Here is a 110,862-nt window from a genome sequence, read left to right on the forward strand (position 1 = left end):
CAGAGGCAGCTCTTGCCCCGTTAAGGGAAGTGGGCATTTGCATCCTCAACTACTTCGACAACTGGCTGATTCTACCCCACTCTCGAGAGTTGCGGTGCGTGCATAGGGATTTGGTGCTCAGGCACCTCAGCCGTCTAGAGCTTCGGGTCAACTGGGAAAAGAGCAAGCTGTCCCCAGTTCAGAGCATCTCTTTTCTTGGAATGGATTTAGACTCAGTCTCAATGATAGCGCGCCTCACGAGAGATGCGCAGCCCTGTCGTTGCTGTGTCCGGTGCTTGCTTTGGTAGACAGCGGAAAGGGAACGCTGTCTCTAAACGGAGGCTTGCTCACTGGATCATGGACGCAACTGCATTGGCCCACCAGACCCAGGCCGTGCCCACCCCCTTGCGTGTTCAAGTCAAGTCAATTTTATTTGTATAGCGCCTTTCACAACACACATCGTTTCAAAGCAGCTTTACAGAATATCAGCATTAACAGACGATAAAACTGTATTGTCTATAAAGTCGATTAATCATCATAGTGTAATTTAGATAAAATACGATTTTTAATAGTGTTTAAAAATAATTAAAATGATAATTGTATTAATAACCCCAGTGAGCAAGCTGTAGGCAACTGTGGCAAGGAACACAAAACTCCATAAGATGTAGATTAGTGGAGAAAAATAACCTTGGGAGAAACCAGACTCACTGTGGGGGCCAGTTCCCCTCTGGCTAATATTATGAATGTAATGTAAATATTAATTATGTATAGGTAAAATCATGGTTTAAAATTATTAAACTAAGTGTTAAGTGTCAGTGATTTAAACATCGATTGTGTTTGAACTTTAAGATTAACGACCATAGTCTTTGAAGTCCATCTTGATTAATTGCAGAAGTTCACATAGATGCAATTGTCCTTGTTAATTGGCTGATGAAGGCTTTTGTTGGCAATAGTTAGTCTAAGCATTTCATTTCAAGATCGTAGTCCATAAATAGACCGAGGTGATGCAGGTTGGAGTTGGCATCATTTCATCCTCTGAAGTCCATCATAATAGACTGACGTGATGTTTGGCTGACACCGGCTGCATTTAGTCATCATCATTCTGTGACATGTAGCAGTGGAGTCCAACATGAAGCAGGAATGGTGCTGGATCCAGCCGGTTCTGGTGACCTCAGGATAGGAGTCCAGAGGTTGAGACAGGGAAACAAATAAAAAGATGCAAGCGTAGATGCCATTCAATTTATTGCAGAGTTAGAGATCATGCTCAATGTTTCTGGTTCCGGCAGACCCAACTAAAGCAGACTAATTGTGGGTTGGAGGATAAATTAGGTGTATGCCTGGCTAAATAGGTGAGTCTTTAGTCTAGACTTAAACTGAGAGAGTGTGTCTGCATCTCGAACAGTGTTTGGGAGACTATTCCATAGTTTAGGAGCCAAATATGAAAAGGATCTTCCTCCTTTAGTGGATTTTGATATTCTAGGAACTATTAATAGGCCAGAATTTTGCGATCTTAATGAACGTGTTGGAATATAGCGTGGTAGAAGATCACTTAAGTACTGCGGAGCTAGACCATTCAAAGCTTTGTACGTAGTTAACAGAATTTTAAAATGAATACGGAATTTAACAGGTAACCAATGTAACGATGATAAAATGGGGCTAATATGATCATATTTCTTGGTTCTCGACAGCACTCTGACTGCTGCTTTTTGAACCAATTGAAGTTTATTTATTGATCTTGCTGGACATCCTCCCAGTAATGCATTACAATAATCTAGTCTTGAGGTCATGAACGCATGACTTAGTTTTTCGGCATCAGCAACTGAGAGCATATGCCTCAATTTAGCAATATTTATTAGGTGGAAGAATGCTGTTCTACAAACATTTGTAATTTGATTTTCAAAGGACAGATTGGTATCAAATATAACACCTAATTTCTTCGCTGTTGAAGATGATGTAACAGTACATCCATCTAGAGTCAAATTATATTTTAGTGGCTTATTTTTAGAGTTTTTTGGTCCAATAATTAGAACCTCTGTTTTGTCAGAATTGAGTAGAATGAAATTTCTGGCCATCCAATCTTTTATTTAATTGATACACTCTGCTAATTTTGAGAATTGTGAAATCTCATCAGGTTTTGAAGAAATATAAAGTTGTGTATCTTCAGCATAGCAGTGGAAACTTATTCCACGATTCCTGATAATATCTCCCAGGGGAAGCATATACATGGAGAAAAGCAGAGGCCCTAAAACGGATCCCTGTGGCACTCCATATTTTACTTTTGTTTGGTTTGACAATTCCTCATTTACATAGACAAAGTGGTAGCATTCTGCTAAATATGACCTAAACCATGCTAATGCAACTCCACAAATTCCATCATAATTCTCCAGCCTATTCAAGAGAATGTCGTGATCTACAGGTGAAACTCGAAAAATTAGAATATCGTGCAAAAGTTCATTAATTTCAGTAATTCAACTTAAAAGGTGAAACTAATATATTATATAGACTTATTACAAGCAAAGTAAGATATTTCAAGCCTTTATTTGATATACTTTTTATGATTATGGCTTACAGCATATGAAAACCCCAAATTCAGAATCTCAGAAAATTAGAATATTACATGAAATCAATAAAAAAAAAGGATTTTAAATACAGAAATGTCGGCCCTCTGAAAAGTATAATCATGCATATGTACTCAGTACTTGGTTTGGGCCCCTTTTGCATTAATTACTGCCTCAATGCGGCATGGCATGGATGCTATCAGCCTGTGGCACTGCTGAGGTGTTATGGAAGACCAAGATGCTTCAATAGCGGCCTTCAGCTCTTCTGCATTGTTTGGTCTCATGTCTCTCATCTTTCTCTTGGCAATGTCCCATAGATTCTCTATGGGGTTCAGGTCAGGCGAGTTTGCTGGCCAATCAAGCACAGTAATACCATGGTCATTGACCCAGGTTTTGGTACTTTTGGCAGTGTGGGCAGGTGCCAAGTCCTGCTGGAAAATGAAGTCAGCATCTCCATAAAGCTTGTCTGCTGAAGGAAGCATGAAGTGCTCTAAAATGTCCGGTAGACGGCTGCGTTGACTCTGGACTTAATAAAGCACAGTGGACCAACACCAGCCGATGACATGGCTCCCCAAACCAACACAGACTGTGGAAACTTCACACTGGACTTCAAGCATCTTGGATTGTGTGCCTCTCCATTCTTCCTCCAGACTCTGGGACCTTGGTTTCCAAATGAGATGCAAAATTTGCTCTCATCAGAAAAGAGGACTTTGGACCACTGAGCAACAGACCAGTTCTTTTTTTCTTTAGCCCAGGTAAGACGTTTGACATTTGAAGCCCATGTCCAGGACCCGTCTGTGTGTGGTGGCTCTTGATGCAGTAACTCCAGCCTCAGTCCACTCCTTGTGAAGCTCCCCACACATTTGAATGGCCTTTTCCTGACAATCCTCTCCAGGCTACGGTCATCCCTGCTGCTTGTGCACCTTTTTCTTCCACACTTTTCCCTTCCACTTAACTTTCTATTAATGTGCTTTGATACAGCACTTTGAGAACATCCAACTTCTTATGCAATTACCTTTTGAGGCTTTCCCTCCTTGTGGAGGGTGTCAATGATGGTTTTCTGCACAACTGTCAGGTCAGCAGTCTTCCCCATGATTGTGAATTCAACTGAACCAGACTGAGAGACCATTTAAAGGCTCAGGAACCCTTTGCAGGTGTTTAGCTGATTAGAGTGTGACACTTTGAGTCTACAATACTGAACCATTTCACAATATTTTAATTTACTGAGATTCTGAATTTGGGGTTTTCATAAGCTGTAAGCCATAATCATCAAAATTATATCAAATAAAGGCTTGAAATATATTACTTTGCTTGTAATGAGTCTATATAATATATTAGTTTCACCTTTTAAGTTGAATTACTGAAATTAATGAACTTTTGCACGATATTCTAATTTTTCGAATTTCACCTGTATCGTGTCGAATGCAGCACTAGGATCTAAAAGCACTAGAAGAGAAATGTAGCCGCGATCAGATGATAAGAGCAAGTCATTTGTAACTCTGATAAGTGCAGTATCTGTACTGTGATGAGGCCTAAATCCTGAATGAAATTCTTCATATACACTATTTCTCTGTAGAAATGAACATATTTGGGAGGATACTACCTTTTCTAGTATTTCTGACATAAATGGGAGATTTGAAATCGGTCTATAATTAGCAAGTTCTCCAGGATCAAGTTGTGGCTTCTTAATAAGCGGTTTGATAATTGCCATTTTAAAGTTTCTTGGGACATATCCTAAGCATAGCGAGGAGTTAATGAAATTAAGAAGAGGTTCTGATATTACAGGATATACCTCTTTTAAGAGCTTAGTTGGTATAGGATCAAACAAACAAGTTGTGGCTTTTGAAGTTTTGTTAGCTCTTCATGACCTATGATAGCGAAGGATTTAAGTTGCACATGAGGAAAATTATTCGACACTGTTTTCTGAGGTGCTATGACAGATGATTGCATAATTCCAATTTTATTTCTGATTATTTCAATTTTATCTGTAAAGAAATTCATGAAGTCATTACTCTTGAGCTGTGACGTAATATTTGGTTTGGTTGAGGCTTTATTCCTAACCAATTTAGCCACAGTACTGAATAAACATCTAGGATTGTTGTGGTTATTTTCTATGAGTTTACTAAAATATGCTGACCTGGCAGCTTTGAGTGCGTGTTTGTAGCTACAAACACTATCCTTCAATGCACCCTGAAATACTTCTGATTTTGTATTTTTCCACATGCGCTCCATTTTCCGAGCTGCTCTCTTGAGAGCATGAGTGTGATCATTGTACCATGGTGCAGGGCTTATTTCTTTAATCGAAGTGGGGTGACAACATCAAGGGCGCTAGTGAAGACTGCATTTAAATTTTTTGTTATTTCATCAAGTTTTTCTGGGCTTTGGGGTTTATTGAGTATATGAGATAGATCTGGAAGAGTATTAGTGAAGCTATCTTTAGTGGTCGAAAGAATAGTTCTACCTGAACGATAGCGTGGTGTATATTGAGTAACATTAGCTAATTGCAGCATGCAAGAGACGAGGTAATGATCCGAGATGTCATCGCTCTGCTGCAGAATTTCTATATTATCAACATCAAATCCATATTAATTAAATTAAATCTAGCGAATGATTATGGTGATGAGTTGGTCCTGTTACATTTTGTCTGACTCCAAGAGTTTTGAGAATATCGATAAATGCTAATCCCAATGTATCATTTTCATTATCTATGTGAATGTTGAAGTCACCAACAATTAAGGCTCTATCTACAGGAACTACAAGATCTGATAAAAAATTGGCAAATTCACTAAGGAAATCTGAATAAGGCACGGGTGATCTATACACTGTAGCAAGGGTAAAGGACGACAGAGATTTTTTATTTATATTTGTATTTGACGGTGTCACATTAAGCATTATTAGTTCAAAAGACTTACATTTATATCCTGTCCTCTGAGTAACACCAAAAACCTTCACTGTAAATTGTAGCAACACCTCCTCCTCGACCCTTCAGATGAGGCTCATGTTTTTAACAATAACCTGGGGGAGTAGATTCATTTAAACTAATATAGTCATCCGGTTTAAGCCAGGGTTCAGTCAAACAGAGCGCATCCAATCTATGATCTGTAATCATTTCATTGACAATTAGTGCTTTGGTAGAAAGGGATCTAATGTTTAGTAGCCCTATTTTTATATGATGTGTATTTTTTATTTGTTTGTTTTGTTCAAGTTTGACCGTAATCAAATTTTTTCTAAATGATTTAGTGAGGGTATTGTGTTTCGTAGTTCGTGGAACAGACACAGTCTCTATGAGATATCTAGGTGATACAGTCTCTATGTGTTGTAGTTTTTGTGACCTGTGTGACGTCTCAAGGCAGCTAGCAGACGTTCGGATTAACCAGTTTGTCTGCTTCCTGACCTGGGCCCCATTTAGTCAATTAATATTCATTATTAAGACTATGAGCCAAATTACTAGAGAGGAGAGCGGCACCTTCCCTGGAGGGATGGAGTCTGTCTCTCTTTAGCAGGTCAGGTCTACCCCAAAAACTTTTCCAATTGTCGATAAATCCTATTTTATTCTGCAGACACCACTCAGACATCCAGCCATTCAGTGACACTAATCTACTATAAACCTCGTCACCACGACGAGCAGGGAGGGGACCAGAGCATATTACAGTGTCTGACATAGTTTTTGCAAATTTGCACACCTCTTTAACATTATCTTTAGTGAGCTCCGACTGGCGAAGCCGGACATCGTTAGTGCCGACATGGATAACAATTTTAGAAAATCTACGTTTAGCATTAGCCAGCACTTGTAAATTTGATTTGATGTCAGACGCTCTGGCCCCCGAAATGCAATTAACAATAGTGGCTGGAGTCTCTATTTCCACGTTCCTTACAATATAATCACCGATAACAAGGGCTCTTTCAATATGATTCTCAGTGTGTGTATCACTGAGTGAGGAGAATTGATTGGAAACCCTAACAGGAATGGGAGAGTGGTGTCTCTTTGCTGAATGAGTATGCCGCCGAGACGTCACCCAAATGCCCTGCTGCAGGGGCTCTATAGCCGGAACCAAAGTGTGTGTGTTGCTCTCTGTACTGCCCGCATCCGAAACAGTATCTACCGGCTTCTCTTTCTCACGGAGTATCTACCGGCTTCTCCCCTCTACTAGCGTTCGGATGTGAATCTCTAACTCATTAATCTTCTCCATCAGCCTGACTAATTCTTTACATTTATCACAAGTGAATCCCTCACTGCTGACGGAGGAGGCTATTTTAAACATGTGACATGCAATGCAGGAACAAATAACATGAGCCGATGCCATGACTTACCGCAAATTGTTTGTTGTTCCTGAGCGGTGAGGGTTTTGAGATTGATTTGAATCCCTCACAAAATTGTTTGTTGTTGGTGGTGGTTGTTCTTGATAAGCGGTACTTTGAGATCGATGCAATAATCTGTGTACCGCAGAGGAGAAAAAATGGGTGCGCGCTGAAAAAATGCACGCAGTTTAATCGCGATAAAAAAAGAACGCGGATGCAGGTGGAATATGCGCGCAGTTGAATCCCGATAAGAGAATAATACGGGAAGACCTGATGCGTGTTTAAAAACGGCAGATGTTTAAGGATTAAAGGCTATAAACACAGACTCTAGCTAGGTGTCAGCAGCAACCGGTAAAATACACGCAGATGAAACGAGAGAAAAAGCGGAAGTACCTGAAACGCGGTAAAATGACAAAGGATATAACTATGAACGATGACTATAACATTGAACGTATGAGAATAAGCAGTGCTAAGCAGGCCACAAACAAACTCTTGTGCAGCGTGCGTGCGTGCTGTGCCGTCAGCAACAGGAAGTCCAATGACGTCAGCAACAGGGAAGTGAAGAAAAAAAAAAGGTAACAAAATAAATGGTTCGAGCACACTCTACAAGGATTGTGGCGTCCTCATGGGCACTGGCCAATGGCACCTCTCTAGTAGACATTTGTAGAGCAGCGGGCTGGGCAACACCCAATACCTTCGCAATATTTCACAATCTCTGGGTTGAGCCTGTTTCGTCCCATGTTCTTTCAGGTACAAACAGGAAGGGTTCGGTAATACGGAACAGCTGGCCAGGTATATCGCTTGCGTATAGCACCTTTCCCCTCCCCTGAGGCGAAAACATGCACTTTTACCCCAAGTCGTGTTCACAAAGTCTTGGATCCTGGATGTCCTTCCTACCTAGCCCTATGGGTCCCAATCTCGGCAGAGGAGTTCGCAGCCAGCCCCACTATGGGGTCTAATATGCCCTGTACAGGGATAGGTGCTCCACAGGTGCAGATTACTCCGGTAACCCCTGTGATGTATATTCCACTGTATGGTCTCCCTGTCGGCAGACCCGCGTCTCCCTTGGGCAGAGCTTGCTCTGCCCACAGTCGCTGTGTTTGTAGAGTTCCCCCCCTTTTCGTGGTGGGACCGACCACCACGCCTCTTCCATGTGCGGCTGCTGAGCCCATGTGTCGTATTGCCACATGTTGTCCTCCCCTTTTGGGCAGAATTTGCTCTCCGCGGGGTCTTTTCCCCATGAAAGAATAGGAAATAAAAAGAACTCCTTCCCCGATGTGTATGATAGCGTTAGATGGCCCCAGCCAAATCTAATATAGAGAGAAAAGGCTGCAGCTGGAAAGGCCTGCTCCCATGCTGTTACGTTGCGTCCCCCTCTCAGGGATGTGAGGAAATTCATGACTTCTTTTCGGGCATTGGGAGAGGTTACATGCAGTCTGATGCACCTGCTATTTTCGCACGCAGCAGCATGCTTGCACCTGCATCAGCAGTTCACATAACACGGTTCAGCTGTTGTGGCGTTTTTCTATAGGGGCCCTAGTGTCACTACATCGACACAATGTCGAGTGAGTGACAGAAGTCTTGGTTACTGTCACAGCCTCTGTTCCCTGATGGAAGGAACGAGAAATTGTGTCCGTCTTCCCACAACACTGTAGCCGCTGAAATGGCCGGACCTTGTCTCGGCTCCTCAGCACAAAACCTGAATGGAATCACATTACAGCTCCTTTTATACCCATATGTCCGAGGGAGTGACATGCAAATTCCACTCTGCAATTTTCATTGGCCTTTTCTCAAAGACTGGGAGGTGTTCGGGCACAACATCTCGTTTCCTCCATCAGGGAATGGAGGTTACGACAGTAACCAAGACATTGTAGCCAAGTAAATTCAAAATGTTTAATGAAATAAAAATCTAGTTTAAGATAGTTAAGACATGCTTTCCAGTTTTTCCACAATACAGTGATAAAAAAGAGATACATATTTTTTTTTAAACACTTTATTTATTGTTAATGCACAAGGTGTGAACACCTACTACTTCACTCACTAACATTTTGGAATTCAATTGTCATTAATTATTATAACTCAACAATTATTTATTGTTGTCCAGTTTGTAATTATAATATAGTATTATTTTTATAACTTGTTGTATACAATATTAATATATTTTTGTATTATTTACTTTTTTATCTGGAGGCTGCTGTGTATGTTCAACATGTTGTAAAAGGCTGTATTTTATGTAAGCATCATAGGCACCATACGTAACAGTATTGTAACAGTAAACATACAAGGCATGGCAGCCCATCAGCACACTAGAGCAGTAGAAAATATAACATTCTTTGTGACACTCGACGTCCCGAGAAAGCTCGTCACTCTCTACGGTTTAAACACCCAGGAGAAGGCCTCACTTCAAAGCCAACCTCATAATTTATGCAGACAATAACTATCCAATCTTACAGAGGTCCAAAACATCGATGGAACAAAATTTCGACCAAGAACCAGGCAACACAAAGAGTGCAAGGAAACACCACTACACGCAAGTACATCTCCAATATTGTGCTCAAAGTGCTGGTGTATTAATTAAATAATTTGAGTAATCCGATAGCAAATCGATGTAGACTCAAACAAGGATAAATGGTTCTTAAGGTATTGTCAATAGACTCCAAACTCATTTTCACTGTATTGATCATTTATTTCACATTCTGTCACTATTTTCACCAACCTGTCTCATGTATATATATGTGTGTTAGATTAGATTTAGGTTTAGAATAGCAATAAAAGTTTCTCTGTATTCAAAGATGAATGATGTGGTATGTTTGATAAATAATCTCTTTCCTGTTTCTAAAAGATTTTGCATCACAGCTGTACCTAGATATGTGTGATATTATTTTCAATAAGCCATGAGAATAATATCACTCCAATAAGTGAATCAATCATAATTCACTTATTAAAGCTAATTCCTTACAGTAGGAACACAACGTTGTATTACGATTTCAATGGTGGAGAATTTTATAATGACAAATAATCTAGTTATTTGTCATTTATCTAATTTATAATGGTTGTCGAAACATGACTAATTCCATTATAAATGTCATTACTAATAATGTACAATAAGGACAGTTTAATTTAGTTCATAGCTCACATATTTCTAGACCCTAAATTCCCTTACATATAATGGGGTGAGAATGAGGGCACTTTAAAGTTCCCTTCTAACCGTACGTTCAGACCAGAGGCGTCGAATGCGTCAAATCGACCGGAAGTCATTCATTTTCTATGACAGCCAGTGTCTCTCAGCGGTGAGAAGCGGCGCGGCGAGTCTTGGGTGGTGTGGGCATCAGAGGAAAGTTCAAGTGCAGCCAACATTATGGTAATGAGCTTTGACACGGTTCACCGGCAACCTATTGGAATATAGAAGTGCTCTGCTCTAGCGAAGTCTAAAGAACACAACCGTGTAAACTTTGGTTCCCACCAAACATTAGTTCCTTTAGACAAAATGGAGGAGAAACTGATTATTGCCGTGGCAGCTTTTCCCGTAATATTTGATCTGTCCCTGTTTGCTTACAGGGATATAAATAAAAAAAAAAAAAACATGAGTGGACAAAGGTGTCTGAAATTGTTAGTGTGCCAGGTGAGTTGATGAAGTGGATATTATGGTTTATATAATATTATATTAAAATATTTCATGAGGATATACGCTACTTGTGATATGTCGTCAAAAAGATACCGGTCGACATGTCTGTATGTTTTGTGGCACCCTTTAAATATAGTTCACAAAACCAAGCATTCTCAATGAACGTTGCCGCCAATTTCAAATACGCCAGACCATCCATGAATTTTCGATAGCGTTGTTGGCAGGGCAGCCAGAGTGAATTTTGACGCTCTTGCCGCATCTGGTCTGAACGCACAGTTAATGTTGCATACCAAATATTCTACATATAATGGTGGAGGATATGGGCAAGAATCTAAATTAGATATTTGTCATTTTACACAGTCATTCTTTTCTTCGATCCATAAACAGAACAAAAAAACTACAAAGTTTGTGACATTTACGTTTACATTTATTCATTTGGCAGACACTTTTATCCAAAGCGACTTACAAAAGAGGAAAACATAAGCGAGTCATCTTAAGGAGACAGTGGTACAAAAAGTGCCATATTACAAAGTTTCACTATCATCAGAATAGTATACAAAACAGATTTTAGTGACCAGTTAAATGCTTTTGGAAAAGATGTGATTTTAGCCGTTTTTTTGAAGATAGAGAGTGAGTTAGCTTCCCGGATTGAGTTGGGAAGGTCATTCCACCACAGTGGTATGATGAAACTGAAAGTCCAGGAAAGTGTTTTGGTGCCTCTTTGTTTTGGTACGACAAGGCGACGTTCCTTATCCGACCGCAGGCTTCTGGTGGGAACGTAGCTCTTCATAAATGTTTTTAGGTATGCTGGAGCAGACCCAGTAACTGTTTTGTATGCCAGCATCAGGGCCTTGAATTTAGTATGTGTATGAACCGGCAGCCAGTGGAGAGAGACAAAGAGTGGTGTAACATGTGCTCTCTTAGGTTCATTAAAGACCAGACGTGCTGCTGCATTCTGGATCATTTGGAGAGGTCTGATAGCACATGCAGGGAGGCCTGCAATGAGAGCATTACTGTTGTCCAGTCTAGTTATGACAAGTGACTGAACGAGCAGCTGTGTGGCATGTACAGAGAGGAAGGGTCTTATCTTCCTGATATTGTAGAGTGTAAATCTACATGATTTTGCAGTCTTTGAAATGTGGTCTGTGAAATTTAGCTCATCATCAATGTTACCCCTAGATTTCTGACCGTTTTGGAAGGTGGACCCAGCTGCACGGTGATGTTGTGTTCAACAGCAGGGTTGGCTGGAAAGACAAGGAGTTCTGTCTTGGCTGGGTTGAGTTGAAGGTGTTGTTCCTTCATCCAGGCTGAGATGTCTGCCAGACAGGCAGCGATTCGAGCGGTCACTGTGGTGTCGTTGGGCTGGAAAGACAAGTAGAGTTGCGTGTCATCAGCGTAGCAGTGGTAAGAGAAACCATGTTACTGGATGATGGGTCCCAGTGATGTTGTGTATATGGAGAAGAGAAGTGGCCCAAGCACTGATCCCTGAGGTACCCCAGTAAGTAACTGATGTGGCTTGGATACCTCCCCTCTCCAGGCTACCTCAAAGGACCTTTCTGAGAGATAAGAGTTGAACCAGTCAAGCACAGTTCCAGTGATGCCCAGTATAAAGAGGGTGGAGAGTAGGATCTGATGGTTGACTGTGTCAAAGGCAGCAGAAAGGTCCAGCAGAATCAGAACGGATGATCTGGATTCAGCTTTCGCCTGTCTCTGCGACTCGATGACAGACAGCAGGGCAGTCTCAGTGGAGTGTCCACTTTTGAAGCCTGACTGATTGTCATCCAGCAGCTTCTTCTGTGAGAGATAGGCGGAGATCTGATTGAAAACTGCCCTTTCAAGTGTTTTTGCCATGAATGGGATGAGAGAGACTGGTCTGTAGTGTTGTGACATATGCAGTATTATGCGCAAGTTTGTTGTCATGACAACGAGAGAGAAAGAACTTGTATTTACCTCCGTTTTAAGTTAGGCTGAACACAGCCTTCAGTGCTCATGAAAAGAGCACAGAAATAGAACTGAACTATCTGATGAAACCCAGACACTCTATGGAAAAAATTCCAGTTAAACGAAGACTCCACAAAAGGAGTTTGACATTTGAAATTCCCCCTGCAAGGATGAAGAAATCTCTTTGCAGTGAGGTCAAAGGAAGATACGAGTGATGTTCCTCTATCTCTTTCTGAATGGCCATATTTAATATCTAGATTGATGACATTGCGATGTTCCAGTGCATTCAACTAAACTATTTTTAACTGTCTGTGGTTAATCATCGATATAATGATAATGTTCATATTTTTGTGTCTGCTCGCTGAGCTAATTTGTATTTCGAATATTGTATTTCATTTTCGAATCTCTGTCTCTCGCTAACTTTTCTATCCCTACGGTTTACAGTCTAGAGACAAAGCCTGTCAAACCACAAATAACCCTGTTTAAAATATTTGTCATCTTGAAATGTCAAATCATTAACCAAATTTTGTGTGTTCTCCCTTGTCTGAACCTCCGCAACTACTTTCTTTGTGTTTATCAACGCAATCAAAATTCTGGTATCCAAACGTAGCCACGTCCGCAAATAAATTGCAGAGAGAAGTACCAGGTAACCGTCACCAACCCCCCCCACCACCCCCAAGAGCGTGCCTTCGAGGCATCTGTGGTAAGCAGTTCAACTGTACCACATAAACAGGTGTATGGTGTCAATCCTGCCAGATTGAAAAGAAAGAAACATTTAATTACATTTCACTATTTCTTCACATTAACTGAAAACAACGCTTAGCTGTTACTACCCTTCATTTGTGTCCCCACATATTGAAGCCAACATCTAGCTGTAACACTACACTTAGGCCCTTAACCCTGTGTAGATCTGTGTCAGCTCTCTCTGCCTAGTCTTCCACTACAATGTGTCAACATGTGGCTGAAAACTGACCCCACGGCCCACTGGAAAGACTTGAAGCTGATAATGAGTGCCTAAAGAATGCCTAAAGCCCAAGAATGACGTAAGGTGTCCAAACAACTTGAGCAAATGTCAACGAGAGAAATTGAATGGCCCCAGGAAGCCCTGAAAGCTGACAAGCACAGAAAGCAGCAGGCTAAAGCCACCCAAGATGACCTGGAAAAGAAACTCCAGCACACCGAGGCGCAACTGGGAAAGGCCATGTTTGATTTGGAAAAGATTAACTCTCGAAACAAGGCCTTTGAATGCCATCTGGACACGTCCAGAACTGAAATTAAAACCCTGACGCAGCAACTTGACCTCACCAAAGATGAGCTCGACATGGTTAGAGGTGAATTGTAAACATTCTTACAAGTTAAGGTGACAGTTTAAGATGGACGGGCATCCCACAGTGGCACCCCTGGTCGACCAAGCAGCATTCTAAAACCGCAGTGAAAGGGTAAACATCCCAACAAACCCTGAAGCAGCATGTGGAATGGATCTAAATGTTGCATACCAAATATTCTACAACGCTGTGAAGACAGCACTGTCAGTAACCTACACATTCTCCTCATACATACATACATACATAAATGTTAAATGTGTATAACCTACATTTGGTTAGAAAACACTTTGAATTAAAAAAATCTATAATATTACTAATCTATTAATAAGTCTATTTTAATACCTGTTCTGTTATTTACTGTCAGATTAATTCAAACACACAGCACGGATGTGGTAAAAAAAAAAAAAAAAGATCATAAATGCTCAAAAGAAACACGTTTGCGGAACATCCACTGTTCTTAAAGAGATAGTACCATTTTAACTTTTGTAATACATAATGTAACTCAATATAAATACTACAAATTATGCATACAAAATCCATATATTTAAAGAGCTATAATAAATTATAAAATAATTTAACTTCATCAAACACTTAAAATATTGATGAATTTAACAAATACAGTAGGTTCCTGTAGTACCTATGCAAGGGTTTAGTGAAATTCGGCAAAGAGTTCAGGTAGTTCTGGGTCACGCTGCTATATCTATTCTAACTCATCTGAATGATGGGGGGCATTCCATTCAGAAGTGATCCCTACACAACATCTCCATTGTGAAAGCTTTGAAGTGCTGAAAGGTGTGGGCTCAAAAATAGTGGTCATTTGGTCATTTTTTGGGAAATTCTGTTTTGAACGACCCTACAGCTTGGCTGCCATTATTATTTTTCCTTCGAAAAGCCCTGCAAAGGCATATTTAACTGAGCTATAAGTGTGTTTTGGAATGTTCGTAATTTCAAACTTCATCTGTCAAAACTTACACACAAGCCCTTTGGTGGGATGGGGGCATGGTCATGTGTCTGTCTGCTTCGCTGCCTCCCGGAAATGCTGTCATGTAGTCCTCTGATAGCTGGACGGCCTCTTCCATCAACACCGGGCAGTGACACTGGGAAGCTGGGAGATGAATTGCTCCAGTACCACCAGGTCGACGATGTCCACGGCGCAGCGGGTCAGCAACCATTTCCGGCAGGCATCCCTGAGCTGTTGGGCAATGGCAAACAGACGGCCGTGCCTCCCGAACCTCAGGGATCGGAACCGACTGTGGCTCTGCTCCAGACTACGACCAACCAACTGTAGGATGGCTTTCTTGAGATCCTGGTAGTTGAGGACGTTGCTAGCTGTGCCTCCCCAGTCAGTAATGGCAACACTGGTCGGGGGTCACTTCCACAACTCTGTTGTTTTCTAAAACAGTTCGAGGTAGGCCTCCGGATTTCAATTGGCCCCATCTTAAAGAGGGTCATGTTGCAGCACCAGCCCCCTCACTGTCAATCAGGCTCCGGAACACCTGCTGGTCCTCCGCTTGGGCCTGGAGCAGGAGTTGGAACCGCTGTTCCTGTTCCAGGCGTAACTCCATGAGGGCTTGATGCTGGGTCTGCTGGATGCTGACGAGGGACTTGATAGACTCCATAACGGCATTATTCTCCAAATACCGGGTTTTGGCACTACTGTGGAAAGTTCAGTTCTTCGGGCAATAGAAAGTCTTTTACTTTCTCACTTCGGCATCTTCTATTTATTTAGAAGTTATTGTATTTTTTTATGCACTCAGTACACTTTGACACCATGCTCTTGGGTCGCTCTCTCTCCCCAAACTGATGCGTTGGTGCAGCGTTTGAAGTCTCCCTCCACCATTACTATAACAAAACACAGGTGTTAGAGATAATTACAACACAGGTGACAAGCCTTACTGCTCTCCCTCCGCAGACAGACACAGGACTACGCCCCCTCCCCCACACCCTTTAATCTGCTTTAAGATGCTTCTTTCAATCTTTCTTTCTTTTAACTACCTGTTAAAGTATTTGTTAAAGGTAACTGCCAAGAAAAACAATATAAATGTAATTCAGCACATGATTACATCACATCTTGTTGGGAAACAAGTAACTGAAGAGAACGGTCATAAATTATAATGTAGGCTATATGCATTCCTAATTCATTCATTTAGAGTTTTAATGTTAATTAAAATGTTAATTTAATTGTTAATAATTCCTACATATACTAATACATATAGACATTAAAAGTTGTAAATGTTAAAATTAGGTATTGTTTTCATAATTAATTCATAAGACGTTTAGAGTTTTAATATTTTATTATTTAAAAAGAAAACTCATAAATGCACAATATAATATAATAAACATGAGACAGAGATATCCAAATATCAGTGGTTTTGTATTTTCCTGCTAATACATTATTTGATGTGTTTTGAATATTTGTTTTTCTTCACTGCGAAAATGGTCTTCAATTTTCCTTTTCTTTGGCCTTAAAAGTCTTAATTTCATTCCTATGAACCTGCATATACCCTGGTGACGCTTTTTGCGTTCATTCACAGTGATGCTGTTTTCAGTCGTCTCGGAGCATTTCACATGGATTGTGAAGGCAAAATGCTGCATGTTTAGTCATTTCCGCAATTCCAAACATTTGAGCCCAATTTAAGTTATTATAGAAATCTAAAAACGCAACACGGTATCACAGAAATGTAGGAGGTGACAGCGATTCATCAGATTTGTAATGAGGAATATTTTAAAGTGTCAAATACAGTTTGACACTGCAGTACACTATCAAAGTTCCATCAAAATCTCCAAGTGACAGTGAGGTAAATATGACAGAAATATATTATTAAATACATCTAGATTTTTATTTCATCAAACATTTTAATATACTTGACTACAATGGCTGTTAGAAATGATTTAAAATGTATGACTGTGGGAGGGCGGGGCCAGGTCGCGATTCTGTCTGGTCCCTTATCAGGCTAATCAAGCATCGGAGAGGGATAAAGGCAGACTGCGGAGGATTGTAAGAGATTTTTTACGGTCCGTCATGTGTGTGTTTGTGTCTTTTTAAGTTTATCATTAAAACTATTATTTATATTGTCAAGCCGGTTCTCCGATACAGCCGCGTCTCATGGACGGACTAGAGTCAGACTCGCGACCCCCGGCGGTCAGAAACTGCGGTCAAGCCAGCCGTGGTTTGAAAATACACGGTCAAGCCAGCCGCCAAAAAAGAAGTGTGTGCGCCTATTACTATGAATACGGTAATTTCAGTAACAGCACAGAAAGAACGCGCTTTCAGAGCACTTGAGTTGCCCAGATCGATCCGTCCGTCTGTCTATCTATCTTTTTTCTTTCTTTCTATGTCTTTTTTTTATCTGTCTATCTATCTATCTATCTATCTATCTATCTATCTATCTATCTATCTATCTATCTATCTATCTATCTATCTATCTATCTATCTATCTATCTATCTTTTTCTTTCTTTCTTTCTTTCTCTATATTTTTTCTTTCTTTATATCTATCTATCTATCTATTGTGTCTATCTTTTCTTTCTTTCTTTCTTTCTTTCTTTCTTTCTTTCTATCTATAATTTTTCTTTCTTTATATCTATCTATCTATTTCTTTCTTTCTTTATATCTATATTTTTTCTTTCTTTATATCTATATTTTTTCTTTCTTTATATCTATCTATCTATCTATCTATCTATCTATCTATCTATTGTGTCTATCTTTTTCTTTCTTTCTTTCTAACTATATTTTTTCTTTATTTCTATCTATCTATCTATCTATCTATCTATCTATCTATCTATCTATCTATCTATTTCTTTATATCTATCTATCTATCTATCTATCTATCTATCTATCTTTTTTCTATCTTTTTCTTTATTTCTATCTATCTATCTTTCTATCTATCTTTTTTCTTTATTTATATCTATCTATCTATCTATCTTTCTTTCTATCTCTTTCTTTATTTATTTATATCTATCTATCTTTCTTTCTATCTCTTTCTTTATTTATATCTATCTATCTATCTTTTTTCTTTATTTCTATCTATCTATCTATCTCTTTCTTTCGTCCGTTCTTTCTTTCATTCTTTCTTTCTATCTATCAATCTTTTTTCTTTATTTCTATCTATCTTTCTATCTATCTATCTTTTTTCTTTATTTCTATCTATCTATCTATCTATCTATCTATCTATCTATCTATCTATCTATCTATCTATCTATCTATTTCTAAAAGCCAAATTTCTAATAAGTAGAAAAAACTAATGGTCAGTTCTTGTAGGGGACGTCCCATACAGTACACTCACCTCATATCAAACCATTTTACTGTAGCATTTTGGAGAAATGTCACATTATTTGACTTCTGAGGCCCATAAAGACCTCATTTCTAATAAGTAGAAAAAATTAACGGCCAATTCTTATACGGGACGTCCCATACAGTATGCACAATTTATATCAAACCATTTTACTGCAGCATTTTGGAGAAATGTCACATTATTCGACTTCAGAGGCCCATTAATACCTCATTTCTAATAAGTAGAAAAAACGAATGGTCAGTTCTTATACGGGATGTCCCATACAGTATACACACCTTATATCAAACCATTTTATGTAGCATTTTGGAGAAATGTCACATTATTCAACTTCTGAGGCCCATAAAGACCTCATTTCTAATAAGTAGAAAAAACTAACGGCCAATTCTTATACGGGACGTCCCATACAGTATGCACAATTTATATCAAACCATTTTACTGCAGCATTTTGGAGAAATGTCACATTATTCGACTTCAGAGGCCCATAAAGACCTCATTTCTAACAAGTAGAAAAAACTAATGGTCAGTTCTTATACGGGACGTCCCATACAGTATACACACCTTATATCAAACCATTTTACTGTAGCATTTTGGAGAAATGTCACATTATTCGACTTCAGAGGCCCATTAATACCTCATTTCTAATAAGTAGAAACAAATAATGGTCAGTTCTTGTGGGGGACGTCCCATACAGTATACACACCTCATATCAAACCATTTTACTGTAGCATTTTGGAGAAATGTCACATTATTTGACTTCTGAGGCCCATAAAGACCTCATTTCTAATAAGTAGAAAAAAATAATGGTCAGTTCTTGTGGGGGACGTCCCATACAGTATACACACCTCATATCAAACCAGTTTACTGTATTAAAGCTGGTGGTCCAGTCTGGCATCCAACAACTAGCCCAAGCCAGCTTACAGGCTGTGGACCAGTCTGGCATTCAACAACCAGCTTAAGCCAGCTCACAGTTTGTGGACCAGATCTCAGTGGTCTGCATTTAGCACAAACCTGTTACTAGTCTGTGGACCAGCCTTGTGGCCTGCAGTCAGCATAAACCAGCTCTCAGTCTGTGTCCCAGCCCAGCAGTTTGCAGTCAGCACATTCCCGTTACCAGTCTGTGGACCAGCTCAGTGATCTGCAGTCAGCACAAACTTGTTACCAGTCTGTGTCCCGGCCTATCAGTCTGCAACTAACACAAGCCTGTCATCAGCCTGTGGACCAGTACAGCAGCCTGCAGTCAGCATAATCCAGTTACCAGTCTGTGTTCCAGCCCAGCAGTCTGTAGTCAGCACAATCCCGTTATCAGCCTGTGGACTAGCCCAGTGGTCTACAGTTAGCATAAGCCTGTTATCAGTCTATGTCTAGGCAATCCCGATTCCAGGTCATTTTTAAGCCAGAGAAGCATTGTAGGAAAAGAAGAAAAAGGAAGTGTTATGTGTATCAATTTGTATATGGTACTTTAACCCCCCATGCCCTTATAAGGATCTAGGATCTTACTAAAACATGGTGAAAGGTTATGGTAGGACAACAGTTGAAGGTACTGATTATAAATGTAATCCGAATATAACATATTGTGTATGTACTTAAAAAAGTATATAAAAAAAACAAAAAAAAAAACATATACATATATATATATATATATATATATATATATATATATATATATATATATATATATATATATATATATATATATATGTATATATACATAAATAAAGTTGTCCTCCGAAGAGGGGGGGTGGAGGTGGGAGAAAAAAAAAAAAAGGATAAAAAAAAACAAAAAAAAAACAGTTTACTGTAGCATTTTGTTGAAATGTCACATTATTCGACCAGAGGCCTATAAAGACCTAATTTCTAATAAATAGAAAAAAACAATGCATTTTGGAATATGTCACTTTAATTTACTTCAGAGGTGTATAAAGATGTATAAAGACCTTCTCAGCTTCTCACACACTAAATTGTACAGTACTGAAAATAAAGTATTAAGACTACGTGATTTATCTTACATTGATAGTTGAAAGTTTTATACTTTTTTTAATTTCCATTTATTTACTGAAATACTGTAGGATAAAAAAAAACACAAATGCAATTTGTTTATTCAAGCCATTTGTTTTATGAAGAAAATCAACTTTTAGAAACGTGTCACAAAAAACCACACACATGCACAAACATAAATAAAAAAGCAATGTCTGCTTTAAACCCTGTTAATAAAAAATATATAAAATAAAAACTTAACTTTACATGGCTAATTTAAATAGACAATTTAATGGTAGGGAAACAATAAAAATGTTTATAATCAAGAAATTAAAAAGTAAACTGAAACCACAATATATTTCACACATTTGTTGCATGGGTCCTATCAAGAAAAATGAAACATACTTTCCATAGAGTAATTTAACTTCCTAAATTGGATTTAGGAATAAAAAATGTTTTTTTAGATTTAGCCAGTACAATTGTGGCATTTCCAGTCATCATCCCCAGTAATGGCATTTTGGGGTATCTTCACACAGTTAGGATGATATTTACATTTACATTTATGCATTTGGCAGACGCTTTTATCCAAAGCGACTTACAGTGCAATTATTACAGGGACAATCCCCCCGGAGCAACCTGGAGTTAAGTGCCTTGCTCAAGGACCCAATGGTGGTGGCTGTGGGGTTAGAACCTGTGAGCTTCTGATTAACAGCCCTGTGCTTTAGCCACTACGCCACCCCACTCCACACCCGGATGATACCACCCCTTGCATGAAAAACATTCAACCATTACTTCCCTGCAGTGTGCAGTCCTGCATATGCAGTACACATTCACATGTGTTTGTCCTGAATTTGCAACGCTAACTCTTGGCTCTGTTTTAAAATGTATTTGACCTTTCCTGAAGGAAGTTAGAAGTTCTGTCCTCAACCGGCCCTCGCGGAACTTGCAGTTTTCTGGCCTAAGGTTGCAGCACAATGCAAATGCAAATGCAATTGCAAACAAACCACAGTTGCTAGAATTTGACTGATGTTGGACAGCAGGATGAATAATTGTAAATTGGTCTTCCATTGGCCTAAGTAACCACGACAAAATTTGTTTGTCTTTGTTGTTCAGCATTGTCGAAAGACTGTCATAAATGCAAACATGATTGTCCCTGCAAAACAGGTTGCTAGCAGTTACCCAGTGGTTGCCCCCAGTGTGTAAAATTTGTACAAATGGGCTGCTTGGAGTACCCACAATCCCTCCATCATGTAAAACACTAAATAAAACACTTGACTGAAAGCCATGAATGTGAGGGTACTCGCTTGCAAGCAAGTATGATGCGAAATCTATTTCATCACAGCCAAGCCAGTGGTGCGGATGGAGAACAGCAGTCATTTTGCTACGTTTTGGGACCTGTGGAGGCCTTTGTAGTCTAACTGCTGATTTTTTTTGGGAGGGGTCTGCTCCTTGCCAGCATGGTCCATAGTTCTTATTTACAGACCTTGTTGTACTCCCAGGTTTGTTAGGGATGTCAGTGTTCCTTAAAGGTTTCTTTGGAACAGATATATTTTTTTAAAAAGTGTGATAGATAGATAGCTAGCTAGCTAGCTAGCTAGCTGGAAATGAACTATTCACTTCAACTATTGACCTTAAAAAGTTTTAATTCTTATTGAAGTCATACCTTATCTGACTTGGGTCCAGTCGAGCTGGTGTCCGTCACTGTCTTTGGTCCTTTTAAAGCCGTTTTGCCTCCTTTAACTGCAGTCTAACCATTCACATCACATACAGGAAGATACAGCTCACTGGATGCACTGGAAAAACTCTTTAAGCAATGTCTTTCAGAATGACATTGAAGTCATACCTTATCTGACTTGGGTCCAGTCGAGCTGGTGTCCATCACTGTCTTTGGTCCCTTTAAAGCCGTTTTGCCTCCTTTGACTGCAGCCTAACCATTCACATCACATACAGGAAGATATAGCTCACACATCACATACACTAAAATTGGATTTGGATTTGATTTGTGGCGTCAAAAATTATTTATTTATTAGTTCATTTACATTGAAATTCTGGATTCAGAATATTAGAATACATACTTTATAACATTTAATACATATTAAATGTTATAAAGTATACTATAAACAGTAGCCATGTTTTTATGTAAAATCGTAAGGAACAATGAAGTGTGATAAGTTTGATTGTATATGATACTGCAATACCACTTTGGTTTTCTGGAATGGGAAACCTTTCTTTATCGGCTGACACGTAGATGCCTTTCTTGGAAGGCTTCCTTTCTCTCCAGCGTTCAACATTTATCCTGTACGTCTTTAATAAAGCAGATTCATTGGAATAATTACTTAAGAAATAAGTAGAGGTAAGTACTTATACTGAAGGTAAACATTTAAATAAACTTACTTTTCTCTTGTGTGTAGAGTCAGAGAATTCCATTAAGAGAGCATTATGAGACTGTTGATAAATCTGCACAAAGTCATCAAGCCTTGTGAGACGACGTCTCTGGAATCTAATTGTTTTCAGATCCCATTGGCTTTTCTCCATTATACCCTGTGTCTTGTTGTCCTCAGTGTAGTTCTACATTATTGGTTAAAATAATTACTGAGAGTTAAAGAGTACACATATTAGGCATGTAATTTTGTGTAAGACATTATCATACATGTACCTGTGTGCCTGACTGACTACAACGCATAAAAATCTTGGACAAATGTTTGTAGGCTGGTCCTTTTCCATGACGGCCAAGATCACCTATATTAAACTAACTAATTTAGACCTTTAAATGCAATGTCAAATGTTTACCATTGTTCAGAATCCCACAACCTCTCCCCAAGCTATCCTAAAAAATTAAGTTGTCACTTACCCAGCATGAGACCAGACCACAAAACCGCCTGAGGTAGGAAATATTTGACAAGGTTAGGCATGAATGTAGGTGAATGATACTCATTTGGCTCCCCCTTTTCATCAACAGGTGCGTTTGCCACAATTTCCTCAAAATGACTTTGAAATGTTGTGGGTCCCATGGTGATCTGCAAATGAAGAAATACTTTCAGTCTGTATTTAAGCAAAGACACATCTAGATTATTAAGTTTGGTTCCATAAAAGGAGGGAAAGAGATACTGTATCAGTACTTGATGCTATATGAAATCATGATTGACCATTTTTGAGGCCCATATTTCATCACATAAAGCCAATGCTACATGATAGTTCATACTGTGTCACTCAAATTTGCAACAGTTCCCTAACATAATTGCAGCGTCACATTACGATCATACACCATGATATAAGAATGTTATAACTACATTGAAGTGAACCAGAAACATACAGTTGTATACTGCACAAATCAGACAAACCTCAAAGTCAATTTCTGCATGGTCGCTGCTTTCATAAAAGCCAATTGTTTGCAACCTGTTCTGAAGGTTTTGGAAGTGTTTTTCCACGATGTCACCACTCTGAGGACTTGAGAACAGTACTGCCATGCTTGTAATGATGTCATCCATTTCCATCAGTGTGGCAGCACATGTCAGGAGGCCGAAAAGGTGCATGGACAGTTTGTAGTGTTTGGGGGAACTGATAAACAAGATAACTGTAAGTTTAACATTTATTACAGACAAAAAAAACATGAACCAAAAACCTCTCTGAAGACGACAACAATTTATTTTTGTCATGCATACATTTAACATGTTAAAACTGTCTTACAGTTTTTGGTTTATACTTTGGGTTTTGGTTTTGGTATAACGTAATGTAACATTACAGACCTTCAATACACAGGCAGAAATAACTGTAGCTATGTTGTCACATTCATAAATTTGGTAACAAATTTATTTTACAGTATCATTGTTAAATGTTACAGTACATGCGGTTACTATAGTAATACCTATGAAGTATGCTATAATTACATGCAATTAACACTAAACCAAACCAAACCCTAATCCTATAGTAAGTACATAGACTCAGTACTCAAATGTATAATTACAGTGTAACAAAGACAGCTTAAAATAAAGTGTAACCGAATTTCTCTTTTAACACAAACACTGAACTCCATCCACTACTTTAAACTATTTTGATAAATACTTTTGTGAGTTTTTGCAGTTCTATGGTTCACCTTTTAAAGAAGAGTTCCACTGTAAACCATGACCATGTCCATTCAATAGTTTATTTCAAAGTTAATTAATTATTTTACGTGACTAACCATGTATGACAACACAAAATTGTATATATAAATATATAGATATTTATATATATATACTTACTGTTTTCTGCAGAACACTTTTGCATTCTTCTTGATGTGGCTTAGGCATCGATGAAGAATTGGCATGTCCATGACCTCTTTCAAATTTCCAGTAACAATGTCATAGTACATGCTGAGCAAGCTCTCCAATGGGAGTTTGCAAAAAGTGTAGGCAACAGCTTGCATCAGAACAAGGGACCCATCACACATAATCATAACAGGTCTCCTTACAGATTTCCTTCCAAACAACTTGTAGTAATCTGTCTGAAATGACTCCATAAAAAATAACACAGATGCAGTGGTGTGTTGGCAGGTGACATATGTGGCAACAGGTATGGGGGAGGATCCTTTAATAGGATGCCTCACCACCAACTCATATACATAAAAAGGTGCAGATTTTCCTCGCGCTTTTTGCACAATGCTTCCTGTGGCATCAATATACACATGTCATCCCTGCACCGTTGATGGAACAGTCGGATTGTGTTTTTGGACTACAACATGACTCCTTTGGGGTGCAAGAGCACCTTTTGAAGAACTTCATTGTCTTCATCTGTTTTTTCCTCCACCATTTTGAGAAGACTTAATGTTTCATTGGTATGCCTCCTGCATTTATTTCTTGTCATGTAGGCAATGTTTTTGAGGACTGCAGCTGTAGGTGCCTGGTCTCTGCATCCTGATTCAAATACTTCAGGTTTGATTTTGTCCAGACACTGCAAATATAAGGCCCTTGGAAGCACTGATTGAAGTCGTTGCCCAAAAATGTCTCTGCTATCAGCCCTTACATACCTTCTTTTTAATTCCTCCATACTGTAACAAACCTCCTCTCCCTGAAATGTCACCCAGGCCTTGAGGGTACTTTCGTCCCTCACAGTGACCTCTACACAAACTGGGCAATCTGAGAATGTGCAGTATCCCAGGCAATTAAATAAAGGGCCTTTTCTTTTCGACAATTTAGTTTTGACAGTGTGCCTATTAAAAGCTATGCTGCAGTATGGATGTACAGATTCTATTCCTTTTGAGATGATATTTGTCCACTGTAGATCTTTAAATTGATGTACAACCTGTCGTTTTCTCAGATCGCTCCACTCCTTATTGTCCATAAAAAAAAAACATGGGCCTGTTGGCAGCTTATGCAGAAAAAAGAGGCTATCAGCTGTTTCAGATGCTTGGCTGGAATGATGTCTTTCAGTGAGCTAAATGAAAGAATAAAGTTGTTAAATATATTAATTGTAGTTAAGTGTAAATACTGTTTTCCTGCTAGTCCTATGTATGAAGGATCCTAATATCGATTTAGAACATGGTTAAAGTTGTATTTAAAATTTTAACTTTAGTTGGGAAGCATCATTAATTCATGTTTATTTAGTTATGTGTGTGTGTGTGTGTGTGGGGGGTTACAATTACAAAAACACTTCATACTTTCAATAAATATATTTTGTAATGCTTTTTGTTTTGTGGTTTTACTGTTATTACATGGAATTAATTGTCTCTATGCGAGATACAAAACTTTTATATCGTTTTATGTTTTTTAATGAACAGTTGATGTGTTTGTAGTTATCAGGACAAGTTCAGACTTGAATTCTAAATGGCAAAACTTGCCATTACTTGCCACCTACTGTAAAACGGGGGGAAAAAATACATAGAAAAATTGATTACCTTGGTAAAAAGAAAGAAAGATGTCAAATTTGCCATCACACCCTCAAGCCTTATATTACAAACACCCTTACTGCAGCATTAATTTCTTCTCTTTTTCAGGTACTTTAAAGCCAAGGTAATATGAAACAAATTATAGCGTTTTAAATATGTATTACAAATTTTAAAAATGAAAATATAAAACACTTTAGATTTCAGATGTTCATAACTGTGGAAATGTATCATCACAGTAAATGAAATGGTCCATTGTTACAAAGCTTCTTCTGTGATGTGTTCTTCTAACAAGTTCTTTGATTTTACTACTGTATTTGTGTTGATTTTAGATGGTACTTGGCTGGCCACAGTATACTTCTGGATGGTAAAAAGATTAAGTTTTAAATGATCACACAAATTAAAACATTCTTCTAATACACGTATTAGGTGAATGCTACCTGCATATTAAAGTTGATGAGTTGCTTAAAAAAGGCTTTACCTTGGATGAAGAAGAAGACTCAACCTCCCCAAGATCCTTGCCCTCATACTCGATGTCAGTGTCAAGTGGAGCATCAAGACTTCCCAGAGGAGAACACTGAGATGTACAGTGGGAAAAAAAAGAGTAAACATTGTTGTTGGAACACAACAGAGTGCAATCTAACAATGTTAAAGTAATTGTAATGTCCTATTTTGTTCTTCGGTCTCAGACATCAAGATGCTGCATTGAACAAAGGCTTTACCTTGGATGAAGAAGACTCAACCTCCCCAAGATCCTTGCCCTCATACTCGATGTCAGTGTCAAGTGGAGCATCAGGACTTCCCAGAGGAGAACACTGAGATGTACAGTGGGAAAAAAGAGTAAACATTGTTGTTGGAACACAACAGAGTGAAATCTAACAATGTTAAAGTAATTGCAATGTCCTATTTTGTTCTTCGGTCTCAGACATCAAAATGCTACACTTTTGATGTCTGAAAAAAAATAAACCTAAAATTATAAAAAAGTATACAAACCAAAAAAGAAAGAATAAGGAACAACATAGGAACAATTATTTGCTGAAAAAGGACTGAATCTACAATTGTAGGTGCATTTAACATAGCAACAACCTTTGGTGACAGAGACTCTGCCTCCAACACATCTCTGCTCTCAGACTCTCTGTTGCTTTCCAGAGTTATGAAAGGACTGCCCAGGGTAGAAGGCTTAGATATTCAGAGGAAACACAAAAAGCAACACAAGTTATCAGGGCACAAAACCCGGCATGCACAGAAAACTGTTAAGTAGAATACAAATAATATAATATAATATAATATAATATAATATAATATAATATAATATAATATAATATAATATAATATAATAAACACACTGCATTACAACAACAACAACCTTGGGGGACGGAGACTCTGCCTCCAACACATCTCTCTCCTCTGGACTGACTTCAGGAGGCTCCTTATACAATGGGCAATCATGACAAGTTCAACCAAAAACTAAAAATCTTTATTTATTTATTTATACATTCTATTTACAACAATTTTGTTGATGTTAATACATTAATTACATTATAAATTTAAGTATAATAAATTACATTTATATTATGTTCACTTACCTTCAAGTGTGCCAAAAATATTTTCCTTAGTCGTATCCTGTTTGATAATGAATTTGAAACCTGCAAAGAAATGCAAATTGTTCCCCAGGTGCCATCAGAATGATACGCAATTTCATCCGTGGCACGGCCGTGTATAACGTTCTGTATATCTTGCAAAGTGAGCTTGATTTTACGACTCTGTGAAGATAAAATTAAACAAAACAAAAAGTTAATTCCTTAATTTATTTAAATAAATAAAAAATATTTATTGTCAATTCCAAAGTCAAATAGTAATAAAACTACCGAATAGCCTGTGATGAAAATGTTACGTACCTTCCCAAAATGGTTAAAACAGTATCTTCTGAAATATAATTAAATATTATTTGTAAACAACATGGCATCATTAAACCAATAGTTAATGAAGAAATGTCTATCAAAGTACAGTTAAAGCATCAATTAATTATATAACAAGGTTACCAACTTACCGCTCTTTCTGTCATCTCATGATGCTGTTTTAAAGACTGAAAGATGGGAATCTAATGCAATGCGCCCACCCTCACACCACCACCTAAATTCACCTACATGTTTTTCACAAAATAATTTTCCAAGCTATTTAACGTTTTAAATTAACGTTTAAAAAATCTGTAACTTTAAAGTAAGTAATATTAATAAATGTTATCGTTACTGTTATTATTATAACTATTATTTTGTAAAAGCAACCGTTCCGTTTTCATGCGCTGATCACACAGTGATTCGGCCAATCAGGACAAAGTGAGCATTTAGAGGATTGACTGAATGGCCACGCCTAGCAGGTGCGCACATGAGTTGATCATGCATCGGAAGTATGCGGAAGAGCCAAAGAGAATGAAACATCGTCAGATGATGCTGCATGTCAAATAACTTTATAAACTTGTTTTCTATTTGAGTGCAACGCAAAATAACCATATAAGTGTTTTTCCTTATTACTTTACAATACTTTGTGTTTTAAACTATATATATATATATATATATATATATATATATATATATATATATATATATATATATATAAAATCTATTAAAAAAGCCATAAATGAAAACAAAGTGAAAATAATACAGTAAAAACATTGCTTGCAAGTAAACAGATATATAGATATTAAAAAAAATCCTCCTTAGAACCAGTAAAAAAATATTTTTGAATGTATTAATTTGTCATGTCATTACATTGTTTAGAGATTGTCCCCTGCAGTGACACCAGGACTCAGTAAAATCAAATCAAATCAAATTAAAATAATAATAAAATAAAAACATTTACCAAAACATTTTTAGGTTTCAGGAATTTCTTTAACAAAACTTTGTATAGAATGAATAAAAGACATATCTGAATGAATTGATATATCATTTCACTTTATGCACTATATGTGGTTAAAATGGCTATAGTATCATTCAATGATGATGATTATTCGTTCTGTCATATCCGATTTTTGTAGATTCTATATGGGTCGTCTCTCGTCATGCTTTCAATGCTTCTGTTTTCTTTTTTCTTTCTTTATCTTTATGTCTTACACACACTCACACAAATGGTTTGATATGAGGTGTGTATACTGTATGGGACGTTCCGTATAAGACCTGACCATTGATATTTTCTACTTATTAGAAATGAGGTCTTTATAGGCCTCTGAAGTCGAATAATGTGACATTTCTCCAAAATGCTACAGTAAAATGGTTTGATATAAGGTGTGTATACTGTATGGGACGTCCCGTATAAGAACTGACCATTAGTTTTTTCTACTTGTTAGAAATGAGGTCTTTATGGGCCTCTGAAGTCGAATAATGTGACATTTCTCCAAAATGCTGCAGTAAAATGGTTTGATATAAATTGTGCATACTGTATGGGACGTCCCGTATAAGAATTGGCCGTTAGTTTTTTCTACTTATTAGAAATGAGGTATTTATGGGCCATTGAAGTCAAATAATGTGACATTTCTCCAAAATGCAACAGTAAACTGCTTTGATATAAGTTGTGTATACTGTACGAGACGTCCCCTATAAGAACTGAATATTGGTATTTTCTACTTATTAGAAATGAGGTCTTTAAAGCCTATAAAGTCGACAATGTCCTATATCTGGTCTCATGGGTGTGTATGGAACATTGAATACAAGAGAACAGTAAACAATATTCAGTAAATGTATTTACTGTAGAAAGAGTGAAAACTTTATTTTGTCTGTACATAAATGTGTTTGTACATAAAACAATGTCTTGAGATGTGACCTAAAGAGAGAGAGAGAGAAAAAAAAAACATTAGTCAAACATGAGAGTGTAAAAGAAGGAAAACGTAGTAAAGTACAACATTTCTTGAAACTTGGCATCTGGTACATTGTCTCTCACACATATGGCCAACTAACATGAAAGAAAGAAAAAAGAAAGAAAGAAAGAAAGAAAGAGCAAAGATAGAGAGAAAAAGAAAGAAAGAAAAAAGAGAAAGAAAAAGAGAAAAAGAAAGAAAGAAAAAAGAGAAAGAAAAAGAGACAGAAAGAAAAATAAAGAGAAAGAAAAAGAGAGAGAAAGGAAAAGGGAGAAAAGATAGAGAAAGAAAAAGAGAGCAAGAAAGAAAGAGATAGAGAGAAAAAGAAAGAAAGAGAAAAATTAAGAGAGAGAGAACATGAAAGAAAGAGAGCAAAGATAGAGAGAAAAAGAAAGAAAGAAAAATGAAAAAGAGAAAGAAAAGAAAGAGAAAGAAAAAGAGAGAGAAATGAAAAGGGAGAAAAGATAGAGAGAAAGAAAGAGATTGCAAGAAAGAAAGAGAGAGAGAGAAAAAGAAAGAAAGAGAGAGAAGAAAGAAAGAAAGAGAAAAATTGAGAGAGAGAGAGAGAGAGAGAGAGAGAGAGAGTTCTAAGCGCGTTATCTCGCTGCAGTTCCTAAAATTACCGTATTCATAGTAATAGGCGCACGCACCCATTTTTTTGGCAGCTGGCTTGACCGTGTATTTTCAAACCACGGCTGGCTTGACCGCAGTGGTCAGAACGCCCCTCCGCGTTCTCAGCGACTCGTGGGGACACTCCTCCGCCCCTGGCAGCGGCCCTACCGCTCCAGGCGGTCGGGGAGACACTTCCCTCCTCCCCTCGTGGATGTCGGAAAGGAAGAGGTGAGAACCGGCTTGACAATATAAATAATAGTTTATGATAATAGCCTGATAAGGGACCGGGTGTGTACAATCACGACCCGGCCCCGCCCTCCGCCCTGCCACAATGATAAAAATCACTTTTATGTAATTTCCCCGAGAGGTATGCTGAAAGGGGTACCTGCTGGAAGGTTGCTTGTGGCCTCGAAATCGTATCCCCATCCCAAACTAAAAATGTTAGTAAAGTTTGTTTTAGCACAAAGAAACAGTCATAATGTAATATTACATTATAACTTAAACTTAAGTAACATTTTATGTAAACCTCAAGGAAAATAATAACATAATATAAAACGCATGACATGACCCCTTTAAAGGTTTTTCAATAATTATCCAAAAATGTGGAGTGTATATTGGGTAAAAGGCTCCCTATAAAAGATCCACCCTTAAGAGGGGGAATAGATTTGTTGTGAAGAATGTTCAAAGTGGGCTCTGACTGATCCATTCACAATGGAAATTAATTTGTTAATAGAATACTTGAGATGTTATAAAAAGCCAAATATGATTGAAATGACCATGAAATGGTGCAGCCTTTTCTGAAGCATTATTTAAATTTGTTGCTCAATATAGAATCTTGCTGTCTCAAAAATATTTCTTTTTTCACCTTAAATTTAATAAAACTTGCATTATTTATTTTCTACAAAAATTATGTCAGTCCATCATTAATCAATAAAAATGTTTTTTAACATGGATATACTTGCGAACAGATACATATCACATTTGGTTGCCTTTAAACCCGTTGTACCCTACCAATAAAATAAATACAAATATATATTTTAAATGCAACTTTTTAATTGCGTTATAAAATAATTGTATTCCTCCATATTTCACAATGATGCAACCAGAATATTAAGGAACAATTATTCAATCAAGATTCTTCTCTTTAATCAACTGCCAAATCGTTTGGATAATTGAAATTGAGCAGTGGTAGTCTCATGGTTAACCCTCATGATACTGGCTGGTAATGAAGATGTTGCAGGTGTGATCACAGGTAGGTGTGATTTATATACGGGTGAGTAACTGTATCTAATTTGCTATTTATGCACATGAAGACCCATTGGATGTAAAACATAAGGATATAAGGTAAGATAAATTAGGTAAATTCAGCTCCCTTCTTAAATCATAGGCTCTCTCTCCCCTATAGAAACATGTATAATGTCTGTCTATAATATATGTGTGTGTGCGCATAATAGTTCTGTAGCTCACACTGCCTTAGGGTTTAGTTACCTGTATGTCTTTTCACAGGTATGAGTGTGCTTTGAGTGCACTCAGGAGTACAAGAGTTTGTGAGAAGCTGAAGTTAAATAACTTTGTATCTTATGAACTGCATGGACACAAAAATGTTCTACTATTTGGTACTTTTGGTAAGTACATTTTGTGTTCCTGTCACAATTGCTTAATTGGTGCTCTTCAAGGTTAAATTATATCTTTTAGAGAATATTTTTTTTTTTTTTTCAGTTCATACATTGTTTGGTTTGCTCTACTTTTTTAGCAACATTTGCAACAAAACATTGTTTTGCAAAACTGTAAAGGTGTATAATAAATGTAATCATGTATTCAATTTCAGACATGTTAAAAATTCACATTTATTGGTGTAGCCTGATGTTGTCAAATTGATCCTGTCACACCACATAATATATTTGACTAGTCAGTTTAGGGGTCAATAAATTGAAGCACATTTAAGTTACCCGATTAAACGTTTTCACAGTGCTGAGATTTTTTTTTCTCTTTTTATTTCTGACATTGTAAATTAACATGACTTTTTGGAGAGAATGTTTTTTTATTATTATTATGTTGTAGAAATAAGGTAATTCTAATTCTACAGCAGTTCTTTAAAATTATGCTTGTATTGATTGCTTTAATGTGTAAAAGAGTCATGAGACATTTTCACATTTCTCTGCTACACTAAATTTTTGACCCAACTGTGGTGTTAAAGTGTTTTTTTTTTTTTACACTTTTTTTTCTGTAAAATGAGCCTATGGCCAGGAGATTTATCTTTCTGAGAGTCAGTTCAGAAAAACAGCCATAAAAGTGAGTCATATAGAGCCTTTTCCAAACCTGTTTCACAACTTTGAATTCTTTCAGTCAGGTAAACATATAGACGAATATATTAAAGTGACTCAGAAGAGTTCTGTGAAAGACAAAGCTGTTACATGATCACCCCATCTTCTCTGATTTTTCTCTTGCCTTTAGGTTTAGCCAATGAATGGAACCTTTACAACGATTGTACTTAGCAACAGATATTTTTTTGTGTTATTTATTTACTTTATTACCATATCATTAATAATAATAAAAAAAAAGCCTAGTCTCTCTTCTGACTACCGAAGCCATCTCTCTCTATATGTTTTCCTCTTTTGGAAAGTCTTGGAATTAATGGAATAGTGGATTCGTTTTGCTGCTGGAGCAAATGGAAATGCAAAAATAATTTTTGATAGGTCTGCCTTGTACCTCTATATAACTTTACCCTGCTATAGTTTACGTTCATATTCCAAACCTGAAAAAATATGGAAAGGGTCCATTCATAATTTTGAGGCTACCGCCACCTCATACACAGCTACTCTGACAAACAATGCCATATTGTATTTCAAACCATATAACACTTACACTCACTGAGCACTTTATTAGGAACTGTACACCTACTTATTCATGCAATTATCTAATAAGCCAATTGTGTGGCAGCAGTGCAATGCATAAAATCATGCAGATATGGGTCAGGAGAATCAGTTAATGTTCACATCAACCATCAGGATGGGAAAAAATGTGATCTCAATGATTTCGATCGTGGCATGACTGTTGGTGCCAGGCGAGCTGGTTTGAGTATTTCAATATCTGCTGATCTCCTGAGATTTTCATACACAACAGTAGAAGATTAAAGAGTAATCTCTCTAGAGATTACTCAGAATGGTACCAAAAACAAAAAACATCCAGTGAGCGGCAGTTCTGTTGACAAAGGCCATGCTGATGAGAGAGGTCAACAGAGAATTGCTAGACAGGTTCGAGCTGACAGAAAGACTAAGGTAACTTAATAATCACTCTTTACAATTGTACTGAGCAGAATAACATCTAAGAATGCACAACACATCGACCCTTGATGCAGATTGGCTACAATGGCAGAAGACAACATTAGGAACTTTATTAGTACCATAGTGTTCATAATAAAGGGCCCAGTGAGTGTATAGTTATGAGAGCAAATAAAATACAGGGCAAGCCTGTGATTTACAATGATTTGCACCAAAGGGCGGTCTGTTTAATAAATAGTTCCATGTCTTTTAACTAGATAGTTCACCCAAAAATGAAAATTCTGTCATCATGTACTCGCCTACATGTCGTCCAAATGTATGTGACATTCTTTATTGGAACATAAGGAGAAGATGTTTGACTGACAGCCTCAGTCACCATTCACAGGCTCAGATTCTGCCTAACATCTCCTTAAAGGGATAGTTTGCCCAAAATAAAAATGTTCTCATCATTTACTCTTATGCCATACCAGATGTGTATGATTTTCTTTGCTCTGCAGAACACAAATAAAGATTTTTAGAAGAGTATCTCCGCTCTGTTGATCCATATAATGCAAGTGAATGGTGACCAGACCTTTTGAAGCTCCAAAAATCACATAAAGGCCATATAAAAGTAATCCATAAAACTTCAGTTGTTTAATCCATGTCTTGTGAAGTGATATGATATGAAACAGATCAATATTTAAGTCCTATTGTACCAAAAATCTACAATTTCACTTCAAAATGTGAATGGATGTGAAATTGAAAGTTGAGATTTATACTAAAAATGACTTAAATATTGATCTGTTTCTCACCCACACTTATCATATTGCTTTTGAAGATATGGATTTAATTGGAGTCATATGAATTACTTTAATGTGGCCTTAATGTGATTTTTGGATAATCAAAGGTCTGGTCACCATTCACTTGCATTGTATGGACCTACAGAGCTGAAATATTCTTCTAAAAATCTTTGTTTGTGCTCTGTAGAAGAAAGAAAGTCATACACATCTGGGATGGCAAGAGGGTGAGTAAATGGTGACAGAATAAAATTTTTGGGTGAACTATCCCTTTAAAGCTCCTACTGTATATAACATATTTAAAGACTAAAATAACACGTTCTGTTTCTGTTAAAAGGGGTCGCTTTGTTTGTGCAGCACAGAGCTTCACAGACGTTATAAACGATCCTGGATTATAGACTCGTTTGACATTGTTGAGGAATACCCAGGACCTTTTCCATATGAATTGGGACAGGTAAGTATCAATGCTCTAATATGCTGTATTAGAAAGTACTGCACGAGTACAACAATTGTTCTACAGTGTGCCCAGCAAAACATTAAATGTTTCAATACAGTACAAAGTTATATTAATGAGGTGGTTGTTATTTTATAACAAAATTTCATCAAATTGAACTATGTAATGTTTAAAAAAAATAATATTCAAATGTATTTATTTTTTTCATTTTATTTTTATTAAAGACAACTCAAACAACTGTAATGTTACTTTGTTTTGATTTTGAAAATGAAATGCGTAAATCTTAAAATATTTTTTTTGAGTGCAGAATATGTGAATTTGGCGGTCTTTCAATTCATGATTTGAACTGGCTATGCTCCAAAGGATTTTGAATTGTAATTTGAATTTAAATGACAGAGGTGGAATTCACCGAAATGCAAATTCAATGAAATTCATGTTTTACAACAAAACAAAAGTAATTTTCATATTGATTAATTTTTCAATACTGTCTAAACAGTTAACACAGCCACATGCTGTGTAGGATACTGAAAAAAATATTGTTTTATTAAAAAAAATTGTTTTATTTAATATATTAATGTCTTTTAATGTGTAGCCTAAATTGCTTTGGATAAAAAGCATAATTTAAATGACAAATTATTATGTAATAATCTTTATTTTACCAAAAACAAGGTACAATAATTTGATATATAAAAGAAAAACTTTGAGTGCAATCCTAAGAATATTTCTACACCATACTTTAGATTAAACTGGACCGGAGCTATGTAGTAGACTTCATGCTAAAAGGCAAAGGTGTGGATGAAGAGCCAAAGGGTGTCCTTTCTATTGATCCAAACACAGGAGTCATCAAAGTCCACCGCAAAGTTGACTTTGAACAGTACAAAGTTCTGATGGTAAGAGGAATCCAACTTTTTATTTAATATGACGGTAATATGAAGGTCATAGTTTTAAACACCAATTTCATCACTGCTTCAAAGCTGACCTTTCAAGCTAGAAATAGGTCCAACCTGGCTGTAGACACACAACTAGGCATGGAGGTCAACATACTGGACATCAACGACAATCCACCAGTCTTCCAGAAAAATATTTATCAGGTCACTCTACATGAGGCAACTAAACAAGGTCAGTAGAACTATGATTTGGATTTCAGGTATAAGGTATACCGCATATTAATACGTTAATTATACATATAGTGGCCCCAAAAAGTGTTTGGGCACTTAGGCACACTTAAAAATGACTTTGTGATGTGTTGTTGCTAGCTTTAGCAAACCTCAATCCAACATTCAGCTTCAAATGACATGCATACAGGTTTAGATTAACTAGAAATATACCTTTAAGATAACATTTGCAGGTTACTACTTTTTAACAGTGTATGGATGTCATTAATTTAGATTAACAAAATGTTAAACCAGTTATTACACAGAAAGATAGCACAAGCACACTTTTCATGCAAAACATTTGATAAAAATGAAATAATTTCATAATCAATGAATCACCTTGACACAAGCTGATTAAAAGTCATTGCACAAATGGCGAAGATTTGTGCAAAAACATTTATGGGCCAATCTCTATGTGAGCACTTGGTTTTAAATATTAATAAATAAAGTACAAATAGGAGATATGTTGTCTGTTTGCTTCATTTACATTTTTAATAACAAAACAAAACAAACAAACAAACTAAAAAGTCATTTTCTGCACATCTGTTTTCAGGCATGTTTGTTGTAGGTCTATTAGCCATTGATAAAGATGAGCCAGGAACTCTCAGTTCCACCATTGATTACAAACTCATCTCTGTAACCCCAAGTACTAAAAATGCTGAATTCTACATCCAAGAAAGTGGCGCAATATCTTTTAAAGGATGTCTGGATTATGAGGTAAAAATCATTGACGCACATTGGAGACATTTGAGTACAGCTTGATTATTAACTCAATGTATACATTATTACTTTGTTGTTGCACAGTGCATACTAACATACTATGTAAAATAATTCATGCCTGTTAAACCTGTGTGTCATGATCGAATTGGCAAATTGCAGTCATAAGACATGAGCTGTCATGTTAGTGCCTGACATAGTAAACCAAAAGGCATCTGTATTAAATTCAGTACAATGTTACAATAACCTGTGAAAATATGCATTGTAATGTGTAAAATATGTTGACATTTACAAAGTCCTGCAAAATGCTTGTCCTACTGGTTTTCTTTATAGGCGGCTAATAAATACACTATACTGGTTGAAGCGAAGGACCGTGGAGAGGTTGTGAAGTTATCAAGCACAGCTACTATAATTGTCAGTATGCTGGATGGCAACAATCATCCACCAGTTATCACAGGACAAATGGTTAGTGTTAAATTGTCCAGCGTATTTCAAAATAATTGCATACATGAGTTCATAGGGAAACACTATTCGCCCCCAAAATGAAATGTATTTACTTTGTTCTAAAACATATGCTGTTATTTTCTGTGGAACACATAAGGACATTTTTTTTTAACAATTTTCATGTAGCTCTTTTTTTATGTAACACATATTTATATAACTTTTATAGACAAAAGGACAAAACAAAAAAGATGAAGACAAAAGGATTACTTTTCCATTATATTCCAAGTCTTCTGAAGACATAGGATAGCTTTGTATGAGGAACAGACCAAAATTACATCTGAAAACCTTAACCTCTGCTGCATCATGCAACCTTAACCTCTGCAATTTGGTTGCATCATGTTTGGTTACCACATTTGAGAACAATGGCATATTGACATGGTGGAGGAAAAGATTATGACTAGATGATGATGATTATTATTATTATTATTATTTTCATATAATCCTCACCTAAAGTTATAATTTTTTTTTTGTATGGTGTTTTTGTCCTTTGGATAGACATTGACACAATTAAAGAATAGTTCACCCAAAAATTTAAATTCTTGCATTATTTACTCACCCTCATGCCACCCCAGAAACTAAGAGTTTTAGAAGAATATTTCTGCTCTATAGGCCCTTTCAATGCAAGTGAATGGTGGCTAGGCCTATTAAGCTCCAAAAATCACATAAAGGCATCACAAAAGTTATTCATAAGGCTCCAGTGTAAATATCTTCTGAAGCGATGCAATCTCTTTGGGTGAGTAACATATCAAAATTGTAATAATTTGTTACTATAAATCTCTACTTTCACTTTTGTTTCCCACCCACATCTATCATAATGCTTCTAAAGATATGGAATTAGCTACTGGAGTAATCCAGTATGGATAATAGTAATAGTAATCCAGTATGGATTACTTTCATGCTGATTTAATGGGATTTTTGGAACTTGAAAGGTCTGGTCATCATTCACTTGGATTGTGTGGACCTACAGAGCTGAGATATTCTACTTAAAATGTTATTTGTGTTCTGTGTTAAGGCTTTTAATGGTCCTTGTAAAGAATTTTGTTTTTTTCAAATTTCGAATTTGTTCCACAGAAAATAAAAAAAACTGCACACATGATGGTGAGTACATAATGACAGAATTAAAATTTTTGGTTAAAATATCTCTTTAAATGTTCCACTCATTTAGGGTTCAGGTAAAGTTGCTGAGGGGACGAATGGTACCTCCCCCCTCACCATACACACAGCTGATGCTGACACACGTTTTACTGCAGCATGGAGAGTCAGATACTCTGTAAAGGGAGATAAGGGTGGCCACTTCTCCATCCACACTGATACAGATACCAATAATGGAATCCTTACAGTTGTTAAGGTATGTTTACACACTGCAGGCTTTTCTGTTAATGGTATGATACATTTCACAATGTCTGGGGTGGTAAAAAAGAAACGAATATTATTTTGAATTCAGATTCAAATGTTTTGGTTTTTTTAGTGCACAGATGGGACATTATGTGGGTATTTTATTTTGTTTATTACTATACTTTATATACAGTGTTGGGTGTAACTGGATTACAAAGTAATTTGATACTGTAATCAAATTACTTTTAGATATTACAAAGTAGTGTAACTCATTACATTTTATATTCTTGTAATCAGATTACAGTTAAATGATTTTCAATGAAATTTGGGTTACAGATATTTCTAAAAAATTTATTATTTATATGTAGTAAAATTCAAATGTGGATTCATCTGTTCATGTATGTCTGTTATCATTTCTGTGACAGCTTCGTGAATGAATTTGTGTTTTTGAAAGAATTGTTTAATTAAACGAATTGTTCTCGTTAACTTCCATTGTTTCGGTCATGAACGAATGCATGAGTGGTTGATGGAGTCCATGATTAAATGACTCTCTCACAACAAAGATGCTAATTTGTTTCCACCTACTGCTATAAAGATGTGATCATCCACAGAATGGTCACTGAACATATGTGAACCAATCTTTTTGATGAACCGATTCCAATGACACTGGGATGTCACTGGGATGAATCAAATTCCCCACCATTAGTGGGTGATGCAACAAAGTATAACTTCATGCAAATGCACAGCAATGCTATGCAGAATTGTGTAAGGCAGAATTGTGTAAGGCACAATTGGGGGCACCTTTCAGGTATCTGCAGTGCAGACAGTGAAGCAGTTGGAAAAGGCCGCTGAGAATGAACACCCACTGGAAACCAAAAGTGCAGTAACTTGGAGACCTTCAGTGCTTTATTGCAGTCAGTGTGAAGCAATAGGACATTTTATTAGTCACTTGGTTTTTATTTCTGTGATGTTTTTAGTAGCCCTGTCCACAGTGAAATCACATTGGTCCAAAATTTAAGCACATAACGTCTCAGTTACTGTCATAACCTCAGTTCCCTGACCTAGTGTCGATGTAGTGACACTAGGTGTCACTCTTGAGAGCCCCAGAACACCTCAATCTTTGAGAAAAGGTCAATGAGAAATGGCGAGTGGAATTTGCATGCCACTTCCCTGGACATATGGGCATAAAAGGAGCTGGAATGCCCACTCTCATTCAGGTTTTGTGCTGAGGAGCCAAGACAAGGACCCAGCCATTTCAGCGGCTAGTACCGCATTGTGGCAAGAGGGACACAAAGTCTTGTTCCCTCCATCAGGGAACGGAGGTTACTGACAGTAACCAAGACATTCCCCTTCTGTCACTCACAAATTAAGAATTACGAAAAACTCCACAACAGTTGAATCAAGCTGTTGCGTGCGTAACAGCAGGTGCATCAGTCTGCACGTAACCTCCCCCAACACCCCACAAGACATCATGTAGTTTCCCACACCCCTGAAAGGGGGAAGTGACATAACTAGCATGGGAGCAGCCCATGCCAACCGTGGCCTTTTCTCTCTATGTTTTCTCTCCACAGAGTATTAGATTCAGCTGGGGCCATATAATGCTATTATACACATTGGGGATGGTGTTCTTTTCCTTTCCTATTCTTTCAGGGGAAAAGACCCCGCAGAGGTAATATCCTGCCCGAAGGGGAGGAACATGCGGCAATACAACACGTGGGCTCACCAGGCACACATGGAAGAGGCGTGGTGGTAGGTCCTGCCTCGAAGGTCTCTATAAACACAGTGATCGGGGCAGAGAGACCTCTGCCCAAGGGAGACGCGGGTCTGCCAGTGAGTCCGTACTGTAGAAAATACATCACAGGGGGTTACCGGAGTAACCGGACCTGTGGAGCACCTATCCCAGTACAGGGCATATTAGACCCCATAGTGGGTATGGCTGCAAATTCCTCCACCGAATTCGTGAGCCACAGGGTTAGGGAGGAAGGACATCCAGGGTTTACTGTATACCGAAGCAGAGAAAGAGCTGCTCAGAGCGTCTAAAGCGCTGCCTGTGATCCAAGTAGATGCGCAAAGCACGAACCAGACAGAGCAATGACAGGGCTGGGTCTGCCTCCTGATCCTTGAAGGGGGTCATGGGAACTTTTGGCACATAGCCCCGTTGGGGTCTCAGGATCATGTGAGAATCTGCCGGACCGAACTCCAGGCAAGTGTCGCTGACAGAGAACAATTGCAGGTCACCAACCCTCTTGATGGAGGTGAGCGCAATCAGGAGTGCTGTCTTCAAGGAGAGGGCCTTCAACTCGACTGATTCCATTGGCTAAAATGGGGCTCTCCGAAGGCCCAGGAGAACCACGGAGAGATCCCATGAGGGGAATAGGCGTGGCCTAGGATGATTCAGCCTCTGGGTGCCTATGAGGAACTTGATGATCAGGTTGTGTTTCCCTAGGGACTTAATGTCCACCTTGTTGTGGTAGGCCGCTGTGGCAGCCACATATACCTTCAAGATGGAGGGGAACAGCCGCCCCAGGCCACTTAGGTCTTCCATGTCCCATCCAAGGGCCAGATGTGGATGTTCCAGAGGTCAAGGCTCAGGTGCCAGATGGTGCCCGTCCCTGAGAAAGAAGGTCCTTCCTCATGGGAATTATCCAGGGAGGTGCTGTCGTGAGGAGCGTGAGGTCCGAGAGCCAAGTCTGGGTGGGCCAGTATGGGGCCATGAGGGTGACTTGTTCCTCATCCTCCCTGATCTTTCACATGGTCTGTGCAAGTAGGCTCACTGGGGGAATGCATATTTGCACAGCCCCCGGGGCCAGCTGTGTGCCAGCTGTCTGTCCTGAAGGGGGCTCCCATCAGGGAATACCAGAGCGGGCAGTGGAAGGATTCCCGGGAAGCGAACAGATCTACCTGTGCTTTGCCAAATCAACTCCAAATCAGCTGGACCAGAGTGACAGAAGGGGAACTACATTATACATCAAATATGTTTTGATTGTCTGTGATTATTTTGAGTCACAAAGCAGTTTTGCATTCCACATGATAATAGAAATGCTGTAGATTGTCGCTGATACTTCTGTCACACTGTGCCGGCTCATGACATGTTTGTAGGGTTAGGGTTATATTTTTTTATGTAATTTTAAGTTAGAAGCTAAAGGAAATGCTTAACTATTCCTATTTTATTGTAAGGCTACTGTGACAGGGCGGTGCCGTGTCGTGATTCTTCACACCCGGCCCCTTATCAGGCTAATCAAGCTTCTGAGAGGGATAAAGGCCAACGGACGGTGGTGCGAGAGAGAGAGAGAGAGAGAGAGAGCGAGAGTGTGTTTACGTGCAGCTGTCCATCACGTGTGTATGTTTTTGCCTTAGTTTTAAGTTCTTAATTAAATATAATTTATATTGGCAAGTCGGTTATAGCCTCCTCCTTTCCATTAATCCCATTATACTGGTGCTGAAACCCGGGAAGGAGGAGGGATACGCCGTAGTGGAGTTCTTGCCGCTGCCATCCACCCCAATGGAGCATCCACGACCATCTGCCGGAGGACGGAGGAGCCCGGCCACCTGGAAGCGGAGGAATGCCAGCCACCACGAAGGGAGAAGAGGCTCCTGGCCAACCGCCTGGAATGGTCAGGGCCACTGCCAGGGTCAGGGGAGACTCCTACCAGCCGCTAAAAACAGCGGGGTTAAGAGAGGACCACCAACCGCTGACCGCCTGGAGCGGGAGAACTGCTGCCAGAGGTCGGGGAGTCCCCTTCTGTTCCCTGAGAATGGGAATGGGTGTTCCGTCCATCAGGGGCCCGAGGACTAAATCTGATCCGCCCGGGGAGGCACAGCTGTCATCCGTTAGAGGGTGGAGGAATGGCCGAGGACCAAGCTACGGCATATCGGAGAACCTCTCTCTCTCCCACTGCCGCTCCGCTTTGGCCTTTTTTCCTCTCTTTTAAATTTTACAGTGTTTTTTTGTTGGGGGTTCTGCACTGTTACAGGGAGTACCCCTTATTCTAATCATTATTGTTTCCCTCCCCCTGTCCCCTCCCAGATTCAGTAAGGTGGGGATGACTTGCCAGCAGACGGAATACGCCCTCCCCAGGGAAAGATGGGGGTGGGTTACGTCATGCCTGGGGCTCCCCGGCCTGAGAGAACGAGGGAGGTATGTGACAGGGTGGAGGGCAGGGCTGGGTCGTGATTCTCTTATCAGGCTAATCAAGCCTCCGAGAGGGATAAAGGCAGACTGCGGAAAGTGGTGCGACAGATAGAGGGTGTTTACAGGTAGCTGTCCATCATATTTGTGTGTTTGTGTTTTTTGGTTTAAGTTCTTAATTAAATATAATTTATATTGTCAAGCTGGTTCTCACCTCCTCCTTTCCATTAATACCCTTTCCAGTTACTTTTTTTATATTAATAACTACAATGTCAACATGACCACCCGGTAAATCAACATCATGCTATCGAATGTTCCAGTACCCTAAATTCGACCCCATTCTGCCAAAAAACTGACAAGTGCCATCCCCCATTAGACATTTTTGCATCAGTTAAAATGTGTTTACCTTTTTCTGTGCTGTTACTGAGCACATTGCACAAGCATAAAGACAGGTTCTGGTCTATGGAATCCAGGATGTAATTGCATTTACAGAAACAAATATGAGTATCAATTGGGGTTTCCTTTTTCTTTATAAAATTACTTTTCACTCCAATGATGGCTCTGTTTAGGGTTTGGGTTGGGACATAGGTTTAAAAATATGCATTCCTGTTCACTGTATTTCATCTTTTACAACTTAAAATACAACTCGCTCACTCTGTGGAAATTTCACCTGGAGCTCACATGTGCCCATACGTTCAAACAACACTTCCAGCTTTGGCTGAAGTTTGAATTTCAGTACGAATAGTCCAATTTCAGCAGCAGAACTTTCAACCCACTATCACCGAATTCACAATGAGATCTTGAAAAAAAAAAAAGAATCTTTTAATCACACATGCAAAAAATTATCTAGTAAGCACAGATATATTAAGGTCCAGTATTTTAGATTTTTCTCCCAAACAAAGAGTGGAATAACCATGCATATATAATGAAATCAGTTTTTGCAATTCTTTGCATGCAGCCCTTAGACTATGAAGAACAAGCAGAACTAAAAATCACCATTTCTGTTGAGAACGAAGAACCTTATTTCTCATGTGAGGTGAAAGAGAGATCTGCAAATGGCCTCTGGACTCTCATCACAAATCCACCAACACCATCCTCTCGAGATATTGCCATTGCAGTGGAAGATGTAAATGAACCCCCATATTTTCCCAAGCTAATGAGTAAAATAATCATGGAAGAAAATGGTGCCATTGGAACTTTTGTGGACAGAGTAACAGCAATAGATCCTGATACCACACAACCCTACACACTACAGTAAGTTCTTAAATTTTTCATATGCTATTAACAGTAGTGCTATTGAAAAATTCTATTAATCTCTTTTTTAATATTAAAGTAATTTGTCACAACTATGATCTAAACTGGTCAAATACAGAATGTTGTCTTGGCTAAATGAAAGTCAGTGTAAAATTATACAATATTATTTAGGCACTTAAGCCAAACTTGAAAATGTATGAATGTCTTTGCATTAAATATTAAATTACAAAATATTAATCCAAGTGGCATTTATTTGAAAGAAATCAAGCAAAAAACACTTCAACCAAAGCATCTCACAAAAATAAGTCTGTTCGGTTTCAGGAGCAAATCTAGAAATGTTTTTATGAGGTGGCAAGGGGGTGGCATGCAGACTATGAGGGGTGGCAACACCAAAGCAAGCGCCATACATAGTTTTTATTGATGAAGGTACCAAGCTTCATTGCAACAAGTACTAGTTCATTAATTGGAGTCACTATCAAATTACACATGTCCATTCATTTGCGATACAACTGCATTTCCACAGTAACCACATAGTAACCATTTTGCTACAGATTTGGCAACATTATGTTTTTTTGTTGTTGTTGTTTTTTTTTAGCATAATGAAAAACAAGAAACAAATTGTTTATCTCTAGAGCACAAAGACATTGTCTATTAAACACATCACCAAATTCTAAATGTTCCTAAGCTTCACATATAGAACCGGCAACATGGACTAAACGTCACCACCATTTGCAAGGCAATTTTATCAAGGTTTATTAAAAATGTTTTGTGAAGTGTACCCATGGATGGGAAATGCATGCAAATACCATGTTATTCTAGTCCTATATACCTATCACCTTTGTTACAGCTGGAATAAGCCATTTGAAAGCGAAGATTAACACAAAGTTAGGTCTAAATAAAAATAAACTGTACGGAAAATTACACTGTGGGGGGCAGTGCTGCAAACTCGTGAATATTAATTGTGCTATGCACAGTAAAAGATCATTTTTAATTTGGCTGTTTAAATCAACCCAATTCAAGCACCCAAATATTTCAACAATATGGTCATTTAATTTCTACATCTCCCGCTATCAGTCTTGGGATTTTGTTAGTCAGTAGATGAATACACTATGCACAATAAGGACTATGATTAAGAACATGACTGACCGATCTAGTGGTAACTAGAGTTTAGTTTTTAGAGGTTTTGGATTCTAAATTGCCAAAATATGACTTTTTATTTCAATAAAACAAGATTGCATCTTTACGTCAGTGGATAGGTGTTACAATTTCAAAATATAAAATAGATATATATTTTAAATATAAAATAGATGCAGGGAGATTAGAGTAGTGGAAACAAAATCACATTTATTGACAGTTCTGTATATGAAAAACAGTGACAACCAAAAACTTTCCGCACCAGCAGCGGGAACCTGGAAAAAAAGGCAATATGCCCCTGAGCACCCGTGAATGTGATGACACAGTTCACGAACAACCATCTTCCATCACACAAACCAGCCATGAAACAGTTATATAGGGAGGAATTTAGGGAGGAAACACACTGTGCACCCCATCAACAATCAGCTCACCTGGTTAGTCTGTAGTCATTTGTGCGTTCAGTGAGAATTTGGGCAGTTTGACATGAATAAACCCCTACACAATGTCAACATCAACTATAATATACTTACATTTATATTGAATACATTTGGATACTTATGTTGGGGTGCAGATTGGGTGGCAATGCTTTTTCTTAGGGTGGCATATGCCACCCCTGGTAGATCCGCCTCTGTTCGTTTTCAAATTATAAAACAATATTGCTCATGATTATAACAAAAAGTACCGAATATGAACACTTTGTAATTGTTTAACATGAGTTGAACGTGTCTATAGTTATAGGAACAAAACCTATAGTTCCCCTTCTGTCACTCACTCGACATTGTGTCGATTGTAGTGACACAAGGGGTCTTTCTTTAGAGCCTTGCGTACCTCTGAACTTGAGAAAAGGCCAATGTGAAATTGGCAGACAGAATTTGCATGTCCTGCCCCCAGATATACGGGTATAAAGGGAGTGGACGTGCATCTGTCAGACAGATCTTTTTCTTCGGAGCCGAGCGGTTGTGTGATCAGTGAGCTGTATTCACAACTTTTTCACCCACCTCTGCAAGAGAGCTTCTTTTGGATCTGATGGCACATTCCAGTGGCTTTCTCCTCTCTGCACACTGTGCAACCTCTGCCCCTGGGTGCTTTGACAGCGCTTCTCTCAGAAAGAGTGATTTTCTCTGAAAGAGTGTATTTCCTCTAAAAGAGTTTATTTCTGGTAAAAGAGCAACAAGTGAGCGCTGAACGCCCTTTTCAGGATGTGTCTATTTAAAAATGCCCTTCTGCTGCTGTGTAGTTCCTGGATGTGGTAGATATCTCTCCAGATCTGACGGTCATAGACGCTGCCTTGTGTGCCTGGGTCGCGATCACACCGAGGCAGCGTTTGTGGATGGTTCATGTTCTTATTGCGAGAACATGACCATGGTAACATTGCGGTCACAGCTGTTGTTCTTAAAGACGAACACCACTCCAGCCGCCCCGTGTTGCTCCTTCCTCCCACGGGATTGAGGATGACCGAGCTGGCGATGGAGGTGATTTGGAGATGGCAGCAGGCTCTGTTTCGCTGGGCACAGCCCCACGAACCACCCACCCCCTGGCACGCTCTTTTGCTTCCGTCCGTGCTCGGTATGACGGCGGCTCACTTCACGACCAATTTGCCTCCTCCCTAGAGCCAAGTCTGGATGATGACATTGCCGCTGCATCTGAGAGTGCTCAGACGTCTGACATGTCCCGAGAACACCGCCACTGCAACGGTACTCCCCTCCAAGGCCTGTAGGACAACGCTGTCAAAAGCTTCGCAGTCCCGGCTCCCCGGGACTCACGAGCAGAAATTGCTACTCTGCTACTCAAGGACATGATAGAGCCTGTCCCTCCAGACGAGATGAAGAAGGGTTTCTACAGCCCTTACTTCATCGTACCCAAAAAAGGCAATGGGTTGTGGCCAATCTTGGAATTGCGAGTTCTCAACCGGACTTTACACAGACTCCTATTCAAAATGCTCATGCAGAAGCAAATCTTAACCTGCGTTCGGCATCAAGATTGGTTCACAGCGGTAGACCTGAAGGATGCGTACTTCCTCGTCTCCGTTCTGCCTCGACACCACACCCTTTCTACGGTTCGCGTTCGACGGCCAGGCGTATCAGTACAAGGTCCTCCCCTTTGGCCTATCCCTGACCCCTTGCGTCTTCAAGGTCACAAAGGCAGTCTTTGCCTCGCTATGGGAAGTGGGCATATGCATAATCAATTATCTCGATGACTGGCTCATCCTAGCACACTAGAGAGTTACTCAGCCCACAGGGACCTGATGCTCATGCATCTCAGCCGTTTGGAGCTTCAGATCAACTGGGAAAAGAGCAAGCTCTCTCCGGTTCAGAGCATTTATTTTCTCGGCTTGGAGTTAGACTCCGTCTCAATGTCAGCACGCCTCACAACCGAGTGCACACAGTCAGTGCTCAGGTGCCTCGCTCGCTTCAAGCCAGGCACAGCGGTTCCTCTAAAACAATCCAGAGGCTTCTGGGGCATATGGTATCCTTCGGCCACAGTCGCGCCGCTCGGGTTGATGCATATGAGACCGCTTCAGCACTGGCTTCAGGCGGACAACACCCAACACCTTTGCTAGATTCTACAACCTCAGGGTTGAGTCGGTCTCATCCTGTGTTTTTTCAGGTCCGAGCCTGTAGAACTCGGTAACACGGAACAGCCGAGTTCCGCTTGCACCTTGCGCCCTTCACCAAGTTGATCCAGTGTGCCTTCTCTCCCAGGTTAGCCACTAAACTCTCGTGTCCTGGATGTTCTTCCTCCCTAGCCCTCTGGTGGTTCAGCGGAGGAATTCGCTGCCAGACCCACCATGAGTCATGTGCTCTATATTGGGCTTGGGCTACACAGGCATAGTTTCCGCTTCAGGCAGCTCCCTGTGATGTCATTTCCACGGAATGGTCCCCCTGCTGGCAGGACCCGTGTCTCCCTTGAGCAGTCCCTGCTGTCTCCGGCCGCTGTGTCTGTAGTAACTCCTCCCTTGTCAGGCAGGTCTACCACCGCACCATGTCCAATTGTGGCTTGACAACCCCCGCGTGTATTTGCCACAAGTTACCTCCCCCCAGTCTGGGCAGGTTGTGGTCTCCGCAGAGCCTTTTCCCCCTGAAAAGGACACCTTCCCCGACGCATCTATAGCGTTAAGATATATATATTAAGGTCTCAGCCGCTTTAAACTCTATGACGAGAAACACAGAGAGAGAAAAGGCCGCGGCTGGCCAGCTTGCTCCTATGTCAGTCATGTCGCCTGTTCCCGTGCGGGTACTGGGAAACAAAGAGCGGTATATGAAACATTTAATTGGGGGTGTTGGGGAGGGTTACGTGTGGCCAACACAGCTGCATCTAGCACACAACAGCCTGCTTGCACCTGTCTCATCAGTTCACGTAACACAGTTTAGTGCATGGCGTTTTTTAAATGGGACCCCTTGTGTCACTACAATCAACAAAACGTTGAGTGAGTGACAGAAGGGGAACGTCATGGTTACTGTTGTAACCTCCGTTCCCTTATGGAGGGAACGAGACATTGTGTCCCCCTTGCCATGGCATTATTCCTACCACTGTAATGTGCCGTACCTTATTCTCGGCTCCTCGGTGCAAAAATCTGACTGACAGACGCACGTCCACTCACTTTATAACCGTATGTCCAAGGGCGGGACATGCAAATTCTGTCTGCCAATTTCACATTGGCCTTTTCTCAAGTTCAGTACGCAAGGCTCTCAAGAAAGACCCCTTGTGTCACTACAATCGACAAAACATCTTGTTCCCTCCATCAGGGAACAGAGGTTACAACAGTAACCATAATGTTAGTCTGCTTGGACATCTGTGTGAACTTAAAGGGGTCATGACATGCCTTATATTTAAAAATGTTCCTTGAGGTTCACTTATAATATTAGTAAAGTTTTTTGCCAAAAAACATAGATTTGTAAAATATGATCACTTTCCACCTTCATTCTGACCCTCTGTCAGAAACGCAGAAAAGTTTTGTTGCTGCTTCTCCTTTAAGACGTAACAGTAAACACCCACTGTAATAATTTGCTCTCTGCTCATGACTGACCTGCTCTCTACTTGCCATCTCACTGCTCACCACTGTTGGGAGAGAGAACAAGTTATTTTAGCTGCTTGTTTAAAAAAAAAAATGCTGTTTTTGCAGTAAGAACAAAGTTTTGAGTTCTGAAACTTACAGTATGTTATTATAGTACAATGACTCTTATCAATGAAAAATCAAGGAAACTTTGATTCCTCGTGTCATGACCCCTTTAAAAATAAGTTGGTTAAAAGTCATTGAAAATTTGCTTTGAAAAGTTAGTTCTGTCAAAAACTATAGCAGCATTAGTTTCGCAGATGCCACTGCTTTGATCTTTTGTTATCGAATGCAATGAAATTGTAACATCGAGCAGCTCATGTGTAGAGACCCAACGTTAACCTCAATGAAACTTATTTTTTCCCCATCAGGTATTCCATTGAACAAGACCCTGCAGGCTGGGTCAGAGTAAATGAAACAACAGGCGAGATCTTTATAAAAAAGAGCTTGGACAGAGAGTCAAGTTATGTGACCAACTCCACTTATACAATCACTGTCATTGTGACAGAAAAGGGTAAACCAAAATACAGTTGATTTCCGTTTAGCTCAGAAAATAAAACCAGCTATGTTAGACAAACCCATACAGAGTTCATCAAAAATAATTTCAGCTCTAATAAACAAGATGTTTTCTTTTCTTATTGTTAACTTTCCATGCCAGATGACCCTAAAGTGACAAGCACTGCTACAGTTCAAATCTACATTGAAGACAAGAATGACAATGTCCCCATGCTGCAGGAGAACATGGTCTTCGTGTGCCAATCTGATGGAGTGTCGAGTACAGAGATCACTCCTAATGACCTCGATGGAGATCCATACAGTGGTCCATTCAGTTTTGAAGTAATAGAGGATCATAAGGAAGAATGGAGCTTTGACCCTAGCCATGGTAAAAAAAAAAAAAAAAGATTATAGTGTTTTCTAAAACTCAAGACGTGTATTTTATTCAAAGCATTCAGATGAAACCCAAGAGCCATATAGTTAGGAATATTCTGGTTTTAATACAAGTTAAGCTTAAAAAAAGAAAAGGATAAATCTAGTGTGGCAATTACAATGGAAGTGAAAGGGGGCAATCCGTAAATGTTAAAATACTATTTAAAAATTATAGCCAAAAGACAACAATATGCATGTTAAATAATACATGAGTTTTAACAGAAGAGATAATAAAAAACATTTTATAAAATTATAAGCTTCAAAAATGGGCCCTATTCACTTCCATTGTTAGTCTATCTCTGTAACTCAGATTTGTGCTTTTTATTTTAAAGAAAAGGAGGGACGAATCAAAATAATTTCTTGTGGTAATCAACTTTATGCCACAAATGTTGCCAATTGAACTTAACTTGTATCGAACCTGGAATATTCATTCAAATGTATTTTTCTTACCCCATTGGCAATTTTTTTCTTTCTTGTTTTGTGCATAAATCTACACATTTTTGAGAGGTTTATGTTTGAACAAGAATTTATTTTTTTTGAATGGTTAAGAATCACGATAGTGCACAATTTAGATTTATAATTTTTTGTAAATGTGTCATGTTTTATAGCTAGTTTTCATTTGAAGGCAAAACTACTGATAAAGAATGTATTTTATTAATTAATTAATTTTGCTGTGCATCTGAAACATACTGAAGATTACCACAGAAAATCATTTGGACTCATCACTCAGTAGGTAAAAACAAACAATAACAAATAGTGCATTGATATACATGCAATTGTAAAGTGTGTGGGGGTAATTATTGTACATTTGCCCCGAAGACGTAACAGTGAACACTTTGGCTGATGATTGTTATTACAGTTGCATAACATTTGATTAGACTTTAGATTTAGAGTTGGTGAAAAACTCCTTGTCATCTCTCTTGCTTTGTTCTTTAGGTAACACAGTGCATTTGGTGAAACACAAAAGCGTTCATGTCGGTCTGTACACATTGGTTGTGAAAATATCAGATAAGCAGGGAAGTTATGTCCTCCAGAACCTCACTGTTGCTGCATGTGATTGTGAAGTCTCCCCAAACTGTCTGCTGCAGCGCAACACTCAACAGAAAGTGGGAAGTGGTGTGATTGGAACTGTCATCTTTGCCTCGCTACTGATTTTCGGTGAGCATTTCTGGAACATATACAGACCCCTTGAAATTATTTGACAAACGCAATTTTCTTTCCTATGTTGACATTTACTATTGTGACAGAAAGTTGGGGTAGGATATATTGAAGGACTTTAGTTTAATTCACAGTCCTGTGTGTCATTTCTGCACCACTAGCGCAACCAAACAGAATTGCAAAAATAAAAATAGTTTTCAAACAGCCTTTTTAAGACATCCCACATCTGCTGTTAATTGAATGAACAGATAGTTCCACCCCAAATTCACAACATTGTTTTAATTGATGTTGTTGTATTGGACTGGAAAACAGAGGAATTTTTATAGCACCACAGAGACAGTGTTTACAGTTTTCAAGAAAAATAACCTTTGAATGGCTTACTTATAGGTGTCTTTATACATCAAATGTGCACTCAGTAAATTTTGTCTTTGTCATCATAGACCTACACTGACACCTAGTGGTGTGGATGCAGCATAATATAAAATCAATAGTTTTCATGTACAGATGCCATTGTAAAAATTTACTATTCACAGTCAGCCATGATTCATTTAAGCTATGAGTGAAAGTGTCAGAAAAGAGCAGTTTTCTGAGATTAAGGGAGTAATTTTCAGTTGGTCATGTGATTGTAAAATGGTAGCCCCAATGAGGGGACCCCCTCTATGTGGAATAAAACAGCTTTTATAAGGTTACTGATATGACTGGAGTCTTCATTTTAATGTGAGTGGTCATGATTTATACATATGTTTCAAAATTACAATTAATTTCTTCAGGAGTGAAACTTTTTTTAAGAAAATTACTGAGTGCACCTTTAAGCTGGGATAGGTGAACATGTTTAACACCAAAAGTTACGCACTTCAATTTGAAAAACTTTCTAGACTGAATAAAACCATTTAATTTAGATTTTTACTACAGAAGTAAATTGATGCACATTTACACAAGTCACCTCACAAACCTTTTTATAGTGTAGAGGGAGGGACATTATAATTTTAGAGAGCATTTCATTGGACAAAAACTGTATGATGAAACAACATGAACCATCAATATTATTTATCCATTGTCCCAGAGAAATAATACTTTTATTTGAAATGCACGTATCTGCTTAAATTGTTTTATCAACTTTTAGGAGTACCAAATGTGTTTATTGTTCAAAAGTTATTATTATTTAATTGTTTTAACAATTGTAGGTTACTGCTTTTTTAGTGTACTACATGACAGATACATTTTCAAAACTATACAATAGAATTTGTTTTGACGTCCTTTGATGTCAAAAACAAAAGAGATTCAAAATGTTTTCCCTTCCTATTAAATTGATTAATCTATTTATTTTGCTACCCTAACAATGCACTTAATTATAAAGAAAATGAACCATTTATTAGATTTTATAGTTAGTTGAATTGTATTATCTGCATTTGTCTTGTCTCTGCAACCCTTGTAGAACAACAACAAAGAGTAATTATGTATTTATTAGGAAATTAAAATTTGTTCTTGGCTCTATGTGAAATGAAGTAATTTTGTTTAAGAAGTTCAAATGTTTTTCCTCTTAGCATGTCTGCTGCTGTTCTTTACTTGCTCTTGCCGGACCGTAAAGTCTCTGCCACAAGTGGATGACATCTTAGAAGATGCCCTGCTGCCTTCTAATATTGAGAAACCTGGCACAGATTGTGTGGTAAGACCTTGCCTTAAAAATACTGATATAAAAGTCTGACAAAATACCAAATAAGGCATTCAAAGATTTTATTTTTGTATTTAATGTAAGTGTAACTGAAATACCCCCAAAAAGTCTAACACAATGATAACTAATGACTATGTTTCTATATTACATACATTCATCTGTGATTTAAAAGGTCCTGTATGGTCTACTAAAGGAAGCATCTGATATCAAATCAAAGGAGGCTCATCCTGCCAGTAATGGTGTTAAAAAGATATCTGGCATTCAGCAGGTATGGCAAACATTTCTATTTGTTAAATCAAAGCCACATACAAACTCCAAAGCTTTGTGAGTGACAATCGCAATTAAGTGTGGCTTTCCCCTATACATCAGGGCTGGTAAAAGCAACTATGACAGATATTCACAAAAAATGTGAATGAGTCACAAGGGTGGTTCAAATATATTAGCTTTAGGGAGCTGAGCCCCTCCCAAGAGGGTGAGAAATACGTGTCTGAATGTTTAGAAATATGTGTCTAAATGCATTTGGTTGCATTTGAACCTGTCCAAGATAACATTGCCACTCTGTGCAAATTTTTATGTAACTTTAAGAGATAGTAAGGATTCAGTGTGAAACTTAACCTAAGCTTTCTGAGTTCACAAAATCAGTGATTATATGGGGGAAAAAAACAGGTGGGCTGACAGCGTGCAGCGCTATGCCGTTAATCATAAGCACAGAGGCCATGACGTTTTGATATTTTTGTGCAAGCATGCACTTAGTCTAAGCCAGTGTTTCTCAAACTTTTTGTTAAATGCCCCCCTAAGTTGAAGTAGGTAACAGTTAATGAAAATTTGGTTATTAGATTTTAGCGAATTAATTTAGTAGAATGCTGTTGTCAATTCTGTAAATAAAATAACTCGTGTGCATATCAATCAGCTGCCAAGGCACTGGCCAGGGAGTCAGGCATTTCCAGGACTGTTCCATTCTCAAAATCGTTTGTGCGCTGAAATGTTCCCTCCGTAATGAATGCATTGTTAAAACAAGTGAGCATATCTGAAGTCTCAAGTCATTTGAAGACGAATGAAATTTTAAATGTATAATGTTATTTTCTCTTGAAATTGTTTTTTATAATTATCTTCCATTCATAATGTGAACGAAAGAAAAACAATCCTATGAATGTTTAAATATTAGAGTTTGTTAGATTAAAAATACACTCCTATGTATTTTAATTTATTTTTTATGTTTTTTTATTGCTATTGTATTTGTTTGTCACAGGTAACAAGTAAAAATTTTAGTCCCCAAAGGTTCTCGGTTCAAACAGATAAATACGTGTCCAGAGACAGATCACAATACTGCCATGAGGTAAAACCACATACATGAAATTATAGCAGTTCATTTACAGCATTTTCACAATTTAACAAGGACTACAAAATTAGTAAAAGTGATTCTTTGTAGCAGTAAAAAAGAAAGTAAGCTCGATTTTCTAATCCAACAACTTTCTTCTATTCCACCAGAACCATCAGACTTTGGTGTGGAAGCAATCTCTGCATCGGAGTGACAGCCGCTTTCAGGTCAGTTTTGAAAATTTTATTGTTTTAACATGTCTGAACATGTTGGCACCTTGTGAAACATCTTCAGAACAGTAATATACAGATTATGTTTTGAGTCTTTAGGGCAGAACCCTTAGCAGGAGGAGCTCACAAAGAAGGCACAATAGCAATTGTAGCAGCCAATCTGCCATACAAAGTTTGCTTATGCAGGTAAGTTCCAATATACCCGATTCACCTGCAATCCTTCCACCCAGAAAAGCAACAAATGAATGCTATGTTCATTCATTTATCATTCATTCTACTCATGGTGCTCTGCAAATAATGGCAGCTTGGAAATGCATGGGAATTTCACCAAACACTTACATATTCGGGTATTTAGAGACCCGGCACATACATACATCCATCCAATCTACAAAATGCCCAGATAGTGTCATATTTTGAAGACAGTAAGAAAATAGAATAAAATATATTTTGATATATATAAAAAACATATTGAGCTACACAACACAAACTACGTGTAAGTTACACATGTATTTTCTCAGGTACTTATTGAGTCTAAATAGATGCACCACATAATTTCAATATTACACCCAAATGGCAATAGCCAAATCATACTGTTAATGTGTTACACTTGCTATGGTTTACTTCCATGTTGCTTCATCAAATAACAATATAAAATGTAAATCAAGTAAATCACTGACACATCAGCAACTCCTTGAATAAGAAATAACACATGTAATATGTATGTGTACATGCATGTGAAATATTGGGAAGTCACCATTGTTGTAAATGTATTGTTGCACAGAAAGTTGCAGAAGTACGTCAAGAATTGTGCAAACACCTTTATAGTGACCTCGTTTTTTGGTTATAATTTTGTGAACTGGACATGATTTTGTAAGATTCACCAACGTTTTCTAAGCTAAAAATCTCTTTTAGTATATTTTAATTGGAAGATATAAAATTTGTTTGGCAATAAGCATATTTCTTTTTTAACCTTCAGAGGCTGCAATCAATACAGTCCATAGAACACGATCTGTCTGATCACGAGCCTCACCTTTACGCTTTTGAGGATGACTCTAAGAACTTTGTCGACCTGGACCCCATAGACATGCCCAATAATGAGTTTGATCCTGAGCTGCTCTCTGGCCTTGGGCCAGCTTTCAAACATCTGGCTTTAATATGTAACCCAGAGATATTCTCCACAACTGAAGGGATGAAGAATGGGACCAGATAGTCTAGTAATGAGGAAAATTAAGATGTTGTCTCATTCCCATAGTAAAGAGTGGCCATTTAAAATTAAATGATTAACTGTTTAAAAAAAAAAATGTATGGCAAGATTAAAGAAAAAAAAAAGTTCATTGTCAAATCGGTGTATATCATTTGGGATTTTTCATTTGCTTATAATTGATTGTTTTAAAATTATATGGTTTTACTTTACAGTGGATAGTTGTTTGTGGAATATCTATCTACTACTCCTGAAATGGCAAACATCTGTGGTTATCATTCATAACACTCATGCAAGTGTCTTAAATGTCTCAAATCTCAGCACTAGCATTCACACAGACAGACTGAAGACAAAGTGTATTTTTAAGATATACCTCCTGCAAAGACACATGCAAAGATATACAGTATTTCAAGTGCAGTGTCAGCTGCAAAACCAAGTCATTGCTACCTCAATTAGAAGGAAAAGCAATGATTTGTATTTCTTAGTGATTGTTTACAAAGCAAGTATATAATATATGATGTAAACAAAATGTATTCGGGGATATACAGTAGCATCTTATACTCATTACTCTTCTCAGCTGTACTGGCCTGTTCTGTGAGGTGGTTGTATCCTTTGAACATGTAGTTTTTCAAATGTATTTTTTGTATTCTTTCACATTTAGTTTTCTTCAAAAATGACTGTTTTTGCCTCTGACTTATTCAATAAAAAAGCATCATGTAGAACAGGGGTTCTCAGCAGGCGTTCAATGGATGCCAGGGGGCGCTAGGGCAGATTAGTAGAGAGGGGGCTTTAGGTTACAAGTGGGGGTGTTTCAGTCACGTTAATCAAATATATCTTCAAGCTCCTGTTTGCATTCAAATGTTTATCTAGACTCCATTATATGGGTTGTATACTGTGGTTCATCTGATTCGGAAGTCTAGCGATGCATCTGAAGTATCTGGTTTAGAAGTGTCAAACAGACGAAGTCACAACCTCCGTTAATGCACCTGTATGACTCTGTAGAGTAGGTGGATCCGGCTCATTGGAAAGAGCAGTGCGAATGCAAGGTGTGTTTTTACACACAGACCAGTCTCGAGCTCTTAAACGCTCATCTCTGATTATTGCAGCTTTTACGAGAATCAGTGAGAAGCAAGGCGCGAGAAACGGGAACCATTTGAATTCAGTACAGAATTCTACATGACCATCCATGAATTTACTGTAGTAACACTTAACTGTACTTTAGGCAGAAATGTATTTGTAATACATATCACTATTTCAGCTCTATTAAATTTGTCATAGGCTACATTATGGGAGTGAGGGAATATAATACATTTGAAGTGGGGGTGTTCATAAAAAGAAAGTTGAGAACCATTGATGAAGCATAATTGGCTTGTCACTGCGATTAAAAACAACATTCCTGGTTCAATACAAGTTTAGGCGCAATCAACAGCATTTGTGGCATAATGTTGATTACCACAAAAAAAATTTGACTTGCCCCTCCTTTTCTTTGAAAAAAAGCACAAATCGAGGTTATAGTGAGGCACATACAATGGGAGTGAATGGAGCCAATATTTGGAGGGTTTAAAGTCAGAAATGTGAAGCTTATAATTTTATATAAGCACTTACATTAATTCTTCTGTATTGTTTGAGTTGTAGATTTGTTTAAATCGTCACTTTACAGTTATTTTAGGGTATGTTAAGTCTGTAAGAATTCAATTTCAAAATAATATCATTTCTAATTCTTTTTCAATTGATTTCTGGGTGAAATGTGACCTGGTCACATTTGTGAGATTCTGCAGTTTTTGTAGCTGAAAATTTATTTTAGAAGTGTAATTGTCCTGTCTGCTGGGTGGTAGTTTAGAGTTCTTGTTATCTAAATAAATAAATTCATTCAAGATCATTTGAGTGTCCAGTCATTTTATTTGAAGACATTAAAATCTTACATGGATAGCATGAGAAAGGCAGACTAAACATGGTCTAACCCTGAACACATTTTCTATTGGACTGTTTTTAGAATGCCAAAGGAAAGGAAACAGCATAAAAGGTCAACTTCTAACAAGGGAGTCTTCTAAGCCAATCATATAACGACCACATTTATATACGGATTCATTTTGGTTAATTTGCTTATACTAATTAATTGCCACATCATGAATTTAATTCAGTCTTAAAAGATCGATCAATTGAAAGCTCTAGTAAAACGTGAAAGAGCTGATATGCAAACATGAGGTGGTTGCCATTAGATACTTTAGATATTTAACCTAGGGCTCACCCTGCTTCCTACACTGTTAAAAGTTTTCCGTAAAAAGAGAAAAGAACTGGCAGCAGGGTTGCCGGCAAGTTACCGTAAAATTAAACAGTATCTTGCTGTAGCTGAAATTCGACTGATGAATGAATGCCAAAACTATGAAGTTCAAAATTAAAACTCCAATGATTTATTAAATGCCTTCTGAAGTGATATCATCAGCTTTAGTTGAGAACAGACCAAAATGTTACTCGTTTTTCACTGTACATCTTGTCATTGCGGTTTACAGGCATGATAGATTTAAAGCGTGATTACACTTCCTTGTGCCATCTAGTGGTTCTACCCATGTGTCAAGCGCTAGGAAGTTTAATCAAGCTTGAAATCATGATCGCCAAGGAGACTGCTGATGTCAACTCATCACATACTGACGCTCGGGCAGGACCCCTTGGCGTCGCTTGACGCGCCGGGTGTACCTTTGGCGTCATTTTACGACGCGTCCGGTTTCGAAACATAAACCAGTTGGAGGGCCATTGTAGCCTATTCCTTTTGATTTTTATTGATCGCGGTCTCGACCCATTCGCGGCGCGAGCTTACCCGAGACGTGACATTTCAACGCTACACACTCCGGTTCAGAGATATGTAGAACGGCGTCAGTCCGGGGTTTTAAACATCAAAAACCAGTTGGAGGGCCATTGGGTGGAGAGTCGAAGGAATAGGCTACATTCTCGGCGTGAGCTTACCCGAGACGTGACATTTCAACGCTACACGCTCCGGTTCGGCGATACATAGAAGTCTATCGGACTACCCGTAGTACCTGCACGTCAAAAAATGACGCCAAAGGTATACCCGGCGCGTCAATATGTGACGAGTCGGGGTGAGAACGTGTTGCGATTTATAGTAAAAAAATTTGTAACATTTTGGTCTGTCCTAACACAAAACTGATGAGATTGCTTCAGAAGACATTTAATAAATCATTGGAGTCGTTTGAATTGCTTTTCTGTGTTTTGGCACCCATTCACTTGCACTGTATGCCCCTCAGAGCTTGGATTTTCTTCTCAAAGTCTTAAGATAAAAAAATAAATAAAAAGGTAATATATATTTGGGATAGTATCAAGGGGAGTAAAAAAAGGGATAATTTTTATTTTTGTGTAAAAATGTCTTTAACAAGCTCCAGCAATTAGATATTTTGTGCAGTTGTACATGACTATTGAAATGATACGTGAGCAACACAAGGTCCTCAAAATGCCCACATCAAATAGTACGAGCTGAAGGATGTAAGCATCTAAGCAGCTAACCTTTGAATGAATTCCAATGTGCATGCAGCATAATCTTGGTACTGATGATTGAAGGTGTAGTAAGTAGAAAAAGTTGGTTGGATGCCTTCACAAATGGTGTGTCCCTCAAGGCTGATCATCCAGTGGTGAATACATCTTCCTGGTGTTTCAGCTGAAACTTTACAAAGAAACCACATATCAGCATTAACATAAAATTATTAATTTGCCAATGTCACATTGTAAATGAATGTAAATGAATGCAAGGGACACTGACATATTTTACCCATTTACAGATGAGCCCTGTTCTTTTAACATAAGAAATGCATTTTAATATGTTGATCATGGACTGGTCGGGACAGATATTAATGTCAAAAGGTGTCATTTTCCCCCCAATATTGTTAAGTCTTGTGAAGAAGAAAACACTTTTGCTGAAATGCAGAAAACACCCTGGTGGCTTTTGTAATCATAAAAAGAAAAAAATATATATAATTCTATACATACCAAGGAGCATCTGTCGAGGAGTTGCAGGTAGCGTGAGTATCATTTCTACATCAGCTGTACATCAGTCATTTCAGTGCACTACAGAGACAGCAATGGAGCATTATTTAAATAAAATGTGCAACTTTGTTTGAAGGCTGCACTTCGCAGAATAAAAAGAATTAACGTTTTTATAGAACTCACCTTGCAATATGGAAGATCCGATTCAGCGTGTCACACTCTGCGGGTCACAGTTGCAGTTGGCTTCCCTCTGAAACAAGTGTTTAAAAAGTTAGATACCATTCCAGTATCACCAACGTTTTCAGATTAAAAGAGAAGGAATAGCATGCATCCCTGCATAAAACTTAACATTAGCAACAGTACAGATGCGTTTCCCAAAAGCGCTGTATATTTCTTATGTAACGTAAATGGATTGTAGAAATTATTGCCACCAATGGTTCTTTAAGCTTTCAATGCTTTTGTGATTCGCAGCCCAGATCTGAACTTTGAAGTTGTTAATGTTAGCTGACCACACTGACCGCGTGAGTAAGGTGTTTCTACCTGCACTGGTTTGTGTGTCAGCTCAGACTCTAATCTCAAATCTGACGTGAAAATTTAAAGATTTACCCAAGTCCAGTACATTACTCAGTCTGACAACAAATCACTTGAAGAAGACAATTTTAGTAAAAGAAAAAGTTCTTGGGCTTAAACACAGAAATTTAACGTTTCAAACAGTTTATTTTGTTGATATTGGAATCTGATGGCAAGTAGGCTACCAAAATCATTACAGCACAATAGGAGTTCAACGCAAATATGATGTGTTCTGGCTATGATAAAAAGCAAAGCAAAAGGGCACTCATCTGTTAATTCAGAAGATGACGATAGGTGAAAAAACCAGCACTTAAACACGTGTGGGCTCACTGTAGGTTTGTGTTCCCAAAATGCAATGCAAAAAATACTGTAAAGTACTGTTTTCTTTCCTTTGATCAACCAATATTGTAAAATACCGTAATATTACTGTAACGAATGGGAGGCTTGGAAGGCAGACGAGGAGAGCGGATCTAAATGCAGCTTTAACTTTATTAAAACAAATAAACACAAAGGAAACAGCCACAATGGGAAAACAAGAAACAAAACACGATGAAACATAAATTGAGAACTCGGGCAGGGAACATGTACAGTTACGTCTGGGTTGGTCTGGCTGCTGTCATCCTCTTCTCTTGTTATTTTTAGGAGTCTTTGCAATGTCTTTAAAGGTGCATTCAGAAACTTTTGTCTGAATCATCTTGGACTTACACTGACACCTAGTGTCTTGGATGCATCATAATTTAAAATCAATAGTTTTCAGTTTCAGATGCTCTTGTAGAAATGTAGTATTCATGGTCAGCCATGATTACTTTAATCAATGAGTGAAATTGTCAAATAACAGGACAATTACTGAGATTAAACGAGTATTAATTGGCTGGTCAAGTGATTCTAACTTGGCAGCCTCCATGTGTGGAACTTCTCCATGTAGAATAAAACAGCTTTTATAAGTTTAATAATATGACAGGATTCTTCATTTTAATGTGAGTGCTCATGATTTCCTTCATATATTGCAAAATTACAATTCATGTCTATTAGTTCAACTTTTTTAATGAGGAAAAAATGACTGAGTGCACCTTTTATGATCAGATTTGACTGTTTTAGACTTGTCCCAGACTTAGACTTTCAATATTAAACAATCAAATTCCATTGCAAAAATACACATTATTACATGTTTAATGTGGGTTCATGTTTAATGTGGGTTTTAATATTTTATTTTAAAAGAATTGAACAGTTATAAGCTTTAACAAAGGAGTACTGGTAAAATTTTACAATAAGGTTTCATTATCATGAATTAACCATGAACACATTTTCTTTTTAAATTTGTTTTAATTACACATACATTGTATTACAAGTTCATTTTAGTTCATTAAATAATGTTACCATATACAACTTTGATTTAAAAAATGCTTTACTATACGTTGAAATTTGGATTAACCAAGATTAATTGGCCAAAGCTGTAAAAGTATTGTTTATTGTTAGTTCATGCTAACTATTGTTGTTAACTAATGTTAATAAATAGAACCTTAATATAAAGTTTTACCAGAGTACTTTATGTTGGAATACTTTAATGGTGCTTTTTGTCCTTTTTGAAGCTTGACAGCCCCAGGCCCGGTTTAACATTTATTGTGTAAAAAGAGCAGCTAGGACATTTGGCTAAACAACTCCTTTTCTGTTTTCCGGTGGAAAAAGTTTGTATAGGTTTTTGAAAAAAATGATGAGTAAATAAAGACAACTTTTTCAGATTTGGAGTGAAATATTCTGAATTTAAATAATTATCTCATATATACATCCATTCATCTTTTATAGCCGCTTGTCCTATGTAGGTTTGCAGGAGGTGCAAGAACCTATCCCAACTGTAACGGTCCGAAGGCAGAGAAACACCCTGGGAAGGTGCTTCTTATTTGATTCGGAATTTGCCGTTTTTTGAGCGACTGAAACGCTGCTCTGTTCTGCTCTGCAGGAGGCGCTCTGTAATCTCAACTTGTAATTATACTGCTGTTTGACGCACAGGAAGACGAAGAAGAGAGTTCAACCAACGCCAGAGTTTCTGACAAAATCAATCATGATGGGATTGGTGTCCATTCATTCATTTCTGATAAAGCGCATGATGGCAGCCGCCGAAGAAATATTCGACGCTGTCAAAGACAATGTTATTGAGTATCAGCAGGAGATAGAGCGTCTGAAGCAAGAGAACTGTTACCTGAGGAACACACTGGCTCACACCAGGAGCTGCAGCCATGCAGAAACACACAATGGTCAGTAACACATTCACTTAAAAACTAATAATAAACAAGAACAAGCTTTATATCATTTATTTAACGTACACTAAATTTTACACTAACCAAATAGTAACATGGTGTTACTATGTGTTTGTACATGATGTAATGTAAATATCGCAGTTTATGAAAATGGTACACATTTAGTAATGTGGTATGTATTAAAGTGCTAATGTATTATCATCTGATGCCATCACTGTACCAGGACACCATCACGGTACTTTTATTTTTACTTGTAGTGCTTATAATACTTTATTAGGTGAAGATTTCTGAAATCTAGACATCCTACCTCTCCCGGAAGTTCCGGGAATCTCCCGCATATTGAAGGCGGCTCCCTCACGTACACAAATTATATACAATATCCAGGAAATCTCTCTCTTTTTTTTTTTTAAATAAAGGAGAGAGAGAGAGAGACAGAGACCAGATAATTTTTTAGGAATAGATTGGTTTTGGAGAGAGCGAGTGACAGAGTGTATCCTGATTGGTCGCTCTCCACAATCCGGGTTGAATGTAAAGTCCGCCCGCAGAAAAACCTGATTTGGGGGGTTGTGGAGCTACCTCCCTGAAATTAGTTTTTGCATGGTGGGATGTCTGGATATCTATGATATACAGTATTATGTGGTGAGATTTTCAACATCGTTTACTGTACATTTAACATTGATATTTGTTGTTGCCCTGTTTTACTTTTGTAATTCAAATCTGATTTTGTGTCACATGTTACACAGATGCTCAGAGCAACAATGCAGATGAAGTTTTGCAAGATCCATTTGGTTCAGAACTCTCAGAAATACGAGTGAAGATGGAGGTTGCCACCATGGTGTCTCATGAGCCTTTGGATCAAGCTTCAACCATCACCTCTGTCCTCTCAGAAGGTCAGGAACCCACTGAGTCCCTTTCACACCAGCCAGAGTTACTTGTGAAGAATGAAGATAGTGTTGGTTTAGATATACAATCATCAGTCGCAGTTAAATCAGATCAGTGTGATCAAGATAGTGATTCAAACCCAACTGTAGTTCTACTTGGCTATATCAATGATGGTCACGTTGGCCTTCCAATAGCTGAACAAGATCTGCACTCTCGTGATGAGGTGTCGCAAAAGGTGCCGCAAAGTCACCAGAACGCATTTGCGTGCAAGATTTGCGGCAAGTCTTTCTGCAGCAATGGACGCTTGCGGACACATATGGTAGTTCACCAGAGCGAGAGACCTTTCTGCTGTGATTTCTGTGGGAGGTGCTTTAAATCGAAGATCCATTTGAAAGAACATGAGAGACTCCATAAAGGTGATTATCGCTACAGCTGCCCAGTGTGTGGAAAGGGTTTTTCTCGGTCAAATCTTGTGAGATGGCACCTTAAGACTGTTCATTGTGATCAGTCTTAAAACACACACACAAATGAAGAATCAAAATCAGAAATAATTCACTAATTTCCTACTAAGTTTTATTAGATATTTGTAAAGTAAATATTAAAACATGTAACTGAGAGACAACTCTACTTGTCTTCCAAATTATGTGAACATTGCTATATATTATTTAATTGCTTTATTAATTGATTGTTCGATGGGAGGAATTTCTGCCCAACGATAGAAACAGCACCAACTGTCCAATATATTTGATACACAGTTACATTCACTCGCTCTGAAATACAAAACTGCAGATACTAAAACTTGAGGGTAACATCCAAATGGTGTCAAGTGGTGTTCAAAGCATAATATGAAAATATGATTTATGTTCTTGTTATACACTTATACAGATGGCAGATTATATTAAACACTTTTCTATCAGGTTTATGGACTGTTAGATTCTGTGATTATGGTACTGTGGGTAAGGCACTTACCTAAAACCTTGTGTGTTGTCTTGCTGTCAACTCCGCATCCTAATTAAAATGGAACCTCCAAATAGTGACCTATTTGGAATGATCTACAAAGCAGCAACTCTGCGCATCACACAAATACCGCTCCTCCCGATAAAAACAAGGAATGGGAATCGTAAGGAATTTTATGTTTCCGGTTCCAGCAACAATTCTTTTAGGCTAATACTTTTGAGGAAGACTTATATGGAAATAAGAGATGCAATTCTTATTGCATTTACTGCCATTTTGCAGTCTTTTGCCAAATGATGAGACCATTTCAAGTTTCTTTTTGAAATTTGACAGCTGATATAACATATCAGAAATAACGTTAATATACACTGATGAGCCAAAACATTATGACCAGCTGCCTAATATGCTGTTGGTCCTCCACGTGCTGGCAAAACAGGTGTCCTGTGGTGTCTGGCACCAAGACATTAGCAGCAGATCCGAGGTGGAGCCACCATGGTTTGGACATGTTAGTCCAACACATCACACAGATTGAGATCGGGGAATTTGTAGGCCAGGGCAACACCTTGAACTCTTCATCATATTCCTCAAACCATTCCCGAACAATGTGTGCAGTGTAGCAGGGTGCATTATACTGCTGAAAGAGGCCACTGCCATCAGGGAATACCATTGCCATGAAGGGGTGTGCCTGGTCTGCAACTATGTTTAGGTTGGTGGCATGTGTTAAATTGACATCCACACGAATGGCCGGACCCAGGGTTTCCCAGCAGAATATTATCCAGAGCATCACACTCCCTCCACTGGCTTGTTGTCTTCCCACAGTGCATCCTGGTGACATCACTACCCCAGGTATACTGCGCACACATACACTGCCATCCATGTGATGTAAAAGAAAAGTGACTCATCGGACCAAGTGACCTTCAACTGCTCCAAGGTCCAGTTCTGTCGCTTGGTGCCCATTGTAGGTGCTTTTGTCGGTAGACAAGGGTTAATCAAGGGCAATCTGAATGGGGCTGTGTAGCTTCAGACCATACACAGCAGGGTGTGACACATTCCACGCTTAACCATTATAAACATTTTCTGAGAATTTGGCCACAGTATGCCTTCTGTCAGTTCGGACCAGATGGGACCCTGCCCATTACCTTCGTTGCCCTCGCGCATCGATGAGCCTTGGGCGGCCAACACCCTGTTGCCGGTTTGTCCCTCCTTGGACCTCTGTCGATAGATACTCACCACTGCTAACTGAAGTGGTCCACAAGCCTTGCCATTTCATAGATGCTCTGATCCTGTCGTCTGGCCCTTCTCAAAGTCGCTCAGGTCTTTACCCCTGCCCATTTATCCTGCATTCAAACTGACTGTTCGCTTACTCATCTAATCTACCCAGACCTTGACATGTGGCCTTGTTAGGAAATGATCAACTTAATTCGCTTCATCTGTGAGTTGTCATAATGTTTTGGCTCATCAGTGTATATAAATATTAAAGCTTAAATATAAATTGTTGTAAAGGTGTGTTTGCAGACTTTTTAGAGATATACATGCAATACAATTATTGGTACCAATTATATATTAAATAAAAATTCTAAAACAAGAAATGTAATAGCATGTTTAATTCGTGCATTTATTCTTTTATAAAATTCCACCTCTTACAGCAAAACTTATGGAGAGAGTTGTGTTATGTAGTTTAATGTTGTACCTTAGGCTTGTGAGACTTCAACCATTCTTATTTAATTTTGAGTTATCAGCAGTAGAAGAATTTATGAACCACTCTGACTGATATTGAACTGTTTTTTACTACTTTTAGAATAATTCTCTCATAATGACCATAAAACGTGGCAGAAAGAAAAACAAATGTGTCAGTCAAGTGAGTAACTTCAATTCCAGAGCCCAATATGATTGTTTAAGTGTGCTTTCATTGGTCATAGTCATTTTAAATGTGTATGTCTTTTATTTTTATCTTAACCCTGATGAAGGCCTACGTGCTGAAAAGTGTTGGTTTGTGTTATTTATTTTAAATCCAATAAACATCGCTGCAATTTATTTTTTCACATCAATCTACACCAGTGGTTCCCAACCCTGTTCCTGGAGGCCCCCAACATTGCACATTTTGTTTATCTACCTTTTCTGACATACCCAGTTCATGTCTTAGAGTCTCCACTAATGAGCTGATGAGTTGAATCATGTGGGCTTGATTAGGGAGATATCCAAAGTGTGTAGTGTTAGGGGGCCTCCAGGAACAAGGTTTGGAACAACTGATTTACAATTCTTACCCCTTAATGACAAAGCAAAAAACAGATTTTGATTACTTTCCAGTTATTCAAGTTATTAAAAAGAAAAAACTGAAATATCTGATTGCCATAAGTTAGTCAGACCCTTAACTTGGTACTTAGTTGAAGCACCTTTGGCAGTGATTACAGCCTCAATTTTTTTTGGGTATGATGCAACAAGCTTTGCACACCTGTATTTGGGGATTTTCTGCCATTTATTCTCTGCAGATCCTCTCAAGCTCTGTCAGGTTGGATGGGGACCGTCAGTGGACAGCTATTTTCAGGTCTCTCCAGAGATGTTCAAGTCCGGGTTCTGGCTGGGCCACTCAAGGACATTCACAGATGCACACTTGCATTGTCTTGGCTGTGTGCTTTGGGTCAATCTCCTGTTGGAAGGTGAACCTTCGGGCTAGTCTGAGGTCCTGAGTGCTCTGGACCATGTTTTCTTTAAGGATATCACTGTATTTTGCTGTGTTGAGCTGTCCCCAGGGCTGGACTGGTAATCTGGCATACCGGGCATTTTTCCGGTGGGCCGACGCACTTTTGGGGCGATCAAGGGCGGACTGGCCATCGGAAGAATGAGCGGGCCTGTGGGTCTGCCATGAAACGGCCCAAAAAGTCCGCTATAAGCTAAAATGAGCCACTGCGTTATGCAGAATGGACCACAAAATGGCGCCGCGATATGCAGAAAAGGACAGCATATGTAAAAATCACGGGCCGATTTCTCTTCCCTGTCCAGCCCTGCCAGTCCATTTGGCTGATAAACACCCCCACAGCATGATGCTACCACCACCATGCTCCACTGTTAGGATGGTATTGTGCAGGCGATGAGCAGTGCCTGGTTTCCTTCAGACATGACACTTGGAATTGAGGACAAACATTTCAATCTTTATTTCATCAAACCAGAAAATTTTGTTTCTCACAGTCTGAGAGTCCTTTAGGTGCTTTTTATGTGTCTTGCACTGAGGAGAGGCTTCTGTCTGGCCACTCTGCCATAAAGCCCAGATCAGTGAAGTGTTGCCGTGATGGTGGTTCTTCTGCAAGTTTCTCCCATCTCCACACATGATATCTGGAGCTCAACCGGAGTGACCATGAAGTTCTTGGTCACTTGTCTTAACAAGGCCCTTCACCCCGATTTCTCAGTTTGTCCGGGCGGCCAGCTCTAGGAAGAGTACTTACTGGTTTTTGCTCTGATATGCATTTTCAGCTGTGAGACCTTATATAGACAGGTGTGTGCCTTTCCAAATCATGTCTAATCAATTGAATTTGCCACAGGTGGTGTAGAAACATCTCAAAGATGATCCAGAGAAATGGGATGCACATGAGCTAAATTTCAAGTGTCATAGCAAAGGGTATGGTTAGTTGCCAATGTGACTTTCAGTTTTTTCTTTTTAATAAATTTGCAAAGTTATCAAAAATCAGGTTTATGCTTTGTCATTATGGGGTATTGATGTGAAAAAATAAATAATAATATAAAGCATTTTAGCATAAGGCTGCAACCTAAAATGTGAAGGGGTCTGAGTTTATGAATTCACTGTATATAATTGTTTTCCCCTCCTGTCTCTGAAAACCTTGGTTTAAGCTGCCTGTTCCTTTAAGACTTCATTGTAAATGCCTACTGTTGTGATACAGGCATATTTGAAATGCATTCTGAAGAAAATGTACAAACTCCACACTTCATTTAAGTGTTAACACAACGTACACCCAACAGATTTCATCTGAATGTATCAAACTGTTCACTCAAGCATAGCATAAAAGTCATGCCATTAAATATTCATGAATGAAATTGGTTACTTAGTTTTTCATCCAATAGTCCAATTTGAAATGCCCCATCTTTCAATATCAGTTCCTTTGCAAAGCTTGAATCATATTGTGACTGTTTCACAAGCAATTCACACTGAAATCTTCTGAGTACTCAAATGTAATCCAGTACAAGGTGATGTTTGGTGCTTCAACAGGACATAGCAGAGACGCTGGTCTTCACATCAAGCATTTTCCTGGTTTGTTTACACACAGAACTGCATGTGTTTGTCCCGGTCAGTGCAGAATGAGACATGTTTTTAAAAGTTGTACGTGTAACGCTCTTAAAACGTGGCACACATCACCAGAAACGTGTCATAACAATCAAAGACGATTATATGTTTACAAAAGACCAACTACAAAAATAGCACAGATGGGTGCAAAAATAATCCAGGACGCCTTCCAAAACTGCACAGCAGCAAGTGAAACACAATGGGGGATCCGTTTTTAGAGTTATAACTTGACATTGCATCTTTTAAAAGTGGCGCAAGATGTATAATAATGGCAAGTGAAACACAATGGGGGATCCGTTTTTAGAGTTATAACTTGACATTGCGTCTTTTAAAAGTGGTGCAAGATGTATAATAATGGTCCGTGCTGTTCGTCTAGTGCACATTTATGAAGAAAAACATTTAAATCCAGACAGGCACATGAAGGTGTCCTGTGCAAGTCCACTTTGGATGAATCTCCTATGACTGGCCATCTCTCTCCTCTTCACCTTTGTGACTGACTAAGCACCAGTGGGTGGGGCCAAGGGTGCAATGATGTCTTTGTGACGTCACAAGTTCCATAAATTCCAAACTAGCCATTTTTTAGCTTGGGTAAAATAAATGCTCTTTTTATATTGAGGAAGTTTTCAGTTATGAAACGTAGAGTATGTATTTATGGTACAAAAACATCTTATCTCAAAAGATCAAGAAACTTTGATTCCTCATGTCATAACCCCTTTAAAGGCACCTAAAAATAAGTCCATAATAAAATATACAATAAATAAATAGGCCTAAATATGGAAGCAAGCGCTAGTTAAAATCATTCATATGCTAAAATGTTTCACAGGACCTCACTATGCATGATTAATTTCTGCAAGTGGCATCTTGTTATCATTTTGAAAATATGGTTAATTTGCATTTGATATCCAATTTTGTGTCAAATTGTATAATTTTTTGTCAGTCCAATCAAATAATGGGTTAAGATGAAGATTTATATACAAAAAAGTTACAAACATTAAAAATGCCATTCTGAACATTCACAAACAATCCTGCATGGTAACAACGATGTCACAGCTAGGGGCTTTTGGGTCTTGGAGGTACAGGCAGCATTTTTCTTGTTGGAAAGTGGAGGAGATATTGAAGTTGACCGCAAACTACCTTCTGTTTGCCATAAAGACATACATCAGCGTTCAACTCCACATCTAATTAAAATAAATCAAGGTAGTTCCAAATTCATGAAATTTGCTGAAAAATAGCTTGCTGGATGTTTAGGCTCACTTAGATGTTAATAGTGGAGATGTAGCAGTTCAGATAAGATCATGAGGTCTTTTCATTGATGGCATATTTAGTCCACAGAATGCCATTACAGAAAATATTTGTTTTATGATGCAACTCATATAAACATTGTGTTTTTAACTGATCATCATATTTATAGACTTTATTTTAAGAACATTTCTTTCCCAACAGAAAGACGAAGAGTGGATCAGAGCTCCATTGAAGAACCACTGGACTCACAGCTTTCCAGTATGCAAATAACACTGAAGCCAGACAGCATAAACCTGGACGGAAACCCACAGCACTCACCAAGTGCTTCATCAATGACTTCTAAAATAAGTTTAAAAGGAATCTCAGTTAAGACTGGGGCTGATCAGGGCATGAACTTTATGGAAAAAGTTACAAGAGAATGTTTTGCGACAAAGGCCATCTGTTCTAATATCTCAGGGTCACATACTGCTCCAAATAAAAGTGTAAGTGACCAGGTGATAATTGAAGATGATGGACTAAGCACCTATACCATTCCTGATAATGAACAAACATTTGAGGGGATATCTCACCTGAATTTGAACCAACACCATCAGGACACTGAGAAATATCCTGTCCATTGCGAAATATGTGACAAGCCATTCAGACATAACCAGAGTCTAAAGATCCACATGCGTGTGCACCAAGGAGTCAGAAACTACCACTGTAGGTTTTGTGGTAGGGGATTCTATAAGAGCTGTCATCTCAGAGAGCATTTGAGGATTCACACTGGTGAAAAACCATATGGGTGCAAAACATGTGGGAAAAGCTTTGTTCAGTGGAATCAGGCAAGGGCACACATAATTAAACATCATGGAGGAGATATGTCACTATTATCAAAGAAAAAGGCCTAAAGTTGGAAAATTGGCTGTTGTTATCACTTCTTTGGCTAAGTAATTAGAATAGCGATGCTGGGATTGAATTTCAAATTTACATACCTAATTTTAGATTGAGTGCCCAAATATTAGCTATCTCGAAACTGTAAATAAAAAATTAAGCCCAGAAGTGACATTGTTTTCATCAGAGGCCTTAGAGAATCTAAGAAATAGACAACCATACTGTAATAAAATAATAATTTCCTAGTTATTCACCCAAAAATGACAATTCTCTCATCATTTACTCACAAAAAAGGATTTAAATCTTAATCTGTTTCTCACCCACACTTATCATATAGCTTCTGAAGATATGGATTTAACCACTGGAATATTATGGGTTACTTCTATGCCGCCTTTATATACTTTTAGAGCTTCAAAATTTTGGTCACCTTTCTTTTGCATTGTATTGACCTACAGAGCCGAGATATCAGTAGAAGTTAGTCAGTCAGTCTTACACATCTGGGATGGCATGAGAGAGTAAATGATGAATTTATTTTTGGGTGTGCTATCCCTTTAACTTGGTCACGTTTTATTTTAATGCTTTTAGCAAGTCTTTGTGCTTTGTAAATAAAGAAAAATATCATTCTCATTTCTGAAATAATGCTGTCCATTATGTGTGAGGTTTATCGAATGTGCAGACAGTTTGGCATCAAAGATAAACAACTTTTAAACATAGGCGATTTATTTACACAAATAGATTGTATATATATATATACAGACAGAGATAGATAGAGTTAAAAAGAACAAGAGATAGAGAACATAAAACTGAAAAAGGAATTAAATAAGTAAATGCATATTTTAAAGATAGATTAAAACGACAGCAGAGGCGCGGAACCAATCGCTGGCCCCGCTTTTAAGGTCATGTGACCGGAGCAGGAAGACGGTGAGTGCAGTAAGCGGTTCATTGCGCTTATTCACGCGGTGTTTGTGCTGAATGAATAAATGGCACCTACAGGTAAGAGACACGTGCCACCATAACCTACAAAAGAATACTTTATATGGCAAGAGAACAACTGCGCAAACACAATGTTTTGCAGTTTAAATTAAAGATAAATAATTCCGGTGTTGTGTTTGTAACTGGTTAGCGCAGTGAGCAAATGATCGGTGGGTCAGCTGGTGCCACAAAGCTCCGCTACGCCCTCCGTCACCCAACGCGCGAGACAGACACAGAAGATCGCGTGGGCCGCTAGTTCAGTCATTACACAATGACAGGGCCCAGGATGTGTTGCATAATACGCCAGATTAATTCAGCATTACTTTCAGTGTTCAGCATAAGTGGTTCCTCCGTTGTTCTGAGGATATTCAATTATATCGTTTTATTATAACGGTATTTTGGGGAATTAAAAAGGTTGTGTTAAAGTAGAGCAGGGTTAGTTAGCTTTTAAGCGCTGAGATTTATTTTGAGATTCTATTAGCAAACGCTTATCTCACACACACAAACTGAAACTTCCTTGAGCAGTTTAGTTATGTTTAGTTCAGGTACTGAAGGACAATGCAATAAACTTAATTAAGGCAATACATTTATATAATAAACATACATATCTGTACGGTTCTTCACCTTTCATAAATAAAAAGGAAATATTTTGCTACCTATTTCAGAATAATCAAACACTCTCTTCCACTGTCTGGATTATAACGGACATGGAAAACTTGGAAATATCTGGCAATGTTTAAACCGTGATTTCCAAGCCTTGAAAGTTCATGGCCTGAACATTCTTATTGTGCCTCTATGTGTGTACGTTTTTCAAATGCACAGTTAAAGTGATCGTTCACCTTAAAATGAAAATTCTCATCATTTACTCGCCCTCATGCCATCCAAGATGTTTATGAATTTTTATTTTCTTCTGCTGAACACAAATATTTTTAGAATATCTCAGCTCTGTAGGTCCTCACAATGCAAGTGAATGGGCACCAACATTTTGAAGCGCCAAAAGCACAAAAAGGCCACATAAAAGTAATCCATATGCCTCCAGTGGTTAAATCTTATATGTTAGGTATGGGTGAGAAACGTATCAATATTTAAGTCCTTTTTTTGTTGTTACTATAAATCTCAACTTTCACATTCTTCTTTTGTTTTTGGCGATTCACATTCTTTGTGCATATTGCCACCTTCTACTAAAATAAGACTTAGGCTAAATATTTGTGATATGTTTCAGACCCACACCTATCATATCACTTCTGGAGATATAGATTTAACCACTGGAGCCATATGGATTAATTTTATGCTGCCTTAATGTGCTTTTTGGTCCTTCAAACTTCTGGCCAGCATTCACTTGCATTGTATGGACCTACAGTGCTGAGATTTTCTTCTAAAAATCTTCATCTGTGTTCAGCAAAAGAAAGAAAGTCATGCACATCTGGGATGGAATGAGGGTGAGTAAATTAAAAGAGTTTACATTTTTAGGTGACCAATCGGTTTAAGCTGAAGCTGACCTTTTTGGTTTAAAAAAACAAAACCTGAATGAATTATGAATCTGACAAGTAAAAGACATTGAATTTCCTATTAACCAGTCATATTTCTTACTCCGCTATCATCAAAGTGCTGACATCTGATTTTAATGTTGTTGTTTTGGTCTAGGAATATGTACTACTAAATCACATTAAGCCCTAAGGGAATATTTATCTTATAAGGGTGTGATTTGAGTGATTCATTTTGTGCAGGTGAGGTTGTGATTGGCTCTGGGGAGCGGTTCTGTGATGACAACCGTCTGCGCTGGGACCTCACTCCAGACCAGATCCACAAGCTTACCGATGAGCTCATTGCCAAGACCAAAAAGGTGTATGACTCAGTGGGTGCTCTGGACTTGGCCAGAGTCAGTTATGAGAACACGCTCAAGGCCCTTGCTGATGTGGAAGTTGATTACACAGGTACATATTTGTCCCATCATATAAACAATGTAGTGTTCAAACAGTGTTTGTGCTGTCTGTTGCACTGTTGTGGACTGTATCCAAAACCAGCAAGTTCAGTTTCTGACACAAAGAGTGAAGGATACTGCATGTCTAAACTTCAAGAAAGATTTTTGCCATAACAATTCAGTCCCTAACAATTTTACCTAAACAGTCTGATTAAGGGATGACAGTAAAGTACCATGCATCACTATGACTTTTGTAAGCACTACAAAAAAATAGTCTGTGTGTGCAGTAAAGCTGTACACAATGGTATACCGACCATTCAGCACTTTAACATAATGAAATCCAGAGCAGCCTGCACGCTCTACTGCATTTGTCCATTGTTCAAGTGTTAAATTGGCTGACTTTTGTTTGTGATTTATTCCTACTAAACAAAAATTAACATACTTGTTCAGATAAGTTGAAATAAAGCTGTGCACACAATGTTAAAGGCCCTACTATTTGAATTAATAATTATAAAAACTGACCAATCATACAGAATTGATTGCTGAAGTGATTCTTAAAACATTGGATTTATTTTAATTATCTGTTAAATTACCTTGCTTTAAATTACATTTAATCACTTTTTATCTTTTTTTCTTGCCTATCAATGCCAGAAACAATATACAAAACAATTGATAATGGCAAAACTAGCATTCATTAAAAGTGAATTGTGAACATAGCGTGGTTTCAAACTATATAATAATATTTTGCATATTACACAAGGCATTAAAGTATTAAATGAAGAAGCCTAGTGGGAGGTTTTTTCTGGTGTTGCTGGCTAATAATAAGACCTGCTTTAAATGAGGGAAACAGGGAAATCATCTAAAAATTGGCATGCCATTATTGTGATAGAAAATATAAAGTTAAAAAGTTGTGGGTAAAGGCTGACTTGGACATTGTCTGATGATCTTATTTATGTTTTCATAAATGTCAGACCGTGTTGATGATAAGGACACAACTTTTTTTTTTTAAATGACCTCTTCCACAATGTCATGTTTCTTTTAAAGATACAATTTATACTTCTGCTTTTCTTAAAGGTATAGTTCACCCAAAAATTTAAATTCTCATAATTTACTCACCCTCATTCCATCCCAGATGTGTATGACTATCTTATTTTTTGCTTATTACACAAGCGAAGATTTTTAGAAGAATATTTCACCTCTGTAGGTCCATACAATGTAAGTGAATGGGCACCAAGCATATAATAGCAGCATAAAAGTCATCCACAAAACTCCAGTGGTTGATAGCAATATGCATGAAGAATGTGAATCGCCAAAAAAGAAGAATGTGAACGAGGGGATTGATTGTAAAAAAGGACTTAAAATATGTTTGTTTCTCACCCACACTTATATCGCTTCTGAAGGTATGGATTAAACCACTGGAGTTATATGGATTACTTTAACGCTGCGTTTATATGTTTTTGGACCTACTCGCACTGTGAGGACCTACAGGGCTGAAATATTCTTCTAAAAATCTGTGTCTGTGTTCTGCTGAAGAAAGAAATTCATACACATCTGGGATAGCATGAGGGTGAGTAAATGGTACATTTGTGTTAACAAGCTAGTGATCATATCTGAATAATTTCAAAATTGAGATGTAGCGTTTTTCAAAACTAATGGCAGATAAATTTGCAGGACATTTTTCAACCTGTGTCTCAAGAATCACTGGTCTTCAAAAACTGCTCCTTACAGTTTCTGGGTCTATTTTACAGTCCAGAGGAACATGTTGGACTTCCCCCAGCACGTGTCCCCTTGTAAGGACGTTCGCACTGCCAGCACTGAAGCTGATAAGAAGCTATCAGAGTTCGATGTGGAGATGAGCATGAGAGAGGATGTTTATCTGAGAATCGTGACTCTGGAGGTGAGCAGGGAGGGTCACAGCGCTAGTGTCTCTCTCAGAGGAACTGCTGTGTCTATCAGGGACTGAGCTGAGCTCTGAGTCAGCTGAGTAAACCGTTGAACTGAGCTGACTAAATAACTTGCACATCAGTGTGTTACGACAACAGCTTGCGGTTATTTTTTAGTAGAGCTTCCAATTTAACATTTTAAATTAGTACAAATAATTATGATTATGATACAAAATGTAACGCATTGAATCGTACTCCCTGACCCATACATAATTTCAGTAATAAGAAATGTTCCTTCCTCAGCTATTCACACAGGATACGTTTTTGCATTAAATCCAACTAGACGGATTAAAGTTAAACTAATTTGACTCTTTCTTGACACTGCATTTGAAAAACGTTGGTCTCATGACACGAACCGCTGAGAAAATAGTGATGCAATGGTCAAAGGTGATTGTTTAACGCATGGACCAATAATTTAAAAAAATATCACAGATGGAATGCAAGAATGTGTGAGAAGAGCACCTAAAACATATTGACTAACTCGATTGCTGTTGACTGTAGGCCAGTAATATGTTTTGTTAAATTATATGGAATAAAATAAATAATATGTTGACATCACTTTTTGAAATGAATGTCTATTCAGTGCTTTCATCTGCCACAGTATTGTAATGTCTTTGAGTTGTCTACATTTGGGGGATTTTCTTGGCAAATATTGAAATATGTGATTATTTACGATAAATTGGATTAATCAGTGTATCAATTAATTAAAATAAATTAAATTGACACCCCCTATTTGGCTATGAATTTCTCAAAATCAGTACATATTTTATAAGTTGGTAACATCTTTCGTAAACATGTCATTTATTGAACCAGCTGTTAGAATAGGCCTTCAGATAGTTCGATATTTTTAAAAACATTTTTTTTTTTTACAGGAGAAGTTGTCAGATGAGAGTTTGACTCCTGAGGCCAAGCGTTACATGGAGAGACTCATAAAACTTGGCAAGAGAAACGGCCTTCATCTTCCCAAAGATACGCAGGAGGTCAGACGTTAAGATCTTCTTTGCTGTGTAACAGTAGCACAAACTCTCTCTTCTGGACTGTAACAGAGTTTTACCTTCTCTGTAACAGGAGATTAAAAAGATCAAGAAAAAACTTAGCAATCTGTGTATCGATTTCAACAAGTACCTGAATGAAGATACAACCAGCCTTTCTTTCTCTCGAGAGGAGCTCGGTAGGTTGGAGTTTTACTTTCCCTTCCGAGAGACTCTGAGGATTTTATTTTCTGCCTCCTTTAGAACAGTTATGATTCTAATTTTTATGTTATAAGTAGTTAAACTACAGCAACTTGATAAAATACACCCATGTTCGATAAATGGTTACATTTATAAATAACATTCACAATAAACAATTCTTCTGCCAAGAAATAAACAATACTGGTAGTTTATTAGTCTGAACATTAGTCTAACTTTAAGATGTTTATGGTTGTGTTTATTGGCATTTTACAGTAGCTTTGAAGAATCAGTGTAAAATAACATTTGTTCACCCAAAAATGAAAATTCTCTCATCATTTACTAATTTTCATGCCAGATGTGTATGACTTTCTTTTCTTCTGCTGAACATTAAGATTTTTAGAAGAAAATCTCAGATCCGGTCCTTTCAATGCAAGTGAATGGTGACCTGATCTTTGAAGCACACATTGTCAGCATGCAAGTAATCCATTCAACTCTAGTGGTTTAATTCTTGTCTTCTGAAGCGATATAATTCTTGTCTTCTGAAGCGATACGATCACTTTGGGTGAGAAACGGATCTATATTTTTATCCTTTTTTACTATAAATCTCCACTTTCACTTTCAGAATATGAAAGATGTGAAAGTGATGTACACTAAAAAAGTAGTTAAATATTGATCTGTTTCTCACCCACACGTATTATATTGTTTTTGGAGATGGATTTAACTAGAGTCGAATGGATTACTTCTATACTGACTTTGTTATTTTTGGAACTTGAAAGGTCTGGTCACCATTCAGTTGCATTGTAAGGACCTACAGAGCTGAAATATTCTTCTTAAAATCTTAATTTGTGTTCTGCAGAAGAAGGTCATACACTTCTGGGATGGCATGAGGCTGAGTAAATAATGAGTTAATTTTCATTTTTTTTGGCGAACTATCCCTTTTAAAGGCTAATTATGTAGCTAACAAAAGACAGAAAATGCCACCCTGATTTTGTGTTGATTTTTGAGCGTGTTACATGTTTTGATAAATGCTGTTTTTAGGAGGACTGCCAGAGGATTTCCTTCACTCTCTTGAGAAGGAAGAGTCTGGAAAACTAACGCTAACTCTGAAGTACCCTCATTATTTCCCCACCATGAAGAAATGCTTCGTCCCAGAGACACGAAAGAAATTAGAGGAGGCTTTTAACTCGCGCTGTAAAGAGGTCAGAAATCACCTTTGTCTGTATGTGCTGATGCTTTAGTTGCCGTTGCGTAAAAATAATGAAAATTAATAATTAATTTGTCTTGATATAATTGTAATGATTTGTGTGGCAGGAGAACTCTGCTATCCTTAAGGAGCTGGTAGAGCTGCGCTCTCAAAAGAGCAGTCTACTGGGCTTCAGCACGCATGCTGACTTTGTGCTAGAGATGAACATGGCCAAGAACTCCAAGAAGGTCTCAACTTTCCTCGGTACTACTTCCATCTTCACATGGCAATGGACACAGTCGTTAAGAGACTAGACTTGAGATAAACAGGCAAAAACAACCAGTAGACCCACATCAAATCTGCCTTTTTTTTTCTTCATATTTTCTGGGAATTACTATTATATTGAGGAAACTACATTCTCAATGACTAATGCAATGCCAACGCAATTATAAATAAAGAGGCCCTATTATGCTTTTTGGGAGTTATCCTCTCCCACAGACAAAGCTGCTCAAGGACTACAAGAAACAACTGAATTGTAGTTCAGCCTTTTCATCCATAATGTATCTACGTCACTGTAACACATTTGCATATTGACCGCCTAAGGGCTACTTTGGCCCGCCCTCAAACCAACGTAATTATAGCCGAGGCCAGGATGAGTTGGGTTAGTGTGTCGAGAAGACACTCTTTTCTTCACTGTGAAAGCAAAGCCTCTTTGTTTGAATTGAAGTATCAGTGGTTAAAATTATTTTAATTATTTAGCGGTACAACCAATGCCGGATTTTCAAGTCTGTTACTCCTGAAAGATGGTGCAGTTCCCACTTTATTGGGACAATATGGAGCTTCAGGATCACAACCTGTAAGTATGTTTGATTATTTGTGGATTTATCTGCTACCGAGAGTTCAAATGCAGAGTTTTGTGTTGTAGCTACAGTGTACACCCAGTGCACACCTGTAGGCCTCTTCTAGCTAATGTTACTGTGTTAAAATAGATTTGCTAATCAGCTGCGAGCCCACTTTTACCTACAATTGTGTAAAATTATGCAGATTGTTTGTTGTTCTTACTATCATGAATAGTGATTTATAAATAATTTATTTTTTAGGAATGGTAATTTTACATCTTCAATCCACAGTAGTGCTCTGCTAATTAAGTTGGCTTGTGAGAGCCAACTTACTGAAATCCTACTTAAACTTATTAGTGGTGCTTGCAAAGCATCACTATTGTAATCTCACATACTTAATATTTTTATTTTTATATCTCCGTACAAAAGTTCGGCACCTAACTCGTCCCGCACCGTTTGGCGTAGACCCACGAATGAGGTGTCAAATCGAACGGCCTATTGAGGGCACGTGTGCTATGACTTTTATAAGCGATCGAGTGCGGTATTTGCCCCAGGGGCAAAAAGCGGCCGCAAAATCCCATACACTTGACATTGCGAGAAACTTTGGCGCATCACAGCTCGAGCGAGGATTTCGCAGAAGCGTGTGATTTGCTACATTTGAAGAGGCTGGCAGGCTCTGTAAGAGCATGCCTAAATATGGGGTAAAAGTTGCACCCCTGGGGGCAGGAGCTGCCCAAAGTTGCCCCCATTGACTTACAATGGTGTAGGGCCGGACCATGAAATAAGGGATTTTGTATTGAACATAGCTCTGGATCACAGTGTCGTAGAGACAAGGGGTGGGCTCATTTTACTCAGACGACCAATCAGTCTCTCGGGATCATTGTGAAGCTATCAAGCCACGCCCTAACAACAATTTAAAGCACCTTAGCAACAAGTCCCATAGACTTCTAATGAAAGACATCAAAGGGATATCTCCGGATAGAAGCGTCATAGAAACACAAGGGTGGTCTCGTTTGACTCGGGGCAGCAAACAGCCAATCATGAATCACCTCAACACTTCCTAGCCCCTCCCTAGCAACCATTGTCGAGCACCTTAGCAACCAAAATCCATAGAGGCATATCTTCGATTCTGAATGTCACAGAGGCATGGGAGTTGGTTTATATCACTCATACTGACAAGCAGCCTTTGAAGTTTCACGATTGGCAGCTGCCAAGCCACTCCCTAGCAACTAAACAGAGTACCCTAGCAACCGTTTAGCTACAACTATATCTCTGCACCAGAAAATCAGAGAGACTTCTGGGTTGATTTATTCCAATCAGGATGGCAAGGACACTTCATAAGTATCACTACGGTAACTGCCTATCAACCACATGGGGTTACCCTAGCAACAGAGTAACAAATCACATATCTCTGCATCAGAAAAACGTAGAGACTTCCGGGTTGACTTATTTCACTCAGGATGGAAAGGAGCCACGTATTGTATTACCTTGGTAACTGCATAGCAACCACACGGGCTTACCCTAGCAACCGAGTAACAAATCACATATTTCTGCACCAGAAAATCGTACAGAATTCGGGTTGATTTATTTACTGACCGTGATTTTTGTTCTTTTCGAGTTACAGCATGCTGTTTGACGAGTGTTGCCACGGCAAGCACCACTCACATTTTCTTCAGGAAATGTACCCATCTAGTTTTTCTTATTATTATTATTATATCTCCGTACAAAACTTCGGCACCTAACTCGTCCCGCACCGTTTGGCGTAGACCCACGAATGAGGTGTCAAATCGAACGGCCTATTGATGACACGTGTGCTATGACTTCTATAAGCGATCAGGGGTACGGTGTTTGCCCCAGGGGCAAAAAAGCGGCCGAAAAATCCCATAGACTTAACATTGCGTCAAACTTTGACGCGTCACAGCTCCGAGCAAGGATTTCGCAGAAACGTGTGATTTGCCACATTTGAAGAGGCTGGCAGGCTCTGTAAGAGCATACCTCAATATGGGGTAAATGTTGCACCCCTGGGGGGCAGGAGCTGCCCAAAGTTGCCCCCATTGACTTACAATGGTGTAGGACGGCCCATGAAATTAAATTTCAAAGGGATTTAATATTGAACATAGCTCTGGATCACAGTGTCATAGAGACAAGGGGGCAGGCTCATTTCACTCAGACGACCAATCAGTCTCTCAGGATCATTGTGAAGCTATCAAGCCACGCCCTAGCAACAATTTAAAGCACCTTAGCAACAAGTCCCATACACTTCTAATGAAAGACATCAAAGGGATATCTCCGGATAGAAGTGTCATAGAAACACCAGGGTGGTCTCGTTTGACTCGGGGCAGCAAACAGCCAATCATGAATCACCTGAACACTTCCTAGCCCCTCCCTAGCAACCATTGTCAAGCACCTTAGCAACCAAAATCCATAGAGGGATATCTTCCATTCTGAATGTCACAGAGGCATGGGAGTTGGTTTATATCATTCATACTGACAAGCAGCCTTTGGAGATTCATGATTGGCAGCTGCCAAGCCACGCCCTAGCAACTTAACAGAGTACCCTAGCAACCGAGTAACAAATCACATATTTCTGCACCAGAAAATCGTACAGACTTCTGGGTTGATTTATTTCAACCAGGATGGCAAGGAGACTTCATTAGTATCACTATGGTAACTGCCTAGCAACCAGATGGGCTTACCCTAGCAACCGAGCAACAAATCTCTAATATCTCTGCACCAGAAAACACTACAGACTTCCGGGTTGACTTATTTCACTCAGGATGGAAAGGAGCCATGTATTGTATTACCTTGGTAACTGCATAGCAACCACACGGGCTTACCCTAGTGACCGAGCGACAAATCACATATTTCTGCACCAGAAAATCGAACAGACTTCTGGGTTGATTTATTTACGACCATAATTTTTGCTCTTTTCAAGTTATAACATGCTGTTTCACGAGTTTTGCCACGGCAAGCACCACTCACATTTTCTTCAGGAAATGTACATTCTAGTTATTATACCGATTCTTCTTAGCGGTGAAATTTCGGTATCTAACTCCTCCTAGAGCTTTTAAAACATGCTAAAAACATGCTAGCATCATGCTAACGCATGTTAGCATCGCCTAGCGAAGTGTTAAAACATGCTAAAAACGTGCTAGCATCATGCTAACACATGCTAGCATCGCCAAGCGAAGTGCTAAAAGATGCTAAAAACGTGCTAGCATCATGCTAACACATGCTAGCATCACCTAGCGAAGTACTAAAAAATGCTAAAAACATGCTAGCATCTATCTGTCTGTCTATCTATCTATTTGAGGGTCAATATCTATCTATCTATCTATTTGAGGGTCTCTATCTATCTATCTATCTGAGGGTCAATATCTATCTGTATCTATCTGAGGGTAAATATCTCTCTATCTATCTGAGTGTCTATCTATCTATCTATCTAGCAACTAAGTTAAACTTTTAACTACTTTAAACTACAAACTACTTTAAACTAATTTAAACTTTAAACTCATTTAAACTATAAACTAATTTAAACTTCAAACTACTTTAAAATTCAAACTAATTTAAACTTTAGACTAATTTAAACTTTTAATTTAAATTATAAACTACTTTAAACTTTAGACTAATTTAAACTATAAACTAATTTAAACTATAAACTAATTTAAACTTCAAACTACTTTAAACTTCAAACTACTTTAAACTTCAAACTTTCTGGTCCAAACTTTCACAAGCCAACTTAAAGTTTGTCTCGACGAACTTTTTCTAGTTCTTCTTAGCGGTGAAGTTTCGGTATCTAACTCCTCCTAGAGCTTTTAAACTACAGGCACCAAACTCGGCACAGACCTTCAGACTAATCCCGAATAGTGTGCTATATCTTTTCTAACTGATCGGACTTACGGTTTTCCTAACAATGACGATCAAACTCGGAAAAAACTCCCATTGACTTAACATTGCGGAATGTTCAGAAATTTAAATCCCAACTGACATTTTCAAACACACAGACAAAAAGGGCCTGTCAGCCCTGCATCTCTCCCTCTCTCTCCCTCAGAGGATTAATTTTATCAAGCAGCCAAAAAGTAATGACCTAAAATCTTCATAGCCACACGCTAAAACATGCTAAAAACGTGCTAGCATCTATCTGAGGGTCAATTATCTATCTATCTATCTATCTATCTGAGGGTAAATATCTATCTCTCTCTATCTATCTATCTATCTGAGGGTAAATATCTATCTCTCTCTATCTATCTATATCTATCTCTCTATATATCTAAGGGTAAATATCTATCTATCTATCTATCTAGCAACTAAGTTAAACTTTTTTAACACTACACTGTAGAACTGGCTCATTAGAGTCATTCATTTGGGAATCAGACTAAACTGGTCACACTGTAAGTTTCACATTGTAGATTCAAAAGAACCGGCTCATTAGAGTCATTCGTTTGGGAATCAGACTACACTGGTCACACTGTATGTTTCACACTGCAGATTCAAAAGAACCGGCTCATTAGAGTCATTTGTTTGGGAATCAGTCTACACTGGTCACACTGTATGTTTCACACTGTGGATTCAAAAGAACTGGCTCATTAGAGTCATTAATGTTGTAATCAGACTACACTGGTCACACTGTATGTTTCACACTGTAGATTCAAAAGAACCGGCTCATTAGAGTCATTAATGTTGTAATCAGATTACACTGGTCACACTGTATGTTTCACACTGTAGATTCAAAAGAACCGGCTCATTAGAGTCATTAATTTGGGAATCAGACTACACTGGTCACACTGTATGTTTCACACTGTAGATTCAAAAGAACCGGCTCATTAGAGTCATTAATTTAGGAATCAGACTACACTGGTCACACTGTATGTTTGAAGTTTAAGTGTTAAAACAAGCTAAAAATGTGCTAGCATCATGCTAAAATCGCCTAGCGAAGTACTAAAACGTGCTAGCATCATGTTAACACATGTTAGCATCGCCTAGCGAAGTGCTAAAACATGCTAAAAACGTGCTAGCATCACCTAGCGAAGTGGTAAAAATGCTAAAAACGTGCTAGCATCATGCTAACACATGCTAAAAACGTGCTAGCATCATGCTAACACATGCTAGCATCGCCTAGGGAAGCGTTAAAACATGCTAAAAACGTGCTAGCATCATGCTAACACATGCTAGCACCGCCTAGCGAAGTGCTAAAAAATGCTAAAAACGTGCTAGCATCATGCTAACACATGCTAGCTTCGCCTAGCGAAGTGCTAAAACATGCTAAAAACGTGTTAGCATCATGCTAACATCGCCTAACGAAGTGTTAAAACATGCTCAAAACGTGCTAGCATCATGCTAACACATGCTAGCTTCGCCTATCAAAGTGCTAAAACATCTAAAACTAATTTAAACTTCAAACTACTTTAAACTTCTTCAAACTTTCTGGTCCAAACTTTCACAAGCCAACTTAAAGTTTGTCTCGAGCGAACTTTTTTTTCTAGTTTGCTATGTTATTGTTTTGGTAAGGGTTTACTATTCAGCTGTGGGCCGCCATTTACCTAAATCTGTGTAACAAAATGGTCGATCTCAAAAGTCTTATATATTAATATAATTACAAGCTGTAATGTTACAATATCCACGGTAGTCCATGTTCCAATATCCACGGTAGTCCACGTCAAACATGCACACTAACCGGGAGTAAGCCTCTGTTCTCCGTTCATATCTCTGGTGCCTGCTCAAGTCATGATTGCGAAGGTGGTTCGGGTCGATCAGCTTGTTCTTCCAAACTTTCATTATTTCATTCATTATCAGACTCGGGCTAGAGCTGGTACTGCAAAAATCGACGCCACAGTTAAAATTTTGTTTACAAAGCTGCTCACGAAGCCTTGGGAGCTGAACCTCTGTTATGGGAAGACGTGTTTACATTTCTGAGACACACACTATATGGTTGACCAATCACAGACTAGGCCAGCTGACCAATCGGAGCACACTGGGCTTTTCAGAAAGGGGGGCTTTAAAGAGACTGGAGCTAATTCAGAGCATTTCAGCCAGAGTATTAAGAACAGGGAAAAATAGTTTTTTGAGCATTAAAGCATGTAAACCTATTCTAGTAGACCCCAAAAATAAAATGATGAATCTGTAAATTATCATAAGAAACAGGAGGCAGGGCATGATTTGTGACAAACATTAAAATTTTGTTAACGTCTGCAGTCAAATTTGTCAGAAATGTTCCTCTGGTTAAAAATAAAACAAATCACCCTTTTTGAACCGTCAGTTCAAAGCAAATGCCTAAATATTGAGATTTTAAGTCATTTCAGTTAAATTGCCTAATCCTAGTTGAAACCTCAATCTTTGTTTTATAATCTTTAACCCCATTTTGCCCTGCACCCTGTAGAGGATTTGGCTCATAAGCTGAAGCCCTTGGGTGAGGAGGAGAGAGCAGTGATCCTAAAGCTAAAGGAACAGGAGTGCCTGAAGAGGAATCTGCCCTTCAGTGGAGAACTCCATGGCTGGGACACACGCTACTACATGACCCAGGTGGAAGAGACCCAGTATGCGGTGGATCAGAACCAGCTCAAGGAGTATTTCCCCATGGAGGTGGTGACCCAGGGCCTGCTGGACATCTATCAGGAGCTGCTCAATCTGACCTTTGAGCTTGTAGAAGGTGCTCCTGTCTGGCACGATGATGTGACGTTGTACTGTGTTAAAGACCGCACCTCGGGCCATGTTGTGGGCCAGTTTTATCTGGATCTTTTCCCCAGGTGAGCAATCAGTGTCTGTGTTTTCTGAGGCTTGAATCCCAGATATTACCTGAGTGCATATCTTTGGTCGCAGTTCAGCTAAATTATTAGATTTCAACTGGTTTTGCTTCAGGTCTTAGATTTTACATTGGACTTCAAGTGGTGACCCAACATAATATCAAAATTGTTAAAGGGATCACCCAAAAATTTGAATTCTCTCATAATTTACTCATGCTCATGCCATACAAAATGTGTATGACTTTCATTTTTCTGCTGAACACAAAGATTTTTAGAAGAATATCTCTGGGTTCATAAAATGCAAGTGAATGCTGGGCAGAAATATGACGCTCCAAAAAGCACAAAGGCAGTATAAAAGTAATCCAAAAGACTCCAGTGGTAAAATCCATATCTTCAGAAGCAATATAATAGTTGTGGGTGAGAAACAGATCAATATTTAAGTTATTTTGTATTATATATTCTCCTCCCTGCCCAGTAGGTGATGATATGCACATAGTATGAAAAAGTGGAAATTTATAGTAAAGAAAAAAGGACTTAATATTTGTGTCACACCCTCACCTATCAAATAGCTCAAGAATATATGGATTTAACCACTGGAGTTGTATGGACTACATTTATACTGCCTTTATTTTCTTTTTGGAACTTCAAAGTTCTGGTCACCATTCACTTGCATTGTACGGACCTACAGAGCTGAGGTATTCTTCTAAAAATCTTTGTGTTCAGCAGAAGAAAGTCATACACATCTGGGATGGCATAAGGGTGAGTCATTTTTGGGTAACTATCCCTTTAATCCTACAAATATATTAATATTACCATGATCTGCATAGGCACAGCTCTATGCAATTTTATTTACTTGACATATTTAAATGACATTTACTGACTATTTGGTTTTACATTTAAAAAAACAAAATAATTTATTGCATTGTTGTTGGCACAAACCATGGATAAACAAAGTTTGTGGCACCCACATTGTTGTCAATTATTGTCTTGGTTCTCCTTACAAGTGAACCCGCATTTCATGTAGTCTTGGCTCTGGGTCTTTTTTTAAATTTGTATTCCTTCCCTAGTTTAGTTCATGGTTTTCGAGGATATGGGGCTGTCAAGCAACTTGTCTTATGTTGACGTCTGCCTAATTTGGCTTGCTTCTACCAAGTGAAGTGACTGATGAATTTGTTCCAAAATACCATAGAGTTTGATTGGATGCATTGCCTCTGACGAAAACAACAAAAGATATGGGAAGTGTTTTCTCCTAATGCCATTTAATTTGCTTTTTTAACTATGCATAATTTTATGGTTAGTTGAATTATATTATTTGCATTTTTAGCATTGTTTTTTTTCGACTGCTCTCCCCAACCTTATCAGCACAGTTTTACAACCCAGCAGCTGGTAACCACTGAGCTAAATTAAAGGCTAATTCTCCATTATTCCTTTAGGGAGGGTAAGTATGGCCATGCCGCATGCTTTGGGCTGCAACCTGGCTGTTTGCTCACGGATGGGACCAGGCAAATTGCTGTGGCTGCTATGGTGGCTAATTTCAGCAAGCCCACCGCTGATGCTCCATCCCTGCTGCAGCACGATGAGGTGGAAACATACTTCCATGAGTTTGGACATGTGATGCACCAGCTTTGTGCCCAGGTCTGAATGAAGTTCTTCAAAGTAACTTCTCCGAACACACATTGGATAATGTTTACACTACATTGTAACAATTTGCCGTTTAAGTACAAAAATATAAATGTACTTCTGTTTGTTCAGTCTGACTTTGCGATGTTCAGCGGGACTCATGTGGAGCGGGATTTCGTTGAGGCTCCGTCCCAGATGTTAGAGAACTGGGTCTGGGAGAAGGAGCCACTGCAGCGCATGTCCAAACACTACAAAACGGGAAATGCCATTCCAGAGGAGCTTCTGGACAAGCTCATCAAGTCCAGACTTGCTAACACGGGTAACAAGAAAGACAGAACAGAACATTTTGATAAACGCCTTTTACTGATCAGTTTCTAGCTTGAAGAACTTGAATTGAATAAGACATTTGCTCCAGCTTTCATAAATTTAAAGTAATTTCTAGATGCATTTAAAACTCTCACTTATGGATATATATTTTCTTTCTGTTCATCAGGGCTGTTTAACTTGAGGCAGATTGTTCTGGCTAAGGTGGACCAGGCTTTGCACATTAAGGGTGGGGTTGACCCAGCTGAGGAGTATGCTAAACTCTGTCTGGACATCCTGGGAATTCCTGCTTCAGCGGGTAAAATTTTATTTTGATCGAGATGGTCTCAATTTTATTTCAGCCTTTTGAGTAGAATCCATATGTATCTCTATTTTTGTGTCTGCTCTGAAAATCAACCAGCCATTGTTGCCTAGTTGATTCAAAATGTTCAATGCAAGAAGTAAAATACAGTAAAACTTTAGTTAAAAATAATCTAGGCTTGTTTTCCACACTGTTTTAACTAAATGAAAATAATTAAGAATTATATATTTCTGTATTTGGCCCTGCGATGGACTGGCGACCTGTCCAGGGTGTCCTCCGCCTTTCGCCCGATGTTAGCTGGGATAGGCTCCAGCCCCCCGCGACCCTGTACACAGGATAAGCGGTTGACGATGGATGGATGGATGGATATTTCTGTATTATAAATGTACACATTTTTGCATTAGATTCAGACATTTCATTCAGCTCTGCATGAGTTCTAAACACTGGTTGAAGTAGGGCAGAACGTTTGCGACATGTCCAGCGATATTACACAATGTACTCACCGTAAACGCAACAGCAATTCAGTGTTAATGATCAAGTGACAGAGAAAGGACCTGTAAAACAAACCCAGATGGGACTTGTTACAAAAATAAAGTACTTTGCATCGTTTTGTTAGTTTACATTTTTCTACAGAATCACAACAAATTTTAAATATAGCCGCAAGCAACTATTGTCGGCGACAAGCGCATATGGTAAGATGACCAAAACCAACTAATTTGACAGAAAAGATCCTATGGATGCTGTGGACTGCTATTTTGGTGTGACATTTCACCTGCTTTGAGCACAGTTGCAAAAATAGGATTGTCTTAAGTTATAGCGCCGCCTAGCATAAAAGATGAATGAAACTCGTAATATTACCTCCGTTTTCTCTTGTTCATGTGTACAAATTAAGTTTCAAAATTGCATTCACAAGATACAGGTTAATTAGTCATTATAGGCCACACCCAAAACATATTTGCTTTATATCTTTGGAAAGATTCAACGAATCAAAATTATTTTGCTAACTTTTGTCAGGAGGGTCTGTAGATTATATATACCAAGGTTATTAAGGATTCAGAGAAGCTACAAATTTGTATTGTAGCCTTTACGGTTTCTGAGTTTTTAGCTAATTCTACTGCCACCATGTAGCCAATTGTTACAAAATTCAATATGCGGCTTCGAGTTGACACCCTGCTTATGTATAGTAATTTCCATAACCCTCGGCCATTCTCAATAAGAGTTATAAGGTACTTAAATTTTATTGGCCATTGGCAGCCATTTTTGTTAATTTGTCTAATCTATTTTTTAAAGAGTATGTTAACATTTGAACTAAAAAAGATTCATATTTAATTTGAACTTTGTCGCTCAAACAGCTGTAAAGTTATGACAGTGCTTAGTTGTAGTGCCCCCTAGGGAATTTGGAATTTGCGTTGAGTAGATATTGATCAATTACTCAAATTGCGTTAAGCCGAAGGAATTTTATAATTAATATCTTCAGAATGATTTGACGTATCTAATTTCTATTGATACATTTTTGTCAGGGGGGTCTGTAGGTTACGTATACCTAATTGTGTGCTGATCGGAATAACGGTGTAGGAACAGTTCGAAAAAGTAGGTTTTTCAAAACATTCAAAATGGTGGAAAAAAATTATAGACTGAAATGAAATCGGAGATATTCATTTTGAATGGCTTGACTTGAGTCAGAGGAAAATTTATTTTGATTATTATTGCAGAGATAGGAGTCAAACCTCGGGGGGTTTGGGATCATCCTGCCAAGTTTATTGTCTCCACGGCTTACGGTCTCTGATGCCCAGACACTTTTAGGGCAGAAAAAGAAGCAAATCAGTACAAATACAATAGGGTTTGTATTGAACCCTTCGCTTCGCTGCTTGGCCCCTAATTATGTGGAGTTCAAAGTGGCACTTGACGCCTTGATGCAAATAAATTTTATTCCATATGCAAAGTGGAAAGCCACAGCCTGCTGCCAATTATTATTGTAGAGCAGGGCTCGACATTAAGGCTTGTCCGGGACAAGTGGATTTTTTGTAGGACAAGTAGAAGAGAAAATTAGTTGTCCGACCGGACAAGTTAAATTTCAAACAAAATAAAATGCCATGTTACTTCACGTTATGTGCCACTCATTACGTCTATTTTACAGATTTAATTTAATCGATTTGAAACTAACAAATTTTTTAATAAACACAAGATTTTGACGCATATCCAAGGGTTTGTGCGGAGTGTGGAGCGCGACTGCATGGAACAGAGGCGTGGCGCGAACACTTGCGTTTTCCTATCAACAGTGGAAACAACTTAAATACTCTATCATTTCTGGTCATACTGAAAATAATAATACATAATTTGCAACTACTTTTATTTGTGTAAACTCACAATAACAAGAAAACGTGCTTTTGCAAAATAAAATAAAACAATCAGGCGCTTTCATGGTCTCCGTGAACTGAAACTGAACTGAAACAAAATATAGTCTATGTAACGTTAGGCTAAAGCTTGAAATGTCCACTTTTAAAGAACCAATTCGAATCGAAAGAAAATAGCCTAACGTTACCGTCTGATTATGCAATCCATATGAATTTCTCTCTAAAGGCGCATCCGCTTTACATCGGAGATGGAGGTATATTTCCAGCAAACACTGATTTAGAAAACATTAAAATGCCTCGTTATTTTTTCAGGTTATAAACAGACTGTTTATAAATCACCTATAGCCTAAATTACCTCTCTGTATATGGTTCAAGAGTATGGCTCTTCTCATTCAGCACTGCGGGAAAAATATCATTACCGGGTTTAGCCAATTCTCGTGGTTTTTGACGAGGTTTTGGGCTGGAAAACCTTGCTGGCAGCAGTGGTGGAGAGTTATGTTTCTTCAGGCTCCGCAGCCCGGCCAAGCGCCAGGAAAAGCTCCAAAAACAAGAAGTCACCTTAAACCAACAACATACGAATTAAAACGGGAACTAAATTTTTTAACCAAATGGAAAGATGAATTCGACTGGGTTATTTATACATTTATGCATTTGGCAGACGCTTTTATCCAAAGCGACTTACAGTGCACTTATTACAGGGACAATCGCCCCAGAGCAACCTGGAGTTAAGTGCCTTGCTCAAGGACACAATGGTGGTGGCTGTGGGGTTCGAACCAATGTCCTTTTGATTACCAGATTACCAGCTATGTGCTTAGACCACTACACCACCACTACCACTATTTCACCACCACTATTTATGAAGACGGAGTAATGTTCTGTGGCGTCTGTCGGGCGCAACCCAACCTGGCTGACAAGTAAGTGACAAGTAAGTGACATTAGCTAGCTAACTTAGCGTCGGCAGCTGTGTAGCTACTGTAAGCAAGCATTAAAGCATTAGTTCACCTCAAAATGAAAATTCCATCTAATTTTCTCCTCCAACTTCAAAATCGTCCGACATCTTTGTTTTATTTTATAATTATTAATAAAAAAAATAATATTTCGTGACGTTTCCAACGTCGCAGACAGCACAAGACCAACAATTGTGGTTATAAAAAGTATAAAGATTTTTTGACACTCCTGAAAATTTACTTGGTCCTGCCAGTCAGCACAGCTGTGTGTGAGAGAGGGTTCTCAACCATGAAACGGATCAAGTCCGACTGGAGGACCAGCCTCAGCTCAGTCCAGCTTCATAGGCTGCTATTTCTGTCAGTAGAGGGCCCAAAGTTGCAAGACTTTGATGCTGGATTGGTGGTGGAGAGGTGGTGGACCTGCAGCCAAAGGCAGCGGCGTCCAGGATTTAACCCCTGGGAATCAAGGCATCGGTCCGAAGATACAGAGGATGAATAGTGTTGTGGAGTAATAGTGTTTTTTTACACCAAGAGTCACCACTACCTCTGGTGATACACTGCACACCAGCGTGCAAAGTATTACTTTGTATTATGGAGTCTGGAGATCCTTATTTCTTGTTGAAGGGGAACTCTATTCTTTGGACACGTTCCTTTCTACTGTTTCAACTGAATTGTATTAATATTGATAGTGTTTGGGTGCTTTCAATGGTTTGTTCTAATTCTGCATTAGCAAAACACAAAAAAATAAATGAAATTATAAATCTTTACCCGGGCAAGTGACTTTTGTGCAAGGACAAGTGAAACATAAATTTACTTGTCCGAAGGACAAGTGCCTCAAAAAGTTAATGTCAAGCCCTGGTAGAGGATGATATGCAACCTATGGGGACTAGTTCTTTTAATTAGCCAACCTCCTACTTTGATTTTGGGAATTGTTTAATGTTACTTACATTTTTTTTATTTTCATGCATTTGTTTTTATACTGTGGAAGGCTTTGTTTGAAAAAAATGTAAGTATTATTGTTACATTTATTTTTTAATATGGAAATAATTGCATTTTTACAGGAAAAGTATACACTCATGTGCCAAAACATTATGACCACCTGCTTAATATGCTGTTGGTTCTCCGCGTAGAGGCATGGACTCTACAAGACTCCTGAAGGTGTCCTGTGGTATCTGGCACCAATATATTAGCTGCAGATCCTTAAAGGGGTCATGACATGGTTTTTTTTATTGTATTATTATGTTCCCTTAGGTGCAATTATAGTATTAATATATTTTTTTTAAGAAAAACTTTTAAAATCTAGTGATTTATGACCTTTTCCCACCCTGTTTCTCATCCTCTGATTCAAACAGTCTGTTTTGGGGGCGTTTTCCATTTAAGACTTCAGTGTTAACGCCCACTGTTATGATTGGCTAACGTCAGTGCCTATGTATCAATTATTGACGCCCCAGCCAGAACAATATGCAAGTAAACTAAGTAAAAACACTGTGATTATTCATAATGAATGAAATTGCGCTTTAAAAAGTAGTTTAAAGTTTAAAATAGATTACTTACAGTTTAGCGTCGTCGTTGTTCCCAGAATAGTCGGCACGGACTTATCTTTGAGCAACAGTTTTCTGGCAAAGCCAGCATCATATTGAGATTTGTTCTCAAAACAGTCATCCTTAAAATGTACAGAACAAACGCTTAAGTTAACACTGCCGTGACTGGGTCGTCCGCAAAAAATAAACTGCATCCATTTTTCCCTGACGTCTGGATCTTTCGGCAGCTTATTCAGAGGTTTTGTTTGACCACAGCCAGGAACAGCACATCTGTGTGGCATCGTAATTTTCCTGTGCACAAGTAGTCTCTGTCAGAGCTCGCTGTCCATCGACTGAACACTTGTGAGGCGCACGGCGATACTGAAATGAGCGTAGTTGTCTTGCGCTTATAGCGTAGTTATGTTGTGCTGGAGGCGGTCATATGCAAAGCTGTTACGTCACTTCTAACCGACACGTCACTTCTAACCATGAATCCAGAACCAGCTGTATTTTGAGCTTGATTAAATAAATGATTCGTTTAGAATGGGGAGGACGTCTTAAAATATTAAACTTGCAGGACGTTTTAATGATACAAAGACCTCTTATATACCAAAAGATCAAGGCAAATTTGGTTTCTCATGTCATGACCCCTTTAAAGTTCTGTTAGTTGCAAGGTGGAGCCACTGTGGATTGGACTTGTTGGTCCATCACAACCCACAGATGCTCAATTAAATTGAGGTCTGGGGAATTCGGAGGCCAGGGCAACACCTCGAAGATTTCGTCATGTTCCTCAAACCATTCCCGAACAATGTGTGCATTGTGGCAGGGCGCATTATCCTGCTGAAAGAGGCCACAGCCATCAAGGAATACCATTGCTATGAAGGGGTGTACCTTGTCTGCAATGATGTTTAGGTAGTTGGCACATGTCAGATTGACGTCCACATGAACCAGGATTCCCAGCAGAACGATGCCCAGAGCATGACCCTTGTCAAAGTTGCTCAGGTCTTTACTCCTGCCCATTTTCTGCATTCAACACATTGACTATGAGAACTGATTGTTCACTTACCATCTAATCTACCCAGACCTTAACATGTGGCCTTGTTAGGACATGATCAAATAGTCATAATGTTTTGGCTCATCGGTGTATATAGATTAAAATTTCAGCACTTTAAAAATCTGTGATTAATCGCGATTAACTGTGAAAAAGTATTCAATTAATCGTGATTAAAAAAATGTATGGACTGACAACACTAATATGTACAGTTGAAGTCAGAAGTTTACATACACTTAGGTTGAAGTCATTTAAAACTTGTTTTTTTTTTAACCATTCCACAGATTTCATATTGGCAAACTATAGTTTTGACAAGTCGTTTAGGACATCTGAGTCAATTGGAGGTGTACATTTGGATGTATTTTAAGGCCTACCTTCAAACCCAATGCCTCTTTGCTTGGCATCATAGGAAAATCAAAAGAAATCAGCCAAGAAAATAAATTCTGATTCATCCTTGGGAGTGATTTCCAAATACCACATTCATCTGTACAAACAATAGTATGCAAGTATAAACACCATGGGACCACGCAGCTTCTGGAAGGAGATGCATTCTGCCTCCTAGAGATGAATGTTGTTTGGTGTGAAAAGTGCAAATCAATCCCAAAACTACAGCAAAGGACCTTGTGAAGATGCTGGAGGAAACGGGTAGACAAGTATCTATATCCACAGTAAAATGAATCCTATATCGACCTAACCTGAAAGGCTGCTCAGCATGGAAGAAGCCACTGCTCCAAAACCGCCATAAAAAAGCCAGACTACAGTTTGCAAGTGCACATAGGGACAAAGATCTTACTTTTTGGGGAAATGTCCTCTGGTCTGATGAAACAAAAATTGCTGTTTGGTCATAATGACCATCATTATGTTTGGAGGAAAAAGGGTGAGGCTTGCAAGACAAAGAACACCATGCCAACCCTAAAGCATGGGGGTGGCTGCATCATGTTGTGGTGGTACTTTGCTGCAAGAGGGACTGGTGCACTTCACAAAATAGATGGCATTATGATTAAGGAAAATTATGTGAATATATTGATGCAACCAGCCAGGAAGTTAAAGCTCTGGGTCTTCCAAATGAACAATGACCCCAAGCATATCATCAAAGTTGTGGTAAAATGGGTTAAGGACAACAAAGTCAAGGTATTGGAGTGACCATCACAAAGCCCTGACCTCAGTTCGATAGAAGATTTGTGGGCAGAACTGAAAAAGTGTGTGTGAGCAAGGAGGCCTGCAAACCTGACTCAGTTACCAGTTCTGTCTGGAGGATTGGGCTAAAATTCCAGCAAATTATTGTGAGAAGCATGTGGAAGGCTACCCAAAATGTTTGACCCAAGTTAAACCATTTAAAGGCAATGCTACCAAATACTAACAAAGTGTATGTAAACTGACCCTCTGGGAATGTGATGAAAGAAATAAAAGCTGAAAGAAATGATTCTCTATACTATAATTCTGACTTTTCTCATTCTTAAAATAAAGTAGTGATCCTAACTGGCCTAAGACAGGTAATGTTTTCTAAGATTAAATGTCAGGAATTGTGAAAAAGTTTAAATGTATTTGGCTAAGGTGTATGTACATTTCTGACTTCAACTGTATGTTTTGATTCACAGAATATGAGTTTAATCATGGTTTATTCACTTGGATTTACCAACTCTTATGCCATTTTTGCTCAAATTACGTTTAAATCGGAGATGCTTTTAAAAACGTCTTGATGGCAAAATGGAAAGCGCATTAAAATTATTCAGTTCAAATTTTTTGCCAAATAATTGCAAATTCTGTTTAACATGAACATTCAATATACTGTATTTTGCCCAGCCCCACTAACTGGATATCATCTAATGTCTTTTGATTGCTTATAGGGACAAACATGCCTGCCACCTTCGGCCACCTTGCAGGAGGATACGATGCTCAGTACTACGGTTACCTGTGGAGCGAAGTCTTTTCCATGGACATGTTCTTTGCCCGATTCAAACAGGAAGGCATTATGAACCCCAAGGTTTGCTTAACATAGTGTTTCTCTTTGGTCAATTTTTAAAATAAGGTGCAGATATTGTCTCTTGTGATCTGAATGTATTTGGTGCTGATATTTTATACATTTCCATTTGATATCTACTGAATTTTTTGTAAATGCACCTTTTATATGTCTAATCACATTTCTGTGTTTTTAAACAGGTGGGCTTAGACTACAGGAAGTGTATTCTGAAGCCCGGTGGCTCTGAGGATGCTGCTGACATGCTGAAGAAGTTCCTGGGAAGAGAACCCAAGCAGGAAGCATTCCTCCAAAGCAAAGGATTGACAGTGGAGCCGGAGTCCGGCACACCCTGTGCCTGCTGACCGCGTGAACGTTAGGACCAGCCAATAAAGCCTCAGACAGACTGATACCTCGTTAGAAAACCCCAGAAAGCTCATGCACATATTACACCCTCTCCCAGCCCTGCACCTCTGCACAGAGCTTTCGTTTTGGATGTTTGAAGAATCATATTAAAATTGAAAATTGCATTGAAACCTGTAAAAAAAAAAAAAAAAAAAAAGACATCAAAAAGCTATCTTGACTCCTTTGTTTTTTGTTTAATATAATGAATTCCATACAGGAAATATGGAGCAACTTCTCGAATGCACCCATAACATCATTAGGCTTATGTCACATATCCAATACAACCTTTGGTTCTCAACAGGACACCAGGAAACCATGTTTTTACATTGTGTTATTTTGTGCATCTCATCATTTCTTGAAATTCGTTCTATTAGAAATATTTCAGTTTAAATTGAGTATTGCACATTATATCCTATGTCAAATTGTCAGTAGTTTTAATCACGACTCAAAGCAACCTGACACCCGATCCCTTAGTGAGTGTAGACTTCGGTTATTTTCTCACAGGACTGAAGGGTTCTGAACATGTTAAAGGAGCATGTCTGAAACAAACACAGTAACACTGAACTGATGCAGAGGTTTAGTTTACAGCACAAGAAAATAACTTGCAACTCGAGGGAGTGAGATCAGCAGCAAAGCCAACATGTTTCAACAGGTTCATACCACTTGTATAACTACAACTTGTATAGTATTTATCAAAAACAATTTAGACTCATTCCAAAAGTTATCCATAACATGTGTCACTGACCATATGCCTTTTTGCCGACACAATAAAGATTTTCTGCTTCCTGTTATACATCTGTTACTCCACATTGACATGTTATGTGGGCTATAATTATGTTTGAAAATCAATTTCCAATATAATAGTACTTATTGGTGAAAAGCAGAAAGTTTTACAGGGAGTTTAGAAATTTCAAAGTCACACTGAAACAGAAAACGTATCGGTTACCTAACGTAACCTCGGTTCTCTCTAGATGAGGGAACGAGTATTGCGTAAGCTAGCTTACGCTACGGGAAAGATTCATCTTTTCTGAGATATTGAAGCCAAAAAATTATCCTTAATTTTTGTATCCATTGTCAACGCAGTGCGGCAGCTGCAGACCTTGAGCGGGCTATCTAGCGAGCTCATAGGTTGCTCTGCGGCAACTGCTGCAGCCTATAGACGAGCTTGGGCGAACTCGCATCCAATGAGAGGCGTCCGCGCGCTCACTGCAACAAAGCCCGCCAAAATGGGCATGACTAGAGTGCATATAAGCGTAGTTCGTAGGCTGGAACCCTGGTTTTCATTGACTGAAGCGAAAAGTCGCTCGTGGCGCGAGCACGGCCGGCTACGCAATACTCGTTCCCTCATCTAGAGAGAACCGAGGTTACGTTAGGTAACCGATACGTTCTCTTACGAGAGGTTCTCTCGTATTGCGTAAGCTAGCTTACGCTACGGGAACCCATTGTCAACGCTGTGCGCGCCAAGCATCCACTGTATGAGCCCCAGGGAATTAAGGGGGGACCCGGGGGAGCCCTTATGAGTGGGGAAATAATATTTGGCCGGCAAGAATGCGGGTCATTGATTGTGTAATACATAAACACATAGTGGGAAGGGAACGACAGAGCGGCGGTGCCGGTCTGTGTGGAATGTGTCCCATCAGTGCAGCTCACCAGGGGAGCTGTAGCGTATTAAACCGCTAGTAGTTTTGCCTGCAGAGCGGGCACTTCCATATTGTAAAATCTGACAAAGGTGGAGGGGAAGTCCATCCCGCTGCCACACATATGTCGTGAATGGAAATCCCGCTGGACCATGCCCACGAGGATGCCATGCCTCTAGTGGAGTGAGCCCTAATGCCCAACGGGCATGGCAGGTCTTTTGACGCGTATGCAGCAGCAATAGCGTCCACTATCCATCTAGATAGTGTCTGTTTCGAGGCGGCGAGACCTTTGGTGCGCCCTCCGAACGAAACGAAAAGCTGCTCAGAGCGTCTGAAAGCGGCGGAGCGCGCAGTATACAATCTCAGTGCTCTGACCGGGCAAAGGAGATTGGCGTCGCGTTCGCTATCGGGTGCTGGCAGCGCCAATAGGGAAATGACCTGTGCTCTGAAAGGAGTACCGATCACCTTGGGAACATAGCCGTGTCTAGGCTTTAAAATGACCTTGGAGTCACTTGGTCCAAACTCAAGACACGCAGCGCTGACAGACAGCGCGTGAAGGTCTCACACACGTTTGACTGATGACAGGGCAGTCAGAAAAACGGTTTTGAGTGAAAGGTATTTCAAATCCACGGATTGAAGTGGTTCGAAAGGGGGGGCTTTCATAGTTTCGATAACTATAGAAAGATCCCAGATAGGAACCGATGGGGGCGCGGGGGTTCATCCTTCTAGCTCCCCTGAGGAAGCGGATGACCAGCTCGTTTTTACCCCATGACTGGCCGTGCAGGGGTTCAGCGAACGCCGCAACGGCCGCCACATACACTTTGAGCGTGGATGGGGATCTGCCCTTATCCAGCAGCTCTTGTAGAAATACGAGCAGCGACGACACCCCACATGTCCGCGGGTCCAGGTCTCGGTCGGTGCACCATTTTGAGAACACAGACCATTTTGACGCATAGAGTCTTCTCGTGGAAGGGGCTCTAGCGTGTATGATGGTGTTTATTACTCCTTCTGGCAGAGCGACGGGTAGTCGTTGATCACCCACGCATGCAGCGCCCAGCGCTCTGGGTGGGGATGCCAGATTGTGCCGCGAGCTTGAGAGAGGAAATCTGCTCTCACTGGGATGGGCCACGGCGCTGTCAGTGACAGCTGCGTAAGCTCCGGGAACCATGTCTGATTCTCCCAATGCGGGGCTATGAGGAGCACCGAGTGACGCGTTTCCCTGATCCTCTGCATTACCTGTGGCAATAGCGAGACGGGAGGGAAGGCGTAAGCGGGCGTCTGGGCCAGTCCTGGGCCAGCGCGTCCTCGCTTTCGAGAAAAATATTGGGCAGTGAGAGTTCTCTTTGGACGCAAAGAGGTCTATCTCTGCTCTGCCGAATAGGTGCCATAACGTCTGGACTGTTTGAGCGTGCAGGGACCATTCCCCTGGGGGAATATTGTCTCTGGACAGTCTGTCCGGGCCGTCGTTCAGGTGGCCTGGCACGTGCGTCGCCCTCAGCGAGCGCAGGTGGCACTGGGACCAACTCAGTATGCGTTTCGTCAGATGGAAGAGGTTCCTGGATCTGACACCGCCCTGACGGTTTAGGTAGGATACCACAGATCTGTTGTCCGAACGGACCAGGACGTGGTGACCCTGAATGACCGGGAGAAAGCGCACGAGCGCGTACTCGACCGCTATCATTTCCAGACAATTTATGTGAAGGAGCTTTTCCTGAACTGACCATAGGCCGAAAACCGGAGAGCCCTCGCAGACCGCGCCCCAACCCGCGTTGGACGCGTCTGTCGAGATGACTTTTTGGCGAGATACAGCTCCCATTGTCACTCCCCGCTGATACCATTCGGCCACTGTCCAGGGCTGCAGAGCTGAAATACAGGTCTGAGTCACCTTGATGGGCTGGCGGCCTGTGGCCCAAGCCCAGCGAGACACGCGGGTGTTTAGCCAATGCTGAAGCGGGCGCATGTGCAGTAAACCCAGCTGAAGTACTGCTGCGGCTGAGGCCATGTAGCCTAGCACTCTCTGAAATTTCTTCAGAGGTGTGAGGCTGTTCATCTGAAATGACGCGGCTAGTCGTTGCACACGGCGCGCGCGCTGTGTAGATAAGCGAGCCGTCATTGCCACTGAGTCTAGTTCTATTCCAAGGAAGGAAATTGCCTGACTGGGCTGTAGTGAGCTCTTGGTCCAATTGACTGCAAGGCCCAAACTGTTCAGATGACTGAGGAGAACTGTCCTGTGAGACAGAAGCTCCGTATGTGATTGTGCCAAAATCAGCCAATCGTCCAAATAGTTCAGAATTCGCAAACCCTGACTCCGCAGGGGTGCGAGCGCCGCGTCCATGCACTTCGTGAAAGTACGGGGTGCTAAGGACAGGCCGAACGGAAGGACGGTGTATTGATAAACCTGGCCGTCGAAGGCGAATCTCAAGAATGGCCTGTGACGGGGATTTATCTGAATCTGAAAGTATGCATTTTTCAGATCGAGAGAAATAAACCAGTCCCCTGGCGCACATGCGCGAGGAGTTTGCTGGTTGTAAGCATTTTGAACGGTCTTTTTGCAAGCGCTTTGTTCAAAACCCTGAGATCTAATATTGGTCTGAGGCCGCCGTCTTTCTTGGGGACAAGAAAATAACGGCTGTAAAACCCCGACTTCAGCTCAGGGAGGCGGCACTCTCTCTATGGCCCTTTTGCACAGAAGGTTTGCTATTTCTGAGCGAAGCATGCACGCTGCTTCCGTGTTCAAAGTAGTTTCGAGCCAGCTCTGAAGCAAGGAGGACGGCGATCGAACTGTAGCAAATAGCCCTGTTTTATTGTGCTTAACACCCATTCGGATATCCCTGGAATATCTTCCTACGCTTTGAAGCGTAATGTTAGAGGGTGAATGGCCAAATCGCTCTGATTGCCGCACACAGCGCGCTGAACAGAATGTGTGAGCATGCGCTGCTTACTGATGCTTGATGCTGGAATGCTTTGCGCAGACATGAGGACTTACATACAGACTGGCCGTGTGACAGAGCGGGCAGAGGAGGGAGCGCGCACGGGCTCGTGGGCGCGTTTATTAACTCCAACACTCGAGCGGTCGTAACCGCTTATGTGAGTGTGCTCTGATAGGGACACGGGATGTGTAATGCTTGTGTGTAGGGGTGAGCACTGGATTGTGGGCACATTTTCTACACATAAGGCATGTTTACTCTTTACAAGATTTCTTTGGGTCGCCGTGAAAGCGGCGTTTGAGTGCAGAGCAAGCGGGTAGTATCACCGGCTTGTTGGCTGCTGAATCCACCACTGCAGTAGCCTGAGAGAAGGGGACTGACAGGGGCGAAGCTTTGACGGTGGTCCGGCCGTGGCGGGACTGAGCCGTCGTTTTCTCAACAACGCTAGGAGGACTTCGGTTGCTCAGGTTTCAGTACAATCTTAGGCTGAGGCCCGCAGGAGGCGGCGGTCTGCGGCAGCTGTCTGAGCGCTGATCGAGGCGGCCGCCCTGTCGACGCTGAGAAGTCTGGCTTGTTGAGCTGGGCGCTGTGAAGAGGCTCGTGCAGGAGGCTGGTCACGTTGGCGGCCTGCAGAGGAGCTAGCGCGACGAGGCAGAAAGAGATTCATGGCTTGGGCTTCGAGAAACGGTCAACAATGCCACTCACCGCGGAACCGAAGAGACCGGACAGAGAGAGTGGCGCGTAGTGCGTTCAGCTTCTCCCAAGTAGGCTAGTCAGATCTGAAACAGCCTCTGTCTGTAAGACGGCCATGGAATGCAGAGCAGATACGGCTTGGCCGGCGGCGGTATAGGCGCGGCCAACACAGGCGGAAGTAGTTCTGCAGGCCTTAGACGGGAGCACCAGCTTAGACCGCCATCTCGCGGAGGGCGGGCAAAGGTGCGGCGTGGAGTCTGTTGGGAGCCTGCTCAGGGGGCGGTGACCACTCGAGCCCGAGGCGGTCGACGGCCTGTGTGAGGAGGCGTTAGTTCCCCTCGACTCGGCGGGTCCTGCTGGATTCCTGGGCCGAGGAGGAGGCGTGTGAGCCTGACCACTCCTCGCTGTCCGAAGCCATGATGGAACAGCCCTTATCCTCCGCTTCTTCGTCCGAGATGGCAGCAGAGCAGCCGCTCGGCGGCAACTGCGCGTCCCGGTGGGCGGGGAGGGTGAAGGCGATGCTCAAGGGAGGGGCTCCGGCGAGGCAATCGCTTCTACCACTGGTTCCGGCAGCCTTTGAGAGCGGCGCTTTTACTGCGCGGCTGAATGGAAGGCGCGCGGCAGCTCGGTCCTGAGCGCCGAGTCGAGCCCACAGGGTCGACATCGAAGCTCCTCGCAGAGATCGCATCCGCCTTCAGCGAGGGCGAGCTCTGCATGCCCCAGTCCCAGGCAGAGAGCGCAGATGACGTGGCGGTCTCCGGTGCTGAGAGGGGCGCAGCATGAGGCGCAAGTGGAGCGAGGCATCTTTAAAAAGACGCTCGTACTCTTTTGTGAAGTTCATAAGAACTAGCTTGCTTTAAAAGGATACGTCGCCGGATGGCGTAGCTCGCAGGACGGCTGAAGGTGGCGAAGACGGGCAGCTTCTTCGGCGCTGTCCACGCTTGCTTGATGCCCCTCGAACGGCGACGCGGCTTCCAGTTCAGAGATGCGAAGAGCTTCGCTGAAGAGATGAAAATCAGGGTTCCAGCCTACGAACTACGCTTATATGCACTCTAGTCACGCCCATTTTGGCGGGCTTTGTTGCAGTGAGCGCGCGGACGCCTCTCATTGGATGCGAGTTCGCCCAAGCTCGTCTATAGGCTGCAGCAGTTGCCGCAGAGCAACCTATGAGCTCGCTAGCTAGCCCGCTCAAGGTCTGCAGCTGCCGCACTGCGTTGACAATGGATACAAAAATTAAGGATAATTTTTTGGCTTCAATATCTCAGAAAAGATGAATCTTTCCCGTAGCGTAAGCTAGCTTACGCAATACAAGAGAACCTCTCGTAAGAGAACTTATGCCATCACATTTTTTAAATACAGCTGAAGGAATCTCAATCAAGAATGAGGACTCATTAACGATTGTAACCATTTAAGCTTGATAGTCCCATTCATAATGTCAAAGTCAATCATCATAAGACCTCCGTCTTCATAATCTTTAATCATATCACTTTTACGTATATAATGACTTTTGCTTTTCCATATAAAATTATTTATTTTATCTCTTTAGCAGAAGCTGCTAGTGAGAAACACTGATAAATGAATCTAGAAAGACTACTTTCGTCAATAGAATTCTTCGTCTTTCATTATGTCTCAATATTTTTTTTTTCTAAATTATCCACTGAGATATCCAGATACCAAAATATTTTATGTCGTTTTTAACTGGGATATTATACAATGTTCTATTAGGATGATAATGGATGGCCAATAACATTTTGAGAAAATCTTAATAAACTGAAGTGCAAGGGGTATTTGCTGTTTTTTTTTTTTTTTTTGGTATCATCAGCTAACTGACTGATAATAAATTGATTCCCTTCTAAATTAACGGCAGATATGTTGCACATTTCCGAAAGTCTGTTGTGATTGGATGCCTCTTTTAAGAGGATTCATAACAAGCTCAACTTCACCTTTAGACATGACTTCACCAACGGACCTGCTGCATATGAGTCACTGTTTGAGCGAGCAAAAGCAGCAGATGAGATTAGATTTATTTGTCTTACGCGTGCTGTAAGGCATGTTCTCGCGTGCGAGATCTAATTTTGCGCGCGCAGGATCTTCCCGTTTCCTTGTGCGGCAATGAACTATTGTGTATGTAACGCCAATTGTGCGCAAGTGTCAATAATGCGCGCGAGGGTTTAAAACGTGCGCGGCGAGTTATTTTTCCTCGCGTGGCTTTAATCTATCTCGCGTGCGAGCGTCAATAAAGCGCCCGGATTAATGGTGTTGAAATGCCTTCAAAAACCTAATACTAAGTAGCCTATTACATACCGCTAAATAAACCTCTACATGATGTAACATGATTGACTGAGAGTACATGCACTTTACATAAGGCGAATTCCTCTTGTGTGTAGAGGGCTCTTAAAACTGAAATGTTGAAGTTTAAATTCATTTTACAGACTATCTAAAAAATTAGATAAATGCATTCTGGGAGAAGGCTTATTCTCAATTGCAGGCCCACCGTCAATATCTGGCTCTTGTCTTTGAGGTTTGTGCTGAAAATTACTTTGTAGTCAGTGTTGGGAGAAAAGTATAACCCTAACTTATTGATCCACAATCATTTTATTACATATTTCGAATAGCATCTGTTCAAAGTCTTTTATTTTACATTTCTATTGGTGTTATTTTTTATTTATAAATTTTCTCACAGGTAATGGATTTCACATGGGGAGTGCGTGACATCACGTCAGCTGATGACATGTAACTGCGTTAATTAAATCAAGTCCTGTCAGAGAACATCAGATGGGCCAACCTTTCTTATGTGTCACCAGCAACCTAATTTAATTTAGTCTATTGCCATTTTACTCTTGTAGGTCAGCAGGCTTGATTGGTTTTTCCCAACATTAGTGTAATGCTGTATCTCTAACTTTAACTCTTTGTTCTTCCCATGTTCTGCCATGTAATAGTATGGAAATTGGCCAATCCATTGCCTCTACAGAAACTGAGTTTGAGTTGCTGTTGTCAAAACTTTCAACTTTTGGAAGATCAAGAGAGTTTAAAGCTCCTTAACCAATAGTTCTCCAAAGACAGCAACTCAGTTCCAACCATCCTCCAGCCTATCACAGCTCACTATCCTCATTACATTGACAGGGGTTCAAAGAGAGGACATTTGGATGATAATGATGTAAAAGAGTCATGGCTGCTGCAGGCTCTCCGCACAGTTACCCAACAGGCTGAGAGAGATGGTGACATGAGTGTAGTGCACAAGTGTAGAGTTTTTCAAGTCTGGTGAGCTATTTTGAATTAAAACAGGTTTTCAACTGGTTTTGCCTGAGAACCCTGATTTTAATTCGGACATCAGCACAGTACCGAAATTGATTATGGTACAAAAATAACAGTATCCGTAAAAATAATTATTTTTAATTTATTATTATTACCATTAACTGCATAGGCTCAACAATATGCTCAATTATTAACATGACTTAGGAAAACTGACAATTTTGGTTTCTAAATATATCTTGAATTTCAATGGTTTTATGTTCTCGGCAGCCATTAATTCACTGTTCAAAACACATTCTATAACATAGTTTATCTTATATACTGTTGGGATCCACCGTGACCCGCTTTTCCTCAGGTGACTTTTCCTGCATTCACTACCTATACACACCTATACACACACAAACAAATCTGGTGGTGTGACAAAAAAAATTCACACTCGAATTCAGGGTCCAATTGGACCACACATAGGAAAAACATGGGTGAGACGATAAAACCGAGCATTTTTTTATTTGCAAAATAAAATAAATAAATCAGCCACAATGCAGAACACAAACACACAGAAATGAACTGGTGATACTATAACATATCAACAATGCGAAAAGCACGTACTCACATACACCCACACAGTCACACACAGGAATGAATAGGTGAGATTATAACGGAGCATTTTTTTATAGAATTTGTCAAATAAAATCAGCCACAATGCAGAACACACACAGAAATGAAGGAGTGAGTTCATATCACAATCACAATGGAGAACACACACACAGAAATGAAAGGGACAATAATACTTAACACACACCAAGCACACTCACACACAGATCAAAGGCTGAGTTTGAGTCTGTTGACCTTTTCCACTGTGGCAGGGGCGTTTACGCAATCAACCAGCCCGGGGCCCAAATTTCTAACATTTTGGCTTAAGAAATGTAAATTATTAATTTTTTATTCATCCTATCAGCCATTGTAGCCACGTACATTCAGAATATTTACTAAAATAAAAATCTAGTTAAAGATAATTAATACAAGTTTTCCAGTTTTTTAACAATACAGTGGTAAAAAAGCAATACATATATTTTTACAAAACACTTTTTACTTATTTAATGAACAGGATGTGCAAAACCTACTACTTCACTCACTAATATTTTAGAATTCAGTTGTAATTTATTATAACTCAAAATGATTTATTGTTGTCCAGTTTGTCTGTATAATATGATACAGTATTATTTTTATAACTCTGAGAATTTGTTGTTTACAATAGTAATATATTTCTGTTTTATTAACTTTTTTATGTTGAGGCTGTATGGTCAACATAAAAGGCTGTATTTTATGTAAGCATCGTAGTCAACATTCGTAGCAGTATTGAAACAGTAAACATACAATGCATAACGGCTCATCAGCACACGAGTGCTGAAATTTGTTTGGTGCAGAACAATCTGGAATAATGTTAAACATTGTAACAGTCACTTCTTTGCAACCTGAACTTGTTCATTATTTTAAATCTTTGTGACACCTGGGCTAAAAACAATCAAGATACAGAATAACGAATGAAACAGAATGCAGGTGTCTCAACGTGGGTTTTGAGACCTGAAGTTTTTTTTTTTAACTTGACTCAGTGTCTAAAAATGTGCTGGTCCTGCGTGAGACACTGAAGAAATAGCTAAATGTCGTGCAGCAGGTATGGACATTCCTCCAGTGCATGTTTACAAAGGAAAACAATAGAGAAACAGAGCAGACGCACGCAAAAGCACGTTCGGTGTGTACGGCCGTTAACACATCCGTTCATGCGTATGTGAGTGAGAGCATGTGGGCGAAACAAGTACGGAAGGACTATATATTTTTTCATAAATTACAAACACAAAATACTACTTGATAAAATGACTTTAAAACCCGGCGGAACTCTAACGTGAATCGCTCTGAGAGCTCAGACAACAGTGTATTCATGCTGCATGTGTACCCAAAACAACAAGTCCCCCCTCAAGATGTCCAGGGCCCCACGCAATTGCGTGGTGCTTAAAACCACTTCTGTGCTTAGGGTTAAGAGCTGCACCTTCATTGTTCATTTCTGTTTATTGCTGTTGGTTTTATTGACATTTTTTTTATACATTTATTCAGAGTTATTGAATTGGGATGTTTGAAATAAATGATTTAAATAAATAAATCTTACTCTATGCCTTCTCATTTTAAAACCATGGTCAGTGATCATAATGTGGCATCATTGCAAAAACTGACAGTTCTAAACACCTTAAACCAAAGAAAAAATTAAAAATAGCTAAACTTTGACAAAAATTTGAATTTTTTTAATTTCTTTGAAAATGTCTAAATATATATCCAAATGCGCAACTTGTGATAAGATAATTTTTTATTTTTTTTGCTGCAACCAGGCAAATGAGTGGATCTCTGCAGCTATCACTGGTTATAGTTGTAATTTAGTGTAATTTTAATTTTAAAAGGTTTTTTCCAGCAGATGGCAGCAATCTGCCCTGAATGCATTACACATTTATGGGGTCAAATTTGACATCAAACATTATGAGAATAAACCCATAAGGAAGAGAGTATATTGGTTAATGGTATTTTCTAAGTTCAATATAAATTAAGCTCAATGGACAGCATTTGTGAGGCACAATCTGTTAAAATGCTCACTGTTTCAAAAGTATAGCCTTAAGACATAAACAATATGCATGTCTACATGATTTAATTGTGTTAAAATTACCCACTAACCTTATCTGTGTAAAGTTATATCCAATTTTACAACTTCATTGCATTAGTGATGTAATGCTGTAAACCCTAAAATGATCATAAAAATTACAGTTTAAACAACTACTTCACAATTGTGCTTTTAAACCCTCCAATCATTCACTTCCTTTGTAAGAGCCTCACTTTTACCTCGATTTGTGCTTTTTTAAAGAAAAGGAAAGACTATTTTTGTTGTAATCAGCATTATGCCACAAATGCTGTTGATTGAGCTTAACTTGTATTAAACCTGTAATATTCCTTTAAGTGAGCTTGTGTCTACTGTAGTCGAAGTCATATTTTAACTTAAGTAGTTTTCCTGATTTTCAAGGATAAAGATGTTTCAAGAAACCTGTCTACATTGGCATCTATCTAACTCTGCTAGCTTCTACTAATTGATGGATCAATTACCGTAGAGTTTATTCAGACGCTCTACACTTGGTGTCAACAAAAACATATAGTAAGCATTTTCTCTTCCCTTCTTAAAGTTGATAAGCCTATTCATATAGATATTCTACTGTAACTATGCACAATTATATGGTTTGTTGCATTTTATTATTTGCTTTTAGCATTGATTTTTTTCCCCTGCTGTCTGTGATCAAATCAGAACAGACTGGCAACCTGTTTTGGGCCATTTTCCACCAATTGAGAACCAAAAGTTAAACTAGTTATGTCATAATTTTTCTCTGATCTTATGGATTAGCATTTTTTTTTAATGTGTTTTATTGCCATGGAGTACGAGATGGAGAATGGCTTTCTCAAGACTCTGTTGTGATGTTTTTCAGATTTAGTGAAAAAGATTTCAAGAGACTTTGCAACGTTTCTTTAGGACATCACAGCCGACAGCTTGCTGGAACAGATGTCAAAGAGCTCCTGGCCGATCTGAAGCAATGTATTAGCAACACAGGTAGCCTACAACCTCTCTGCATGGAGCTCAGTAAAGAAGCCATGGACCCGAGCTTGTAAAACAAGGAATACCCAGGAAACCTGTGTGAGAAGTAGATCCAGGATGGACCTGGATGAAACAGGAGATATTCCTTCATGCTGTGCTGAGCAAGTAGTAGTGCTTTGTATTTAGCATCACCATGTGGGAGTTCACTCACACATGCCATGCACCATTGTTGGTTCATGGACCTTCAGGGGTAGGTAAAACAGCTCCACTTTGTAACTTGGCACAGGACATGTGAGGTGTCACAGACCAGCGTGCATCTCCACTTAGCTTGGATGTTGACTCAGTTCTCAGAGGTATTTTTTATCAGGTGTGTGGAGCTTTGGGGTTGCAACTCCCCTGATCGTATATTCCCAACAAGCATGAAGAGCTGGTCAGGTTCTTTCATTCCATGCTCAATGAAGTGTTAATCTTCTAATTTTTCTAGACTGTTAGATGCTTATGACATGACCCCTTTAAGTGATTGTAAACACATATTTTTAAGGTATATATGCCAGATGCGACCGAATCTAATAAAAGTATTGATTATTGTCGTATTATCACACTAACTTTAAGGAATATTCCAGGTTCAATAAAAGTTAAGCTCAATCAACAGCTTTTTTTTTTTGGCATAATATTGATTACCACAAAAAATTTTTTTTCTTTTTTCTTTAAAAAAAAGTCAAAATCAGGGTTCCAGTGAGGCACTTACTATGAAAGTGTAAGGTGGCAAACCCGTAATTTAAATGTTAAAATACTAATTATTTCAAAAGTATCGCCACAAGGCGTAAACAATATGTGCATTAATATGATTTTAGTGTGATGAAATCAATTACTAACCTTTCTGTGTAAAGTTAAAACCAAGTTTACAACTTCGTTGCCATGAAAATGTAATGTCAACAAACCCGAAAATGACTGTAAAAATTATGATATAAACAACTTTACAACTCAAATAGTCCATGAGTTTTTACAGAAGAATGAATGTTGCTTTTATAAAATTATAAGCTTCATATTTCTGCTTTTAAACTGTCCAAAAGTTGGCCCCATTCACTTCCATTGTTAGTGCCTCACTGTAACCTCAATTTTTGCTTATTTTAATAAAATATATATTTGTTTTTAAATCTATTTTTGTGGTAATCAATATTATGTCACAAATGCTGTCAATTGACCTTAACTTGTACTGAACCCAGAATATTCCTTTAAGTCTTTCAGAATCAGATTCTTTTCAATATCAACAGACATGGTCTATCAGAGGGAGAGTTACTGGATATCTTGTCTTTAGATAATTATGTTCTTGCTGAGATATATAAGTTCTGTTTCCTGCGCTTCCCACGCATTCATTTGTCACGTCTCCGGCATGACCTGAGAGATCAACTGACAGTTGGGAGGGTGGCATTATTCTCCAGGGCTTCTCCCACAGGTAAAGGTTTTCATATTCATGTCCTCTTTGCAGAAGGGTGCCTGGAGTTGTTCTTGGCTGCCTACAGTGACCCTAACCCACTCCATCCCTAATGACCAAGTACCACCTTTAAGCAAATGGGAACATCCAAGTAGCACATAGTCCCAACAATGTTTTAAAATTATTTAGAATTTTTTCAGTAATTAGCAAACTGACTCTTTGAGTCTCTTTGAGTCACTGTGTGAGCAACATAATGCCATATTTTCATTACTATCAACGTTCCTGTAGTTCATGCTGCCACAAGAACCCTTGACTCACCCTTTTGCAGACCCTGTCAGAGCTGCATGTAAAAAAACACATATCATAATAAACTTGCATTTATCAGTTTTGCAATCCAATTCAAACACATTAGTATTAAATATTAAATATATAGTTAATTTTTCCCTTCTGTCCAGAAGCAGAAGAAATTGAACATCTAAATGCTGCCCACAGAAATTGAGGGAAAACAGACTAATATTTCTTGATCTTTTGTCAATCGCCAAAATCAGTTATTTGCAGTGCTTATGTGCAATACTTTTTGAGTATTGTAAATTTCCAATTATAGTTTAAGAACCATTTCATTAGACCTTTCTGTTGGTCACCAAACGTTTCAGAATTGCTAGTCCAGCATGGACATCACAGCTTCCTCAGTATCCACATTCAGTATCTTTGACCTGCAGCTGCTTCATAAAACCAAAGTCTCATTTCTGTCTTTACTTTTTTCAGGCAGTTCACAGAACTGTTGAGGGAGAGATACCTGTCATGTGATATAAAAGCTAACATGCACACCATCCTCGCAGAGTATTTCTCAGGCCAGTGGAGTCAGGGTAAGCTCAGACCAATCCTTCTGCCCTCACTGACCACACTGCTAAATACTGACAGAAAGGTATTGTTATAGGTCACAATATATATATATATATATATATTATCTTAAAGAAATATGCTGTAAACCCTGATGTGTTGTGTAATTAATCAGTGTAGTTGTAATTAATTAACTGTATTGTGTATGCACTTATAAATGTATTTACTTTTCATAATTAGTTTTCAACACTTATTGCAGACAAGTAGTTTATACTATGTGGTTTGAAAATACAAATTTACATATTTTTGCATGTCAAACAAACTCAAAAAGGTAAGTTTTAGAAAAGTTCTGTTTCCCAAGCTTCTAACTGATTTATTGGCCAAACTTGTCTGAATAAAAAATACATTCTGAAATATTTTAGTAAAAACAGCGAAAATTACAAATCTAAGCATTGCAACTAGTTAACTTTTTAAGTGGTTAAGTCTACAGTGCTCATTGTGAAGACCATATTAGGTGAAATTGAGAGGTT

General features: G+C 39.0%; 3 protein-coding genes across 5 annotated transcripts; all 3 read left to right on the plus strand.

Moving 5' to 3' along the window:
• Positions 1-31,917: 31,917 nt before the first annotated feature.
• LOC127625974 (cadherin-like protein 26) lies at positions 31,918-55,623 on the plus strand. The gene is made up of 16 exons (XM_052101479.1): positions 31,918-31,941; positions 34,711-34,827; positions 35,568-35,717; positions 35,802-35,946; positions 36,535-36,698; positions 37,032-37,163; positions 38,368-38,550; positions 43,625-43,920; positions 49,480-49,622; positions 49,767-49,991; positions 50,972-51,193; positions 52,738-52,859; positions 53,038-53,133; positions 54,354-54,410; positions 54,513-54,599; positions 55,390-55,623. The coding sequence occupies exons 1-16, from the start codon at positions 31,918-31,920 to the stop codon at positions 55,621-55,623; spliced, it is 2,397 nt and encodes a 798-aa protein (XP_051957439.1).
• Positions 55,624-62,200: 6,577 nt separating this feature from the next.
• Positions 62,201-71,178, plus strand: LOC127626021 (zinc finger protein 658B-like). Of its 3 annotated transcripts, none has more exons than XM_052101525.1 (3): positions 62,201-62,429; positions 63,176-63,730; positions 70,006-71,178. In XM_052101525.1, the coding sequence occupies exons 1-3, from the start codon at positions 62,237-62,239 to the stop codon at positions 70,692-70,694; spliced, it is 1,437 nt and encodes a 478-aa protein (XP_051957485.1). In that variant the 5' UTR covers positions 62,201-62,236; the 3' UTR covers positions 70,695-71,178. The 3 variants fall into 3 exon arrangements, with proteins under 3 accessions (XP_051957485.1, XP_051957487.1, XP_051957486.1); XM_052101527.1 differs by having other exon boundaries at positions 70,010-70,222; XM_052101526.1 differs by lacking the exon at positions 70,006-71,178 and having other exon boundaries at positions 63,176-65,806.
• Positions 71,179-71,590: 412 nt separating this feature from the next.
• On the plus strand, positions 71,591-96,182 carry LOC127626018 (thimet oligopeptidase-like). Its single transcript, XM_052101521.1, has 13 exons — positions 71,591-71,670; positions 73,377-73,583; positions 75,319-75,467; positions 76,386-76,493; positions 76,582-76,684; positions 77,724-77,884; positions 77,997-78,132; positions 85,084-85,450; positions 86,881-87,082; positions 87,200-87,386; positions 87,561-87,689; positions 95,412-95,548; positions 95,725-96,182. The coding sequence occupies exons 1-13, from the start codon at positions 71,658-71,660 to the stop codon at positions 95,884-95,886; spliced, it is 2,061 nt and encodes a 686-aa protein (XP_051957481.1). The 5' UTR covers positions 71,591-71,657; the 3' UTR covers positions 95,887-96,182.
• The last annotated feature ends 14,680 nt before the right edge of the window (positions 96,183-110,862 follow it).

This window comes from Xyrauchen texanus, chromosome 32 (genome assembly GCF_025860055.1).
Source record: "Xyrauchen texanus isolate HMW12.3.18 chromosome 32, RBS_HiC_50CHRs, whole genome shotgun sequence".
Lineage (NCBI taxonomy): Eukaryota > Metazoa > Chordata > Actinopteri > Cypriniformes > Catostomidae > Xyrauchen > Xyrauchen texanus.

Bases quoted from the DNA above. Each gene is read 5' to 3' on its own strand.
- LOC127626018 (XM_052101521.1), top strand. The intron at 76,685-77,723 runs GTAGGTTGGAGT...TGCTGTTTTTAG, and splicing joins TTTCTCTCGAGAGGAGCTCG to GAGGACTGCCAGAGGATTTC. The intron at 87,083-87,199 runs GTCTGAATGAAG...CTGTTTGTTCAG, and splicing joins TGCACCAGCTTTGTGCCCAG to TCTGACTTTGCGATGTTCAG.
- LOC127626021 (XM_052101525.1), top strand. From the start codon at position 62,237: ATGATGGGATTGGTGTCCATTCATTCATTTCTGATAAAGCGCATGATG. The intron at 62,430-63,175 runs GTCAGTAACACA...CATGTTACACAG, and splicing joins CCATGCAGAAACACACAATG to ATGCTCAGAGCAACAATGCA. The intron at 63,731-70,005 runs GTGATTATCGCT...CTTTCCCAACAG, and splicing joins ACATGAGAGACTCCATAAAG to AAAGACGAAGAGTGGATCAG.
- LOC127625974 (XM_052101479.1), top strand. From the start codon at position 31,918: ATGTTCTACTATTTGGTACTTTTG. The intron at 31,942-34,710 runs GTAAGTACATTT...TTCTGTTAAAAG, and splicing joins TCTACTATTTGGTACTTTTG to GGGTCGCTTTGTTTGTGCAG. The intron at 37,164-38,367 runs GTTAGTGTTAAA...CCACTCATTTAG, and splicing joins CAGTTATCACAGGACAAATG to GGTTCAGGTAAAGTTGCTGA.